The sequence below is a fragment of the Loxodonta africana genome, unplaced genomic scaffold (assembly GCF_030014295.1).
Source record: "Loxodonta africana isolate mLoxAfr1 unplaced genomic scaffold, mLoxAfr1.hap2 scaffold_109, whole genome shotgun sequence".
NCBI lineage: Eukaryota > Metazoa > Chordata > Mammalia > Proboscidea > Elephantidae > Loxodonta > Loxodonta africana.
The window spans coordinates 626,094-770,272 of NW_026974874.1; the positions used below are offsets into that span (position 1 = coordinate 626,094).

The 144,179-nt window shown below is 41.1% G+C and overlaps 1 long non-coding RNA gene across 2 annotated transcripts; it reads left to right on the forward strand.

Moving 5' to 3' along the window:
• Window positions 1-31,971: 31,971 nt before the first annotated feature.
• On the forward strand, window positions 31,972-85,843 carry LOC135229173 (uncharacterized). 2 transcript variants are annotated; one of them, XR_010319936.1, is made up of 5 exons: window positions 31,972-32,076; window positions 33,315-33,519; window positions 75,432-75,579; window positions 82,595-82,769; window positions 85,813-85,843. It is a non-coding gene; the product is annotated as an uncharacterized LOC135229173 (long non-coding RNA). The 2 variants fall into 2 exon arrangements; XR_010319935.1 differs by lacking the exon at window positions 85,813-85,843 and having other exon boundaries at window positions 82,595-82,884.
• The last annotated feature ends 58,336 nt before the right edge of the window (window positions 85,844-144,179 follow it).

A 144,179-nucleotide genomic window follows, 5' to 3' on the forward strand; every position in this document is an offset into this window, starting at 1 on the left:
ATGGCCCCCTGTAAGTCAGTAGATATGGAACTAATGCTATTTGGTTCTTCTAATTTTTTAACTCGTATTTATACACAAAGAATGTAAATAAATGGGAACAATGACAATGTGCAACCTATACACTTTCATATAATTCTACAGAAATGAAAACACATAGCAGCTATGATCTTTAAAAAAATCTGCTGCCATTGAGTCGATTAAGCATAGTCTTTTCAGTATGTTCTAGCTCCCCACCCCTTGTCCCTTCCCATAACTGAATCTAAGATAGTTCATATCAACAATCAGGTAAGTGTTCTATCTTATTATTCTTGCTTAACTATCATACTCATACATGCAAATAACCACATCTACTCATTTATGGACATATATATATATACATATAAAAAAATTTTTTTATATGCTTATGTAAATACATTTGGTTATTTGTTATTGTTTTACCCATAGGGGCTCACTTTATATATATACTTCTCTCTGTCTTGCTTTTTTTTCTTCAATGATACTTCACAGTGATTTCACTTACTAATCTTCTATAGCTCTGTTTCATTCTAATGACTACCATATATTATTATATGATATGGTTATTATATTATTATTCTAATATTACTGGAATATTTGAATATTATGTATTAAAATTTTATCATAATATCACATCATCAATGGGCAATAATTTTATTTTTCCTTTTTTGTCTTTAACAATAACCATCCTTTGCATATACTACATGGAGCCTTGGTGGCACAGTGGTTAAGAGCCCAGCTGCTAACCAAAAGGTTGGCAGTTCGAATCCACCAGCTGCTCCCTGGAAACTGTATGAGGCAGTTCTACTGTGTCCTGTAGGGTTACTATATACTCTAGGATTTGTATCTGTGGGGTAGATTCTAATGAGTGACATTTCCAGTTCAAAGAATGTTTTAAAAAGTATAGAGCCATGTCTATGTCTTTCCCCTATGAGCCTGTAGTAACGCACCTGTCTTTGTCATCTAGTGCTGCTTTAACAAAAATACCACAAGTGGATAGCTTTAACAAAGAGAAATTTATTCTCTCACTGTCTAGTAGGCTGCAAATCCAAATGCAGGGTGGCTTTCTATCTCTGCTAGCTCTGGAGAAAGGTCCTTGTCATCACTCTTTCCTTGGTCTGGGAGCTTCTCAGTGTGGGAATCTCAGGTCAATTGCTTCCCTTTCCTTTTATCTCTTGTAAGGTAAAAAGTGGAGCAGGCCACACCCCAGGGAAACTCCATTTACACTGGATCATAGTAAGGGTGTTAAAATCCCACCCTAATCCTCTTTAACGTAAAATTACAATCAAAAGTGGAGGACAATTACACAATACTGGGAATCATGGCCCAGACAAATTGATATATACCTTTTGGAGGGGACATAATTCCATCCATGACAGCACCTTTCCAGCCATGTCTGAGGGCATCCTTCTTCCCACAGCCCACCCAGCCATAAGTGGTGTTGATTTTTAAATTGTGCCAGTTTCACTGGGATTTTGATTGACATTTTCTTAACTATCAGTGTTTTTGAAACTTTGATTATTTTTATTGGGGATTTGGATATTTTCTGAATGGTCGGTAATTGCTCATTACCAACAGTTCTGATGAGGGCCACGATACATAGATGCTGAAAAAGTGGGAGAAAAATGAAGAACAGAACTCAGGTTATTAAAAAGTCCAGACTTACTGGACCAGTTGAGACTAGAGGACTCCCTGAGATTATCACCCTGAGATACTCTTTAAACCTTGTACTGAAACTATTCCCTGAGTTCATCTTTTAGCGAAATAGCAGACTGGCACACAAAATAAAGGGTATTATCCATCAGTACGGCACTCCATTAAAAAGCCATTATATGCAGCCAAAATGTCAACCATTACTCTAAAGCAAAGACGAGATGATAAGGGGGCAGGGAAACTAGAGTACTGGAAATGGAACAACCAGAACACAATTAAAGACACTGTTGACACGCTGTGAAAGATCTGAATGATTTTTGTAGAAATTGTCAGACAGGAACCTAATTTGCTGCGTAAAGTTTCACCAAAAACATAATAAAATATTATTAAAAAAAATCATTGCTCATTTTCCAAATGCCAAATTTTTGTGTCTCCTTCATCTAAAGTAGGAATAGTTATTAGTCCTTTGTCATCTACGTTTCAAATTTTTAAATCTTTTGCTTGTTTATCTTTTCTTTTTTTTTTTTTTTGCGAGTGATATTTTCCTCTCTTCAATAATTGAAATGTTTTATGCTCAATTACATCTACCTTTTCTCTTAGAATTTCTGGATTTCCTATATAGGTTAAGAAAATCTTACATGTAACTTCGTAATTTTCTGTTAAGATTGTTGTTGATTTATACATTAAATTTGTAAATCCATGTGGTATTTTGGCACACTTTTCTATAAGGACAATCAGTTGAGTCAGCACCATTTATTATGTAAATCATAATTTTGCCTAGTTGAAATATCAACTCTGTCTTCGTGGTTATTAGGATCTCCTTATGAATTTTCTATTTTGTTCCATTGGTGTATTTCTCAGTTCCTAGTATAAACCCTGGTGGCGCAGTGGTTAAGAGCTATGGCTGCTAACCAAAAGGTTGGCAGTTCAAGTCCACCAGGCGCTCCTTGGAAACTATGGGGTAGTTCTACCCTGTCCTATAGGGTCACTATGAGTCAGAATCGACTCGACAGCATGGGTTTGGTTTTTTGGTTTAGTATAATGTATTAATATGTTCTATTATTCAATGAAAGAAGGCTGCACTTACTATCCTTTTTCATATTTCAATTGTCTGTTCTTTGGTATAAGGAGCCCTGGTGGTGCAATGGTTAAGCACTTGGCTGCTAACCGAGAGGCTGGCGGGTCGAACGCACCCAGCAGCTCTACAGGAGAAAGACCTGGGAATCTGCTTCTGGAAAAATTACAGCCCCCTTCCTTCCCCCTCAGAAAAAACCCTAAGTGGCAGTTCTACTCTGTATTCAGTTCAACAGACAACTATTTTGATATTCTAAGGGGAATCACATTATATATATATCTTAGTTTTGAAACACTTGACTTATTTTACAAGTCTTCACGTTTGGGAGAACAGGCATATTTCTTTGCGTTCATTCGGGTTTTGTTTTATTTACTTCAGTAGATTATTTTCTTCATATAGGTTCCTTACCGTTTCTATCAAAACATTTCCCTAAGTATCTTATTGTTTTTGACACTATTTGGTACAATCAAATAGCAGAGAAAAAAGAATGGTCTATCCTTCCCATTTCCATTTTTTCGCGTGCTTATTTCTGGTCGAAAATATAGCACTGATTTTGGTATATATGTCCTATATCCTGCCACTTTATCAGCAATTTTATATTCGTCTTCTAGGTTTGCAATTATATCAGCATTAAAAAAGTTTTAAAATCTTTTAATAGTTACCCTCGTTATTTAAAATTTCTGGCTTATTCATTCACCGTCAAAACTATATTCTGGGATAGAAGTAATTATAGCTATCTTTGTTTAGTTGTGAATTTTATCAAAATGAATGGACTGTTTTGTAGTCTATCCCACATTTGTTAAGTTTTGGGATAATTCGTTGCGCACCAGTAGATAACAAACACATTGACCTTGCCGACCATGATTGCATTTAGCTTCGTGGGCAAGTTGGGGAGAGTTTCATCTTCATCTATTCTTTGATGGATCCTGTCTAAGACCAAAATTAACTGTTTGCATGCTTCATGAAATCTGAGAGCCAACCAGGCCTGTAATTTTCTTTGCAGGAAGATTTTTAACTCTAATCCATTTTCGACTCAACGGCAAGTAGCGACAACAACAATCCATTTTGCTTCATGGAATCTTCTGGCAATAATTTATTAGAGAAGTTTCCAATGTGTGCTCTAGGCTGCTAGAAACCCATCTTTAAAGATTATGTGGATATTCACTCTTTTCAGCCTTATCCAAACCCATTGATCAATCCCAGATTCTCCCCATTTCCACAAAGGTCCTTTCCTGCATCCACTCCTGGTACCAGTTCCCTCCTCTCAGACTTTGTATTTTCTGAAAAGAAATGAACAGTGTGCCACCCAAGCAGTGTCGTGCCCACAGGCTCTTGAGTCCAAAATAGGGAGGATACTGTCTTCAAATATTCTTTTATTTTCTATTTTTGTCTTTACTTAATTTCTTTTTCATACCGTATCGTAATTGTTTTAAAGTTGTGCTTTTATGTCTGGGTCTGAAACCCAGCTGAGATTCCCTTTGTGTGTGGTATGTTGTGGTGTCCAGCTGCATGTGGGCATCAAAAGGACACATTTTTCAGGAGGGTGGGGATGGGGAGGGTGCTGACACATTGCCGGGATTGCAACCAATGTCGAGGAACAATTTGTGTATGAATTGCTGAATGGCAAACTAATTTACTATGTAAATTTTCACCTAAAGCACAAAAATGTTATACACACACACACACACGCACATTGTGAAACTAAAAGGCAGGGAGAGGCAGTTGGGGCGGTTGGGCCAACCACAGTGGGTGCTGCGCGCGGGGAGAGGAGCACTCCAGGGCGTCACGGAGTCCTGCGCCCAGCAGGGCTGGCAGAGGACCTGAGCCTGGGTCCGGTGCCTCTGGCGAAGGGCCAGCTCCCCTCATACCTGCCTGCCAGCCAGGCTTCAGCCCCTGCCCTCATCCCTCTGGGTCTCCCCCACCAGTCTCCTCATTGCTACCACTAAAATTTAGGGGGAGGCCAATGCCACTGAGGGGGTGGCCCAGAACCTGGACTTCAGGAGCTCCGCGTGCACCGCCGGGCCCGCAGCACTTCCGCTGCGAATCAGTCAGCTGTCGGGTATCCCTAGGACGCTAGGCACGGGTGAGTGAGTTGCGATCACACATGGGTTTCTAAATCCATCCATAGGAAACCCCGGGGGGTGCACTTCCAGGAGGAAAAGGCCAGGCCAAAGAGGCCACACTGTCAGGTGGACCCTCTCTCCAGTCAGGACTCACCACCTGCACCGCACTGGGAAGAGTCCTCCCAAGGGCTCACCCCTAGATTGAAGGCCACGATCAGACTGTGGGGATCCCCAGGCTCCCAGAGCTGCAGCACCGCACGGGGAGGGTGAAGTGGTGCTTACAGGCCAAGCCCTGGCAGCAGTTCCTCTTGCATGTGACCCCTTTGTCAGCCTGAATTTCTTGCACTGTTTTTCCACCAGCCTGGCATTCCGCAACAGAAGCTGCAGGGAGAGTTGCCTCATGAAGCTGCTTTGCACTGAGGTCCTGAGCCTGTGCACTCCCAGGACGAGGTCCCATGATTTTAGTTGGGTGGTTTCTTTCCAATGACATGTTTTCCTAGATTTTCTTCTCAGCCCTATCTAGTTCTTTCTTCTTTTCCTCCCACCTCCATTTTGTTGGCTCCTGTGACATCTATCAGTTCTTTTGCCCCCACCCTCCCATGACTCTGCCACTGTAGACCCCACCCTGGAAGACCCCCATGGAAGGTGCTAGAGAGTGGTTCATGGGCCCCTAGCTGCTCAGCAATTTGGGGAGGGGGTATCTAGGGATCTACACTTCTAAGAAGCTCTTCAGGCAATTCTGGTCCTGATACAATGGAAGGCTTTATTTTAGAGGTCAGCTGTGAGCAGGCCCCTACTGAGAATGGCTGTGGCAGGTTTTCCACACACCCCTCTGCTTTGCTCAGTCTAGGGGAGACAGAAGAAGATAGCAGAGCTAAGCTGCAAGGATTTCCTGCAGCAAAGCCTGCCCTGGTGTGGGCTAGGGAATTTGTTTCCCCCATTCTCATCACTAGCTGTGAGCAGACTGTTCTCTGCTCAGACAGAGTTAACAAAATGAGCTCGAAACAATAAATGCCTGTTTGGAGCCCTAGTTGCTAAAAAAAAGGCGGGAGGGGGGGAATGAAACAAGAATCCAAAGGACGTGAAATGAGCCTCCTCTTTTGACACTCTGCCTGGTCCCTAACTTTCTCATCTTTCACCTCCCAAGACTGTACAAACTGAGTTCAGATCCTGGAATAAAGATCCCCAGGAATATTGCTGCTTTCGTCGCCCCGTGAGGGTTTCCCCAGTGCTGGCCGGAATAAGGTCTGAGAATCCTCCAGGGACTGCCCAGGCCTGTGTACTAGACATTCAACACACTGAGGTTCAGAACCACTTCAGTTTTCCAACACTCGGGCTTGACCCCAGGGACCTGACCCTGAGGAAGCTGAGATTTTCTGAAGTCAATACTCCCACCCACTCCTCGGGTTCTCCCCATCTGAGCCTCAGGATCAGTCAGGCCTCATGTCCTCTCAGCAGTGTTTCTGCTAAAGGACAACAAAGGGTACTGTAAGGAGCCCTGGTGGCACAGTGGTTAAAGTGCTCAGCGGCTAGCCAAAAGTTTGGTGGTTCAAACCTGCCAGCCACTCCACAGGAGAAGAGGTGGCAGTCTGCTTCTGTGAAGATTTACAGCCTTGGAAACCCTGTGGGGCAGTTCTACTGTGTTGTACAGGGTCTCTATGAGTTGGAATCGACTTGATGGCAGTAGGTTTGGGTTTTGAAGGACACTGTGGGTTTGTGCTCTATACCCTGAGCACCTGCCCACTCTGAAAGGTGCAAGGAGCTACTGAAAGGACACCATCATAACTGGCAGAAGCCACAGCCCATGGTGCTGAGGGAAAGCTGGGAGGGAGAGAGAGGTGGATGAGTTAGAAAGGCCCGGTTCTGCAGGCAGCCAGGGGCCAGGGTGACCTGAAGCCAGAAAGCTGACTGAAGACGAAAAGCTTCAAACCTGCCCCTCCTGAGTCCGTTTCTTCTTTCAAAGTCTTTCGCTGCTCTTATTGGCTAGGCCTGAAAGGCCTTTGCTTTAACACGAAGGAGCCTCCAAAGCCTCTTGGGGCAAAGAATAGCCCAGGAGGCCCTGTCAACCACACTCCGTCCTTCCCGCAAGTCCGAGGGCCAGTAGTTTCAGCCTTCCAGCTCCTCCACCGATCTAATGACTTGAAACAGGGTTTCACTGAAGCTCAAACATGACATAGACTGGAAATACTCCTGGGTTCTCTTCTCACAGCAGCTGATCGCTTGGTTCCTAGTTTTATTAGAAAACTTAGATACGGGACGAGAAGAGGAGATTGTGGAATGCCTGACATCTTAGCGCCAGTTTTTTTTTTTTTTCTTGAGGAGAAAAGAAGGCGGCATTTACTGTGTCCTTTTCCGTGAGTCTCACGAAATTCTCACGAAGACCCTCTCAGTTAAGGACTGGTGGGAAGTGCCTTGCTTTTCTTTTAAACTTTGTCCTGAGGTGCTTTGATTATGGAGCACATATGAAGAATTTTCCCCTCAGGGAAGCATTCTAATTCTTACCTAGACTGTAAGCAGAATGACGACATTTTAAGCACTAAGCTTGGTACATAAGTGAGTGGGCACCCCTCAAAGCAGGCCTGTGGAGAGGTTCATTCACGATTCCCTGGGAGGCACACCCGTTGCTCCAGACAACTTTGAAATGCCTCCCTGGGGAAGGCCTTCAGGCCTGGTTCCTGGCCACATGGGAATTCAGTCCCGTTTTTCTGTTAACACTGCTCATTTGGGGTCCAGAATGATATTGCCCAATGTCTCATTTCCAAGGCCTCTGCTGTGAGTGTGACTAAGAGACAATATGGGAATTCTTAGAAAATCCTGCAAGAAAGGCACTTTTTAAATTCAGTATTTTTCAAACCAATGAAGTTTTCATTCTTACTGAAAAAGGGGAAAAAATGCCACAAACTCGGGGGGGGGTGGGTGGGGATATTTGCAATGAACATAACTACCTAAGGATAGGCATTCAGAATATGTTAAGATCTCTCTCAGTGAATAGAGAAAAAGCAAAAACCCAATGGAGAAGAGTCACTAGAAGGCAGATTATAGCAGAGGCACCTAAAATGGCCTATAAACCCGAGCTCCTCAGAAGTAATCAGGGATCATCACAGAGACCACACAGAATAGTCCTTCCCACACAGGGAGCAGTCCAGGGCCAGGCCCCTGAATGAACGTGTTATGAAGCTATCACTGAGAAAAGAGGATCAGTCCGTCTATACCACCACTGGGGCCCACTCGGCATCCTGCATGCCTTTGACCAGAATACCTAGGTTCTGCTTCTGGTTAAGTAAAAAAAACAGGTGACCTTATAGAGGGGTTTGGAGAGCATTTCCCTTAGCCCAGCTTCTCAAAACGGGTGTCTGCTGCCCAAGAGGAGAAAATCAGAGGGAAAACCCATGCAGTGCGCAGATGGGGAGATGACCTATTTCCCTGGGGCCAGCCCTGAAATCCTATAGCCTATTTCAAGGTGGCACAGCATAGCCATATTGAGAGGGAAATCTCCATGGTTCCCTGAGATGAGCTCACAGCTCTGCCCATGTCCTGGCCCATTCCAGCACCACCTCTGGCCCCCAGAATCTAGGATTTAGATGTGACTAATTAGCTCACCATTTAAAATTCATTGCTCAAAATCCATTTCCTCATTAAGGGTTACCCTGACCACCCATTTAAAATTGCAACCAGGGAAACTCTTCCCTCCCATTCACACTCACATGCTCCCTAGCCCTGCCCTATTTTATTACTAGCACTTATCACCTTTAACTGTCTTAGTCATCTAGTGCTGCTGTAACAGGAATACCACAAGCTGATGGCTTTAACAAAGAGAAATTTATTTTCTCATATCCTAGTAGGCTAAAAGTCCAAAATCAGAGCACCAGCTCCAGTGGAAGTCTTTCTCTCTCTGTCATCTCTGGAGGAAGGTCCTTGTTACCAATCTACCCCTGGACTAGGAGCTTCTCTGTGCAGGAACCCCAGCACTGCTTTCTTGGTGTTATGAGATCTCCAACTCTCTGCTTACTTCTCTTTCATTTTATCTCTTGAAAAGAAAAGGTGGTGTAGGCCATACCCCGGAGAAACTCCCTTTACATTGGATCAGGGATGTGACCTTAGTAAGGGGGTTACAATCCCACCCTAATCCTCTTTAACATAAAATTACAATCACAAAATGAAGGGCAAGCACACAATACTAGGAATTATGGCCTAACCAAGTTGACTCATATTTTGGGAAGACACAGTTTGATCCATGACATTCCACCCTTTGCCCCCCAACCAAATTCATGTCCTTGCTACATGTAAGATGTATTTACCCCATCATATGACAGCAAAAGTCTTAAATCAACTCCTAGTCTAAAATCCAAACATTCCTCTTCATCTGTGAAATCTAGAATATAAGTTTTCTGTTTTCAAATGCAGTGGCAGGACAAGTGCAAGCTGTACGTTTCCATTACAAATGGAGAAACTAGAAGAATAGAAGGGATAACAAGCACCAAGCAAGTTAACAGAACACATTACATTATCCCTAAAGGCTTTGCAAATAATCCTCTGTTCTCTGAGACCATTTACACAATGGCCCAGCCCTCTAGACTCTAGGTATTGGCCACACTCTCCAGATTCTGAGCGGAGGCCCCAGAGCCCTGGGGTTCAGCTCTGCCTTCCTGACCCACTTTGATGGCAACTCTGCTCCCTCGACTTTAGTCATACCATTCTCCTGGTCCATCTGAGTGGCGACTCCACCCTTAGAAACACCAGAAGTCATGGCTCCACTTTGAAATCCCAGAGGTCAAGGCTATACCTTTTGAGACTAAGGCAGCTCAGCTTACAGTGTTCCTTGTCTCTTTTAACCTCTGCTTTTTGGCTTCTTGGCCCTCTGGCCTTATGCCCACATCTGTCCTATTGGGGCAAGTGTTCCAAAGCTCAGTAGCTCCCCCGATAAGTGCCTGGAGGCACCCCACTCTGCCAGGAATCCTCCAGCACACAGGCACTCAGCTCTCTCGCTCCTTGGGTTGACTTCAGCACTGCCTGGCCCTGGTTTCCTGGGTGTGCTGCTCCTGGCTCCCTGCTGCTGCTGGTCCTCTGCTGCTGTTTCTCACCATCGGTACCTTCTCCGGTGTTACCAGTTCTCCTCACTTCCTTCTGAGTCTGTCCATTTACAGTTTCAAAACCACTTCCACATTTTAAGTATCTGTTAGAGCAGCACCCCATTCTCTCAGTATCAAATTCTGTCTTAGTCATCTAGTGCTGCTACAACAGAAATACCACAAGAGGATGGCTTTAACAAAGACAAATTTATTTTCTCACAGTCTAATAGGCTGGTGATCCAAATTCACGGTGTCAGCTCCAGGGGAAGGCTTTCTCTATCAGTTTTGGAGGAAGTCTTTGTCACCTTCACTAATTGTGCCCTATTTTATTACTAGCACTTATCACCTTTAACATAATAAATATTTCCTAGTTTATTACATTTATTATCTATTGTCTCTCCACTGGACTATAAGCTTAGTGAGGACAGGAATTTTTGTGTGCTTTATGCATTGATATATATCCCCCGATCATAGATAGAACACTTCCTAGTGTAGTATGTTTTAGGTAGTTCAATATTTGTGGAATGGATGCATGAATCCAAAGAAAGACAGCTCGAATAGGGAAATTCTCTGCTATCTCTTCTCCCAATGATGGAGGCACAACTGTCATATCTCTGGTGATTCCAGGGCTTTCCATGCCTCTCATTTGCAGCCAAAGCTGTAGACTGGGATTTCCTAACTACTCTTTATGCTGGAGACATGCACGTGAAATGCTCCATGTCCCCCTCCCACCACTGAGATTCAAGTTGACACCCCTCACCCAGGCCCAACCAACATCCCCTCTTTTTTGCTCTTTTGGGCACTCGCTGCATCTGATCTTGCGATGTCAGCAAGGGTCAGAGAGCCCCATGGAAAGAAAGAAAGGCCCCCCCGTGTCAAATCTGCGCCCCAAAACAGACACCAAGCCCATCAGAAAATCCCAAGGCCACAGATCTTCTCATCAAATTTGTCTCAGAGGTGTCTCTTATGGAAGAATTCTGAGCTGACCACAGGTCATGGAGCCTCACCAGGTCTAGAAGGAGGGAGTCACAAGTTGGGCCTGCATGTATTGAGGTCAACACTCACACCCGTGCTTATGATAGAAGTAGACTCGGCCACTTCTGACTTCACCAATCCGTATTACTCTTCTTTGTACCTTGGTGGGCTGAGCACAGGAACCCAGCCATGGCTCTGGCTACTGCTCTGATATCCCGGTTGGGTTTGGGAATGAAGGATGGTTGCTCTAGGCACTTTTGACCCCCACCCTTCTCAGAGGTATGGCCAGTTGAATTGATGTAGATGTTTCTTCTTTATTCCCTGAATCTTCTTGAATCTGAATTCTTCATTTGGATATTCTAGGACCTCTCTCCTCAGGCTGGGATCCAGGGACCAGCAGCACTGGTAGCACCTGGAACCTTGATGGAAATGTAGACTCTTGGGCCTCAACCCAGACCTCCTGACTCAGACTCATCATTTTAACACGATCCTTAGGTGATCTGGGTGCACAGTGAAGTTTGGGAAGCACCATGACTGACCTGGATCTCAGAGAAATCAAATATAATGCATGTGAGTTCTTGGGCCCATTACAAAAGGGATTGTCATCCCTGAGATCTGGTTTGGCCCCATCTTTCTGTCAGTAAGTGAGATCTCTTTGGTTCCTTCTCAGGAGATAAGCCTTCCCAGCTTCTAGTTGAGGTCTTAAAGAGAAGTACTTAGTACCAAAGGACATGAAAAATAAACTTGAAAGAAAAATGTGTTCATTTCGAGGAGAAAACCCAGTGCAAAGTGTTGCATTTATACTTGGTATATTTTCAATCTCAGAGGAATTCACAGTTTAAATAATTCTGTTAAAACATTTTTTGTTAATTGACTGCTGAATTAATGTCTACCACTGGGACATGGAAACAACACGGATTTGCTCAACCTTGGTAATGTGAATTTATCATATTATTTCAGGAAGAAAATGCACGTTTCTTCATGAACGTGTAATTTAAATAGGGAATCTGCAGAGTTTTATAACTGTTTAACGGTTTAAGCAAGGATAATGAGATAAACTTAACAGATTCTTAGTGTGAATTCCCTTGGATTCACTTGTCGGAAAAGACAGGCAGAGGAGAGTTAAAACATATAGAAACAGTATGCTTCAAAAGCATTGATGATATGTCTTTTCATTTCTGTAGAGTTGTATGTGACTGTTGACAGTGTGTACTGCCCTGGTGGCACAGTGGCTAAAAGCTCGCTTGCTAACCAAAAGATTAGTGGTTCAAATCCACCAGCTGCTCCTTAGAAACCCAATGGGCAGCTCTACTCTGTTCTATAGGGTTGCTATGAGTCGGAATCAACTTGCTGGCAGTGAGTTCGGGTTTTTTGTTTTTTTGGTATGTTCCCGTTTATATATGAGTTAAAAATTAGAAGAACCAAAAAGATAGTGTTACTGCGATGTCTACTGACTTATGGGAAACAAGATAAATTGTCAAGTGAAGAATGGTGCAGAGAAACATGTGGGTAGAGTGTGACCTAATCTCCAGAAGAGCAAACAAACCATAAAGCTACGTGTGTACCTGTGACTATGCATATGTGTTCCAGCAAACAGGAATGTGTGAAGAGGTACACATGTGTCTTTGAACACGGACACCTTGGAGAAGCAGGTAAAATTTACACATGTGGGGATGGCTCTTATTATAATTCTTATAAAGATCTGTGTTGTTAAATGTGTTATAATAAGAATACAAAAGTTTTCAAAGTAAAAAAAAAATCATAGAAATATATATATGTATATATTTAAAACAGTTTTATTGGCTGTTATTTTATATAGGCAAAACACTGTCATCAATACTGGATTCAGAGACTTTCACCACTGGATGAAGAGCAAACTCAGAGATGGAACAAAAGTCTCAGCAAATTTCTTGCTTGTTCTTGGAGCTAATGACCTCTTCTGGTCTCTATACCTGGAAATGGCCAAAAAGAGTTCTGTCAGGATTAATGTAGTCATTGTTCAAACATCTACTGCGTGTACATGTCTTCGGGGTAAGGAAGAATGCTGGACACCATGTGCAATTCATTAAGTAACAAGTGGACCATTAGACAGTTTTTTCTCTGATGTCCCACTACCCCGTTCCTCCCCTTGTTGATCTACTGGAAAACCCACGGTATACATTGTAGGCCATTTTTCAGGACTCAACATAGAGGAAGTTAACTGGAAAGATACATCTTTTAAAGATAAAGAAGATTTTGTCCACAAGGTCTTTAGACAGGTGGACCTCCCAGGCAGCCTCTGCATAGGATGGGAATGCAAGACCCCTCTCACTCAGTATCTCTGAGCATTTCAGTCTTTCTGTTTCTTTATCAGGAGACTGCAGAATTTACCCACTTCAGAACGCTTGCTGCCATCAACCCCAACCAGTCCCATATAGGACCCCTCACTTCCACTCTGAGAAATAAAAGTAGGACAGCCTGCAGGTGGAGGTGCCTGACCTGGAGGCCCTGTCTATCCTTCCTTACCCCTGAGGGCTTCCCTGTGCCAACTGGGGTTTCATTTCCCAGGGTGGACATACTTCTGGCACTTCCAGGGCTTCCCAGGCCCTGGAGCTTGATATTAAGGATGGGACTTGGGCTTTTCTGGGCCTGCAGAGCCTGGGCCTCAAGCTGCCCCTTCCTACCCTCAACCTTTGGTTATCTGTACTCTGGCTGTCTTTACCAGGTTTAGGAGGCCTTGCCTTCTCTTTTGCTCCTTTCATCTCAGTCAGGCTTTTCTCTTCCAGTTCTCTGATCTCAGGGCAGTTCAGGCTAGACCACAGAAAAGAGAAAGATGAAACAAGTGTCATTGATTATGTGTGGAGGCTGCTGGGAAAGGAATTGACTGTCATTGGTTTAGGGCTTTATGCCCACTGCTCACCTGCAGGCAGGTTTCCCCACAGCCTACTGTCTCATTGGCTCCTTCTGTCACAAATAACGTGGTGATGCCCCCTTCACCATCACACTTCCCTTAGAGCTGTCATTACAGAGGCTCCCTCTCAGTCTCCCAAGTCCCACTGAAATCCCATTTCACTTTCCCTACTAATGCTGTGCTCATCCTCAAGGCCTCAAGAGCTCACCATCCAGATGAGGCCTGTCGTTTCCTCTCCAAGAGAGCCTCTGAGCAGACCTGGTGTCTATGATCAGCTGTCCTGATGCTTCTTCCATCCAGTTCCCCCTCCGGCTGGAGCTCTCCATGCAGTTAAGGGGATGGAGTGGGGTGGGGAGGAAGGCACATGTGAGGATTTTACAGGTGTAGTGGGTGAAAGGAGCCTGAAAGGATGTCTTTCCAGAAGGGCCCACACTTTAAGGCCATGCCTGTACCCTCTGTAGCCAGGTCTCCCACATCTGCAGCAGCACCAGTAGGTGCTGTAGCCTCTCCAGCCCCTGTCTCTGCTCCTCTAGATGCTCCTGAAGGTGCCCGGCTCTTCTTGCCAGGACTCCAGGATGCTGACCGAGGCTTAGGTATTGTGTAGACTGGAAGCAGAGCCGATGGGGCTGTCTTTGAGAACTTGGCCTCAAGACTGGGGGCATCTTGCCTACGGAGGCAGGGGATGTTTTGGTCTGCCGGACCACGGCTACCCCCTTAACTGTACACACTTGGGTGAAGTACACATACTTGACTCATGGCTTCTCTGGAGTAGCTTGATGAGTGAGATATCTGTTCAGAGGAAGCTGAGAAAGAAGACCTCTCTGATTCTTAAGGAGTCTTCCTGGACCTGAAGCTTACGTTTTTTGCTTCCGATATTCTGGCTTGAGTGGCACTTTCCTCTTGGGTTGAGACTTCTGATAATAAAGAGTTAACTTACATGAACCCTCTGGGCACTGAGTTCTCAACTGTGACCCAAGACCCTGGTTTCAGGTGTCCCTGGGAGCCTCTCCATCATCACTGTCCTCCACCTCTGCAGGACCTGTGGGTTCTTCCTTTTTCCCTGGGGACCTTCCATCTTTGGGGAACATCACTGTGGGAGACCAAGTCTCCTCTGGGAAATCTTTTGTGATATTAGCACTTCATAACAGAAGTCTATAGTCTTTCAAAGGACTATAATACACTGATAATTTCTATTGCAAAGAGAGGGTCTCCACATTAATTTTTTTGGCATTTGTTGAATGCCAAATGAAATTGTTCCTTTGGAACTTGAAAATGACCTCATTTGTCTGAACTTTCATAATCACACATGACTTCTCTGAGAGACATTTTCTATGAAAGTGATTTTCATAACAGATTTAGAGTGTAAACAGTGAAACAGGAGAAATTGTCATCACTTTTTAAACTCTTTTCAGCCTTCTTTTAAGGGAAGGGTATTTATAGGAGGAAGCATACTTAGAAAAATTTGTATTTTATATGCATATAAAGCTTCTCCTTGTATCCTTAACCAACCCAGGGTAGAAGGTTAAAATTGCCCTTTTCTGAACAGAAGGCCCTTACCATGTTGCTATGAGAAGCACTCCTTCAGGATGAGGCAGAAACAGATGTCCATTTCTGAGAGTTTTGATGCCACAAACCTCAGGTGGGCAACATACAAGAACCTCACCTGAGTGTGGCTGGGTGTGCTGTAATGTCAGCCTAAGGGTCTGTGTACATTTCTGAATATGAAGGAAGGATTGGTGAGTTAACGAAGAAATGAATGGAAGCAGTTTGGGAGGGGAGTGAAAGCTCCAGGGACAGACAGAAGATGGGATGGGGGACTTGTCAAGAGGGTGTCAGAAAACCAGGAAGGAGCAGGAAGCACGGCCAGGGGAGGGCAGCATAGGCTAGGGGGCATCAGAGATAATGGTAGTGGGGAGAGCAACAAAACTGGCCTGTGATACAGTGGGAAATTAGTAATCCTAGATGAAGCTCAGGTTAAGTCAAGTAGGAATGTAAAAAATTCTATCCTGTAGCTATCTTTGCTGTGAGGGATTTAGGCCCTGGGGGAGAGGTAGGGAGGAGACATAGGAGGAGAAGATGAGTTCCTGGGTCTAGGGAAGGAGTCTGAAAGACCTTCTTCTGCCCTAACAGGCTGGGGCTGCATGGTTGACAATGATGTGGGCCCTGTACTTCTTCACACCACCCACTCCTAGAACCTCGTGAAAATTTTCTTAGTTCTTCACATAGTATGTTCATTCCATCTCATTAGAAAATATAATAATGCAGTACACTTTTCCCTAACCACCCTTTCCTCAGTCCTACATTCTCTGTCCCAGTTGTACACTGGCTTCCTTCCTTTCCATCAGGTTTAAAGGCCAGAACAATTGAGTATTATTTCTGCACTTATTCCAGAAATTTCTCAGAATCCTAAGTTTGATCATTGATTTATTCCTGCATTTCCCATTGACATTACAAACTTTGGTGAATTATCTACCAAATGACAGGAAATGCTTTCTTAGGTCAATCCTCCTTATGACCCTATCTGTTCACCTCAAATCCTTCATCTTCTCCTGTCATAGCCCTGATTTCTGTGGAAATCAGATCCCCTAGTTCCCTAGCTCTCACCCATCTGGGAGATTTTTCCTCCCACCCTTATTTAGAGTCTTAGAGAAAGGCCTCTTCTTCGTTTATCACTGATTCATCCTGTCTGGGTGAAGACATCCAAAAATAATGGTATTCTGAAGGATCTCTATTCCTCCTCCCAGTTACTGATGATATCTGAATCTTTCATGACTTGGAGACTCTGACGTAGTCCTGAATTTCCTGGATTTGCTATCTAAAGACACTCTCCTGCAGGAGACCTCAGATCGGCACCCTCTCCAAAGAGCAGTTGACATCTGAGCGAGCACCAAGACTTCCATAGCCCTTGTGTGACATCATTGTTGACACTGCTCGGTTCTATGGGCCCAGTTTGAAGCGAAGCTGGGCAGCAAGGAAAATATGGCAACTGTTGAAGTAGGGGCTTGGGGGCTGGGAGGAGGGAGATTATATATTAAAAATAAATTAAAACTTCTCTCTGCACTCAAAGAGGTTACCATCCCTTGGGAGGGAGAGAGAGCATACAGGGAATGAAAATAGTGTGATAGGCAGTTGCTTCCACCAAATCCTCTCATTTAACTCAATTTGAATCGTCTCTCCAGCCCTGGTCATACAACATCCACTCTGCACCCTTTTCAGGTCTCCTTAGCCTCTGAGGCTTCACACAGGCTCTTCACTCTGACTAGGAGATGTTGTCCCCCTTCCCATCTCCTGGCCTACTCTCCCTGGTGAAGTATGTGGTGAAGAGAACTGACCCTGTTGGAACAGGTTAGGCTTATGGCCTCACCAAAAAGCCCTAAGACTCAGGACTTTTATGCAGCCAGAATAGGAGGTTTAGGAGTTGACTTGGGAAAGCCCATGACCTCTGCTTCTTCCAGACTCTATTTTTGTTTTGGATGCCATTTAGAAAAAGATCCTGGAAATGGGGAGATCTATTATGGAAGAAATTAGGAAAGTTGGGGAGGTGATGAGAGAGGTGCTGACTTCTCGGTAGAAAATAGAAATTTTAACACGAAGATGCTAGGGGCTCGTTTTGTGTGACTCCCAACTGTATAGGAGGGAGGACTGGTTGGAAAACAGAACAAAAGACGATCTGTGCCTGTTGACAAATGCACCAGTGGCTTCACTCTGTCTCCTCAGAATGTTCTCATCAAGCCATCCCTCACCTTGTACTGAAGCCTCTAGAGAATTCTTGGGGTTTCCTGGATTCTGGGCCTTTGTCATCCCTTAACTATCCAACCATATTCCCAACTTGGTTCAGGCATCACTTCCTAGTTGAGATCTTCCCTGACCCTTTTCCTGGTAAATTTGTCCACTTCTTGCTCTGTACACCTTTGTATTCAAGATACCCTTTACCACCACATAAAACACAATTACATTTACTTGCCACAGATGATTTTAGGAAGGTCGACACATTCTCCCTCTCTCTGTGTCCATGCCTTCTGTGAGACTCTGGAGCGCCTTTCCTCAGCAGCAGGAGTCGTTCTGCACCCTCAGTTGAGGCTGACCTTAGGGTTGCTTTGGCCATTAGGATAGTAGTGAACCGGATACAAGGTGAGAGTTGAAAGGACTTTGCATTCAGACTTGCCCTTTTGTTGCTCTTAAAGCCTGAGAACCCATGGGAACGGACCCAGACCAGCCTGCTGGATGATGGGAGACCATTGGAGAGAGGATCCAGCAGTTTCACTGAGTTGATTTTAGATGAAATGGCTCCTAGCTGACCTGGAAGCGAATTGTAGACACATGAGGAAGGCCTGCTGCGAGTCACTGTGCTTGGCCCAGATAGGAAGATCCCCAAATTGACAACCAGAATAACTCTGAGCTTAGTAAGTGGTTGTTCTTTTAAGTGCTACATTTTGGGGTCATTTGTTACACAGCAATACACAACTGATACAACGGTTAACTTGGCTCTTTCTCTGATCAGGCAATGAGGGACCTTCTCTGAGTTATCTTATCATCAAGAGTACATGGCATAGGGTCTGACATGTAGTCAGTATACAGTAGATCTTTGTTGACTTAATGGATAAATGAATAATATGAATCATAAGTGTGAATCTGCATAAAATCCTGTGTGAAAAAAAGCATGATATTTCTTTAAATAAACTGAATTCCAGCTCAGAGCAGCCTGCTTACAAAATTGGGGGGCGGGGGGGGGGACGGGGTGGTGGATTTTCACCGTACTTATTTTTAGGTTTCCTCCTCATCCAGATATGCAATAATTCCTGGGGTCTAATGAAGGACCAAGGTTTGGAGACAGGCTTCAAAACACCCATTGCCCCAGCCTACGTGGGTGATTTCTCTAGAAGTATTGGCTCTGCTCCTTCCATTCCTAGCTGGAGCAGGAGAACCTTGGCAGGGCTGCGAACACCATGATGGGGTTTGTGTACCTATGTGCCTGCATTATCCTTTGAGGTGCTGCCGTCTACCCCAGGGCACTGTCAAGAAGCAGGGCCAACCCCTTTTCTATTTCTAGGACTCTGCTATCCGACTCTCACTCCTCCCCTGGGTTTCAGTTCACGCAGTGTGATTACTCCAGTGAGCTGAGACTTTTACAACAGGCTCTTCAGGGTCTCAAAGCTTCAGAGGTTCAACCCTGTGAGTCCAACTACCTCCTTGAAATAAGATAGAGAAGGAAGAAAAATATAGGAAAATTTTATTTTGAATTTAATGTTTCAATAAATTTTCTTGTCATGTGTTTTGAAAGCGTCCTGCCTAAAAATTCCCCCTGTTCTCTTACAATTTGCAAGACAGTGAAAAGGGAATGTTTGATTGTGTCATAATCTGCAGAGAATGTAAAGCACACATTAGGTCCATTCCTCCTGATGCTCACACTAGAGCACCCCACCCACTTGGAAATTTCTGCAAGTATTTCGGAGTCCCTCACACATCCACAATGAACAGCTTTCAAATTCTCCTAAGCAGGAATTATTACTGTCACAGCCTGTGACCCAATAAGCAAGGTTATGCATGGGTCCAGTTGTGCCTTCCCACTAATCTACAGTGCACCATTTCACCTGTCAACCACCACATCAAAGACGTGGTGAAACCCATGTGAAATTGCCGTACATTGTTGCTGTTGTGTTGTTCTTGTTAGGTGGATCTAATCAGTTCCAGCTCATACTGACCTTATGGACCACAGATGGAAACACTGCCCAGTCCTGCACCATCCTCACAGTTGTCACCATGTTGGAGACCACTGTTGCAGTCACTGTGTTAATCCATCTCATTGAGGAACTTCCTCTTTTTTGCTGAGCTTCTACTTTATCAAGCACGATGTCTTTGTCCAGGGACTGGTTCCTCCTGATAACATGTCCAAAGTACGTGAGACAGAGCCTCATCATCCTCGCTTCTAAGGAGCACTGTGGTCATACTTCTTCCAAAACAGATTTGTTTCTACTTCTGGTAGCCCATGGTATATTCAATATTTTTTTGCCAACACCATAATTCGAAGGTGTCAGTACTTCTTCAGCCTTCCTTATTTATTGTCCCAGCTTTTGCATGCATGTAAAAAAAAAAAATGCATATAAGGCGATGGAAAATACCATGGCTTGGGTCAGGCCCACCTTAGACCTCAGAGTGTCATCTTTGCTTTTGAACACTTTAAAGAACTCTTTTGCAGCCAATCTGCCCAATACAATAAGACATTTGATTTTTTTGACAGCTGCTTTCCTGGATGTTGATTGTGGATCCAAGCAAAATGAAATCCTCTACAACTTCAGTCTTTTCTCTGTTTATCATGTTGCTGCTTATTGGTTCAGTTTTGATGATTTTTGTTTTCTTTATTTTCACCATACTTATTCAATCTGTACGTTGACCAAGTAACCTGAGAAGCCAGACTGTATAGAAGAATTTGGCATCAGGATTAGAGGAAGACTCATTAACAATCTGTGATATGCAGATGACAAGACCATGCTTACTGAAAGTGAAGAGGACTTGAAGCACTTAGTGATAAAGATCAAAAACCACAGCCTTCATTATAGACTACACCTCAACATAAAGAAAACAGAAATCCTCACAACCAGATCAGTAAGAAACGTCATGATAAAAGGAGAAAATATTGAACTTGTCAAGGATTTCATTTTACTTGGAGAGACAATCAAAGCAGCATTCAAGAAATCAAATGACGTGTTACTTTAGGCAAATCTGCTGCAAAAGACTTCCTTAAAGTGTTAAAAAGCAAAGATGTCACTTTAAGGACTACGGAGTGCCTGATCCAAGCCATGGTGTTTTCAACTGCCTTATACGTGTGTGAAAGCTAGACAAGGAGTAAGGAAGACCAGAGAAGAGTTGGTGCCTTTGAATAATGGTTTTAGTGAAGAATATTTAATGTACCGTTGACTGCCAAAAGGAGAAAAAAATCTGTCTTGGAAGAAGTAGAGCAAGAATGTCCTACTGAGCAGTTACATCTCTCTTAGAGGGTTGCTGTAAGTTGGAATCAACTCAATAACAATGGGTTTCATTTGGTTTAAGTGGCATTCAAGGCAAAAATGTTTTATATAAATATCACCAAATACATTTCCTAAATATAAATTGATAATTTAAATTTTGTTGCATTTTTGATTTTATAAGAAAATAAAATTTATAACTCTTCAGGGTTATACTTTATCTATATTAATGGGGTGCCAATTATACTTTCTGAGCATTCTTTTTAGTTTATATGATTTTTCAGTTGAATCTAATAGTGTTTCAGGATGATTATATCATACGTAAATACCATTCGTTTTTGCTAGCTTTTCAAAGGTAAGATTTTTTGGTTCCAGTGTTGATATCCAGATCTACGATTTCCAAGAAAAATGTTGAGTATTGGATCCTTAATGTTTGATTCTAACATTGATGGAAAACATTAACAGTGTTTTATTTTCCATTTAAAATATGTATGCATTTTATCATATTACAGATTTTTTTCTGCCTCTTCTAGACTATTAAAAAAAATTAGTATGTTTGTATTTAGTGTTCTATGGGAATTTGTATTATTTTTTACCAAAAATGTTTCTCCTCCACTGATGTGATGTCGGGGTTTTTCTCTAATTTGGAGTATTCATTGACTTCTCTCTTTCTCTAACATCTTATATACAACACTTTCTGTTGGTTGTATCTTCAGAATAGATTCCATATCTGCCCACTTCTAAATTACTCCCTTGCCAACACCCTGGGCCTGGCTGCCATTACAGCTTGCTCAGACACTGAAAGGGCCTCCTAACTGCTCTCCCAACTTTCAATTTTTCCCTCTAGAGTCTAATCAGACAACAACCAGGGAGAAGTTCTTAAAACATTACTCAGGTGACATGTCTCTCTGATCAAATCTTTTCAAAGATTTTAAATAAATCCAAGTCCTTTAGGCTGCCATGATAATCTTTTGGACATATCTCTCACCTCACTACAGAGCACCCCTCTCTCCCTTGATTTCTGCTGTGCATCCTCCTTATTTTGTTTCATTGCCTCCAGGCCTTTGGACTGGGGTTGGTTCTCTCTCCTAGTATTTTTTTTTTTTTTTTTTTTTTTTGCATATTTTCCTGTTGGTTGTCTCTCCCCTTTCATTCAGATCTCTGCTCAGATATCACTCTTAAGAAAGGACTTTGCTGACCAACTAATTTAACCTATAAATTAACATTCTACTTCAATGCCTTGCTCATTTTGTAAGCATTAGCATTACTTTGAGTTTTACTGTATCTCTATTTGTATATGCATTTTTTGTGTATTTCTACATTGGAATGTAAGTTTCTGCTGGGCAGAGAATTTGTCTGATGGTTTACTTCCATTTCTATGGGACCTGAAACAGCAGTTGACAAACAATATGCACTTACTTAATATTTTTTAATGAATGGATGATTGTACTGGTCCTATTGTAGGACCATCTTAGGAATTTTGTAATTACAAATATATGTTTAAAATACAGTATCTTTTTATCTACTGATAGCACACATTTTCTGGGATTTTATTTATGGTATTAAATAATATGCATAAGTGAGACTTGTCCAACTTTATATTTTTGTTCTCTTTGTTATCAAATGTTTCAGTGATAATGCCATAAATATTCATGATATATTGATAACAATTAAGTAGCAACTACAATATACCAAGCAGTGTTCTACACATTTTGTTTATAATAAGTCACTTGACTTTCACAGGGAGTCCCTAGTTGCACGAATTATTAAGCTCTTTGCTGTTAACCAAAAATATTTGTGGTTTCAATCTGCCCAGAGGCACCTCAGAAGAAAGACCTAGTGATCTACCTCCAAAAGGTCACAGCAATTGAAAGCCCTACAGAGTACAGTTCTGCTCTGACACACATGGGCTTGCCATGAGATGAAATCAGTTGGATGGCAACTAGTTAATCCTCACAACGTCAAGACCTATTACTTCTATTGAATCTGTTACTGTTATTACTGCCATTGTACAGATGACAAAGTTGAGGCTCAGAGAGGTTAAGTAACTTGTCCTTGGTCATGCAACTAGAATTTGTATGATTATTATTAATCACATGGTTTTGTTCTATTTTATATTCTCCATTGTCTAAACAGAAGCATCGCAAAAGGGGGGCAGAGGAGGGCACGTGCGCCAGGGTCCAAGTCCAAGGGTGCAGCAGACAAGGTACAGAATGCTTTTAGGCGCCACAAATATGAAAGCCAGACAAGAGGGGGGACATTTCTGCTGACTCATCAACATCTATTCGTCTTGAAATTTGGGATAGGGAAAGGCTGAACTTAGAGATTGCCCCTGGAAATGCCTTACCCTCACTATGCCCTGTGTCTGAAATATATTACAAAGTATAAGAATTGCAAGTTTCTTGATATTTTGATAAAAGTAACATAAAAATTATACGACAGTGATTTGCTTTGGATTTTACTAGTTCAGTAGCTTTCTAGTTTAGGTATTTTCTATTCAGTATTTTTTTTGTATTTTATTGATTATATTTTGCTAATGTATATCTGTGAACAGACTTACACGCGTGTATATGAACGCACACATGCATGCACACACTCCTACACTCATGAACACACATATCCACTCAAGGATTTCATGGATAAAATTAAAATATTGACATGAAGGTAGATCTCAATAATTCTCGAGATATAGAAAGTTAATGGTTAAGAAGACTAAATTCCACCAATACTGTTTATATATTCTATGCAAATCTAATAAAAATCACAACAAAATTTGTAAAGAAAATGACAAACTAATTCTAAAACTTATGTAGGTATGTAAAGGCCCAATAGTAGCTAGAGTAGTACTAAAAAATAAGTAACAGCCCCTACCAGATACCTGACATTTTGTAATAAATGAACAGTGCTGTGTCCTTACTTAAATAAACAGACTTCTCATTTGACTAAATCTAGTTTATGTCATTGTTTAATTTCTATCTCTATGCTTACAACTACCAAATTCATATCTCCAAATAGAATCTCTTCCCTGAAATCCATGGTTGAATATCAACTTCCAAGTTAATATCTCCATTAGGATATATATTAAGTATTCAAAATTGACTTATTTGAAGTTTAAAGGTTGATTAGGCTCTCCAAGATATTTTCCTGCTCAATCTTCATCCTATCAATAAATGATGCCTTTATTCAACCAAAGCTTTAGTAGCATCCCTGACTCCACTGTTCTCTCAAAGAATGCATTATTCAGCATTTCCTCATTGTCTTCAGGATTTTGCTACTTTTGCTATTTTCCATAGTTGATGGTTCAAGTCATCATACTTACTCACCTGTACTTTTGTAATATCTATCTAAATGGTCTTACTGTGCCCATCTTTGTACCATAAAGCACATGGAATAATCCATTTAAAGTATGTTAGATTTTATTAAGGTTCTATTCAATTTTACAAAAACCTGAGTTGAATGGAAAGCTTTTAAAATTAAACTCAAGGCCCAACTCCACCTGGCCTCCATTATTGTATGCTCCTCAATTCCTATTACATCACTGGGCTCTTTCATTGTATTACAGCTATATTTTGCTGAGGTTTCTTCTATTTTAGGGCTTTAGCCAGTTCATTTACTTTGAGCAGTCTGCTTCTAGAAATGATAGAGAGACTTCATCCCTGAACCAGTTACTATCTTGTCTTTTTACCCTACTTTTTAAATTTTTCTTCAGATAGCAAGGCACCATCTTACTATATATATGTAATTATGTGTATCTATTTCTGTCTATCTACTACTAGAAAAAGAATCGATGCATGCAAACTCCAGCATTGATGAAGAATGTTGAATATACCATAGACTCCCAATAGAATGAATGTTTACTCATTCAGTCTTAGAAGAAATACAACCAAAATGTACCTTAGAAATTAGGATGGTGTCTTAGTCATCTAATGCTGCTATATCAGAAATACCACAGGAGGATGGCTTTAACAAAGAAAAATTTATTCTCTCACTGTCTAGTAGGCTACAAGTCCAAATTCAGTCGTCAGCTCCAGGGGAAGGCTTTCTCTGTCTGCTCTGGAGGAATGCCCTTGTCATCAATCTTCCCTTGGTCTGGGAGCATCTCAGTGCAGGAATCTCAGACCCAAAGGACATGCTCTGCTTCAGCACTCCTTTCTCGGTGGTATGAGGCCCCCATGTCTCTCTTCTCACTTTGCTCTTTTGTATCTCAAAAGAGATTCACTTAAGACACTACCTGATCTTATACATTTCATCAACATAACTTCTGCTAATCCATCTTATTACATCATAGTGATAGGGTGTACAACACTTAGCGAAACCACATCAGATCGTAAAATGATAGGCAATCATAGAATCACACAAGGTAATCATGACCTAGGCAAGTTGACAGATATTTTGGGGGGGGGACACAATTCAATCCATGACAGATGGTGAGACTTCAAATTGCTTACTTTGAACATGTCATCAGGAAAAACCAATTGCTAGAAAAAGGTACCATGTTTGGTAAAGTAGAGAGCCAACCAAAATGGGGGAAACCCTCAGTGAGACGGATTAACCCAATAGCTGCAACAATGGACCCAAAATACCAAAGATCATGAAGATGTTACAGGACATGGCAATCTTTCATTTTATGATGCATAAAGTCACCATAACTCGGAACCAACTTGATGGCAGCTAACAACAACTAGAATGCATATACTTTGACATCCTGCTTTGGTATCTGAAAAAAATATTTGTGTCCAGAAAGTATTTCTTGGATGAGTGAATGCAACTTGTGTAGATTAGATTATTAAAAAAAAAAATTATTATTATTAGTCACCAAATATTGACATTATTCCTGTGCTTGCCCCCACACACATAGACCTACACTGTCTCCATGGGAGGAGTATATTTCCTGACCCACTGACACTAGTCTTGGCCATGTTACTTGGTTAACGGAATGTGGATATGAGTGTGAGTGTGGTGTTTCCCAGCCTAGTCTGTAAGAGACTTCTCCTCTGAAAGCTTGAAGTTCTACCATGAGATGAACATGCCTCAAGTGTCTGCTGCCCCTTCAACTTGTCCAAGGAAATTAAGAGATGCATGGAAACAACCTGAACTCAAAACCTAGCTGATCTGTAGAGTTGCATGAAATACTTTTTATTATGTGTCACTAAGATTTTGTGGTTGTCTTTTATGCATCATTATTGTAGTAAAATTCTGACTAATATCCCAACCCAGTGCCTTCGAGTCGATTCCATGACTAATATAGGAACATGATATGGAAGCCAAATACAGACCTAATGGTATATGAAATATATGATTAATTCACTATACCTAGAAACAAGGGAGAGGGTTATCCTTGGTGCATCCTGAGTAGCGGGGTATTTCTCATCTCTTTCACGTCAGGATTTGCCATATGACTTGCTGGGCAAATGGAATATGAGTGAAGTGAAAGATTCCACATTCAAACAGAAGAATTAAGTGCCATTTACCTGGTTCCAGGCATATTCCTATGCATTTGCCATGATAGTGGCTAACATAAGAGCTGCTAACCACAAATGAAATTAGAAAAGATGATAATACAGAGCAGATTTGCACTTGACTCACACCCAAGGGGTATTATAAATGAGAAATATCCCCACATTTTAAGTCAATGAAACTTGTGGATTGTCAATCAACTAGGATAGAGTTCAAGCCCAGTTCTAAGGATATAACCTAACCATTTCACCAATAACAGTAATCCCATTTGTCGTGATTATTTCTGGAGCATGAATTAAACCAGATGTTGTCTAATTAGGTCAATTGTTTATTTATTCTAGAAGGGGTTCATGCACCTGTAATTATTATACAAGTTTGAACTCAGGTTTTTTTTTTAACCCAGTTCACACAAATTTTAACTGATTTAGTGATAATGCAAAAAAAGTGCTTTTGCTGATGATAATGGTGATGATATACACCCGTCCCAATCCATATGTATTTTATATAATTAATACTGACAGAAGCTTGGGTGAAACTTTGACTTGCTCTACAAACATGACTAGAAACCAGTGAGATATCACAGGTGTCTCCTATGAACAATAGGCATATTGGTTTTTACAGACCCTAAACCAAAGATGTCTCTATAATAGCTGACTTGAATATCATATTTTTAATACCATTAGGTGACCATTAATATATATATATTTATTAACTTTTATTGAGCTTCAAGTGAACGTTTACAAATCAAGTCAGTCTGTCACATATAAGTTTACATACATCTTACTCCGTACTCCCACTTGCTCTCCCCCTAATGAGTCAGTCCTTCCAGTCTCTCCTTTCGTGACAATTTTGCCAGCTTCCCACTCTCTCTATCCTCCCATCTCCCCTCCAGACATGAGATGCCAACACAATCTCAAGTGTCCACCTGATATAATTAGCTCACTCTTCATCAGCATCTCTCTCCCCCCCACTGTCCAGTTCCTTTCATGTCTGATGAGTTGTCTTCAGGGATGGTTCCTGTCCTGTGCCAACAGAAGGTCTGGGGACCATGGCCGCCAGGATTCCTCTAGTCTCAGTCACACCATTAAGTATGGTCTTTTTATGCGAATTTGGGGTCTGCATCCCACTGATCTGCTCCCTCAGGGGTTCTCTGTTGTGCTCCCTGTCAGGGCAGTCATCTATTGTGGCCGGGCACCAACTAATTCTTCTGGTCTCAGGATGATGTAGGTCTCTAGTTCATGTGGCCCTTTCTGTCTCTTGGGCTCTTAGTTGTCGTGTGACCTTGGTGTTCTTCATTCTCCTTTGCTCCAGGTGGGTTGAGAGCAATTGATGCACCTTAGATGGCCGCTTGTTAGCATTTAAGTCCCCAGACACCACATTTCAAAGTGGGATGCAGAATTTTTTCATAATAGAATTATTTTGCCTATTGACTTAGAAGTCCCCTTAAACCATGGTCCCCAAGCCCCCGCCCTTGCCCCGCTGACCTTTGAAGCAGTCATTTTATCCCAGAAACTTCTTTGCTTTTGGTCCAGTCCAATTGAGCTGACCTTGCATGTATTGAGTGTTGTCATTCCCTTCACCTAAAGCAGTTCTTACCTACTAATTAATCAGTAAAAAAAACCCTCTCCCTCCCTCCCTCCCCCCCTCCCCGTGAAATATTTCATAGTTTGGAGGAATCTGGAGGGCATTATGCTGAGTGAAATTAGTCAGTTGCAAAAGGACAAATATTGTATGAGACCACTATTATAAGAACTCAAGAAATAGTTTAAACAGAGAAGAAAATATTCTTTGATGGTTATGAGGTTGGGGAGAAAGGGAGGGAGAAGGATATTCGCAAATTAGATAGTAGACAAGAACTATTTTAGGTGAAGGGAAAGACAACATACAATAAAGGAGAGGTCAGCATAACTGGACTAAATCAAAAGCAGTTTCCTGAATAAACCAAATGCTCCAAAGGCCAGAGTAGCAGGGGCAGCAGTTGGGGGACCATGTTTTCAGAGGACATCTAGGTCAATTGACATAATAAAATCTATTAAGAAAACATTCTGCATCCCACTTTGGTGAGTGGCGTCTGCAGTCTTAAAAACACTATCAAGCGGCCATCTAAGATGCATCAATTGGTCTCAACCCACCTGGAGCAAAGGAGAATGAAGAACACCAAAGATACAAGGTAATTATGAGTCCAAAAGACAGAAATGGCCACGTAAATCCAAGACTACATCAGCCTGAGACTGGAAGAACTAGATGGTGCCCATCTACAACCGAAGACTGCCCCGACAGGGAACGAAACAGAGTATCCCTGACGGAGCACGAGAGCAGTGAGATGCAGACCTCAAAGTCCCGTAAAAAAATTAGACTTAATGATCTGACTGAGACTAGAGGAACCCTGGAGGTCATGGTCTCCAGACCTTCTGTTGGCCCAAGACTGGAACTATTCCCAAAGCCAACTCTTCAGACAGGGATTGGACTGGATTATAGGATAGAAAAAATAGTGGTGAGGAGTGACCTTCTGGTCTCAAGTGGACACATGAGACTATGTGGGCAGCTCCCGTTTGGAGGGGAGATGAGAAGGCAGAGGGGGACAGAAAGTGGCTGACTGGACACGGGGAATACAGGGTTGAGAGGAGTGTGCTTTCTCATTGGTGGGAGAGGAACTAGGAGTACATAGCAAGCTGTATACTAATTTTTGTATGAGAGACTGACTTGATTTGTAAAGTTTCACTTAAAGCACACACACAAAAGATGGAAAGAATACACAGAGTCACAGTACCAAAAGAAATGGTCAATTTTCAGTCGTTTCATGAGGTGGCATATGATCAAGAACTGGTAGTAGTGAAGCAAGAAGTCCAAGCTACACTGAAGGCACTGGCAAAAAACAAGGCTCCAGGAGCTGACAGAATACCCACTGAGTTGGTTCAACAAACAGATGCAGCACTGTAGATGCTCACTCCACTATGCAAAGAAATTTGGAAGCTAGCTACCTGGCCAACAGACTGCAGGAGACGCACGTTTGCGTCCATTCCAAAGAAAAGCGATCCAACAGAATGTGGAAGTTATCAAATGTAAATCATAGTATTAGTAAATATGGTAAACAAACAAACAAAGAAACTCTATTTTTCTACAGTGAATATGACATTCTATCCCCAGGAGATCCAGTGAGTTTATGATGTTGTTGTTAGGTGCTGTTGGGTCAGTTCCAACTCATAGCGGCCCTGTGTACAACAGAACGAAACAGTGCCCAGCCCTCGGCCTTTCTCACTGCGATGTTTGAGCCCACTGTTGCAGCCACCGTCTCAATCTGTCTCATTGAGGATCTTTGTCTTTTTCACTGACCGTCTACTTTACCAAGCACGATGTCTTTTTCCAGGGACCGATTCCTCCTGATAATATGTCCAGAGGACGTGAGACCAAGTCTTGCCACCCACCTTTCTAAGGAGCATTCTGGCTGTACTTCTTCCAAGACAGGTGTGTTCATTCTTCTAGCAGTCCATGGTATATTCATTATTCTTCACCAACAACATAATTCAAGTTTCAATTCTTTTGTCTTCCTTATTCATTGTCCAGCTTTAGCTGCATATGAGGCGATTGAAAATATCATGGCTTGGTTCAGGCACACCTTAGTCCTCAAAGTGACATCTTCAATTTTTAACACTTTAAAGAGGTCTTTTGTAGCAGATTTGTCCAATAACATATGTCGTTTGATTTCTTGACGGCTGCTTCCATGGGTGTTGACTGTGGATCCAAGTAAAATGAAATCCTTGACAACTTCAGTATTTTCTCTGTTTATTGTTCCAGTTGTGAGGATTTTTGTTTTCTTTATGTTGAAGTGTAATCCATACTGAAGGCTGAAGTCTTTGATCCTCATCAGCAAGCGCTTCAAGTCTTCTTCATTTTCAGTAAGCAAGGTTGTGTCATCTGCATGTCTAGGCTGTTAATGAGTCTTCCTCTAATCCTGAGGCCCCTTCTTCTTCATATAATCCAGCTTCTTGGACTGTATGGATTATACGTTTTTTTAAAGACACTGAGTTTTTGGTAATTTACTATGGCAGCCCTAGAAAATGAATACAGAGCCCTTCACCAAGAACAAGTCAAGTTAGCACCAAAAATGCTCCTGTAAGGGTAGCCACGTAACATGAGACATGGCAGTTTTAAAAAGTATGAAGTAAAACTCTCAGCTTTGACAGACAAAGGGCTCCTCTAAGACTAAGTTCATTGCTGTTGAGTCGATTATATCTCATAGCGACCCTAAAGGACAGAGTAGAATTGACCCATAGGGCTTCCAAGGAGTGGCTGGTAGATTCGAACTGCTTGAATAAGTATTGTGAAAAAATACAACCCTGACACACAACTTTTCTGAGCTTAGTATTAAAACAAAACAAAACAAAACAAAGTCGCTATCGAGTGGATTCTGACTCATAGGGACCCTATAGGACAGAGTAGAGCTTCCCCACAGGGTTTCCAAGGAGCGACTGGTAGATTCAAACTGCAGACCTTTTGGTAGCACCCAAATGCATAATCATCGCACCACCAGTGGCTTTCAAATCAGCTATAGGCTGATGATCTCCAAATTCTTAGAACCCAGAAAACTACTCTACCTCAGAGTGGTATCCACAGCTGGGAACTGTTCTCCACACTTGGATGACCTCAGACATCCAAATCTAGCATGTCCAGAAAAAATCTTTTGGTCATTTTCTCAAGTTTGTTCCTCCATGGTTTTCCACATGGTAGAGAATAGCTCTGGTGACCATGCGCTCATGGTAGCCTGAATTCTAGAAGTCACCTTTGATTCTCCATTCCCCTCATCCCATACGTCTGATCCACCAGCAATTCTTGGCAGCTCAAGCTCCAAAGTACACCTCAAGCCTGCCCACTGTTCCCACCTGCACTACCACCATCACTCCTCACCCTGACCACTGCAGAAGCATCCTGACTGGTCCTCTGTATTTGCTGTCTTCAAGTTATCCTGGGCTACAGTTAATTCCTGGGACACATTTTTTCTCAAGACCATTGAACAATAGAAGGAGAAGGGCATTTAGTTGTATGCTACCTCCTCTGCTTGAGCTGCATGCCCCTCAGAAATCACTTTTCACTGTTCACTCTATAATGTCTCTTTTCCAATTTCCTGTCTTTGGCCGCACTGCTTTGATAGCGTGCATGCATGCGTGCTTCAGGGGTCATGTAGACAGCTGCTTGGAGGAATTTTTCTTAGTACAATCATGGTTGTGTGCCATCAAGAGATTCTGACTCATATCAACCCTGTACGACAGCTTAGAACTGCCTCACAAGGTTTCCTAGGTTGCAGTCTTTATGGCGCAGCCCTGGTGGCACCGTGGTTAAGAGCTCGGCTGCTAACCAAAGGGTGGACAGTTCGAATCCACCAGTTGGTTCTTTGCAGAAAGACATGGCAGTCTGCTTCTGTAAAGACTTACAGTCTTAGAAACCCTATGGGGCAGTTCTGCTCTGCCCTATAGGGTCACTATGAGTCGGAATTGATTCAACAGCAACTGGTTTGGATTTTGTTTGGTTAGAATCTTTATGGGAGCCCATCTCCAGATCTTTTCAACCCTTGAGCTGGTGGGTTCCAACGGCCCACCTTTCAGTTAGCCAAGCACTTAACCGTTGCACCTCCAATACTTAACTCTGCACGCGAGAGGGCCCTCTCCTGACGTCTCCCGTCTCCTCACCCCGCACACCTTGGCGTTGTCCTTGCTTCTAGACCCCACCCTCCCCTCTGGAGGCCCAACCCCCCCACGCCCGCCCCACACCCGGGCCGCTGGGCGGGGCCGGCAGCCATGTTCCTCGCCCTCCAGCCAGTTACTCCCGGAAGCCCTGGGACGGGTGGTGAGGGGCCCGGGCGGATGGCGCGCCTTAGAGAGGATGCTGTTCGTGCTGCTTTCCGTGCCGTGTTTTCTGAAAGGTATGAAACTCCGGCAGCTGGGTGGAGGGACCAGCTCCCAGACTGAACAAGCCTGGCCCCTCGAAGGTGTGGAGGGAAGGCGCCAGGAGGGCGGTTCCCAGTCCCAGCATCCCGTGGGCTCCAGAGGTTGGAGAGTCCGGACGTTGGGTTAGCAGCTGGCATCGACCCTTCCAGGGTACCCCGTCCCGAGTGATCCCCAGGGGCGGATGCGGCTCGGGGGCGGGCGGACGCAGCCACTCTAGGGGCTCCGAGAGGGAGCCTCTGGCCCGGGAGACTCAGCTGGTCTGCAAATTTGCATCCCCATGGATTTGCGGGGGGCGGGGGTGGGGGTCCAGCCACGGGATCCAGCTGCGGAGTGCCCTCGGGCCTGGGGGCTTGAAGGGCTTGGGGAGAAAGGCTGTGTCCAGGGCTGCGCCCAGGTCCCTACTCTGCCCGGGGCGGGTTTGCGGGCCAAGCTGGGGGATGGGCGCCTGCCCCCCCGCCCCCCACCTGCTCCCTCTGCCAGAGGGGAAACCAAGGCCCAGAGTTCGCCCAGGGGTGGTGAGATTCCAGACTGAGGGCGGGGCACTCGCCCCCATTCGTCCTCCCACCCCCACCAGACTCCGTAGGGTGCCAGGGACAGGGGAGAGAGGGATCCCCCGCCCAAGGCCATGCTGCCCCTTATTGTTTTGGGCGCTGTGCCTGGGAGGCTGAGGCACCCCGCGCCCTCGCCCGCGCCCGGCTGGTCTACTCTCGGGGCTGGGGCGTCGGCGGGGCCCCGGCCCCACCGGGAAAGGAAGGGGTCCTGGGAATCTGTGGAGCAGCGTGGGGATCCTACTCCTTGTGGAAGCAGCAGCGATTCAGTGTCTGTTAACAGTGTGGATGCCGGGTCCCGCTCCCCCTCTGGGTGGCGGGGGTGGGGGTAGCAGGAAGGGGTCCTGAGCAACCAGGTCGTTTGTTAACTTAAACATTTGTGCGGCGCTGTGTACCAGTCGCTGTGGATGCGGTCTCTGGTGCTGAGGGGATTTGAGGGTTCCTCACACTGGCGGGATTTGGAGCCTCTACCCTGGTGGCAGTGGGTTCAGTGGGTTACCCTGGTGGCGTAGTGGTTAAGTGCTAAGGCTGCTAGCCAAAAGATTGGCCATTTGAATCCACCAGGCACTCCTTGGAAACTCTGTGGGGCAGTTCTACTCTGTCCTATAGGGTCGCTATGAGTCAGAATTGACTCGAAGGCAACGTGTGTTTTTTTTTTTTTTTAGGTTGGAGGAGATTAGGTGTCTCTCGGGCTGACATTTGAAGGTCTGGAGCTGGCCGTTTATGAGGGTTTATAAGGGTTTTAAGCGCTCCGGCCATGGGCGCCAACCCGATCTTCCAGCCCCTGCGGACGGACTGCCCCCCCCCCGCCCTGGGGGGATTGGCTGCTCTGGGACCCCGAGCCCAGAGGACAGTGAGAAGCTGACAAACGTGAGTGATGCCCTGCAGGCTCCAGTAGGAGGGGCAGCCCTGCTCACATAGTCTCAATACGGGCAGTCGGCTTCGTGCTTGGGGGGTGGTTTCCGGATGTTCACTCGTGTCCCCCCACCCCGTGCAGGGCGACAACTCTCCTCTGGACGGGGACCTAGTAGAGGCCTGCAGGGCATCAGGGTGTGGAGGGGCAGAGCTTGGGCGGGGAGGGTGCGGCCCTGCAGGTTCCTGTACATGACCACGGCAGGGGGGTGCGGGTCGTGAAGGCTGGGCCTGGTCGAGGACCCACTAGGTCTCACAGAAGGAGTGGGTTAGGATAATAACAGCATTAATGGGAGTATTGAGAGAGCGCCCTGGGGCGTTGGGTCCCTCGGGAAGAAAAGCTTCTGCTATCGCCACTGGAGCGGTACCCAGGTTGGTGCCGGCTTAGGTCCAGGAGGTTCCCATGCACGGAGGGCCTGGTGGGCAGAACAGAACCGGCGGTGCGCGCGCCCTCTCGCGGCCTTGCGCCAAATCGCTGAAGTTCAGTGTCAGGTGATTCTAAGCCATGGTTTTGGAACTGAATAGTGAAGCAGAGCAAAGAAATGATGCAGTGCCTTGATGGGCCCGGTGGAGACAACAAGAAGCAAAGCACAGCTCAAACTTCAAAATTCCACTGAGTGTTAGTACGATTTGGAGGGAGAAAATAGACGGAGAGTCGAGAGGCCCATAGATGCAGAAGGGTTGGAGGATTAGGGTTAGGGGTTAGGGTTTGGTGTTAGGGGTCCAGGTTTGGGGGTTAGAGGTTTGGGAGTCAGGTTTAGGGGTATAGGTTTTAGGTGGTTGGGGGTTGGGGTTAGGGCTGGGGTTACTAGGCTCGGGCACAAGTGGTTTAGGGTTAGGGTTAGAGTGAGGCTGAGGTTGATTCCCAGTCTTGTGTACCGTCTCTTCCTTCACCAGAGTTACCACATATCTGTCGTTTGGTTGGAAACCCTGATGGCGTAGTGGTTAAGAGCCACCGGTGCTAACCAAAGGCCTGCAGTTCAAATCCACCAGGTGCTCCTTGGAAACTCTATGGGGCAGTTCTAATCTGTCCTATAGGGTCTCTATGAGCTGGAATCAACTCGACGGCAGTGGGTTTGGTTTTTTTGGTTATTGTTTAGTTGACTTTTCTCTACCCACTCTTCGTCTCCCTGGTGAACATCAAAGATTGTTTCTGTGCGTAAATGTTTTCATGATAGTGGTCACTTACTGTATATGTCGTTTTGTGATTGACTTAGTATGATGCGCTCCAGATTCATCCATGGTGTGAGATGTTTCGGAGATTCATCATTGGTCTTTATTGTCGTGTAGTGTTCCACTGTGTGTATGTACCGTAGTTTGTTTATCCGTTCCTCTGTGGATGAGCACTTAGGTTGTTTCCATCTTTTTGCTACTGTGAATAATGTTGCAGTGAACACGGGTGTGCATATGTCTATTCCTGTGACTGCTCATGGAAACCCTGGTGGCTAGTGGTTAAGTGCTATGGCTGCTAACAAAAAGGGTTAGGGTTTGGGCTTAGGGATGTTAGGGTTAGGGTTGTTAGAGTTAAAGTCCTTAGGGTTTGGGGTTAGGGGTTGGGGTTTGGGGGTTAGAGTTTAGGGTTGGGTTTTTTGGTTAGGGTTTTTGGGTTGGGGTTAGGTGTTAGGTTTAGGGTTTGAGGTTAGAGTTTGGAGTTACAGGTTAGGTGTTAGGGGTTGCAGTTTGGGGTTTAGGGTTTTGGGGGTTTAGGGTTTTGTGGTTTAGTCATTAGGGTTTCGGTTAGGTTTTAGGGATTTAGGTTTAGGCTTGGGGTTGGGTTTGTTTGGGATTTGTGGTTTGGGGTTAGAGGGTTGGGGTTAGAGGGTGGGTGTTAGAGGGTTGGGGTTTAGAGTTTGGGGGTTAGAGATTGAGGGAGTCAGGGTGAGGGGTTAGAGGGTGAGGGGGTTAGAGGTTGAGAAGATTATAGAGTGAGGGAGTGAGAAGGTGAGGGTGTGAGGGGGTGAAGGTTAGGGTTTAGGGTTAGAGGGTTTAGGCTTAGGGTTCAGAGGCTTAGGGTTGGGGGTTAGGGTTTTTGGGTTCAGAGGTTGGGGTTGGTGTTGTGGTTAGGGTTAGAGGGTTAGGGTTAGAGGGTTAGGGGTATAGTTTAGAGGTTTAGGGTTATTGGTTAGGGCTAGTGTTTAGGGGTTCAGGTTTAGGGGTTTGGGATGGGTTTGGGGTAAGGTTTTAGAGTTTAGGGTTAGAGGGTTAGGTTTAGGGCTTAGGGCTTAGAGTTTAGGGTTTTAGGACTTAGGGCTTAGAGCCTAGGGTTTAGGCCTTAGGGTTTAGGGTTTAAGGCTTAGAGTGAGGGTTAGGGCTGGGAGCTGGGGTTAGGGTGTAGGTTTTAGGGTTTAGAGTTAGGGTATTAGGGTTAGAGGGTTAGATGACTTAGGCTTTAAGTTAGGGTTTAGGGGTTAGTGGTTGGGGTTAAGGGTGTTAGTGTTTAGGGTTTTGGCATTTAGGATGTTAGGGTTAAATGTGTTAGGGCTAAGGGTGTTAGGGTTTCGCGTGTTAGGGTTTCGCGTGTTATGGTTTAGGGTTTAGGGTTGTGTTTTAGGGTTAGGCTTAGGCTCATTCTTAGGTTTAGGGCTAGGGATTTGAGGTTTAGTGTTTGGGGTTGGGTTTGGGGGTTGGGGTTAGAGGGTTAGAGTTAGAGGGTTAGGGTTTTGGGTTAGGGTTTCATGTTAGCGTTAGAGGGTTAGGGTTGGAGGGTTAGGGCTAGAGTAGTTAGGGTTAGGGTTGTTAGGGTTAGGGTCGTTAGGGTTAGGGTGATTAGGGTTTAGGGTTAGGTGTTAGGGTTTAGGGCTTACGGTTAGGTTTTGGGTTTGGGCTTTGGGGCTTGAGGTTTGGGTTTAGGGTTTTGGGCTTAGAGTATAGGGTTTAGTGTGTATGGTTTTTGTGTGTAGTGTTTTGGGGTGTAGGTGTTTAGACTGTAGGGTTTAGGGTATATGGTTACGGTTTGGGTTAGGGTTAGAGTTCAGGGCCTTGGTGGTTAGGACCTAAAGGCTTAGGGTCTTAGGGGCTTTGGGGCTCAGGGCTTAGGGGCTAGAGTTAGAGGGCTAAGGCCAGAGGGCCCGAGGGCCAGGGTTATGGTTTGATTCCTGGCTGACAGTTTTTTTCCTTCAATATTTTATATAAGTCATCCCATTGCCTTCTTGCCTCCACGATTTCTGCTGAGTAGTCCAAGTTTATTATTATTTACTTTCCTTTGTTGGTGACTTCTTTTATCCCTAGCCTCTCTTAAAATTCTCTTTATATTTGATTTTGGCAAGTTTGATTATTATATGTCTTGGTCACTTTCTTTTGAGATCTACCGTATGTGGAATTCGATGAGCATCTTTCATGATATCAGGGAAGTTTTCTGCCAACAAATCTTCAACAGTTCCCTCTGTATTTTCTGTTAGCCCTCCCTGTTCTGGTACTCCAATCACTCATAGTTATTTCTCTTGATAAAGTCCCACATGATTCTTCAGATTTCTTCATTTTTTAAATTCTTTTATCTGGTTTCTCTTCAAATATATTGGTCCCAAGTGTTTTATCTTCAATCTCAGTAATTCTGCCTTCCCGTTCTTCAATTGTGCTCTTCTTACTTTCTGTTGAGTTTTCTATCTCTGTAATTTTATTGTTTATCTTCTGAATTTCTGATTGCAGTCTCTCTATGGTTTCTTGCAGCCTATTAAATTTTTAATTATGTTCTTGAGTAACCTTTTTAATTTCTTCGGCTGCTTTATCTGTGCGTTTCATGGCTTGTTCTGCATTTTGCCTCATTTCCTTCCTGATGTCTTTAAGAGTTCTGTATATTAATCTTTTGTATTCTGCATCTGGTAATTCCAGGATTGCACCTTCATCCAGAAGATTCCTTGAGTCTTTGTTCTGAGAGCTTGTTGAAGCAATCATGGGTCAGCTTTTTTTTTATTTTAATAATTTTTGTTGTGTTTTACGTGAAAGTTTACAAATCAAGCCAGTCTCTCACATGAAAACTTATACACAACTACTTACATATTCCCAATTACTTTCCCCCCAATGGGAGAGCCCACTCCCTCCTTCCACTCTTTCTTTTCGTGACCGTTTTGCCAGTTTCTAAGGCCCTCTACCCACCCATCTCCCTTCCAGGCAGGAGATACCAACATTGTCTCAAGTGTCCACCCAAACCAAGTAGCTCACACCTCACCAGCATCCCTCTCCAACCCATTGTCTAGTCCAATCCATGTCTGATGAACTGGCTTTGGGGATGGTTCCCGTAGTGGATAAATGGAAGGTGTGGGGGCCATGATCACTAGAGTCCTTCCAGTCTCAGTCAGACCATTAAGTCTGGTCTTTTTATGAGAATTTGGGGTCTGCATCCCACTGTTCTCCTGCTCCCTCAAGGGATCTCTGTTATGTTCCCTGTCAGGGCAGTCATTGGTTGTGGCCCGGCACTATCTAGTTCTTCTGGTCTCAGGATGATGTAGTCTCTAGTTCATGTAGTCCTTTCTGTCTCTTGGGCTCGTTATTATCTTATGTTCTTGGTGTTCTGCATTCTCCCTTGATCCAGGTGGGTTGAGAATCATTGATGCATCTGAGATGGCCGCTTGTTAGCATTTAAGACCCGAGACGCCACATTTCAAAGTGGGATGCAGAATGTTTTCTTAATAGATTTTATTATGCCAGTTGACTTAGATGTCGCCTGAAAACATGGTTCCCAAACATCTGCCCCTGCTTTGCTGACCTTTGAAGCGTTAGGAAACTGCTTTGGTTTAGTCCAGTTGTGCTGACCTCCACTGTGTTGAGTGTTGTCCTTCCATTCACCCATAATAGTTCTTGTCTATCTCTTTAGTAAATACCCCTCTCCTACCCCCCTCCCTCCCCCTCTCATAACAACAAAGGAATATGTTCTTCTCAGTTTAAACTATTTCTCAAGATCTTATAATAGTGGTCTTATACACTATTTGACCTTTTGCAACTAATTTCACTCAGCATAATGCCTTCCAGGTTTCTCCATGTTATGAAGTATTTCACAGATTCATCACTGTTCTTTATCAATGTGTAGTATTCCATTGTGTGAATATACTATAATTTATCCATTCATCCATTGATGGGCACCTTGGTTGGTTCCATCTTTTTGCTATTGTAAACAGTGCTGCAATAAACATAGATGTGCATATATCTATTTGTGTAAAGGCTCTTATTTCTCTAGGATATATTCCGAGGAGCGGGATTGCTGGGTTGTATGGTAGTTCTATTTCTAGCTTTTTAAGGAAGCACCAAATTGATTTCCAAAGTGGTTGTATACCATTTTACATTCCCACCAGCAGTGTATAAGTGTTCCAGTCTCTCCACAGCCTCTCCAACATTTATTATTTTGTGTGTTTTGGATTAATGCCAGTCTTGTTGGAGTGAGATGGAATCTCATTGTAGTTTTGATTTGCGTTTCTCTAATGTCTAATGATCGAGAGCATTTCCTCATATATCTGTTAGCCGCCTGAATGACTTCTTCAGTGAAGTGCCTGTTCATATCCTTTGCCCATTTTTTAATTGGGTTGTTTGTCTTTTTGTGGTTGAGTTTTAGCAGAGTCATGTAGATTTTATAGATCAGGCGCCAGGCGGAGATGTCTTATCTGAAAACTTTTTCCCAGTCTGTAGGTGGTCTTTTTACTCTTTTGGTGAAGTCTTTAGATGAGCATAGGTGTTTGATTTTTAGGAGCTCCCAGTTATCTGGTTTCTCTTCGTCATTTTTAGTAATGTTTTGTATTCTGTTTATGCCATGTATTAGGTCTACTAATGTCCCTATTTTTTCTTCCATGATCTTTATTGTTTTAGATTTTATGTTTAGGTCTTTGATCCATCTGGAGTTAGTTTTTGTGCATGGTGTGTGGTATGGGTCCTGTTTCATTTTTTGCAGATGGATATACAGTTACGCCAGCACCTTTTGTTAAAAAGACTGTCTTCTCCCCAATTAACTGACACTGGGCCTTTGTCAAATATCAGCTGCTCATATGTGGATGGATTTATATCTGGATTCTCAATTCTGTTCCATTGGTCTATGTGTCTGTTGTTGTACCAGTATCAGGCTGTTTTGACTACTGTGGCAGTATAATTGGTTCTAATATCAGGCAGAGTGAGTCCTCTCACTTTGTTCTTTTTTAGTAATGCTTTACTTATCCACGACTTTTTTCCCTTCCATATGAAGTTGGTGATTTGTTTGTCCATCTTTTTAAAAAATGTCATTGGAATTTGGATCGGAAGTGCATTGTATCTATAGATGGCTTTTAGTAGAATGGACAATTTTACAATGTTGTCTTCCTATCCATGAGCAAGGTATGTTTTTCCAATTACGTAGGTTTCTTTTGTTTTTTTGCAGTAGTACCTTGTAGTTTTCTTGGTATAGCGGTTTTGGTTTTTGGTGAGGTTTATTCCTAAGTATTTTATCTTCTTGGGGGCTGCTCTGAATGGTATTCATTTGATGATTTCCTCTTCAATGTTCTTTTTGTTGATATAGAGGAATCAACTGATTTTGTACGTTTATACTGTAACCTGAAACTCTGCTGAACCCTTCTATTAGTTTTAATAATTTTCTTGAGGATTCCTTAGGGTTTTCTGTGTATAAGATAATGTCGTTGGAAAATAGAGATAATTTTACTTTTTTCCTTACCAATCTGGATGCCCTTTATTTCTTTGTCTAGCCCAGTTGCTCTGGCTAGGACCTCTAGCACAATGTTGAATAAGAGCGGTGATAAAGGGGATTCTGGTCTGTTTCCCCTTCTCAAGGGAAATGCTTTCAGGCTCTCCATTTAGGATGATGCTGGGTATTGGCTTTGTACTAATACCCTTTATTATGTTGAGGAATTTTCCTTCTATTCCTATTTTGCTGAGAGTTTTTATCATGAGTGGGTGTTGGACTTTGTCAAATGCCTTTTCTGTATCAATTGATAAAATTATTTGGTTCTTGTCTTTTTTTATGTGGTGGATTACATTAATTGTTTTTCTAATATTGAACCAACCTTGCATACCTGGTATAAATCCCACTTGGTGATGGTGGATTATTTTTTTGATACGTTGTTGAATTCTATTGGCTAGAATTTTGTTGAGGATTTTTGCATCTATGTTCATGAGGGATATAGGTCTGTAATTTTCTTTCTTTGTGTTGTCTTTAGCTGGTTTTGGTATCAGGGTTATGCTGGCTTCAGAGAAGGAGTTAGGTAGTATTCCGTCCTTTTCCATGCTTTGAAATACCTTCGGTAGTAGTAGTAAGTCTTCCCTGAAAGTTTGGTAGAACTTTGCAGTGAAGCCGTCAGGTCCAGAGCTTTTTTTGGTTGGGAGTGTTTTGATTACCTTTTCAATCTCTTTTTTTGTTATCGGTCTATTTAGTTGTTCTACTTCAGTGTGTGTTAGTTTAGGTAGGCAGTGTGTTTCTAGGAATTCATCCATTTTTTCTAGGTTTTCAAATTTGTTAGAGTACAATTTTTTGTAGTAATTTGATATGATTGTTTTAATTTCAGTTGCATGTGTTGTGATATGGCCCATCCCATTTCTTATTCGGGTTATTGGTTTCTTTTCCTGTATTTCTTTAGTCAGTCTGGCCAGTGTTTTATCAATTTTGTTAATTTTTTTCAAAGAAGCAGTTTTTGGCCTTGTTAACTCTTTCATTTGTTTTTCTGTTCTCTAATTCATTTAATTTTGCTGTAGTTTTTATTTTTTGCTTTCTTCTGGTGCCTGACAGTTTCTTTTGTTGCTCTCTTTCTGTTTGTTCAAGTTGTAGGAACGGTTCTTTCATTTTGGCTCTTCTTTAATATGTGTGCCTTTATTGATATAAATTGACCTCTGAGCACTGCTTTCACCATGTCCCAAAGGTTTTCATAGGAAGTGTTTTCAGTCTCGTTGAATTCTGTGAATTTCTTTATTCCCTCCTTAAGGTCTTCCATAACCCAGTCTTTTTTGAGCAGGGTATTGTGCAGTTTCCAAGCATTTGATTTCTTTTCCCTGGTTTTTCTGTTATTGATTTTTACTTTTACGGTCTTTTGTTCAGAGAAGATGTTTTGTAATATTTCAGTGTTTTGCATTCTGCAAAGGCTTGTTTTATGACCTAATATGTGATCTATTCTAGAGAATGTTTCATGTGCACTAAAAAAAAAATTATACTTTGCAGCTGTTGGGTGGAGTGTTCTGTATAAGTCTATGAAGTGAAGTTGTTTAATTGTAACAATTAGATCTTCTGTGTCTCTATTGAGCTTCTGACTGCATTTCCTACCCTTCACCGAGAGTGTTGTGTTGAAGTCTCCTACCATAATTGTGGAGGTGTCTATCTCACTTTTTAATTCTGTTAACGTTTGTTTTATGAATGTTGTGGCTCTATCATTGGGTGCATAAATATTTAATATAGTTGTATCTTCCTGGTAAATTGTCCCTTTAATCATTACGTAGTGTCCTTCTTTATCCTTTGTGGTGGATTTAACTTTAAAGTCTGTTTTGTTGGAAATAAATATTGCCTCTCCTGCTCTTTTTTGATTGTTGTTTGCTTGATATATTTTTATCCGTCCTTTCAGTTTTAGTTTATTTGTGTCTCTAAGTCTAAGGTGTGTCTCTTTTATGCAGCATACAGACTGATAGTGTTTTTTTATCCAGTCTGCAACTTTCTGTCTCTTTATTGGTGAATTTAGTCCGTTTACATAAGTGTAATTATAGATAAGTATGAGTTTAGCGCTGTCATTTTGATGCCTGTTTTTGACAATTTCATTTTTCCATTTACTTTTTTGTGTTGAGTTTTCTTTGTAGAATGTGTGTTCCTCCCTTTCATAGTAGTTGAATTTATTTTGCTGAGTCGTTATGTTTATCTTGGTTTTTATTTTGAAGTATGGAATTGTTAGACCTCATTGTGGTTACCTTAATATTTACCCCAGTTTGACTAAGTAAAAACCTAACTTGTTTCACCCTATATCACCTTGGTTTCCTCTGCATATGTAAGATCTATGCCTCCTGTATTTAGTCCCTCTTTTTTGACTGTTGTAATCTTTTACATAATGACATCAATGATTTCCTGTTTTGAGTAATTTTTTTTTAATTAATCTTATTTTGTTTTTGTGATTTCCCTATCTGAGTTGATATTAGGATGTTTTGTTCTGTGACCTTGTGTTGGTATCTGATATTATTGATTTTCTGACCAAAGAATTTCCTTTAGTAATTCTTGCAGTTTTGGTTCGTTTTTTGCAAATTCTCTAAGCTTGTGTTTATCTGTAAATATCTTAATTTCACCTTCATGTTTTAGAGTTTTGCTGGATGTATGATTGTTGGCTGACAGTTTTTCCTCTTTGAGTGCTCTATATATGTCATCCCATTGCCTTCTTGGCTGCATGGTTTCTGCCGAGTAGTGCAAACTTATTGATTCTCCTTAGTAGGTAACTTTTCGTTTATCCTTGGGTGCTTTTAAAATTTTCTCTTTATCTTTGGTTTTGGTATGTCTTGGTGATTTTCTTTTGGGATCTATCTTGTATGAGGTTCGATGAGCATCTTGGGTAGATACCTTTTCATCTTTCACGATGCCAGGGAATGTTTCTGCCATCAGATCTTCCACTATTCTCTCTGTATTTTCTGTTATCCCTCCCTCTTCCGGAACTCCAATCACACGCAAATTATTCTTGAGAGAGTCCCCCATGATTCTTAGGGTTTCTTCATAGTTTTAAATTCTATTTGATTTTTCTTCAACTATATTTGTGTCAGTTGCCTTATCCTCCAGCTCCCCCACTCTGCATTCCAGTTCCTCGAGTCTGCTCCTCTGACTTCCTATTGAGTTGTCTGATTCTGTGACTTTATTGTTAATCTTTTGGATTTCTGAATGCTATCTCTCTATGGATTCTTACAGCTTATTAATTTTTTTACTATGTTCTTGAATAATCTTTTGGATTTCTTCAACTGCTTTATCCGTGTATGCCTTGGTTTTTTTGTAGATTGCCTTATTTCATTTGTGAGGTCATTCCTGATGTCTTGAAGCATTCTGTATACAATTTTTTTATATTCTACATTTGGCAATTCTAGGAATGTATCTACATCCGGGAATGATTTTGATTCTTTGATTTGGGGGTTTGTAGAATCAATCATGGTCTGCTTCTTCATGTGATTTGATGTCGACTGCTGTCTCTGAGCCATCTATAAGATTTTGTAATATTTTCTTTTATATTTGCTCACTGAGTCTTATCTTGTTGTTTTGTTTTGTTACAATACACCCAGATGGGCTACTAGATTGTGGTATCGTGATTGCTGTAGCTTTTGAATCACTTACATCCTATTACCAGCTTGCCTGAGCTGTTACCAGGTATATAAGTGTATGAGCCCATTCACTATTCTTGAGTAGAATCAGCTCAGGTGTCCTGATAGCTGGTCCCCTAGTGTGTGGTGTAGGCTCTCACCTATTATCTTAGAGGAGTAGTGGTGATGGTTGTATGTGCCAGTTTCTATTAGTGGTAGGGGGTCACATTTCGAGGAGGGCAGGATGCTGACAGCCTTCCTTCAAGTGTCAGTGAGGTAGGTGTGGCTCTATTCTCTAGAGTGCTCTGGTGGGTGAGCTCTGCAGCTGTATCTTAGGCACCCAATACTTGGGTAGACGTCACTATTCTCAGACTCCTCTAGCAGGTGGCTAGGTGGTGTGGGTGGAGTTTCAGCCCTCTTTTCGCTGGTGTGGACCAGTGAGGGCTCTGTTTAATAGGTACAGAGGTATCTGACCTCCAAAACTTGCCTTTCCACTGCTGAGCTAAAACAATTATGGTCAGATCTCTATCAGAATTACCTTTGCATTATAATAGCCACCTAGTTACCTGTAGGGTGAAAGCCAAAGACTATGGGTCTCTTAATGCCTGGATGGAGCTGATTCTGTATTGTTAATTGCAGTTTAGGGAAGTCAGGGAAGGATTTTTTCTTTGATTGTTAAATGGTACTTTTCTCAGGCCAGGAGAATGGGTTAGAAAAGAAAGAAGAAAAAAAAAATCGAGCAGTGCACTTCACTCTCTGGCACAGGGAATTCCAGTCTTAATGAAGCTGGCTGGGGCAATGAGGGGTGGAATCAGATATATAGAAGAGAGTAACCTGGCAAAATATACAAAGTTACTTATGTTGTTTGGTGAGGACTGTTTTTTCTGAGATTCCAGAGCGTTGTGTAGCTTGCGTGTGCTGGCTGTATCCCTGCTGAGACTGTCCCAGAGGGTTAGGGTTGCGTCCATGCTCACACCATCTCAGGAAGCCACAATCAGCTCCCCCACACTTTGTCCAACACCCAGCACCAAGGTTTCCTTTCTGGGGCGCTGCACTCCAGGCTCCAAAACCAGTTGCTGCTTCCCCGTGGTTTTTCATTTCCCTGCCAGCCGCGTCTGTGTGGAGCCTGCGTGTGCTGCCTGGGTCCCCTCTGAGGTTGGTCCTGAGGTTAGGCCTACATCCGTGCTTCCCTGTCTCAGTAAGCCACAATCAGCCCCACCACTCTGACACCAGGAAACCGTGAGGGCTCAAGGCTGTGGCGTGGGACACTGGCTCCGGAAGCGGTCGCTGCTGCAGTGTGGCTTTTCACTCCCCTGTCACTCAGGTCAACTCCTTAGTTCTGTGTTTGATGGTCAGGGTTTGTAGATTGTCCTTTATGTAATTGATTCACTTGTTTTTTCGAGTCTTTGTCTCAAGAGGGATAAGCGGAAGCTTCTACCTAGTCAGCCATCTTGGTCCTGCCCCCGTGTCTGCCTCTTTATGTGATTTGATATTGACTGTTGTCTCTGAGCCATCTATAAGTTATTGTATTAGTTTATTTTATGCTTGCTTTTTGTATCCTAGCTTCTTGCTTTGTTTAGTTTTGGTATACCCAAATAAGCTGCTTGAGTGCGTTAGGTTGATTATTTTCACTTTTGAAGCTCTAATGTACTATCACCAGATGGCTAGCACTGTTACCAGATATATGAGCCTAGGAGTTCATTTATTTTTCTTGTATGGATTCAACTCAGGTGCCCAGGTAGTTGGTCATAAAGTGTGTGGTACAGGCTCTGTCCTACAGTCTTAGAGGGGTAGGGGTTATTGGTGTAGGCAGAAGTATCTGGCTGCAGTAGGGGGTCAGGCTCTGATCAAGGCAGGGGTCTGACAGCTGTCCTCTGAGTGTCTGTGAGGAAAGTGCATCCCTGTTCTGTAGAGCACACGGGTGGGTTCTGCAGAAGGGCAGTGGGTACCCAATGCTTTTGGTTGTAAGTTCTGGGCGGTACTACTTATCCTTGGAACCCTATCACAGGTGGCTAGGTATTGTGGGTGGAGCCACCAGTCCTTAGGCCCCTGATGTGGGTAGGTGAAGACCCTGTTTAATAGGCAAAGCAGTGTCAAACATCAAACACCCATCTTTCCACCGTCCAGCTGAAACCATTGCAGTCTGGCAACAAGGGCCTATTCTCCTGAAATGGGCCCACACAGGTCCATGCTGGGGTGAAAGATATTCAAAGCCCATGGACCGTTTGTGCCTGAACAAGAGCTACTTCTGTCCTGAGCTCCCCAGCTTAATTGAGATGGCAGATTATCTTTCCCCCAGTTGTGAACTTATATCTTCTTCAAGGACGGAAGAATGGCTCAGAGTGCTACCGGGGCCTATCTCAGGCCCAGGGAAGTTGACAGCCACTGAAGCCGGCTTGGGGGCTGGGGGCGTGGTAAAATAAACACAAGTAATTAGCTTTTGCCGAGAGTGCCGTTCTTCTCTTGTTCTGCAGGTGTGAGTAGTCTGTGCAACTTGCTGTCTTTCCCTGAGTGAAGCGCCTCTGGAACGCTACTGCCAGCCTCACTGCAGTCGCTCCAGGGAATGGTGCCTGAGGGTTCCTGGCAATTCAGGTCCAGTAACTCCTCTCCACTTCTGAATAGTCTCTCCCTCCCTCTGCCGTTGAGTCCATTTTCTAACTTTGCCTTTGATGTTCAGGGTTCCTAGCTTGTCATAAATATAATCGCTTCACTTGTTTTTTCGGGTCTTTTTTGTAAGAGGGATCACTGGCAGCGTCTCACTAGTCTGCCATCTTGGCCTCGCCTCTCTAATATAATCAACAATTTTTTTAAAAAAGAAAGAAAAGAGTGAAACCTGTAGAAACAACAAATAACAGAATGAGATCCACAGAAAAACTAGATATTTGAACTATCAGACAAAAACAGTGAAATAACTCTATTATGTTCAAAGAAATAAAGGCAAGACTTAGAAATTTGGCAAAAAACTAGAAACTACGAAAAAGATAAACTTAGAAAGTCAACTGAAAACTACAGCTGAAGTTAAAATCTTAATGTATGTATATAACAGCAGATTACAAATGCTGAAGAGAGATTTAGTGAACTGGAAGACATGTTGGAAGAAAATAGAGGCATAGACAAAAGGAAAAATATATATAATATAAAAAGGAATAAGATACAGAGAATACAATGAGAATATCTAGCATAAAATACTTTAAGAAGGAAGAAAAAGAATGAGGCAGAAAAACTGAGATCATTGCTGAGAATTTTCCTCAAATGATTAAAGATATCAAGTCACGGATTCTAGAAGACTTACAAAACCCAAACCAAAAAAAAAAGAACAAAGCCACTGCTGTCAAGTCGATTCTGACTCAAAGCGACCCTATAGGACAGAGTAGAACTGCCCCGTAGAGTTTCCAAGGAGCGCCTGGTGGATTCGAACTGCTGACCTTTTGCTTAGCAGTCGTAACGCTTAACCACTACGCCACCAGGGTTTCCTTATAAGACCCATGTAGGGTAAATACAAAGAAATTCATAGTAGGACTGCTGAAGCTAAAGACAAAAAACCCCACAAAAAGCAAATAATTGAACACTACTAAAAGATTATCTTTAAAGGACAAAGAAACTGACCGATGACTTCTGTACAGAAATAGTGAAAACCGTAAGACAATAAGATGGTATATTTAAATTATAGAGAGAAAATCCATGGCAACCCAGAACTCTATGCTGAGGAAAAACATCCTTCATGAACGAGCAAAGACCTTTTGTTTTCAGACAAACAAAACCTAGATAAGTTAACATCAGCATGCCCACATTAAAGAAAATTCCAAAGGTATTCTTCAAGCAGAAAGAAAATAGGGTGAAAGGCTTAAGATGCAAGAAGGAATGAAAGTTAATGAAATGGGTAAAAATAGAGGATTACTGACTGCATAACATAATAAGAATAGACTTTATTGGGTTTAAAATATGTAAGAAATTAAAATGTGTGATAACGACAGCATTTTGACTTTTATGGCTTTATGGTCAGGAAACATGCTGTGTAATATTTTGATGTCTTGGATTCTGTTAATGCTTGCTTTGTGGCCTAATACGTGGTCTATTCTCAAGAATGCTCCATGAGCGTTAGAAAAGAAAGTTTACTTGACTACCGTTGGGTGAAGTGTTATGTTTAAGTCTATGAGATCAAGTTGGCTGATTGTGGTAGTTAGATCTTCCGTGTCTTTATTGAGCTTGTTTATGGATATCCTGTCTGTCATCAGAAGTGGTATGTTGAAGTCTTCGACTATTATTGTGGAGCTATTTCTCTTTTCAATGCTGTTTGAGTTTGTTTTATGTATTTTGGAGCCCTGTCATTGGGTATGTAAGTATTTATTATGATTTTGTCTTCCTGGTATATTGACCCTTTAATCATTATATAGTGTATTTCCTTTTCCTTTGTGGCGGATTTTACTTTAAAGCCTGTTTTATCAGAGATTAATATTGCCACTCTTATTTTTTATTGTTGTCTGCTTGATATATATATATATTTCCATTCTTTGAGATTTAGTTTGTTTATGTCTTTGAGTCTATGGTGTGTCTCTTGCAGTCTGCATACAGAAGGATCATGTTTTTTAATCCATTCTGCTACTCTCTGTCTCCTTATTGGTGCAATTAAACCATTTACATTTATCGTAATTATTCATAGTTATGAGTTTAGTGCTGTCATTTTCGTCTTTTTTGTGAATGTCTTGTTGACATTTTCCTTATTCCACCTAATTTTCTCTGTTGAGTCGTTGTTCTTTGTGCATTTTCTTTCCATCCTCTTCATTTTTGTTGCCTTTGTATTTACTGCTAATTAATTTTTTCTGTGCTGAATCGTTTTTCTTTTTAGTCTTTCATCTTTTTCCTTGTTGTTGCTTTTGTATTTGCCGAAAATTTATGTTTTCCTTGTTTTTTTTTATTTTAATGTGTAGGATTGCTAGTTTCCTTTGGGTTACCTTAACATTTACCTCTGTTTTTCTAAATTTAAACCAATCTTTTATTTCTTTATATCGTCTTGACTTCCTCTCCATATGAAAGATCTATGACTACATTATTTAGTCCCTCTTTTTTCTCTTAATGTTGTCATCTTTTACAGATCGATGTCTCTGTTTCTACATTTTCAGTGTTTTAGCTTTGATTTATTTGTGACATCCCTACGTGGGTTGATATCTGGTTGTTCTGTCCCGTGTTCTAGTGTTGGGTTGTTAGCTGATGTTATTGATTTTCTAACTGGAGAACTCCCTTTATTATTTCTTGTCATATTGGTTAGGTTTTTAAAAATTCCCTAAACTTCTGCTTATCTGGAAATGTCCTAATTTCACCGTCATATTTGAGACACAGTTTTGCTGGATATATAGTTCTTGGCAGGCAATTTTTTTTTTCCTTCAGGGCTTTGTATATGTCCTTCTTGCCTGCATGGTTTCTGCTGAGTAGTCCGAGCTTAGTCTTACTGACCCTTCTTTATAGGTGACTTTTTGTTTATCCCTAGCTACTCTTAAAATTCTCTCTTTATTTTTGGTTTTGGCAAGCAAGATTATTATATGTCCTGGTGACTTTATCTTGGCATCTACCTTGGGTGGGGTTCAGTAAGCATCTTGGATAGATATCTTCTTATTTTTCACAAGATCAGTGAAGTTTTTAGCCAAAAAGTCTTCAACAGTTCTCACTGTGTTTTCTGCTATCCCTCCACCCCCTGCCGCAATTCTGGTGTTCCAATCACTCTTGATAGAGTCCCGCATAATTCTTAGAGTTTCTTCAATTTAAAAAAATTACTTTATCTGATTTTTCCTCAAATAAGTTGGCGTCAAGAGCTTTATCTTCAGTCTCACTAATTCTGACTTCCAGTGCCTCAATTCTGCTCCTCTCATTTTCTATTGGGTTGTCTAATTCTGAAATTTTATTGTTACTCTTTTGGATTTGCTTGCTGTCTTTCTATGGATTCTTGCAGCCTGTTACATTTGTCATTATATTCTTGTGTAACTTTCTTAAGTTCCTCTATTGTTTTATCTGTGTGTTCCTTGGCTTGTTCTTCGTTTTGCCTGATCTCCTCCTGGATCTCTTGAAGGGCTCAGTCTATTAATCTTTTAAATTCTACCTCCAGTAATTCCTGGAATTTTTCTTCATTTGGAAGATTTCTTGATTTGTTGTTTTGGGAGCTTCCTGAATCCATCATGGTCTGCCTCTTTATGTTATTTGATATTTACACTTGTCTCTGAGCCATCAATAAGTTATTATATTCATTTATTTTATGTTTGCATACTGAGTCGGAACCTACTTGATGGCACTGGGTTTGGTTTTGTTGTTGTTGTTGTTGTATTGTGTCCTAGTTTCTTGTTTTATTTTAATATGCCCAAATAGGCTGCTTGGTTGAGCTAGTTTGATTATTGGCACCTTTGAAGCTCTTACATCCAGTCACCAGGTGATCAGAGCTGTTACTAGGTATGTGAGCCTAGGAGCCCTTTTACTTTTCTTGTATGGATTCAGCTCAGTTGTCCACGTAGTCGGTCACCAAGTGTGTGGTGTAGGCTCTCACCTACAGTCCTGCACAGACAGGGTTGATTGGTGTAGGTACAGGTGTCTGGCTACTGTGGGGGGAATGACTGCCCCTGAGTGTCTGGGAGGAAAGCATGTCCCTGTTCCCTAGAGCACATAGGTGTGTGGGTTTTACAGCCAGACCATGGGCACCCAATGCTGTTGGTTGTAAGGACTGGGATTCACCACTTATTCTTGGACTCCTGAATTGGGTGGCTAGGTGACGTGGGTGGAGCCACCAACCCTCAGGTCACTGATGTGGGTAGGTGAGGACCCTGTTTAATTGGCAGAACATTGTCAAATATCCCGAACCTGCCACTCCACTTTATAGCTGATAGAGTTGAAAATAGGCTTCAGGTATATACCCTGTTGTAGTGTGCTAATGAGGGCCTACGCTGTTGAAATGGGCCCACACAGGTCTATGCAAGGGTGAAAGTCTTTGGACCCCTTATGTCTGTGCCTTTCCTGAGTTCCTGGCTTAGGGAAGCTGGCAGATTATTTTTTGTTGTTTGTTCCTGCTCCAGGGCATGTGATAGTTCCTACTTCTGGCCCAGGGGACCCAGAAATAGCCGAAGCTGGTCTAAGACTAAAAACAGAGAGGGAGGAAGCAGGTAAATGGGAGAGATGTTCTTCCCAAAGGGGATGATTTTTGATTTGTGTGGCATTTTAAATGCATGTACTTATCTTTTGCCAACTTAGCACTGCTTTTCACTGGTTCTGGAGACTTGTGTAGACTTTCTACCACTCAGTCTCTTCTGATGTGAAAAACATGTCCCGAGCGTCACTGCTTGTGTCACCGCACATGCCATCCGATCCAGCCTGCAGGGTGCTGGTTTCTGCCGGGTCAGATCTGTCCACCTCTCACTGCTTCTGAACCATATCCCCCTCCCCCTGCCACTAAGTCCAATTCTGTAACTTCACCTTTGATGTTCAGGGCTCCTAGATTGTCATATATAATCGATTTACTTCTCTGGGTCTTTGTTATAAGAGGGGCTACACAAAGCATCTGACTATTCTGCCATCTTGGCCCCACCCCTACAAGAGACATTTTTCATCACATTCCTGAATCTGACACTATCACAGAAACTTATCTCTGAGAAAATGAAATAGGGATGAGGCAGTAGGCAGAACAAACCTGTTGGGTTGGAGTCGATTCTGATGCATAATGACCCTATAGGTCAGAGTAGAACTGCCTCATAGGGTTTTCAAGGAGCGGGTGTTGCATTTGAACTACTGGGCCAGAGTATATTTGGAGCACTGGTGGTGCAGTGGTTAAGAACTCAGCTGCTAACCAAAAGCTTGGCAGTTCGAATACATTAGCTGCTCCATGGAAACTCTATGGGGGCAATTCTATTCTGTCCTATAGCGTTGCTATGTGCTGAAATCAATTCACCAGCAATGGGTTTGGTTTTTTGGTTTACACGCCTACATGAGTAAAATTTGTCTTCAATCTCTAAACTTAATTCTAATGTAAGAATGAAATTGTAGCACTTCTCCATAAAGGTTTATCTTAAGTCATCAGGATAAAAACCAAACCCACTGCCGTCGCGTCGATTCTGACTCATCCCGCCCCTATAGGACAGAGTAGAACTGCCCGATAGAGTTTCCAAGGAGCGCCTGGTGGATTTGAACTGCTGTCCTCTGGGTTAGCATTCGTAGCACTTACCCACTGTGCCACCAGGGTTTTCTCGTCAGGATAAGCCTGTGCTGGTTTATTGGGTACCTTCAGGAATTCTTCATCAGTTATATTCACATTAAGAAGGAAAAAAATATCAGAAGGAACTTCATACATCTTCACCCTTCATTTCATGCAAGATTCAGGTGTGTCAGTGAGGATGGTTGTGTGAAATTGATCCCTGGCACTCAATACTTCTGGAGCATTTCTGTCATTTACTTGTTTCTTTTAATGCTTCTGCAACAATAAACTGCTTGATAATCAGTATTTGGCAGTATTTGTTTTATTGTGTTTTCAAAATATTCTCTTATGTAAATATCTTGTTAATAGCTGGTAGAGATCCATGCATGTCTATAAATTTACTTCTGAATCTTGGAGAATTGACTCGTCAAATGAAAATAATGCAATATATTATTATACATAACAAACATAAATATATGGGCTGTGTTTACATTTTGTTGGCGACGTTTTAAGCTTCTGTTCTGGTATCTCCTTTTTGTGACTGGTCTTCAGCAATATTCTCTATGGCACCTAGAATCTGAGTGTGTGATTCCAGGATTGCACTCGTTGCTATAGCATGTGCTTCCCAGTGGGTATTAGAAAGACATTTTAATGCTGATCATTTCCTATGAAGAGCTCATCGGTGAATAGAGATGGCAAAAAATTTGTAAAATATCTGAATAGAAGAAAAAATCATTTTTTTGACAAAAATCCATTGTGATACATCCTACAAAATTAAGTGAATATGCAGCACCTTGGTATGAAAATGGCATATTCATTACATTCCAGAATTTTCTGTTGCATGCCTTTATAATGCAGTGACATTTCACAGCATTGTCATAGGATTGGTCTCTGCACTTAGAAAAATCAATTTTGCAAGTTTCTCCTAATTAGTGAAACACTTGGTTTGCAATGTCTTTGAGGGCTAATGCGATGTGTTCTCCTGACTCGCTTGGTGCATGTTACGCCTTCTTTCCCTCAAGTTTCTTCAGTTTGTAATGCAAATGTCTAGCTTGTGCCTTTTATGCCATTGTACCTTTGGAAGCAGATAACTTGTGTCCTAGATTTCACAGATGAAGAGGGATTTTTGAATTTTGGACTTGGACTTGATTTAAGACTTTTTCTATGCTATGATGGGATGAGGAAACCCTGGTGGCGTAGTGGTTAAGTGCTATGGCTGCTAACTGAAAGGTCGGCAGTTCGAATCTGCCAGGCGCTCCTTGGAAACTCTATGGGGAAGTTCTACTCTGTCCTATAGGGTCGCTATGAGTCAGAATCAACTGGACGGCAGTGGGTTTGGTTTTGGTTTGTGATGGGATGAATATGTTTTCCATTTGCAAGAATGTGATTTGGGGTGGGGGCCAAAGGGTATAATGTCATGGATTGAATTATGTCCCCCCAAAATGTGTGTATCAACTTGGATAGGCCATGTGAGGTTGTCCTCCATTTTGTGATGGTAATTCTATGTTGAGAGGATTAGGGTGGGATTTTAACACCTCCCTGATCCGAGATACAGGGAGTTTCCCTAGGGTGTGGCCTGTACCACCTTTTATCTCTCAGGAGATGAAAGGAAAGAGAGTTGGGGACCTCATACTACCAAGAGCAGAGCATGTCCTTTGGACCCGGGGTCCCTGCGCCTGAGAAGCTCCTTGACCATGGGAAGATGGAGGACAAGGACCTTCTTCCAGAATCAACAGAGAGAGAAAACCTTCCCCTGGAGCTGACGTCCTGAATTGTAACCTTTTTTTTTTTTTTTTAGACTGTGAGAAAATAAATTTCTCTTTGTTAAAGCCATCCGCTTATGGTATCTGTTATGGCAGCACTAGATGACTAAGGCAGCGATGATTTTAGCTTCTGTTTTGGTGTTTCCTTTTTGTATCTGGTCTTCAGCAATATTCTGTGTGGCACCTAGAATTGTACTTGTTGCTATAGCATGTGCTTCCCAATGTGTATTAGACATTTTAATGCTCAATCATTGCCTGAATGTGTTTTAAGAACAGCTCATCAGTGAATAGAGGTGGCAAAAAATTTGTAAAGTAACTGAATATTAGAAAAAATATCAATTGCTTTTGGACAAAAAAAATCTATTGTGATACATCCTACAAAATTAAGTGAATGTGCAGCACCTTGGTATGAAAAGGGCATATTAATTTCATTCCAGAATTTTCTGTCGCATGCCTTTATAATGCAGTGACGTAATGGCAGCATTGTCACAGGATTGGTCTCTGCACTTAGAAAAATCAATTTTGCAAACTTCACATAATTAGTGAAACACTTGCTTCACAATGTCTTTACTAGTATGATTTTTTAGATTTTTTAAGCTAGCAAATGTGATAAATCACCACACAGGTTTTCTGTCTGTTGGAGATATGGATCTTTAAACAATACTTAGCTGGCCTGTATGAGAAGGCTCAGAAGTGGAATCCACAGACAAAATAAAATATCGAGCTATACTTATTTCACTGACAGTGGTTGATTGAACTTCATCACTTATCAAGATTATAAATTTTTTACACATTATTTTAGAATTATAGGATGGATTGCCCTTTCCTGTGTTACCGTATTTTGAGATGTGACTCGTTAAAAATAGATCAAATGAGCAACAAGTTGAAGCCAACTTTAAAATTTTCCATTTCGTGGGGACCCAAAGACTTCATTTCTTTTTCACGAAGATAGTCCACATTCAGTGATTGTTAGGAAAACAAAGACACATTACAAAATGGCTTTTCAATACTGATGTTCATTAATTTGTGATTCCAGTTCATAAATTAAGCCAGAACAATGTGTTTGGTTTAAATATGATAACATAATCTCTGTGAATTGAACTATTTTCATGTTTACCGATCCTATTCAATTTGCACCAATTGCTAAATTCATCTGTAACAATTCGAGAATTAAATGAGGATGACGGGTTTGTTTGTTTGGTTAGTAGGTTTGCAAACAAAACAATACACAGAGCTGACTGATGGAGATTGCAGTAGCCACTCCCTCTTATAATTTTCATCATTAACATTGCACTCTAGAAAAAATTCTGGCTACAGAAGTTTGTTTACCGTCCAGAAATTTTCAACACAAATTTACAAGTGGACAAATGTGATGTTGACAATCACTTGGGCCTCTTTTGATCCAGTAATTTACTTCATTGGAAGAAAATTATTCCACAAGGCAGGATCTGCATTTCTGTTATTTATGGGGTCTGCAGATGTGACAATTTAATACTCTTAGTTTCACTTTCTAGATCATTACTAATTTCTTTTTTTTTTTTACTACAGCAAGAAATAGTTGCAGAATTTGGAACAAATTCTGTTATATTTGTATTGCCATCGTTAATTTCAGCACTAGTGGTACTAGTAAGATGATTTCCACCCATTAAGCACGTACCTTTAATGCAAGAAGTCTCTGCTGATTTATTACATTCTAAAAACGAATTTTGGAATAGTCTTTAGGGATTCACAGATCATTTTCTTTTTATCTTCTGCAGGCTTCCATTTTTGTACAGCACTTAGTTATTGCCGTTTCATTTTGCCTGGATTGAAAATTAATGTCACTTTTTAAATTTGATTCTACCATAACAATAAATTTGAATAATAGAAAATAAATTTATAAAACCGGAAGTTTATAAAATAAAATTTACTTTAGAATTTAGATATTAACACAAAAAAATTTATATTTGAAAATTAAATAACTCATTGCTGTGGATTAAATTTTAACTAACAGTGACCCTATTGGACAGAATAGAACTGCACAGTAGGGTTTCTAAGGAGAGGCTGGTTGAGACCTTTTAGTTTCAGCCAAGCTCTTAACCACTGTTCCACCAGGGCTACATTTGAAAATTAGTAAGTAAAAATGTTAATTTGGACCATGAGATTTTGTTCTTGAGGTCTTAGATAGTCCAAAGAAATAGTACATGATATCCTTCTCCATGGACTAATTCCTTCTGAAAACAGGTCCAAAGTATTGTAGGATGTAGTCTAGCCAGCCATCTTTGCTTCTAGGCTAGGGTACATTCTCGTTATACTTCTTTCAGGATAGATTTTTTCCTTCTTTTGGCAGTTCATGGTATATTCAGAATTCTTCACCAACACAATTAAAAGGCATCAATTCTTCTACGGTCTTCCTTATTCATCAGCCAGCTTTCCCACACATACGAGGCCACTGAAAACACCTTGGCTTGGATCGGTTGCATCTTAGTTTTCAAGGTGATGTCTTTGCTTTTCAATACTTTGGAGGTCTTTTGGGCCGATTTGCCTGATGTCAGTGCATCTTTTGATTTCTTAACTGCTGTTTCCATGGGTGTCGATTGTGGATCCAAATAAAATGAAATCCTTGACAACTTCAGTCTTTTCTCCGTTGATCATGATGTTGCTCATTGGTCCAGTTGTGAGGATTTTTGTTTTCTTTATGTTGAGGTGCAATCTCTACTGAAGGCCGCGGTCTTTGATCTTCATCATTAAGTGCTTCAAGTCCTCTTATCTTTTAGCAAGCAGGGTTGTGTCATCTGCAAAATGCAGGTTGTTAGTGAGTCTTCCTCCAATCCTGATGTCGTGTTCTTGGTAAAGTCCAGCTTCTCAGATTATTTGCAGATTAAATAAGTATTGTAAAAGAATACAACCCTGATACACACCTTTCCTGACTTTAAACCACGCAGTATCACCTTTTTCTGTTTGAACGTCTACCTCTTGATCAGGTTCCTCATCAGCACAATTAAGTGTTCTGGAATTCCCACTCTTTGCAATGTTATCCATAATTTGTTATTACCCAAGCAGTCAAATGCCTTTGCATAGTCAATAAAACACAGGTTTAAACATCTTTCTGGTATTCTCTGCTTTCGGCCAGAATCAATATGACATCAGCTGTGATATCCCTCCTTCCATGTCCTCTTCTGAATCCTGCTTAAATTTCTGGCAGTTCCCTGTCAATGTACTGCTGCAGCTGCTTTTGCATGATTTTTAGCAGAATATTACTTGCATGTGATATTAATGATATTGTTTGATAATTTCCACATTTGGTTGGATCACCTTTCTTAGGAATCGGCATAAATATGGATCCTTTCCAGTTCGTAGGCCAGGTAGCTGTATTCCAAATTTCTTGGGATTAGACAAGTGAGCGATTCCAGTGCTGCATCCATTTGGTGAAACATCTCAGTTGGTATTCCATCAGTTCTCGGAGGCTTTTTTTTCTCACCAATTCCTTCAGTGCAGCATGGACTTCTTCCTTCAGTATCATCGGTTTCTGATCATATGCTACTTCCTGAAATGGTGGAAGGTCGACCAATTCTTTTTGGCATAGTGACTGTGGGTATTACTTTCATCTTCTTTTGATGCTTCCTGCGTCATTTAATATTATACCCGTAGAATCCTTCAGTATTGCAACTCAAGGGTTGAATTTTTTCTTCAGTTCTTTCAGCTTGAGAAATGCTGAGTGTGTTCTTCCGTTTTGGTTATTCATCCCCAGATCTTTACACATGTCATTATAATACTTTTTCTTCTCAAGCCACCCTTTGAAATCTTCTGTTCAGCTCTATTACTTCGTCATTTCTTCCTTTCCCTTTAGCTACTCGACATTCAAGAGCAACGTTCAGAGTCTCTTCCGACATCCATTATGGTCTTTTCTTTCTTTCCTGTCTTTTAAAGGACCTCTTGCTTTCTTCATGTGTGATGTCCTTGATGTCATTCCACAACTCACCTGGTCTTCAGTCATTAGTGTTTAACACATAAAATCTATTCTTGAGGTGGTCTCTAAATACAGGTGAGATATACTCAAGGTCATACTTTGGCCCTTTTTGACTTATTCTACTTTTCTTCCGTTTCAACTTGAACTCCCATATGAGCAATTGATAGTCTGTTTCACAATCGATCCCTGGCCTTGTTCCGACTGATGATATGAGTTTTCCCATCTTCTCTTTCCACAGATGTAGTCAGTTTGATTCCTGTGTATTCCAACTGGTAAAGTCCACGTGTATAGCTGCCGTTTATGTTGGTGAAAAAAAATATTTGCAGTGGATGAGTCACTGGTCTTGCAAACTTCTTTCATGAGATTTCTGGCATCATTTCTATCAGCAATGCTGTATTTTTCAACTACTTTTCCTTCTTTGTTTCCAACTTTAACATTCTAATGACCAGTAATTATCAATGCATCTTGATTGCACGTTTGATCAATCTCAGACTGCAGAAGTTGTTTAAAATCTTCAATTTCTTTGTCTTTGGCATTGGTGGTTGGTGCATAAATTTGAATAGTCATATAAACTGGTCTTCCTTATAAGTGTATGGATATTAGCCTATCAGTGACAACATTGTACTTCAGGCTAGATCTTGAAATGTTCTCTTTGATGATTAATGTAACGTCATTCTTTTGACTCTGGTGGAATATCCGTGTTTGTAAAACTGCTCACAGACTGTTTCACCAGAGAGTTTTCTGGTACTGCAATATCTACCACTAATCTCTGTGATCCCTGTGAATTGGCAAAATAAGAATAGTGCTATAGATTTCTTCCAAATACAGAAAACATAATTATGAAAATGTTCTTGCTATTGATTATGTTCTTTACCAATCCGTTCTGATGGGATTTTTGATACTTCACTCGAAAAACGAGTCCAAGGTACTGTGATGTGATTGTTTACTTTGTGTGGCCTTTCTAGCCATGGTCTTATAACATCTACCCTGGTACTTGGGCAGGACTGTGTGATAGGGTAATTGTGGCTCACCAAGGGGATTGTTTAGTTTTCCCTTCAAAGAGAACCAGTTCCAGAGCAAAGAGGAGGATTCAACTCCCATCAAGGAAGAACAGCCAGGAGCTGAGCATATATTATGGACCTGAGATCCCTGCACTGAGAAGCTCCTAGAAGCAGGAGACTGAGATAGAGAGAGGAAGCTGTAACCCTGAAGACGGTAAGATGCCATGGCAGGAGAGACCAAGCAACAGGGACCCGGGTATAGGAGATGATGGCCCATGGAGAAGGAAAGCTGAGTGCCTTTGGAGAGAGTCCCAAGGCCAGGCAGAGGCACACCTATGAGCACAGGAGGGAAGAGGCTGTCCTAATAGAAGAACTGTATTCTGAGTATCTTTGAGCCTGAGTTATAACTGTTACTTCCCTAATAAACCCCATAATCATGAATATGGACTGTGAGCTCTGTGTGGCCGTTGCAATGAATTATTGAACCCAGCAGAGAAGTAGGGAGTGCTGTGTGAGGGACAGTTGGTGTCAGGGTTAGTGAAGATGGTGGAGAGAGGATAGTTTTTTCACCAATGCCTTCAATGCAGCTTCGATTTCTTCCTTTTATACCATCAGTTCTTGATCTTATGCTACCTCTTGAAATGGTTGAAAATTATCCAGTTCTACTGCAGTACTATATTAATATCAGACAAATTATACTTCAGAAAAAGGAGTATTATTGGGAATAGGTAGGGACATAACAAAATAAAGGTTCACTTCTCCAAAAAGATAAAACCATCCTAAATGTGTACATATTTAACAACAGGGCTCCAAAATACAAAAACTAATAAATCTGAAAGGGGAAATGGACAAATACGCATTTGTAATTGGTATCAGTACTTTTCTATCAATAATTAATAGAGCCCTGCTAGTCGAAGTCCAAAGCATCTGTATGAACCACTCATGGATGTCTATGTGTGTGTGTATGTATATAGTATAAAGACAAGTAATACAGAAATAAACATAGAGTCCTTGGGAGGTGCAAACGGTTAATGCATTCAGCTGCTAACCAAAATGTTGGAGGTTTGAGTCCACCCAGAGGCACTTCGGAAGAAAGGCTTGGCGATCTACTTTTGAAAAATTAGCCGTTGAACTGACACACTTGTGTGTCACTACTACTCTGACACACATGGGGCGAGGGGTCACCATGAGTCAGATCAGCTTGATAGCAATCAAATGATTTTTTTATTCATTCTGCCAGTGTTTGTCTTTTAATTGGTATCTTAGGCTGAGTTCTCTAGAGAAGCAAAACCAGTGAGATATATATATGTATGTATTTATATATAAATAGATTTATATCAAGGAAATGGTTCCCGAGGCTGTAGAGGCTGGTAAGTCTCAAGTCCATGGGTCAGGCTGGTGGCTTCTCCTGACTCACATAGATGCAGGGACTGCAGAACTCAAGATCTGCAGGTCATACAACAGGTCTGTGGCTCACAGGCTGCAAAGGCTGACAAATCTCAAGATCGGCAGGTAAGCTGGCAGGCCGCGGCTCACAGACTGCGGAGGCTGATGAATCCCAAAATTGGAAGGTAAGCTGAGAGTTCAAGTCCCAAAAACTTGAGATCAGATGAAGAGGAGACAGCTGCAGGATTCAGAGTGAGCAAAAGCTCAAGAGCCTTGCCAGAAAGTCCACCTATATTGGATGCAGTCCACACCCCTGAGGAAACTCCCTTACATCTGATTGGCTACTCACAGCAGATCCCATCATGGAGGTAATCACATTATATCACATCTCATCATGGAAGTGATTGCATCGTTTTACGACTGCTAAACTACATCATAACTGCCAAAGCACTGAGAATCATGGTCCAACAAAGTTGACACACAACTTTAATGATCCCAATTGTGAATTTAATCTATTTATATTTAAAGCGATTAATGATAAGGAAGGACTTATATCTTCTACTTTGTAATAGTAGGTGATATACGTATTTTGTTTCTCATTTTCTTCACTACTGTCCACTTTTGTGTTTGAATGATTTTTTTTCAAGTGTACAATTTTGATCCTCTCCTTGTTTCCTTTCCTTATATTTTTTAACTTCTTAGTGGTGAGCATGAGGATTACAATTAATATCTTATATTTATAACAATCTTCTTTTAATTAATACAAATTTAGCTTCAACAGTATAGAAAATTCTGCTTTTATTCAGCTCAGTTACCTCCCCTACTTACGTTGCTGATACAAAAATTGCATCTTTATACATTGTGTGTCCATTAAGAGAGATGTGTAAGTATTTTTATGCATTCGTGCTTTAAATCATATATGAAAAAAAGAGAGGCGTGATATAAAAATATTACTGACTTTGTTTTATCTAAGTAGTTACCTTTACGGAGTCTTTGTTTCTTTTTATGGCTTCCAGTTACTGTCTAGTGTCCTTCCATGCCAGCCAGGATGATTCCCTGTAGCATTTCTCATAAGGCAGTTCTGCTGCTAACATACTCCCTCAGGTTTTGTGTATCTGGGCATGTCTTAATTTCGCCTTCATTTTTGAAAGATAATTTTGCTAGATATTGACATCTTGGTTCATAGTTTTGTTTCTGTATTTTTTTTCCAGTATCTTAAATACATCATCCCACTATTTTCTCATCTCAATGGTGTCTGATGAAAAATCAACAGTTAAACTTGTTGAGACTCTCTTCTTGTACATTAGGGGTCACTTATCTCTTGCTACTTTCAAGTTTCTGTCTTCGTCTTTTGACATTTTGATTATGTCTCTCTGTGGATATCTATGTATTTATTGTCATTTGAGTTTATTGAGCTTCTTGGATATCTAGATGACATTTGGGAAACTTCCAGTCATTACGTTTTCAAATATTCTTTCTGTCCTTTCATCTTTCTTTCCTTTCTGGGACTCCTTAATGAGTATATTGGTATGCTTGATGTTGTCCCGCAGGTCCCTTAGGCTCTGTTCATTCTCTTCATTCTTTTTCCTTTATGCTCCTCAGTTAGAACAATTTCAGTTGTGCTTTTTCAAGTTTACATTTTCCTGCTTTCTTGCTCAAATCTGCTGTTGAGCTCCTCTAATGAAAATTTTATTTCAGCTGTTCTACTTTTCAGCTCTATAATTTCTATTTGGTTCTTTTGTATAATATTTCTTTATTAATATTTTCTACTGGTTCATACATTCTTCTTTTGGTTTCCTTTTTTTTTTTGTCTATGGTTTCTTGAGCTCTTTGAGGAAATTTAAGACAATTGGTTTAAAATCTTTGTCTAGTAATCCCAGTATCTGTGTTTCCTTAGGGATGCTTTCTGTTCATTCTCTTCTTTCTTTCTTCTTAACAAATGAACCATCCTTTTCTTTTTCCTTTTATGACTTAAAATAGTGTGTTGAAAACTGGATATCTTAAATATTATAATGTAACTCTGGAAATCAGATTCCCTCCAGTCATTAGGGTTTGCTTTTTTTTTTTTTTTAATTGTTGAGGGCCAGTCATCCATTTGCTTAGTGATGTTTCCAAACTATTTCTGCAAAGATTGTATGTCTTCTCATGTGTGGACACTGAAGTTCTGTTCTGTTATGACAGCAGTCAGTTCATGACCTGACAGTGATTTCTTTAAATACTTGTAGCCAAAAAGAAAAAGTAACATTATCCCAGTCTTTGCAGATTGGCTCTGAACTGGGGTGTTCTTTCAGTGCTAAGCAAGAGCGCCTAAAACTCTGCCTTAGCCTTCACTTCCTGCCCCCGTGGAGCCCAAAGATCAGCCAGAGGTGCAAGCCTAAAGCTTTGTCAGGATCTTTATGAGCATGTCTTCATCCTTAGGCAAGAATATTGCACTCCAGATTCCTCAGTATATGTGGTAGCCCTTCAAAGCCCTTAAACCACCAACCATTGTCCTCTCAGCCCCCTTTTTTCCAAGCTTTTGGATGTCTCTGCTGTTTTCTCTGTCCTTCATCGTTTGACCCTGGAGGTAGGACCAATTCTTATACCTTTGTACTGCTCAGTTTCCATCACATCATACATTTTTTCTTATGTGCTGTTGAGTCAGTTCTGACTCATAGTGACTATAGGATGGAGTAGAACTTCTCCAAAGGGTTTCTAAGGCTGTAATCTTTATGGAAGGAAACTGTCATATCTTTCTCCTGTGGAATAGTTGGTGGATCAAATCAAAAGATTTAACAGCTGAGTGCTTAACCACTGCACTACTGGGGCTCCTTTTGACATCATGCATCATAATAGATTTTTAACACACCCCTCAGAAACATAGAAGTCCATAAATTGTCAAGGATACAGAAGATTTAACATGTATAAAAATACCAAATTGATATATGTGTATGTGTGTGCATTATCTAACCACTAAAGAATATACATTCATCTCATGCATATACATAGTGTTTATAAAAATTAACTGTATACTGTGTTATAAAGCAAGTCTCAACAAATTTCAAGAGTCTGCAATAATATAGAGGATACTGTGTAAGTACAGCATAATTAAAAAAAAAATCTTAGAAAAAGAAAATACAAAATCTCCATGTGCTTGGATATTTTAAAATACTAGGCGTTAGAAAAGACATCATAATGAAAATTAGAATATATTTTGAAGTGAACAATTATGAACATAGTGCATATAAAAATTGGTGCAGTACAGACAATATAAAATAGGAAACTTATAGCCTGAAAAATATAATTGGAAAGAACAAATTTTGAAAAATAAGTGAGTTAAACATCCATTCAAAATGTTGGGAAAAAAACAGAAACAAACATTCATAGGAATTTTTGTTTCTATTAATGATTGGATACATGCAAAAGACGATCAACGAAGACTAAAGTTGATTCTTAGAAAATGCTAGTAAAATTGAGAAACTTTAGGCAAGATTGATCAAGTGAAAAAGAATGAAGGTATAAATAACGAATATCAGGAATTAGAAAGAAAATGACTACAGATCTTGCAGAACTTAAAGATAATGTGAGAATGTTATGAACCATATTAGCTAATAAATTTGCAAATTTAGGTAAAGTAGGCAAACGTATCATACCATGTAAGTTAATAACAACGATTCAAGAAGAAACAGGAAGCAAAAGTAATTCCACAATTGTTAATAGAATTGAATTGGAGCTCAAACTATTCTCAAAAAGAAAACTTCATGTCAGATGGCTTTTCCTGCAAATTCTGCCAAATATTCAAGAAATACTTCACAAATTCTTCAATATAAAATGAAATATATACCCAAACTCATTTTATAAAGCTTGTAGAATGAATATTGATACCAAAACCTGACAAGAGCAGCACAAGATGGGAAAATTACAGGCCAATGTCACTGATGAACATAGATGCAAAATATAAAAAGAAATAGGCAAAACAAATCCAGCAATACTCTAAAGAAGAATATATTATGACCAAGTTCGGTCTATCCCAAGAATTCAAGGTTAGTTTAACATTCAAAAATGAATCAGTATAATTTGCCATATGTACAGGAAAAATAAATGTGATTATACTAATAGGTGTAATAAAATAAGTATTTGATAACCTCCAGCATCCACTCATGTTTTTTAAAAGAACATCTAGCATGCCATGAGACCAGAAGAACCAGAAGGTTCCCGGCTACTGTCGCTGAACATTTTGATCAAAGAGTCCATAGAAAAGCCCTGATCAAAAGGGGGAAAATGCAGAACAGAATTTCAAATTCTCATGAACCCTAGACTTTTTGGAGCCATTGAGGGTGAATGAACTCCTGAAACTATTGCCGTGAGATAATCTTTAAACATTACACCAAAAGCATTCCGTTGAATCATCTTAAAACTGAAGTATAAAAAAGGAAACACCATACTGTTGCTGTTGAGTTGATTCCGACTCAGAGACCCTGTAGGACAGAATAGCACTGCCCCATAGAGTTTCCAAGGTGTAGGTGGTGGATTCAAACTGCTCTTCTTTTGCTTGGCTACCGTATCACTTAACCACTGTGCCACGAGGGCTCCAGAACATTAGCTACTTAACTAATAAAAATGGTCTACCTTGAGCATATGCTCTTTTAAGAACTGTCTATATGGCATCAGATTGACAACAGCTACTGAAAAGATTAGATAGGAACCTTAAGGAGCAGTGGGTTTATGCTAATGACAGAGGAACTACTCAGAAAAGGAGGGTAAGAATGGTTGCACAACTTGAATGTAACCAGTGTCGTTAAATTGTACAGGTAGAAACTGTTGAGTTGGTGTATGTTTTGCTGCATATATTCTCAACCACAAAAAATACATTTACAGGTAATAATTAACAAAAAATGTCAAGGAGAGCTAAATATTTTGAAAATAAGACAGAGTTGCATGTGAGGGAATGAGTGGGGTGAGCTGTTTTAGATTAATAGTTAGTAAAGGCTTATGGGATCAGGATATTTGAGGAGATAACTGACCTATATCAAAGGAGAGAATAGCTGTATGAAGTTCTGGAGGGAGGATATTGCCAATAAAGGAAAGAGTTGTTTCTGAGGCCCTTAAATAACCAAGTGTTCTGGCATGTTTTGAGGAAGCTCAGGAAATAAGTCATGGCTAGTGTGGAGTGAACCGAGGGAAGACTGTTAGGAAATGAGGTTAGTATGGTGGGCAAGCCCCGCATCATGAAAGACCATGGGAAGGATTTGGGAATTTTTCCTAATTGCCATGAGAAGCCACTGAGGTGATGCTGTTATGTAGACTGTAAGAGGGAAGATCGGTGGCATGGAGTCCAGTTTTAACCAAGAGATGATGGTGGCTGTAAGGTGGAGGTAGTGAGAAGTGGATAGAGTCAGGATTTATTTTAAGGTAGCGCCAAGAGTCCAGAATATGTGTCAATGGATTGGATACAAGATTTGAATAAAGGAGAGAAATCAAGGATGATTTCTAGGTTTTTGTCCTGAACAACCCAGACGATAGTGAGAACATTTGCTGAGATAAGGAAGACTGGGAGGTAGATAAGACACTTGGACGAAGAATTTTATTTGAACCACATTAAGTTTGAGATGCCTAGTAGACATTCAAGGGGAGATGTGAGGTCAGCCATTAGTGAAGGAACAACAGGGCAGAGTATGTAAATGAGGGTATCCTAGGGCTCAGGTGGAATTGACTGCCATGAATTGGCTCAGATAACCTAGATAGTGAGAAGTAATGAATGATGTTACTTAAACAGGGCATGGAAATCAATGAAAAAGGTGTGGGAGTGGCAGGGAGGCTAAGGTAGAGAAGTTTCTCTCTCCCTAAACCTGATTAGCTGGATTTGAAGACATCATAAGTTCCTGTACGAGAAATATCCAGCAAATTACCAGTTGATTTAATAAATTGATAACAAAGTCTACCTTTCAGCCAAAGATTGAAAAACAAACAAACCAATTGCCATCCAGTGAATTCTGACTCTTAGCAACCCTCTAGGACGGAGTAGAACTACCCCATACGGTTTCTAAGGAGCAGCTGTTGGATTCAAACAGCAGACCTTTTGGTTAGCAGCTGAGCTCTTAACCACTGCACCACCAGGCTCAAACCAAGAATAACACACATGAGGAACTTACTCCTTAGTTCAATCAAGTATGTAGAAATTCAAATTTGTGATTTTGGAGATTCCCCCTCTTTTTTTTCAAAGTGGGGGGCATTGAGATGGAGGATTTTCCCATGCCCACCATCCTAAGGGATTTAATTAACCCATAGTTGAGACATTGTACACATCTCAAGAAATTATTACCTTTGAGAAACTTGAGGGTGAGTAGGCATATCACCTGGCTCCTCTTAAACTCCTTTTAAAAACCTGACTTGAAGACTCACCTGCCTTTTTGAATAAGTGCCAGCTTGAATAGGCAGGGTTCAGGGAATTGCCAACCAAAGGTATGGTTTCTCCAGAGGCCTCCAAGGGGTGTAAAAGAAGAGTGGAGCCAGACCCCGTGCTTGGGACACACCGTTGGTATGAAATATTTGAGTGTGTGTGTGGTGAGGGGAGCACTGGGTGTGGGAGAGTGGGGTGGGTGGGTAATAGGGAAATGCCTGTTTTTTTTGTTTTTTTTCTGGTTTTAAGAAACAGTTTTTTACTTTTTTTTTTTTTAATTACAACGAACAGTTCAGTGGAGACATGTTCCTTATCTGCACGGGCTAGTGGAATTGCTGATAGCTGAGAATGTAGCCTGCTCCCCAAGTGCGAGTTGGCATTTTGGAGAGAAATCTTGATGTTTGGAGCACTGACTGGCCCTGCCTTTTCTAAATAATTAAGGGTGGTGGGGTGGTGGTAAGAGAAAGAGGATGGTCTATGAACACTGACCCTGGAAAATTAACTCCCAAGTGTGTGGGTTGTGGATAACAGGAAAAGAACATCACCCGCAAATGACAGCAGCGCCTTTATTTATTTATTTATGTTTCTTTTTAGTTCTGAGTTGTTTTTAAGCCACAAATTAATGGGGCCACCATGAGTTTTCAGAGAATGAGTTTTACAAAAATCTAAGTGTTTTAAATATTGCAAGGATTTACTTATATATGCTGTATATGAGAAAAGTCCTTACAGTTACAGGGAGGAGAAAGAAAGTATATTCAGGAATTAAATTTTCACAGTTCTCTGAATTCTTATATTTCTCTTGTTGTCCATTTTTCTTTTTTTGTCCTTCATCCACCTCTTCCACCTTTACCCACTGTCTTCATCATCTAGTGCTGCCATAACAGAAATACCATGAGTGGATGGCTTTAACCAAGAGAAATTTAATACCTCACATTAAAGTAGGCGAATAGTCCAAGGCATCAGCTCTAAGGGAAAGTTTTCTCTCTCTTTCGGCTCTGGAAGAAGGTCCTTGTCCTTAGCCTTCCCATGGTCAAGGAGCTTCTCAGGTGCAGGGACCCTGGGTCCAGAGGACATGCTCTGCTCCTGGTGCTGCTTTCTTGATAGTCTGAGGACCCCAACTCTCCGCTTGCTTCCCTTTCCTTTTACCTCTTGCGAGATAAAAGGTGGTGCAGGCCACACCTCAGGGAAAGGTGACCTGAGTGAGGGTGGTGTTACAATCCCACCCTAATCCTCTTACAGTAAAATTACAATCACAAAATGAAGGACAACTATGCAATAGTGGGAATCATGGCCTAACCAAGTTGAGACACACATTTTTTAGGGTCATAATTTAATCCAAACCAAATCAAACTTGTCACCATCAAGTTGATTCCAACCCATACAGACCCTAGTTGATATTAACTCATAGAGACCCTATAGCATAGAGTAGAACTACCTCATAGAGTTTCCAAAGACTAGTTGGTGGATTCGAACTGCTGACCTTTTGGTTAGCAGCTGAGCTCTTAACCACTATGCCACCAGGCCTCCTCTTGATACACAGTCCACCCTAATACACCACTGTGTTAGAAAAAGGTTTTGCTATTCTGAAATAAGAACTTTTTACTATACTTTTGTGTTCGTGGTTGCTTTTGATATGTCTTTAAGCACTGAACAGTTAACTCATACCCATTAAAAACCCATTGCCACTGAGTCTATTCCAACTCATAGCGGCCCAATAGGGCAGAGCGGAACTGTGCCATAGACTTTCCAAGGAGCGCCTGGTGGATTTGAACTGATGACCTTTTGGTTAGCAGCTGTAGCTCTTAAACAGTACACCACCAGTGTGGGAGGGGTTTAATTGATAACATGATGTCTGGGCTCCAAGGGAGATGGAATGGATGTGCAGGAGAAGGGCATGCAGAGTCAGCCTGTATAGTCCCCTGAACTCTGTTCAAGATCATAACACACCTCAGTAATCACTTGAATCTAAACATACAACTTTAACAGTTGATGTAAATGACTTTACACATGAATTTTGGAACGCAACTATTTCTCGATGGAAGTTTCTTCAACTAAGCTGTTTGTATTCCCTTAATAATTATGAAAGCTAACATTTATTGTGTTCATTCTGTGTGTAAGGCCTTTTTCTAAGTGCCTTGTGTGTTTTATTTAACCTGCGTAACAACCTTTTGAATAAGACCCATTTTAGAAATGGGAAACTGAGGCAGTGAGAGGTAAAGTAACGTGCCCAGATCAACCAGCTGATAGATTGAGTTAGGATTTAAACCCAGGCAGTTTGTTTCAGAATTTGCTTATGTAATCACTGTACATGACAGCAGTGAGCCCTAGTGGCTGTGTGGCTAAAGAACTTGGCTGCTAACTGAAAGGTCAGTGGTTCGAACCCACCAGCCTCTCTGCAGGAGACAGATGTGGCAGCTTGCTTCAGTGAAGACTTACAGCCTTGGAAACCCTATGTGGCAGTTTTACTCTGTCCTTTGGGGTCACTATGAGTTAGAATCGACTTGATGACAGTGGGTTTTGGCACATAATACTAATGTGCAGTGTATTCTGTATGCCGTGTATATGTTCAGAAGCTAATTTTCCCAACATTTATGCCATATATAGATTACCAATCCAGTTGCCATTGAGGAGATTTTCACTCATGACGACCCCGTGAGTTTTCAGAGTAGGACTGCCCTCCATACGGTTTTCAATAGCTGTGACCATTTGGAGGTAGATTGCCAGGCCTTTCTTCCAAGGCAACTGAGTGGATTTAAACTGCCAACCTTTCAGTTAGTAGCTGAGCACTTAACTCTTTGTGCCACCTAATACATATATATACTAGGAGGTTTTCCTCCTTATTTGTACTTTAATGTTTTGTAGCCTCTTATGAATACTTGTTCCTGGCAGTGAACTAGATGCTAAAGAACAGAATAGGCACATGTAACCCTCTCTCACCTTCTCCCTCCCCTCTTGCACAGAGATGAAATGAAAAGGAATTAATGAGGACAGATTATTGGATTAGGGCCCACACTCAGGGCTCTAACAGCATGGGGAGTTTCTCCTGTCACTTCAGTTCTTGTTCAGGAATTGGCACCTGCTTTTTGTGAATCACAAAGACCAGTGCTTTATATCAAGCCATTTAGATTTGGGGTATGGAGCAGTGACTTAAAAAAATTAAATTTTATTTTCAGAGATTTTTTCTATTAATTGTTTACATTTATTTTAATTGTATATTCTGAAACCGCTACAAAAAGGCATGAAATAATTGTTTAAATTTTAATTCGTATGGGTCAAAATGTATGTTAAACTACCTATCGTCGCCTTCACAGTCGTTGTTATGTTTGAGCCGATTGTTGTGGCCACTTGTTACCAAGTATGACTTTCTTCTCCAGGGACCGATCTCTCCTGACAACATGTCCAAAATATGTGAGATGAAGCCTCGCCATTCTTGCTTCTAAGGAATATTCTGGCTGTACTTCTTTCAAGACAGATTTGTTCATTCTTTTGGCAGTCCGTGGTATATTCAATATTCTTTGCAAATACCGTAATTCAGTGCCTTCAATTTTTCTTTAGTCTTCCTTATTCATTGCCCACCTTTCGTGTGCGTATGAGGTGACCGAAAACACCATGGCTTGAGTCAGGGGCACATTAGTTTTCAAGGTGACATCTGTGTGTTTGAACACTTTAAAGAGGTCTCTGGCAGCAGATTTGCCCAATGCAACGTGTCATTTGATTTCTTGACTGCTGCTTCCATGGGTGTTTATTGTGGATCCAAGTAAAATGAAGCCCTTAGTGATGTCAACATTTTCTCCGTTGTCCTGATGTTGCTTATTGGTCCTGTTGTTAGGCTGTTGGTCTGTAGTCTTTGATTTTCTTCAGTAAATGCTTTAAGGCCTCTTCACTTTCAACAAGCGAGATTGTATCATCTGCATATCTCAGGTTATTAATGAGTCTTCCTCCAATCCTGACGCCTTATTCTTCTTCAGACAGTCCAGCTTCTCGGATTATTTGCTCAGCATACAGGTCGAATAGGTATGGTGAAAGGATACAATGGAGATGCACACCTTTCTTGACTTTAAACCATGCAGTATTCCTTGTTCTGTTTAGATGACTGCCTCTTTTTCTGTGTACACGTTTCTCCTGAGAACAATTAAGTGTCCTGGAAATCTCATTCTTCCCCATGTTATCCATAATTTGTTATGAGCTGGAGTAGGTCTCAGAAATAATGTGCCATTTCTTCCAGTTGGTCCTGCACGGCTGCCTGCTTCCCTAGGTGGTAGCAAGTAAGGCCTGTCTCAGAAACACTCCCCTCCTCACTAAGCATGATTCTTCACACTGCTCCATCTTCTTTCCCGTGTGTGTTTCCTGCCCTCCTCAGTGGCTGGGGAAAATGATAGTAGTCCACTATGAGATTTATTCTTTTATTATACTTTATTTTATCATTTGTTTTTATAACATAGTTCCGTTAAAATCAAGGGTAATAAAAATGTTTGTGTGATGGAAGTGGATAATCCCACCCATTGTGTCCATCTAAAGTTTCATGAGAAAACTGTGCCCACAACAGAGGGCTCCCACTCCTCTGGCTCACTGTATTTTCTCCTTGTTTATTTGCTCTTCCCTCTTTCCTGATGCATGCATGGGACCACTGAGCTTCAGGACTCCACAATTCTGCTTTTCATACCAGTGTTACTGTAATCTTGGGTTCATGGGCTGCCTTGCCACAGATTTACTCATTCTGTTTCTGTTGATTATTTCATTACTTAAAAATCTCTCATGAATTTTTCCAGAAGTACATTCTATTCCTCAAAAACTTGGAAGCAATGGGAAAGTATGCAATAAATAACAAGAAAACATACGTAATGCATAGAATAAATTACTAACGTTCCGATATGTCTGTTATCTTACTTACATTGGCATGTATGTGTGTTAGAGTCTCTGGTTGGTGCAAATGGTTAATATCTTGAGCTGCTGACAGAAAGTTGGAGTTCAGGTCCACCCAGAATTGCTATGAAAGAGAGGTCTGGCAGTCTACTTCCGAAAACTCAGCCATTGAAACCCCTATGGAGTACAGTTCTACTCTGGCACGCTGGTGTCATCATGAATCAGAACTGACTCAATGGCAACTGGTTTTATGTGTGTATTAGCACACACATTTATGTATATTAACACGGATATTATATCCTGATATTTTCATTCATCATTAGTCTTTTCTCATGATAATTTTTTTTGTTTTTTTTAATGAGAGCATTAAATTACTTTATAATATTCTGTGTGCATGTAGTATATTTTTTTTAACAATTTGAACTATAGTTGCAATAATAAATGTGCATGTTTCTAGTAATCTTCAACGTATACTTACATCTTTTTAACATACATCTCTGCCATTAAATCTCTTTGTTTAATTATTGTTTAACACTCTTTACGCCTAAGAGATGGTCTCAGAAGCAGCCCTGATCAGTTTTTCTCCCTCTTACTCATGAAGCTCCTTAATGTATCCCAAGGTATCAACTACGAAGGATTTTACGTACTTATCGTTTATTTTTCATTCAGTCAGTATATTCCATGGGCCAGAAGTAGTCTATGTTATGCAGATACAGTGGTGAAAGGTACACACTGCCCCTGTCCTCATGAAGGGGACAACCCAGTGCAGGTGGGAGGGGCACTGGGGAAATGCAGCTGAGAGCAAGGACAGACAACCCTCCAGGAACCACACTGGACTTCAGAGAGGCTTGTTGGCTGCTGTTCACCTGGCAGGCTTCTAGATACCCGAGTACCCTTGGGCTTGGTGCCTGTTCCTCTCTCTATTGACACCCTCCCTCTAGGATGCCTCAGTGAGTTTACTGCTGTCTATTTGTAGCTAAGGACGTGAGGTTTATACCTCCATCCATTCAAACTCCTCCTGGGTCCAGACTCATATATTCAAATGTGAGCCTAGCTCTCTGTATTGACCTCTTTAGGCATTATAATGATACATTCCTCATATGGCCATCATGAAAAGCAAACATGAAAGAAAAAGCACAGGAGTGCCTGGCACCAGTGTAGGTACTCAATGAACATTAGCTGTTGGTATTATCCTTGACATCCCCATGTGGGGTGAAGTTTTATTACCTGACATCTCCATGTGAATATCTAACACCTGTACCATGTTATCTAGGCTATGAAACAATTCTTGGTTCCAACCACCATTCTTTTCTTATCCATGAATTTCTCAAGGCTTTGGTGATGGGATTGTGTGTTTTTCCACACAATGGACTTGATTAGGAATGGTTGGCCAGGTCCTACACAATAAATTGCTCTAGCATTCCTTTGGGTGACCATTGAGACAAGTTTCAGCCAACGAATGTAGCAAAGAATTGGAACCACTCTCAGCTGTTCATGCGAGTACTCTCAATCCAGAATATCTGGTAAGTCGACTGTTAGGGATTGAATTGTGTCCCTCCAAAATGTCTGTGGAAATCCTAACCCCTGTACCTGTAAATCTGACCTTGTTAGGAAAGAGGGGGCCTGCTTTTATTATGTGAATGAGGTCATACCAATGTAGGGTGGGTCCTAAGCCTAACTCTTCTTAGTTATAAAAGGAGCAGAATACACACAGACTCAAACAGGTGAAAAGGAAGACAGACAAAGAAGACAGATGCTTCTAGAAGGCCAGGAACACAAATGATTGCTGGCATCTACTAGAAGCTGAGGTAGACAAGGAAGGACCTCCCACTACAGCCATGCCCTGAATTCGAACGACCACCTGCTAAACTGTGAGAAAATAAATTTCTGTTCTTTAAAGCCATCCAGTTGTGTTATTTTTTGTTATGGAGGGACTAGGTAACTAACACACATAAGACCCGTTCTTATAAGTTCAGCCCAGTGCAGAATAATTTTCTTCCCTCCTTGGTCTAGACCACCCGAACCTGCTCTTTCCCTATCAGTGTCCTTTGCTTTCACCTAAGAGCTATGACAGAGTCAGCTTGATGCTGATGCATTGAAATTTCAATTTATTTTTTATTTATGATTACTATTAATTCCGGTATTTTCTACAGTTTTCAATGGAGACAGTCCTATAATCTATGAATAGCAGTTATACTTTTTCTCTTTTTGTACTAGCTTACACTTCCGGTGTTCAATGTTTAATAAAAGTAATGATAGAAGCACCCTTATTTTATTGTTTATTAATTTTAAAGAGAATGTCCCACACGTCACCATGAACTATCATGCTAGTTGTAGTTTTCCACGTTCGGGAACTCCTTTTCTGTTCCATATTTGCTCCTAGTCCTTATCTCTCCATGTGATTGGATTTTATCAACCTGCTTTGCCCCCATCTCTTGAGGTGAGCATATGTCTTCTCTTCTTTCACCTATGCATGTGGTGAATGAAATTACTAAATCTTTAACGTTCACTCAAATTTGTATGCCTACATGATCATGGCATGTTACGTGGTTTATACTTTGCTGGATTTCCTTTGCTGGCATCTTACGTAGAGTTTTGCATCTCAGTTACTGAGTGTGCTTGTCCTCTAACTCTTCTTCTACCATCCTTCTCTAATTTGTTATCATTTTTAAACTAGCCTTAAGGATCAAGTTAGGGGAGTATCTCATGGTTTTCTAATCTCTGTTGACTATGTACAAGATTAAAATGACTGTTTCTTGCATGTTTGCTGGAACCTGACTGGAAACGATCTAGGTCTGCCGTTTTCTTTTTAGGGAGATCTTGAACTACTGACCCATTTTATTTAGTGGTTAAAGGCATCTTCTGGTGCTAATTTACTTAGAAAAAATTCTGATGCATGTTCTAGGTTGCTCGAATCTCATCTTCAAATATTGATTATCAGGGCTTGTAGCCTCATGCAAGGCAATTCATCAATCCCAGATTTCCCCAAAGTCAGGCTCTGCAACTCTTCCCGGTACCAAATTCCCTCATTTAAGACTTATTTGCAAAGAGACAACAGTATGCTATCTACGCGGTTGTTTATCCGCAACTTTCTTGAGTCCATAATGTGAGGATACAGTCTTCTAATACTTTTTTTGTAATTGTTCTCTTTCTTATTTTTTTTTTTTGCTTTTTTCACTGCCAATAACCTCCCCCCCCCCGTCTAGTAGTTTTAAAGTTGTGCGTTTCAGGTTCAAGTCTGTAATCCAACTGAGCTTCTGTGTGTGCTGCATGTGTACATCAAAAGAACACGCTTCTAGAAGCAGAAAGCAGGCAGTGCGACTGTTGGGTGGTTGGCGGGGGAGGGGGAGGGGAGCTGCTGCTCAGAGAGGGCTCCCAAGGGAGGCACGAGATGCCGGGCTGCCCACTGCAAGCCCACAGGCTCCAAGGAGGAGGAACCTGAGTGCGCCATGAGCCTTTTGAGACAGGCCCAAGCCCACCCAGCCGGGTGCTAACCTCGCATCCGCCAGGCTTGCAGGTTCCACCAGGACTAGGGAAGCCTAAGGCCAAGGAGGGCAAGGTCTAGGGTCTGGACCTGAGAACTGGTTCTGCCACTTGTGATCGCAGCGCTTATGCTGGAAAGGAGGGCAGAAAGCATATCGCAACGTGTGTCCGGACGATGACCCAGAACGGGGGAGTTGTGGTCACCCACGGACTCTGGGTCTGCATATGGAGGCCCCCAGGGTGCAATTCCAGGAGCAGAAGGCAAAGCCACAGAGGCCAAAGTGCACCTCGCCGATGCTTCCCAGGGGCATTGCCCCAAATATGGGGAGCAGTCCCTCCTCTGGGCTAGGGACTTTGTTTCCTCCATTGTCATCACTGACTGTGAGCAGACTCTAGTCTATGCAGACTACATGAGGAGTTATCAAAATGAGCTCCAAACTCCAGATTTGAGTTAAGGATCATAAATTAACACAGAGAAATACGACTTTAGCAATATGTGACTGTTTGAAGCCCAAGTTGCCTTAAAACACGGAATTTCAGTCTTTCAGCTCCTCTGCTAATCTAGTGACTAAGAACAGGATCTCACTGGAGCTCAAAGATGTGGGGCACTGGGAATACTCTGGGTCTGTCTGCTCACGGCTGATTGCCTGATCCCAGTTTTATTATACAGCTTAAATACAGACCAGAAGAGGAGTTTGGGGCTTGACACCTGACGTCTTAACACCAGTTCCTGTTTCTTGAGGAAGGAAGAGGTAAAATAAATCAGCGTTTACTGTGTCCTTCTCCATCCCCGGAAGTCTTCATGAAGACCCTCTCAGGTAAGGATTGACAGGGAGTGGCTTGGTTTACTATTTGACTTTGTCCTTCAGTCACTTTGTTTATGTCCTGCATGTAAACTATTATGCATTGACAGAAGCATTCTAATTCTTATGCAGAAGGACTAGACCTGCTGCAGAATGACTATATTGTGCCTCCCTTGGGCACCCCTGTCTGCGCAGCACCCCCCACCCCCAACTGCCCAACCGCCTCTCTCCTGGCATTCTGCTTCTAGAAGCATGTTCTTTTGATGCAGAGATGCAGCACACACAGAATCCCAGCTGGATTACAGACTTGAACCTGAAGACCTTATGCAGAATGACTATTTATGAACCCCTAAGCTTTTTTTTTTTTAAGCTTAGTACTAAAGCAGGTACTTACTCCTCAGAGAAGGCCCTGGGGGAGGTTGATACATGCATTCCCCAGTGCTCCTGCTGCTCTAGAAGTGCCTGAAATGCCTCTCTGGGAAAGGCCTTCAGATTAGGCTCATGGCCCACGTGGGAATTCAGGCCTATTTTTCTGTTAGAACATCTCATTTCGCTCTGAAAATTTTATTATCCAGTTTATTCACCAGACATGAGTACAGACATCTCATATTTTCAAAATAATCCCATTCTCTAATACTAATTTGCCACCAAGAGTATATTCCAAAGTGTTTCCAATAGGCTAGCAAGTCTATCCAAAGAGGGGAGTCCTGCGCCATGTTGTGCAGTGACAGCAGGGTTGGCGTAATATGTTTACCCAGATACCTACCACTTTTTAAAAAATTTTTATTGTGCTTTATTTGAAACTTTACAAAGCAAATTACTTTCTTGTTCAGCCATTTATACACAATTGGTTTGTGACATTGGTGGCAATATTCATGATGTGTCAATATTCTCTTCTATGCTCCAGTTCCCCGTTCCCATCCGCCATGATTCCTGTTCCATCCTGCCCTCTTTTCTGTGCTTTTGGGCAGGTTTTGCACCTTTGGTCTCATACACACGATTGAACTAAGAAACACTTTCTTCACGTGTGTTATTGTTTGTTTTATAGACCTGTCTAATCTTTGGCTGAACGGCAAACTTCAGAAGGTACTTTCGACTTTGTTGCTTTCCATAATTCCTGAAATTCCAAGTCTACCACCTGAAGAACTTCCTTAGTGTTTCATTTAGAACAAGTCTGGTGGCGATGAATTCTCTTAAGCGTCCTTCACCTGAGAATGTCAATATTTTTCCTTTACTCATGAAGGAAATAACAGCCTATAGAACACTGGGTTAATGTTTCTTTTCTTTCAGTGTTGAAAAAATGTTGTTTTCACAGCCTTTTGGCCTCCATGGCTTCTGATGATGAATACAGAGTCATTCCAATGGTTTCTCCTGTGTGAAATGAGTTGTTTTCTCTCTAGCTTCTTTGAAGATATTTTCTTGGTCCTTGTTATTCCACAATTGACAATGAGGCATTTGGGTGTAAAATTATGTGAGTTTAACTTGTTGGAGTTTGCATAGCTTCTTGAATCTGTAAGTTTATGTCTTTCAACAAATTGGGAAAGTGTTGAGCCAGTATTTCTTCAGATATTTTTTTCTACACTATATATTTTCTCTACACCTTATGGAATTCCAATAAATAAATGTTAGGTATTTTTGGATTTTTTTGAGGCTCTGTTCATTTTTTTTTCAATATTTGTCCTCTGTTTTCAGATTGGATATTTTCAATTGAACTATTTTCATCTCATTGATCCTTTTGTCTGTCAACAGCATTCCGCTGGTCAAGTGAATTTTTTATCTCTATTTTTCCTGTCTAAAATTTTCATTTGTGAATGGTTTCTATGTATTTTTCTATTTTTCTAAGGTGTGACTGTTACTTCTTTGAGCATGGTTAAAGTAGCTTTTTAAAGTTTTTGTCTATGATTCTAAGACTATGTCTTACTTCAATCTTACAGAAAATGTCGATGTTGTTTGTTTTAGCAATCACTTGACCCAGTTATGTTCAGGCTGCATGTTCTTTCCCAACTTCTGGATGCTGTGGCTCAGATGTCAGTTCAGATTTTGAAGACTTTGCAATGATATTTGGATGTAATCTATGGGAGTGTCACTCAGTCTGGGACCTTGTTGGTGTTCTAACCCATAATGCAGTTCTCAAAGGATTGATCTACTTCTTGGGGTCAGAGGAAAGCATATGCAACTATGGGAGTGGAGGGGGGTATGAAAAACAACTTTATGGTATCCCTCTCTTGAGCCACCTGGTCTCTGTCTCTCTGAGGCTCTCTGATGTCTGAGCAGCTACCTTCCTGGTCCACTGGCAAGAATGTTGGGCTTTAATCTCTTCATTCTGCCGTGCAATTAAGTGACTGGGTCTGCCTATGAGGCCAAATAACGGTAAGATGGAGAAAATGTAACAGAGATTCCTCTATATTATTTCGTCCTTATATACTTAGGTCAGAGAGAAGGCACACTGTTTCTGGTGATACTTCCAAATGGGTATGGAGAAAAAGGCATTAACAGGTCGATAGCTGCATACTAGGTGTTATGGATTAAACTCTGTCTTCCCAAAATGTATATATCAGCTTGACTAGGCCATGCTTCCCAGTATTGTGCGATTATCCACCATTTTGTCAGCTGATGTGATTTTCCAATGTATTGTAAATCCTACCTCTATGATGTTAATGAGCGAAAATTTGAAGCAGTTATGTTAAGGAGGCCGGGCTCAATCTACAAGATTAAGTTGTGTTTTAAGTCAGTCTCTTTTGAGATATAAAAGAGAAAAGAGCAGAGAGACGGGGGACCTCAGTACCACCAAGAAAGAAGTGTCAGGAGCAGTGCATCCTTTGGACCTAGGATCCCTGTGCTGAGAACCTTCTTGTCCAGGGGAAGACTGGTGACAAAGACCTTCCCCTAGGAGTGACAGAGAGAAAAAGTCTTCCCCTGGAATTGGCACCCTGAATTTGGACTTATAAAGCCTCCTGGACTGTGAGGGAATAATTTTCTTTGTTAAAGTCATCCGTTTGTGGTATTTCTGTTACAGGAGCACTAGATAGCTAAGACACTAGGTACCAGGAGATGTACATTTCCCAGCTCTTTCACTCCCAGGGACACTATGACTAAGTAGCCATTGCCATAAATCCATGTGAGCAGACTATTCTGATTACTGCTTTGACTCTACTGTCTGTTATGGTAACCACACCCACCTTGTCTTTGTTCATTGAGTGCCACCACTTGGCTGTTACCACCATGGGGTCCAGTCAACTGCATTGTAGTTAGGTGTCTTAATTCAGTTAGGGCAGTTCTCACTGTGGACTCTTACTTACATAAAATAGCAACCACAGAAGTCTTCAATAATGCTGGGGCTTGCTGCACAAATTTGTACCTCACTGCTATGGTAAAAAGAGAGCCCTCTGGGCACTCCGTGTGTGGGTCTGTGGGTCCAGCCTAATAAATCCATTCTAACCTGCCAGTTTCCCTCAGCCTTTGGTTACCTTCTCCTACAGTATACAATGGCAGATCTGCCATTTCCACTTGATTTATTGTAGGCCACCACTTAATCCATGCTTCAGTAAACCAACCAAATAAACTATGAGATCCTTTTCTAACCTCTGAAGCTGAAACACTGAATGAAGAATCTATGCTTCCTGGGTCTATATCAATAAACTTAGACTAATCCACCTTTATGTTGCTTGCACCGTTATCCCACACCCATAATAGCCATTCCCACACATATTCACCAGGTTTCTGTATATATATATTAGAAAAATCAAGTAGTTCTTTTGGAGTTTAGCATACCTTCTCCTGGGTCACACTTCATAGTTCACCTTTTGGGGCTTGTTGGGACTGAAGTCTAGGTATAGGTCTAGAAGCAAAAATGGGCAGTGGCAGTGGGATGTTCAGCCGTGTCTTATAAGACATCTGCCTAAGGTGATGCCCCAGGCAATGCCCCAGATACCACCCCAGGAGATAACTCAAACAAGACACTTCAGGCACAGCTGGGGTAATCTCATCAGATGGAGGTGGAAGGGATAATTGTTTTACTGGGAAGGGTGCCTTAGCGGCAGAGTTAGAGAATCTCTTCAGATGGGAGTAAGAGGTCTGGTTCTGTTAGGAAGAGCGATTCAATAGAAATTGGAGGTTCATTGTCCCCCGCTTCCTGACTGTCTGCCCATATGTCCTCATCCTGAGTTTCAGGATCCCATTTCTTCCCAATCAGTGCCCTCACTCTAACTTCAGACACCATTTGAGGCTGGATATTCAACTAGCGCTTTAATTCAGTCACTCTTATGATAAGAATCTGAGTTTATTTTTGGCAGCATTAGCCTTGTTACTATAAGAAATATGGTTTTCTTTCTGGGCACAAGTGGCAGCTTTCAGATCTTGTATGTGGTGCTTCAGCTTTGAGCCCATTTCTTTCATTCACCAGTGTGGCTAGCAAAAGCAGGACTAACCAAGCAGCTTCCTTATTATTCTTATTCTGACAAAATTATAGAAAAGTATCAAATATGTAATCAGGCAGAGCCTTGTCTCTCACAAATATTTGATCCAGTGGTAGTAGTATTTTGCGTATTTCTATTGTCACCTCCCACCATGGATTAGCAATAGCCTGTTTACTACTGGAGACAGTCATCAGTGCCTTTAAGACTAGCCAGACTTGAGAATCAATTCAGAAAACTCATCCTTAAGATTTGGTTCCTCTAGAACCACAGTAGGTACCAAATGTCTTAGCCTGGGATCTCTAGAGATGCAAAACTAGTGAAGAGAATATATATATATATATATGGAAACCCTAGTCGCATAATGGTTAATAGCTATAGCTGCTAACCAAAAGGTTAGCAGTTCGAATCCACCAGGCGCTCCTTGGGAACTCTGTGGGGCAGTTCTACTTTGTCCTGTAGGGTCACTATGAGTTGGAAACGACTCGATGGCAATGGGTATATATATATATACACACACACATACACGCATACATATGTTAGTTGTGGCTGTTAGATGCCATCGATCCTGTGTAAAACAGAATGAAACACCACCTGATCCTGAACCATCCTCACAATCATTGCTATGTTTGAGCCCATTCTTGCAGCCATTGTGTCAGTTCATGTTGTTGAGCGCCTTCCTCTTTTTTTCTGACCCTCAGCTTTTCCAAGCATGATGAGCCTCTCCTGGGACAGGTCCCTCCTGAAAATATGTCCAAGGCACGTGAGACGAAGTCTCGCCATCCTTGCTTCTAAGGTGCATTCTTGGTGTACTTCTTCCAAGATGGTTTTGTTTATTCTTCTGGCAGTCCATGGTATATTCAGTATTCTTTGCCAACACCATATTTTAAATGAATCAGTTCTTCGGTTTTCCGTATTCATTGTCTAACTTGCTCAAGCATGTGAGGTGATAGAAAATATCATGGCTTTGCTCAGGCACACCTTAGTCCTCAAAGTGACATCTTTCTTTCTCAACACTTTAAGGAGGTCTTTTGCAACAGATTTGCCCAATGCAATACATTGTTTGAATTCTTGACTGCTGCTTCTGTGGGCATTGATTATGGATTCAAGTTAAATGAAATGCTTGATGACTTCAGTATTTTCTCTGTTTATCATGGTGTTGCTTACTGGTCCAGTTGTGAGAATTTTTGTTTTCTTTATGTTGAGGTGTAATCCATAGTGAAGGCTGTAGTGGTTGCTCTTCATCAGCAACTGCTTCAAGTCCTCTTTACTTTCAGCAAGCAAGGTCGTATCAGCTGCATATCATAGGTTGTTAGTGAATCTTTCTCCAAAACTAATGCCATGTTCTTGTTCTTCGAGACCAGCTTCTCAGAATGTTTGCTCAGCATACAGATTGAGTAAGTATGGTGAAAGGATACCACCATGACACATAACTTTCTGATTTTAAACCACAGAGTATCACCTTGCCCTACTCAAATGACTGCCTCTTGGTCTACGTAGATATTCCGCATGACTACAGTTAAGTGTTCTGGAATTCCCATTCTTTGCTAAGCTATCCATAATTTGTCATGAGCCACACAGTTGAGTGTGCTTGTATAGGAAACAAAAATAGGTAAACATCTTACTGATATTCTCTACTTTCAGCCAAGATCCATCAGACATCAGAAATGATATCCCACATTCCATGTCTTCCTCTGAATCCAGCTTGAATTTTTGGTAGTTGCCTATCTGTGTACTGCTGCAACTGTTTTTAAATTATATTCAGCAAAATTTTTCTTGCGTGGGATGTTAATGACATTGCTCGATAATTTCCGCATTGCGTTGGACCACCTCTCTTTGAAATGGGTACACATGTAGATCTCTTTCAGTCATTTGGTCAGGTAGCTGTCTTCCAAATATATTGGAATAGTCAAGTGAGCGCCTCCAGCACTGCGTCCCTGTGTTGAAACATCTCATTTGGTACTCCATCAGTTCCTGGAGCCGTGTTTTTTGCCAATGCCTTCAGTGCAGCTTGGAGTTCTTCCTTCAGTACCATCAGCTCTTGATCCAATGCTACCTCCTGAAATGGTTGAATGTCGACCAATTCTTTTTGGTGTATTGAGTCTGTGTATTCCTTCCGTCTTCTTTTGATGTTTCCTGTGTTGTTCGATATTTTCCCCATAGAATCCTTCCTTCAGTATTGCACCTAGAGGCTTGAATATTTCCTTCAGTTCTTTCAGCTTGAGAAATGCCAGGTGTTTTCTTCCCTTTTGGTTTTCTAACTCCAGATCTGTTCACATTATTATTATCATACTTTGTCTTCTCCAGCTTCGCTTTCAGGTATTCTGTTGAGCTCTTTTACTTTATTTTTCCTTCCATTCTCTTTAGCTACTGTACATTCAAGAGCAAGATTCAGAGTCTCTTGTGACATCCTCTTTGGTCTTTTCTTTCTTTCCTGTCTTTCTAATGACTTTTTGTTTTTTTCATATATGATGTCCTTGCTATCATCCCACAACTAATCTGGTCTTCGATCATTAGTGTGCAGTGCATCAAATCTATTCTTGAGATGGTCTCTAAATTCAGGTTTGATATACTCAAGGGCATACTTTGACTCATGGACTTGTTTTAATTTTCTTCAGCTTCTACTTGAACGTGAATATGAGCAACTGATCATCTGTTCTGCGGTCAGCCCCTGGCCTGATTCTGACTCATGATATTGACCTTCTCCATCATCACCTTCCACAAATTTGATTCCTATCTATTCTGCCTGGAATAGTTCATGAGTATAGTCACCATTTATGTTCCTGACGAAAGGTATGTGCAATGAATAAGTCATTGGTCTTGCCAAATTCTATCATGTAAGCTTCATTGTCATTTCTATCATCAATACCTTATTTTCCAACTGCTGATTTGTCTGCTTTGTTTTCAACTTCGCATCCTAATTATGTAATTATCAGTACATCTTGATTGATTAATGCATCACGTTTGATCAGTTTCAAACTGCGGAACTTGGTAAAAACCTTCAACTTCTTCATCTTTCACATTCATGATTTGTGTGTAAATTTGAATAATAGTCTTATTAACTGGTCTTCCTAGTAGGCCTGTGGATATTATCCTATTGTTCGTAGTGTTCTACTTCAGAAAAGATCTTGAAATGTTCTTTTTATCGATGAATATGATGCCGTTCTCTTCAGTATCTCAATCCTGGCATAGTAGAACATATCATTGTCTACTTTAAAATGTCCAAAACCAAGCTATTTCAGCTCACTAATGCCTTGGATTACTGACCTTTATGCATTCCATTTCATTTTTGATGACTTCCAATTTCCCTAGATTCATACTTCCTTCATTCCACATTCTGATTATTAAAGGATATTTGCATCAGTTTCTTCTCATTATGAGTTGTGCCCATCAGGAAACGTCATTAAACTGGGATCTACTTTGAGGAGGTAGCTCTTCCCCACTTGTATTTTGAGTGCCTTCCAACCTAAGGGGTTATCCTCTGTCATTCAGTCAGACAGTGTTCCAGTACTATTCGTAAGATTTCACTGGCCAGTTTTTTTTAGAAATAGATCACTAGGTCCTTTTTCCTAGTCTGTCTAAATCCAGAGCTCCACTCAAACCAGTCTACCATGGGTGAACCTGGTGGTATTTGAAATACCGGTGGCATAGCTTCTAACATCACAGCAACATGCAAGCCACCACAGTACAACAAACTGACAGAAGAGTGGTGGGAGTTAAAAATAAGAAGAACCAAAAAGAGTGCTTCTTCCATGTCTGCTGATTTAGAGGAACCATGAAAAATTGTCAAGTGAAGAGTGATTCAGAGGAAAACATGGGTAGAATGTGACCTAATTTCCATAAAAACAAACAAATGAATGTACTTACATGTGTCCAAGCAAAAAGAAGTGTGTAAAAGGGTACATATGTATCTTTGGACACTGGACACTTTGGGGGAGCAGGTACAATATAATTATGTGGGGATGGCTCTTATTATAACTTCTGTATACAAATCTCTGTTGTTAAATGTGTTATAAGAATGTAACATCTTTTAAAGTTTAATAACATCATACGTGTATGTGTGTGTATTTGAAACATTTTTTTTTTTTGACTATTTTATATATGTGTTTTTTAGTTATCTAGTGTGGCTATAGCAGAGATTCCACAAGTGGATGCCTTTAACAAACAGAAACTTATTCTCTCACAGTTTAAGAAGCAAGAAGTTTGAAGTCAGGACACCAGCTCTAGGAGAAAGCTTTCTCTCTTTGTGGCTCTGGGGGAAAGTCCTTGTCATCCATCTTCCCCTGGCCTAGGAAATTCTCAGTGCGTGGACGCTGGGTCAAAAGGACCTGCTCCACTCCAGGCACTTCTTCCTTGGTGGTATGAGGTCCCTCTCATTTCTGCTCACTTTTCTCTTTGTATCTCAAAAGAGACTGACTCAAGACTCACCCTTATCCTGTAGATTGTGTCCTCCCTCATTAACCTAACTGTCTCTAATCCCACCTTATTAACATCACAGAGGTTAGAATTTACAACACATAAGTAATCACATCAGATCACAAAATGCAGGACAACCACACAATACTGGGAATCATGGCCTGGCCAGGTTGACACACATTTTGGGGGACACTATTCAATCCATAACAATAGAGAAAACACTGTCTTCAATGCCAGATTCAGAGACTTTTATCCATTTGTGAAGGGCAAACACAGAAATTGAACAAAATTCAGACCAGCGAATTATTGCTTGCTCTTGTAACTAATGAATTCTTCTGGTCTCTGTACCTGGAAATGGCCAAAAAGAATTCTGTGAGGATTAATTCAGTTATTGCTAAAACATCTACTGCATTTGCATGTCTACAGGTAAGGAAGAATGCTTGACACTGTCTGTGATTCATTAAGTAACACAGGGACCCTTAGACTATTGTTCTCCTTCTCTGATATGTCACTATCACCTTCTCCCCTTGTTGCTCTCCTGAAAAACCCACACTTGTATATTCTAGGCTTTTATCCAGGATTGAATTTGCAGGAAGTTAAAGATATATCTTTGAAAGATAAAGAAGACTTTGGCCACATTGTCTTTAGACAGTCGAACTTCCCAGCCAACCTCTGTGCAGGATGGGAATTCACAATCCCTCCTACTCAGTACCTCTGAGCAGGACGGGATTTCTGTTTCATTGTCAGGAGAAGGCGGAATTCACCCCTCTTCAGAAAACTTACTTTCCTTTGCCTCAAACTGTCCCTCTCAGGATCTGTCACGGTCACTCTGAGAAATTCACATGGGCAGCCTGTATGGAAGTGCCCATCCTAGAGGCCCTGCCCTCCCTTCCTTGCTCCGTAGGGCTTCCTCTGACACTTGGGGTCGCATCTCCCAGGGAGTACACACCTCTGGCACTTCCAGGGATTCCAGGCCCTGGGATACTGTGGATGGGACTTGGAACTCAATCTGTTTCTTCCCATCCTCACCTTTGGTTATCTGTGTTCTGTCTTCACCAGATTTAGGAGGCCTTGTCTTCTCTTTGCTCGTTTCATGTCAGTCAGGCTTTTCTATTCCAACTCTCTGATCTCAGAACAGATCAGGTTAGACCACAGAAAAGAGAAAGACCAAGCAAACATCACTGATCTGTGCAGAAGCTGCTGGGAAGGGATTCGATTCTCATTGGTTTAGGGTTTTATGCCCACTGCTCACCGGCAGGCAGGTTCCCCCCAGAGTCTGGCTTCTGTCTGCTACCTTGTACTACAAAGAACTCAGTGACCAGCCCACCTTCACAATCACACCTCCCTTAGAGCTATCTTTGCAGAGGCTCTTTCTCAGACTTCCATGTCCCACTGAAATCCTATTTCTCTTTCCTTACAGACATTATGCTCATTCTCAGGGCCCTGAGACCTCATCTGCAGGTAAGTCTTGTCCTCTTCTCTCCTTGGCGGGGGAAGCTTTTGAGTGGGCCTCATGTCTTCGGACAGCTATCCTGGGGCTTCTTCCACCCTGGTGCCGTAGGGCTGCATCTCTCTTTGTACTAGAGGGGGCGTGGAAGGGGCACAAGGCTAAAAGAGGATGGATTTTCCAGGTGAGGTGAGTTTAAGAAGCTTGAATGAACTTCTTCCCTGAAGGGTGCATATTTTGCAGTCCAGACATCCTGCTTCTCTCAGTCTAAGAGTCCTAGCACGTCTTCAGGTGCTTTCTCCTTTGACCCTGAGGCCATGCCTGCAATCTCTGCAGCCAGGCCTCCCACATGTGTAGCAGCACCAGTAGGTGTGGTAGATTCTTCAGCCCCTGTCTCCTCCTCCAGATGCTCCTGGAGGTGCCTGGCTCTTCTTGCCAGGACTCCAGGATGCTGACCAGGGACTCAGTGTTGGTTAAAGGATGTCGGCCAGTGACCACGTGTCCTCATTTCCTTTGAAGGCTTAGGCTAGTTGCCTGGGCAGAAGACAGCCAAGGTCAGTCTGAGCCTAGACACCTAGTGACCTGTGACACTGCAGCGAGTGACAGGTGTTAATTTCCATGCTCAGGTATCCGCAGGTGGCGGATTCAGAGTGGTCGGAGGAGAAGTGTAACTAGAGATCACACACTCATGAGGGCACGGGCCCAAGGTCAGGGAAAATAGCTGAGGTCGTGGAGCTCTAGCGGAGCCAGTCTAGGGCACAGGTCTCCCTCCTGTATGTGGCAAAGAGGCGATCCATGTGCCGCCTTCTGCAGACTCTGGACTTCTGGGGCCCTGGTTGTCCGGATTTCGGCCTTGTCTTTGGAGAAGTGATGTGCATGCAGTGTGCCACCGGGGGCTGTGGCCCAGCAGAAGCAAAATCTTGACAATGGGGGCTTCAGTTGACTTTGCCTGTGCTCTCCTTTGGCTGAGTGACATCGTGTGTTTCCTAGCAGGTGAAGGCATTCGTGGAGAGAGGCGGTTTCCATGCGTGCAGGCAAAGTGTGTGCTGAGATGAGTCGCTGGAGACTGGGGTGGACTCTTCAGACCCAGGATAGGCCTCTGGCAGGTATATGTCAATGTTTTCTGCCCATGGCACTCACCCGGATATTTGCATACAATGTTATCAGTGGAATTAGTAGTCTCCAGAGAGGCTACCACATGTCAGCAAGCTTCACCTGGCCAGGTCCGCCCAGGATGTAGCTCCCCAATCAATCACTACTCTCTAGACCTTCCAGATAGACTAGCAGATCTTCTCTGCCCATGGGCAACCAGTAGAGCCAGAGGCCTTCTCTCTTTGCTCTTTCGTCTCTAGGCATTCTATCAGGCATTCCAAGCTGTGAAGTGCCTGGGAGGAGAAGGAAGAGATTTCAGAGAATGAACACATACAGAGAGACAGGCAAGAGACGGTGAGTGGGGATGTCTTGCCTACTGATATCCTCAGGAAAGTGGGAAAATTGGACCCTGGCCTGCTATGACAATGCCCTGAAGCAGTCCGCACCAGGGGCTCCCTTGTGCCTGCATAGCCTTTCCCAGGGTGTGCTCAAATCCTGTGGCCACTAGGTGTCCTGGGTCACAATGGAGGGCCCTGTGTCATCTGCCTGTTGGACTGGATCTCTGCCATTGGCTGAGTCTTGTCACCAGGCCCATCATAAGCTCTGCCCACTCTTCCTGTGGGGGGACTGTCTCCATGGTGATGGCAAAGAAGCCTGAGTTCCGCCCACCTGGCCTTGACTTCACCTACCTGGCCTGCTGACCCTCACTCAGACCTCTGTGTTGATCAAAATGAGTGTCCGCCAGTGGCCAGGTGTCAGCATCTGGGATAAAGGATTGGGGACCTTGCCTGGGGCAGAAGGCAGCCTAGGTCTGTGGGTACCTGGAAGTCTTGTGACTTCTGCCGCTGCTGCCAGTGACAGATGGTGACTCCCACACTCACATATCCCCTGGTGGCAGAAGGATAGTGATGGGCGGAGAAACATGGCTCCGGAGCACACTTTAAATGCGGCACCAGCCAAAGGCCAGGGCAAGGAGTGGACGTCGTGGAGCTTAATTGCAAGCCAGTGAAGGGCCCAAGGATTTCTCCTATATGTGGCAAACAGGTCATCCGTGTCCCCACGTCCATAAACCATTGGACTGCAGTGCCAGACTGCCAGGATTTCGGCCTTGCCATTGGAGCCCGTCCACATACGCTGCGTTGCACCGGAGGCGGGGACATGTAGACAGCAAAAATTTGGAAAATGGCATCATCTCTTCAATTTCCCTAGCATTGGCCTTTTTCAGTGGCATGCTTTGTTTCCTAGTAGGATAAGGCACTGACGGAGAAAGGAAGGAGTATGTGTGTAGGAAAGGTGTGTGCCGAAAGGGTGACGACGTTGAGACCACGTTGGGATCTTTAGTCCCAGGAAAGGCCCCTGGCAGGTGTGGGTCAATGTTCTCTGCTCATCCGAGTTGGCGGGGGAGGTTTTCACCAAACAAAGCAGCAGTGGAATTATTCGTAGCCTGAGAGGTTGCATCTGCCCACAAGCTCCACCTGGCCAGGGTCCGCCCCTACTGTATTGCCCATGTCAATCAACAGAAGCTAAGACCTTCCAGAGAGACTACCTGCTATTGTCTACCCACCGGGAAGCGGTCCAGCCAGAAGCCTCCCCCGTTTCATCTCCAGGCTCTCTGTCAGGCCCCTCATACTTGTGATGTGTCTCAGGGGTAGAAGGAAGAGATTTCTCTGAATGAACACATCCAGAGAGGAGCCATAGATGCTGAGGAAGGGCGCCTTGTCTACTGATATCCTAGCGTAAGTGTAAAAGAGGTACCTGCCTGCTGTCCCAGTGTGTCGAACGTGTCCACATCAGGGGTTGGCTACTGTAAAATTATTCCCTGGTGCCCTCGATTTTGTGGCCAAAGACACGAGGGGCCGTTGTGTGTCCATGGGTACAATGGAGGGCTCTGCGGAACGGGCTGGTTAGGCTGGACTTCTCCTATTGGCTCAGTGTTTGTGACTCGTCCCCGTCAGAAGTTCCGCCCAGCCTTCTGGTGGCTGTCTCCATGAGGATTGGGAAAGAAGCCCTAGGCCCCGCACTCGGCCTTCACCTGGCCTACCTGGCCTCTTTACCCTCATCTAGACCGCTCTGTGCATGAAAGAAAGGATGTCGGCCACTGACCAAGCATCCTCATTTCCTTGGAAGTATTAGGCTCCTTGCGTGGGCAGAAGACAGCCAAGGTCAGCCTGAGCCTAGACACCTAGTGACCTGTGACACTGCAGCCAGCGATAGATGTTGATGTCCACGCTCAGGTATCCGCAGTTGACGGATTCAGAGTGGTCAGAGGAGAAGTGTAACTAGAGATCACACACTCATGAGGGCACGGGCCAAAGGTCAGGGAAAATAGCTGAGGTCGTGGAGCTCTAGCGGAGCCAGTCAAGGGCCCAGGCCTCCCTCCTGTACGTGGCAAAGAGGTGTCACCTTCCGCAGAGTATGCTGCCACCCGCAGACTCTGGACTGCTGGGGCCCTGGATGCCCGGATTTCGGCCTTGTGTTTGGAGAAGTGACGTGCATGCAGTGTGCCACCGGGGGCTGTGGCCCAGCAGAAGCAAAATCTTGAAAATGGGAGCTTCAGTTGACTTTGCGTGTTCTCTCCCTTGGCTGAGTGCCATCCTGTGTTTCCTAGCAGGAGAAGGCATTCGTGGAGAAAGGCAGATTCCATGTGTGCAGGCAAAGTGTGTGCTGACATGATGAGACCCTGGAGACCAGGGTGGACTCTTCAGACCCAGGACAGGCCTCTGGCAGGTATGTGTCAATGTTTTCTGCCCGTGGCACTCAACCGGGTATTTGCATACAGTGTCATCAGTAGAATTAGTAGTCTCCGGAGAGGCTACCACATGTCAGCAAGCTTCACCTGGCCAGAGTCCACCCGTGATGTAGCTCCCCAATCAGTCACTACTGTCTAGACCTTCCAGATAGACTAGCAGATCTTCTCTGCCCATGGGCAACCAGTAGAGCCAGAGGCCTTCCCCCTTTGCTCTTTCGTCTCTAGGCACTCTATCAGGCACTCCAAGCTGTGAAGTGACTCAGGGAGAGAAGGAAGAGATTTCAGAGAATGAACACATACAGAGAGAGAGGCAAGAGATGCTGAGTGGGGATGTCTTGCGTACTGATATCCTCAGGAAAGTGGGAAAATTGGACCCTGGCCTGCTCTGCCAATGCCGTGAAGCAGTCCACTCCAGGGGCTCCCTTGTGCCTGCATAGCCTTTCCCAGGGTGTGCTCAAATCCTGTGGCCACTAGGTGTCCTAGGTCACAATGGAGGACCCTGTGTCATCTGCCTGGCGGACTGGATCTCTGCCATTGGCTGAGTCTTGTCACCAGGCCCATCATAAGCTCTGCCCACTCTTCCGGTGGGGAGACTCTCTCCATGGTGATGGCAAAGAAACCTTAGTCCTGCCCACCTGGCCTTCACTTCACGTACCTGGCCTGCTGACCCTCACTCAGACCTCTGTGTTGATCAAAATGAATGTCCGCCAGTGGCCCGGTGTCAGCGTCTGGTATAAAGGATTCAGGACTGTGCCTGAGGCAGAAGGCAGCCTAGGTCTGCGGGTACCTGGAAGTCTAGTGACTTGTGACGCTGCTGCCAGTGACAAATGGTGACTCCCACACTCACATATCCCCTGGTGGCAGAAGGATAGTGATGGGTGGAGAAACATGGCTCCGGAGCACACGTTCAGTGGGGCACCGGCGAAATGCCAGGGCCAGTAGTGGACGTCGTGGAGCTGTATGGCGAGCCAGTGAAGGGCCTAAGGATTTCTCCAATGAGGCAAAATGCAGATCAAGCCAAGGAACACAAAGATAAAGCAGCTGAAGAAATTAAAAAGGTTACTCAAGAACATAATTAAAAATTTAATAAGCTGTAAGAAACCATAGAGAGACTGCAATCAGAGATTGAGAAGATTAACAATAAAATTACAGTTAGAAAACTCAATAGAAAGTAAGAAGAGCACAATTGAGGAATTGGAAGGCAGAATTACTGAGATTGAAGATCAAACTCTTGGGACTAATATATTTGATGAGAAAGCAGATAAAAGAATTTTAAATGAAGAAATCCAAAGAATCATGTGGGACTTTATCAAGAGAAATAACTATGAGTGATTTCAGTACCAGAACAGGGAGGGCTAACAGAAAATACAGAGGGAACTGTTGAAGATTTGTTGGCAGAAAACTTCCATGATATCATGAAAGATGCTCATCGAATTCCACATAAGGTAGATCTCAAAAGAAAGTGACCGAGACACATAATAATCAAACTTGCCAAAATCAAATATAAAGAGAATTTTAAGAGAGGCTAGGGATAAAGGAAGTCACCAACAAAGGAGAGTAAATAATAAAAAACTTGGACTACTCAGCAGAAATCATGCAGGCAAGAAGGCAAAGGGATGACTTACACAAAATATTGAAGGAAAAAAATTGCCAGCCAGGAATCAAACCATAACCCTGGCCCTCTGGCCCTCTGGCCCTCTGGCCTTAGCCCTCTAACTCTAGCCCCTAAGCCCTGAGCCCCAAAGCCCCTAAGACCCTAAGCCCTTAGGTCCTAAACCCCAAGGCCCTAAACTCTAACCCTAACCCAAACCCTAACGCCTATACCCTAAACTCTACAACCTAAACACCTACACCCCAAAACACTACACATCAAAACCCTACACACTAAACCCTATACTCTAAGCCTCAAACCCTAAACCCAAACCTCAAACCCCAAACCCTAAACCTAACCGTAAACCCTAATACCTAACCCTAACCCCTAACCACCCTAACCCTAATGACCCTAACTCTAACCCTCGAACCCTAACCCTCTAACGCTAACATGAAACCCTAATCCGAAACCTGAACCCTCTAACTCTAACCTCTAGCCCTAACCCTCTAACCCTAGCCCTAATCCTAACCCTAACCTCCAAACCCAACTCCAAACCCTAAACCTCAAATCCCTAGCCCTAAACCTAAGAATGAGCCTAAGCCTAACCCTATCACTTAACTCTAAACCCTAAACCATAACACTTAAAACCCTAACACGCAAAACCCTAACACCCTTAGCCCTAACACATTTAACCCTAACACCCTAAACGCCAAAACCCTAAACACTAACACCCTTAACCCCAACCCCTAACCCCTAAACCCTAAACTTAAACACTAAACCGTCAAACCCTCTAACCCTAATACCCTAAACCCTAACCCCAGCCCCCAGCCTTAAAGCTCACTCTAAGCCTTAAACCTTAAGCCCTAAACCCTAGGCTCTAAGCCCTAAGCCCTAAACTCTAAATCCTAAAACCCTAAACTCTAAGCCCTAAGCCTAACCCTCTAATCCTAAACCCCAAAACCTTACCCCAAACCCCTAAACCTTAAGCCCTAGCCCTAACCCCTAATCCTCTAAGCCTAACCCTCTAACCCTAACTCTCTAACCCTAACCACAACACCAACCCCAACCTCTGAACCCTGAAACCCTAACCCCCTAACCCCAAGCTTCTGAACCCTAAGCCTAAACCCTCTAACCCTAAACCCTAACCTTCACCCCCTCACACCCTCACCTTCTCACTCCCTCACTCTATAATCTTCTCACCTCTAACCCCCTCACCCTCTAACCCCTGACCCTCTAACTCCCTCAATCTCTAACCCCCAACCCTCTAGACCCCAACCCTCTAACACCCACCCTCTAACCCCAAACCACATATCCCAAACAAACCCAACACCAACCCCAACCCTAAACCTAACCTCTAACCCCTAAAACCTAACCCAAACCCTAACGACTAAACCCCAAAACCCTAAACCCCAAACTGCAACCCCTAACACCTAACCTGTAACTCCAAACTCTAACTTCAAACCCTAAACCTAACCCTAACACCTAACCCCAACCAAAAAATCCTAACCCTAAACTCTAACCCCAAACCCTAACAACCCTAACCCTAACATCCCTAACCCCAAACCCTAACCGTTTTTGTTAGCAGCCGTAGCACATAACCACTAGCCACCAGGGTTTCCACGAGCAGTCACAGGAATAGACATATGCACACCCGTGTTCACTGCAACATTATTCACAGTAGCAAAAAGATGGGAACAACCTAAGTGCTCGTCCACAGAGGAATGGATAAACAAACTACGGTACATACACACAGTGGAACACTACACGACAATAAAGACCAATGATGAATCTCCGAAACATCTCACACCATGGATGAATCTGGGGCGCATCACACTGACTAAGTCAATCACAAAATGACATATACAGTGAGAGACCACTATCATAAAAACTCATGAAAACATTTACGCACAGAAACAATCCTTGATGTTCACCAGGGAGACGAAGAGTGGGTAGAGAAAAGCCAACTAAACAATAACCAAAAAAACCAAACCCACTGCTGTCGAGTCAATTCCAGCTCATAGCGATCCTACAGGACAGATTAGAACTGCCCCATAGAGTTTCCAAGGAGTGCCTGGTGGATTCGAACTGCAGACCTTTGGTTAGCACCGATGGCTCTTAACCGCTACGCCACCAGGGTTTCCAACCAAACAACAGATCGGTGGTAACTCTGGCGAAGGAAAGACGGTACACAAGACTGGGGAATCAACCTCAGCCTCACTCTAACCCTAACCCTAAACCACTTGTGCCCGAGCCTAGTAACCCCAGCCCTAACCCCAACCCCCAACCACCTAAAACCTATACCCCTAAACCTAACTCCCAAACCTCTAACCCCCAAACCCTAACCCCTAACCCTAATCCTCTAACCCTTCTGCATCTCTGGGCCTCTCGACTCTCCGTCTATTTTCTCCCTCGAAATCGTACTGACACTCAGTGGAATTTTGAAGTTTGAGCTGTGCTTTGCTTCTTGATGTCTCCACCGGTCCCATCAAGGCACTGCATCATTTGCTCTGCTTCACTATTCAGTTCCAAAACCAAGGCTTAGAATCGCCTGACACTGAACTTCAGCGATTCGGTGCAAGGCCGCGAGAGGGCGCGCGCACCGCCGGTTCTGTTCTGCCCACCAGGCCCTCCGAGCACCGGAACCTCCTGGACCTAAGCCGGGACGACCTGGGTACCGCTCCAGTGGCGACAGCAGAAGCTTTTCTTCCCGAGGGACCCAAGGCCCCAGGGCGCTCTCTCAATACTCCCATTAATGCTATGATTATCCTAACCCACTCCTTCTGCGTGACCTAGTGGGTCCTCTACCAGGCCGAGGCTTCAGGACCCGCAGCCCCCCGCCGTGGTCACGTAGAGGAACCTGCAGGGCCGCGCCCTCCCCGCCCAAGCTCTGCCCCTCCATACCCTGATGCCCTGCAGGCCTCTACTAGGTCCCCACCCAGGGGAGAGTTGTCGCCCCGCACAGGTGGGGGAACACGAGGGAACATTCGGAAACCACCCCTAGGCACGAAGCTGACTGCCCGATTGCCGGTATTGAGACCATGTGAGCAGGGCTGCCCCGCCAACTGGAGCCTGCAGGACATCACTCACGTTTGTCAGCTTCTCACCGCCCTCTGGGCTTGGGGTCCCAGAGCAGCCAATCCCCCGGGGGGGGGGCGGTCCATCCGCAGGGGCTGGAAGATCGGGTTGGTGCCCATGGCCGGAGCGCTTAAAACCCTTAGAAACCCTCATAAACCGTCAGCTCCAGACCTTCAAATGTCAGCCCGAGAGACACCTAATCTCCAACCTAAAAAAAAAAAAAAAAAACACACCCGTTGCCATCGAGTCAATTCTGACTCATAGTGACGCTATAGGACAGAGTAGAACTGCCCCACAGTTTCCAAGGAGCGCCTGGTGGATTCAAACTGCCAACCTGGGTAACCACTACGCCACCAGGGTAACCCACTAAACCTACTGCCACCAGGGTAGAGGCTCCAAATCCCGCCAGTGTGAGGAACCCTCAAATCCCCTCAGCACCAGAGACCCCGTCCACAGTGACCGGTACACAGCGCCGCACAAACGTTTAAGTTAACAAACGACCTGGTTGCTCAGGACCCCTTCCTGCTACCCCCACCCCCGCCACCCAGAGGGGGAGCGGGACCCGGCATCCACACTGTTAACAGACACTGAATCGCTGCTGCTTCCACAAGGAGTAGGATCCCCACGCTGCTCCACAGATTCCCAGGACCCCTTCCTTTCCTGGTGGGGCCGCGCCGACGCCCCAGCCCCAAGAGTAGACCGGCCAGGCGCGGGCGCGGGGTGCCTCAGCCTCCCAGGCACAGCGCCCAAAACAATAAGGGGCAGCATGGCCTTGGGCGGGGGATCCCTCTCTCCCCTGTCCGTGGCACCCTACGGAGTCTGGTGGGGGTGGGAGGAGGAATGGGGGCGAGTGCCCCGCCCTCAGTCTGGAATCTCACCCTCCCGGACGAACTCTAGGCCTTGGTTTCCCCTCTGGCAGAGGGAGCAGGTTGGGGGCGGGGTGGGCAGGCCCCCATCCCCCAGCTTGGCCCGCAAACCCGCCCCGGGCAGAGTAGGGACCTGGGCGCAGCCCTGGACACGGCCTTTCTCCCCAAGCCCTTCAAGCCCCCAGGCCCGAGGGCACTCCGCAGCTGGATCCCGTGGCTGGACCCCCCTCCCCCGCTGCAAAGCCATGGGGATGCAAATTTCCCGGACCAGCTGCGTCTCCCGGGCCAGAGGCTCCCTCTCGCAGCCCGTAGAGTGGCTGCATCCGCCCGCCCCCACGCAGCGTCCGCCCCCGAGGATCACTCGGGATGGGGTAAGCTGGAGGGGGCGACGCGAGCTGCTAACCCAACGTCCGGACTCTCCAACCTCTGGAGCCCACGGGATGCTGGGACTGGGACCCGCACTCCTGGTGCCTTCCCTCCACACCTTCGAGGGGCCAGGCTTGTTCAGTCTGGGAGCTGGTCCCTCCACCCAGCTGCCGGAGTTTCATACCTTTCAGAGAACACGGCAGGGAAAGCAGCACGAACAGCATCCTCTCTAAGGCGCGCCATCCGCCCGGGCCCCTCACCACCCGTCCCAGGGCTTCCGGGAGTAACTGGCTGGAGGGCGAGGAACATGGCTGCCGGCCCCGCCCAGCGGCCCGGGTGTGGGGCGGGCGTGGGGGGGTTGGGCCTCCAGAGGGGAGGGTGGGGTCTAGAAGCAAGGACAACGCCAAGGTGTGCGGGGTGAGGAGACGGGAGACGTCAGGAGAGGGCCCTCTCGCGTGCAGAGTTAAGTATTGGAGGTGCAACGGTTAAGTGCTTGGCTAACTGAAAGGTGGGCCGTTGGAACCCACCAGCTCAAGGGTTGAAAAGATCTGGAGATGGGCTCCCGTAAAGATTCTAACCAAACAAAATCCAAACCAGTTGCTGTTGAATCAATTCCGACTCATAGTGACCCTATAGGGCAGAGCAGAACTGCCCCATAGGGTTTCTAAGACTATAAGTCTTTACAGAAGCAGACTGCCATGTCTTTCTGCAAAGAACCAACTGGTAGATTCGAACTGTCCACCCTTTGGTTAGTGGCCAAGCTCTTAACCACGGAGCCACCAGGGCTGTGCCATAAAGACTGCAACCTAGGAAACCTTGTGAGGCAGTTCTAAGTTGTCATACAGGGTTGATATGAGTCAGAATCTCTTGATGGCACACAACCATGATTGTACTAAGAAAAATTCCTCCAAGCAGCTGTCTACATGACCCCTGAAGCACACATGCATGCACACTATCAAAGCAGTGCGGCCAAAGACAGGAAATTGGAAAAGAGACATTATAGAGTGGGCAGTGAAAAGGGATTTCTGAGGGACATGCAGCTCAAGCAGAGGAGGTAGCATACAACTAAATGCCCTTCTCCTTCTATTGTTCAATGGTCTTGAGAAAGAATGTGTCCCAGGAATTAACTGTAGCCCAGGAGAACTTGAAGACAGCAAATACAGAGGACCAGTCAGGATGCTTCTGCAGTGGTCAGGGTGAGGAGTGATGGTGGTAGTGCAGGTGGGAACAGTGGGCAGGCTTGAGGTGTACTTTGGAGCTTGAGCTGCCAAGAATTGCTGGTGGATCAGATGTATGGGATGAGGGGAACGGAGAATCAAAGGTGACTTCTAGAATTCAGGCTACCATGAGCGCATGGTCACCAGAGCTATTCTCTACCATGTGGAAAACCATGGAGGAACAAACTTGAGAAAATGACCAAACGATTTTTTCTGGACATGTTAGATTTGGATGTCTGAGGTCATCCAAGTGTGAAGAACAGTTCCCAGCTGTGGATACCACTCAGAGGTAGAGTAGTTTTCTGGGTTCTAAGAATTTGGAGATCATCAGCCTATAGCTGATTTGAAAGCCACTGGTGGTGCGATGATTATGCATTTGGGTGCTACCAAAAGGTCTGCAGTTTGAATCTACCAGTCACTCCTTGGAAACCCTGTGGGGAAGCTCTACTCTGTCCTATAGGGTCCCTATGAGTCAGAATCCACTCGACAGCGACTTTTTTGTTTTGTTTTAATACTAAGCTCAGAAAAGTTGTGTGTCAGGGTTGTATTTTTTCACAATACTTATTCAAGCAGTTCGAATCTACCAGCCACTCCTTGGAAACCCTATGGGTCAATTCTACTCTGTCCTTTAGGGTTGCTATGAGATAGAATCGACTCAACAGCAATGAACTTAGTCTTAGAGGAGCCCTTTGTCTGTCAAAGCTGAGAGTTTTACTTCATACTTTTTAAAACTGCCATGTCTCATGTTACGTGGCTACCCTTACAGGAGCATTTTTGGTGCTAACTTGACTTGTTCTTGGTGAAGGGCTCTGTATTCATTTTCTAGGGCTGCCATAGTAAATTACCAAAAACTCAGTGTCTTTAAAAAAACATATAATCCAAACAGTCCAAAAAGCTGGATTATATGAAGAAGAAGGGGCCTCAGGATTGGAGGAAGACTCATTAACAGCCTAGACATGCAGATGACACAACCTTGCTTACTGAAAGTGAAGACGACTTGAAGCACTTACTGATGAGGATCAAAGACTTCAGCCTTCAGTATGGATTACACTTCAACATAAAGAAAACAAAAATCCTCACAACTGGAACAATAAAAAAATCACAGTAAACAGACAAAATACTGAAGTCGTCAAGGATTTCATTTTACTTGGATCCACAATCAACACCCATGGAAGCAGCCGTCAAGAAATCAAACGACATATTTTATTGGGCAAATCTGCTACAAAAGACCTCTTTAAAGTGTTAAAAATCGAAGATGTCACTTTGAGGACTAAGGTGTGCCTGAACCAAGCCATGATATTTTCAATCGCCTCATGTGCAGCTAAAGCTGGACAATGAATAAGGAAGGCAAAAGAACAGAAACTTGAATTATGTTGTTGGTGAAGAATAATGAATATACCATGGACTGCTAGAAGAATGAACACACCTGTCTTGGAAGAAGTACAGCCAGAATGCTCCTTAGAAAGGTGGGTGGCAAGACTTGGTCTCACGTCCTCTGGACATATTATCAGGAGGAATCAGTCCCTGGAAAAAGACATTGTGCTTGGTAAAGTAGACGGTCAGTGAAAAAGACAAAGATCCTCAATGAGACAGATTGAGACGGTGGCTGCAACAGTGGGCTCAGACGTAGCAATGAGAAAGGCCCAGGGCTGGGCACTGTTCCGTTCTGTTGTACACAGGGTCGCTATGAGTTGGAACTGACCCAACAGCACCTAACAACAACATCATAAACTCACTAGATCTCCTGGGGATAGAATGTCATATTCAGTGTAGAATAGATAGAGTTTCTTTGTTTGTTTGTTTACCATATTTACTATCACTTACATTTGATAACTTCCACATTCTGTTGGATCGCTTTTCTTTGGAATGGATACAAACGTGCATCTCTTGCAGTCTGTTGGCCAGGTAGCTAGCTTCCAAATTTCTTTGCATAGTGGAGTGGGCATGAACAGTGCTGCATCTGTTTGTTGAACCAACTCAGTGGGTATTCTGTCAGCTCCTGGAGCCTTGTTTTTCACCAGTGCCTTCAGTGTAGCTTGGACTTCTTGCTTCACTACTACCAGTTCTTGATCATATGCCACCTCATGAAATGACTGAAAGTTGACCATTTCTTTTGGTACTGTGACTCTGTGTATTCTTTCCATCTTTTGTGTGTGTGCTTTAAGTGAAACTTTACAAATCAAGTCAGTCTCTCATACAAAAATTAGTATACAGCTTGCTATGTACTCCTAGTTCCTCTCCCACTAATGAGACAGCACACTCCTTCTCTCAGCCCTGTATTCCCCATGTCCATTCAGCCACTTTCTGTCCCCCTCTGCCTTCTCATCTCCCCTCCAAACGGGAGCTGCCCACATAGTCTCATGTGTCCACTTGAGACCAGAAGGTCACTCCTCACCACTATCATTTTCCATGCTATAATCCAGTCCAATCCCTGTCTGAAGAGTTGGCTTTGGGAATAGTTCCAGTCTTGGGCCAACAGAAGGTCTGGGGATCGTGACCTCTAGGGTTCCTCTAGTCTCAGTCAGATCATTAAGTCTGATTTTTTTATGGGACTTTGAGGTCTGCATCTCACTGCTCTCGTGCTCCGTCAGGGATACTCTGTTTCGTTCCCTGTCGTAGCAGTCTTCAGTTGTAGACGGGCACCATCTAGTTCTTCTGGTCTCAGGCTGATGTAGTCTTGGATTTACGTGGCCATTTCTGTCTTTTGGACTCATAATTACCTTGTATCTTTGGTGTTCTTCATTCTCCTTTGCTCCAGGTGGGTTGAGACCAATTGATGCATCTTAGATGGCCGCTTGATAGTGTTTTTAAGACTGCAGACGCCACTCACCAAAGTGGGATGCAGAATGTTTTCTTAATAGATTTTATTATGCCAATTGACCTAGATGTCCCCTGAAAACATGGTCCCCCTACTGCTGCCCCTGCTACTCTGGCCTTTGGAGCTTTTGGTTTATTCAGGAAACTGCTTTTGGTTTAGTCCAGTTATGCTGACCTCTCCTTTATTGTATGATGTCTTTCCCTTCACCTAAAATAGTTCTTGTCTACTATCTCATTTGCGAATATCCTTCTCCCTCCCTTTCTCCCCACCCTCATAACCATCAAAGAATATTTTCTTCTCTGTTTAAACTATTTCTTGAGTTCTTATAATAGTGGTCTCATACAATATTCGTCCTTTTGCAACTGACTAATTTCACTCAGCATAATGCCCTCCAGATTCCTCCAAGCTATGAAATATTTCACGGATTCATCATTGTTCTTGATCTATGTGAAGTATTCTATCGTGTGAATGTACCACAATTTATTTATCCATTCATCTGTTGGTGGGCACCTTGGTTACTTCCATCTTTCTCCTATTGTAAACAGTGCTGCAATGAACATGGTTGTGCATATATCTGTTCATATAAAGGCTCTTATTTCTCTAAGATATATTCCAAGGAGTGGGATTGCCATATGCTATGGTAGTTCTATTTCTAGCTTTTTAAGGAAGTGCCAGATTGATTTCCAAAGTGGCTGCACCATTTTAAACTCCCACCAGCAGTGAATAAGTGTTCCAGTCTCTCTACAACCTCTCGAACATTTATTATTTTGTGATTTGGGATTAATGGCAGCCTTGTTGGAGTGAGATGGTATCTCATTGTAGTTTTGATTTACATTTCTCTAACGGCTAATGATTATGAGCATTTCCTCATGTATCTGTTACCTGCCTGAATGTCTTCTTCGTTGAAGTGCCTATTCCTATCCTTTGCCCATTTTTAAAATGGATTATTTGTCTTTTTGTTATTGAGTTTTTGCAATATCATGTAGATTTTAGAGATCAGATGCTGATCGGAAATGTTATAGCTCAAAACTGTTTCCCAGGCTGTAGGCAATCAGTTTACTCTCCTGGTGAAGACTTTGGATGAGCATAAGTGTTTGATTTTTAGGAGTTACCTAATTTCTCTTTGGGTACTTGTACATTGTTAGTAATGTTTTTTGTTACAATCCCACCCTAATCCTCTTTAACATAAAATTACAATCACAAAATGGAGGACAACTACAGAACACTGGGAATCATGGCCTAACCAACTTGGTACACACATTTTTCGGGGGGGACATAATACAATCCATGACATCCACCTTTTAGTATATTTTGGGGACTGGCTCTTTTAGTCAGAAACAGGTTGAATAAAAGTGCTTACTTACCAGCAGTTTCCCGACAGTGTTGGTGACGGATCCCCAGTTGGATACACACAATCACACTGACTGCATTTGCGGTGCCTCAGCAAGTCCCACTTGCCTTCGTAACACTGATCTCTAGAACAAAACACAGCTCTGTAAGCAAGTCAGTTAAAAATAAAGGCATTGGATATTGAACATCACTAAAGACATAAGTGCATATTGGTTCTGTGTTGGTTGCCAGAATCTAATTCTCTTAATTAATTCATATTTTTTGTAGATATTTTTCTTGCTCCATATACCCAGAGTTCTGTGTACATATAATGAACATTCTACACGTAGGTTTCTCACAAATATTACCCAATGTCATTCATTTTTTTGACCATTCACTCAATGTTCAAGAATAAATTGAAGTATAGGAAATATTCTTATGGTTATTTAACTCTAAGGATGAAGAAATTGCATAGCGGGTCTTGGCTCCCTTTAGAAATTCTCTACCTGATGCAGTTCCACACAGCAACACGGACCTTCATCTCAGCACAGGAAGAAAGACAGCTTTGTCTCAATATCTGCCACTGCTCTTCACCTTCTACTAAGGTAAAAATTCTTCAGCCTGCCAAGAGCATTGTTCAAGAATTGGCTTCAAATCTCTCCTTGAAAAGTACAGTGAAAAATCTTATAAAAATGTTAAGTTTTATTATTAGGCAAACCACTATTTTGTCAAATCATCGTCTCTATATAAATTTTTCACCACTATGTGGCTTAAGGCAGCAATCAGGTGTGTAATAATGTGTATATCATTACATTTCAAATTATAAAGTGATGTTCCAATGGTTTAAAGAGTTGGAGGGACTATTGTGGCTAGAGAATATTGAATCAAAAAATATTTTGACATGAAAGTTTCAACAACAAATATGTTCCATAACTGTAGGTGTACTTGTAGATAAATATTTAATGTAATAATTCGGATGGTTAAAAAAGACAAAAACAAATAAAAACACATTAAACAGCAGAATAAGTCAATAGATGTCTATTATCATGACAGATACAAACAGAAAACAAAGAATAAAAAATAAGTGCAGCAGAGGTTACCAGCATTATGTAAAAGAGAGGAGCATCTTGACACCGAAATAAAATAGCTAGATGCTTCAAAATGTGCATCCAGCAGCTTTTCCTTTTAGCAGGTGTTGCAATTTCTGATTTATTGGAATTAAACTAGTTGTCCATGTCATTCACGTATTATTTTAGTGCAATAAATCATTTTACAAGTCCCATGCTGTAGAAAAAATGCTTAAATCATTACATAAACATAGCTTTGCTCACAACTCTTCCCATTCTGAATCCATTACTTTTCCCTTTACCACTTCCTAAATAGCTTTGAAAATCTTCGCAAAGCTGTAAACCCAAGTTCTAGTCCCACCACCATTTTATGTGATACTGATCACTCTGTATCCCTGTGAAGTCTTTTTTTTTTTTTTTTACCTCGTCACTATTGTCGACTCAACATGTTTACTGCCTTATTGCGCTCTTTACCTGTTGTTGAAGCCTTGGTATTTACTTTCAAATGTCTTTCTTATTTCTCTACCTTAACAGTTAAAACAGTGTTTCATTTTATTTGCTGTTGTTGTTTTCTTTTATTATATTTCTTCTTGTCCACTCAGAGTTCAGGCATGATTAAACATATGGGTAATTACATTTTTGTGGAGACAGAATGGGATTTAGAATCAAGTTTCAATTACCCGGGTTTTACTTCCTTCATTGACTAGCTGTATATCGGCAATACTTACTGACTATAAAACTTAATTTCAACATTTGTAAAACAGGTTACAATCTATGCTTTTTTTAGATATATACATTTTTTAAAATTTCAAAATATAAATTCACCAAAAATGATGTTAACATTTAGATTTTTCTTGTGATAAAAAAACTAAACCAAACCTGTTGTCATCAAGTTGATTCCAACTCATACCGACTCTATAGGACAGAGGAGAGCTGCGCCATAAGGGCTTCCAAGGAGTGGCTGGTGGATTTGAACTGTCGGCCTTTTGGTTAGCAGCCAGGTTGTAATCCACTACATCACCAGGACTCCTTTCTTGTAATAAGTCAGATAAATTGATAAGCTTATATTCCAGCTATGTATTTAGTGCATGAAATATGTCAAAGAGAATTATGTAATGTTTAAAAGTTTAAAATGTAAATTGATCAAAAATTATAATAAATTCCAAATAAGTAAGATAAAATGATTAGCTCCAAATCTCAGTAGGGGTTTAAATGCCTTTGAGACCAGTTGGTGCTCCTGTTTTCACCCATTCTCAATGGCACAAACTCAGCATCAGTCTCTGAATAGTGATTATGATGCTAACCCTGTAGACGATCAGGAGTGGTTAGGCTACTATTTTCACATGTTTTGCTGGCTAATAGATTTAAATTATCTTTACTGTCTAATATTTTTTATCTTTTACTTTTGGAGAACGAAGTCAATTGTTCATGTCGTATTATGTATGGTACAGCCCAGAGTGTTTGTAGTGTTCAATACTTTAAATTTCTCACCACTTTCATCATTACTTTTTTGTATAGGAAACTCAGGAATCAAATATTTTATACTGTCCAGCAATGCTTACACTGTAAGTATAAAGTGGGAGCCATTATAACGTTAAGGGAAATATCATTGATACAATGTTGGCTTTTTAATTAGGCAGATTTGTCTTTGTAATCCCACTCTGCCCTTAATTGGCTGATGACTTTAAGTATGCTTCTTTACTTTCCGTAGCCTTGATTTACTCACCCACAGAATGGGACGATGACCTTCATCTGGAAAGAATATACATATATACATATATACAGACGTATGAAGCTTACTTCTGACAATACTAACAAATATTGCTATTTTTTTTTTTTTGCCTTCTTTACTCCAAGCTTCTAGACGGTTTACTCAGTTACATTTCCTTCCTTCCTTTCTTCTTTCTTTCTATGCTGCCTCTTTTTTTTTCCCTTTCAGTTTTATTGTGAATTCATAAACGCTAGGTTGAATTTCAGTGTTTATATGCTATTGGGGGTATGCATATAAGTAAGCAAATTTAGCTTCCTGAAATTGAAATGTAGGTAATTCCTGCACTGTCTGCCTCACATGACATGCGAAAGTTATTTAAAATAGTAAGAAAATATAAATATGTTACTTATTATCTATTGAATCCATACATCAGGCTAGATAATTTAACTGTCATGTTGAAGTGATAAATTTATAAATATGTTAATATTTTGTTATTAATGTAAGAAGAGTAAGTTAGACACCTAATATGAAGAGCAGGTAAGGATTTCAAAAGGATTGGTTCTCAGAAGAGTAGGACTAGAACAGTAATAAACAAAAGGTAAAATATGTTCGTAGCAGGAACATACAGAAGGTTGCTTCTACAATGGTGTTTAAAATAGAATAATGTATATTTGATTAGACAATCATTTATGGGAATAAAAAGATTAAGAAAATTTATCCTTACCTGCAAAATCTTAGAACCGAAAAACCAAACCAAACCCAGTGCCGTCGAGTCGACTCCACTCCTACTCATGGCGACCCTATAGGACAGAGTAGAACTGCCCCATAGAGTTTCCAAGGAGCGCCTGGAGGATTCAAACTGCTGACCCTTTGGTTAGCAGCTGTAGCACTTAACCACTATGCCACCAGGGTTTCCACAAAATCTTAGAAGCAGCAACATATTCATCATATTTCATCCAGAACATTCCTGATGTCCTGCAGTCATGCATTTAAAGTCATTTTTGCAGAAACATTCATTTTTATAGCTACTTACCTTCCTGGTGATTACATCATTGGCTCATAAAGACGAGAAAAAGAACCAAATGCAATTTGGCTGTCTTGACTGGGTCCCAAAGAAGACTATTAAGTTAAACAAATGAATAGAAACATCTTAAATAAGCAATATCTTCTATGTGCAACTGCTTGTGTGTGGCACCAGGAAAATAAACACTAATCAAGGTAATTTTAATTCCCAGTGAAATGAAACATCATATGGAAACATGGGGATTTTACTCTCCCTTGATAATTATATCATCTAGAATCATCTCATGTGAGATTTTTATCATAAAGGAAGGGTCCATGGAAAGGAAATGCCTGACTGGAGCCCGCTGTGGATTATTCTTAATTGCCTCTCTACTCTCACATTCCCAAAAGGAAGGAGGATATCAGGGCTTAATATGACTCAAGTACAGCATGAAAAAATGGAATATGTTTGCAAATGTCAACACAACTATTTGTAAAATAATTAGATATTTATTAAATCATTTTGTGAGAAATGAAGTGGCTCTGATCAGACTTAAATAAATGGGTTGACTAATTTTTTTTTGTTGTTAATATTTGAATGTACCATGCAACTAGGTTGATGGAAGTTGTATATAAAAGTTATCCAAATCACTCAGTAGGATCATTTCAAAGAATCTGAAAAAAGTTAGGAAAATAAATTTGAAATACTGTGGCACTATGAGTCAACCAGAATTACAGAGCGTTCAGTAAATTGGAGTAAAAAAAGAACTGAAGGTATCATTTTCAAGTCGATTGTTGTTAGGTGCCATCAAGTCTGTTCTGACTCATAGCCAAACTATGTATCACAGAACAAAACACTGCCTGGTCCTGTGCCATTCTTACAATCGTTACTATGCTTGAGCCCATTGTCGCACCCACTGTGTCAGTCTCTCTCTTTGAGGGTCTTCCTTTTTTTCCACTGATCCTGTACTGTACCAAGCATGATGTCCTTCTCCAGGAACTGATCTTTCCTGACAACATGTCCAAAGTATGTAAGACACAGTCTCGCCATCCTTGCTTCTAAGGAGCATTCTGGTTGTACTTCTTCCAAGACAGATTTGTTCCTTCTCTTGGCAGTGCATTCAATATTCTTTGCCAAGGCCAAAATTCAAAGGTGTCAATTCTTCTTTGGTCTTCCTTATTCATTGTCCAGTTTTCACATGCATATTAGGTGATTGAAAACACAATGCCTTGGGTCAGGTACACCTTAGTCTTCAAGGTGACATATTTGCTTTTCAACACTTTAAAGAAGTCCTTTGCAGCAGATTTACCTAATGCAATGCGTCTTTTGATTTGTTTAATTTTTTAAATTTTGTTGTGCTTTAAGTGAAAGTTTACAAATCAAGTCAGTCTCTTACACAAAAACTTATATTCACCTTGTTACATACTCCCAATTGCTCTTCCCCTAATGAGACAGCCTACTCCCTCCCTCCACTCTCTCTTTTCATGTCCATTCCTCCAGCTTCTAACCCTCTCTACCCTCTCCTCTTCCCTCCAGACAGGAGATGCCAGCATAGTCTCAAGTGTCCACCTGATCCAAGAAGCTCACTCCTCACCAGCATCCCTCTCCAACCTATTGTCCAGTCCAATCCCTGTCTGAAGAGTTGGTTTCTGTCCTGGGCCAACAGAAGGTCTGGGGGCCATGACCACCAGGGTCCTTCTAGTCTCAGTCAGACCATTAAGTCTGGTCTTTTTAGAGAATTTGGAGTCTGCATCCCACTGCTCTCCTGCTCCCACAGGGGTTCTCTGTGTTCCCTGTCAGGGCAGTCATCAGTTGTAGCTGGGCACCATCTAGTTCTTCTGGTCTCAGGCTGTTGTAGTCTCTGGTTTATGTGGCCCTTTCTGTCTCTTGGGCTCTTAATGACCTTGTGTCCTTGGTGTTCTACATTCTCCTTTGATCCAGGTGGACTGAGACCAATTGATGCATCTTAGATGGCCGCTTGCTAGGGCCGAAGACCCCAGATGCCAATCTCCAAAGTAGGATGCAGAATGTTTTCTTAATAGATTTTATTATTCCAATTGACTTAGATGTCCCTTGAAACCATGGTCCCCAAACCCCTGCCCCTGCTACTCTGGCTTTCGAAGCGTTCAGTTTCTTCAGGAAACTTCTTTGCTTTTGGTTTAGTCCAGTTGTGCTGACCTTCCCTGTATTGTGTGTTGTCTTTCCCATCACCTAAAGTAGTTCTTATCTACTACCTAATTAGTGAATATCCCTCTCCTTCCCCCCTCCCTCCCATCTCTCTTAACCATCAAAGAATATTTTCTTCTCTGTTTAAACTATTTCTCAGTTCTTATAGTAGTGGTCTTATACAATACTTATTCTTTTGTAACTAATTTCACTCAGCATAATGCCTTCCAGGTTCCTCCATGTTATGAAATGTTTCACAGATTTATCACTGTTCTTTATCAATGTGTAGTATTCTGTCGTGTGAATATACCAAAGTTTATTTATTCATTCATCCGTTAATGGGCACCTTGGTTGCTTCCATCTTTTTGCTATTTTAAACAGTGCTGCAATGAACATAAGGGTGCATATATCTGTTCCTGTAAAAGTTCTTATTTCTCTAGGATATATTCCAAGGAGTGGGATTGCTGGATCTTACGGTAGTTCTATTTGTAGCTTTTTAAGGAAGCGCCAAATTGATTTCCAAAGTGGTTGTACCATTTTACATTCCCACCAACCGTGTATAAGTGTTCCAATCTCTCCACGACTTCCCCAACATTTCTTGTTTTGTGTTTTTTGGATTAATGCCAGCCTTGTTGGAGTGAGATGAAATCTCATTGTAGTTTTGATCTGCATTTCTCTAATGGCTAATGACCATGAACATTTCCTCATGTATCTGTTAGCTACCTGAATGTCTTCTTTAGTGAAGTGTCTGTTCATATCTTTTACCAATTTTTTAATTGTGTTATTTGTCTTTTTGTAGTTGAATTTTTGCAGTATCATGTAGATTTTAGGGATCAGGCACTGATTGGAAATGTCATACCTAAAAACTTTTCCTCAGTCTGGGTAATCTTTTAACTCTTTTGGTGAAGTCTTTGGATGAGCATAGGTGTTCGATTTTTAGGAACTCCCAGCTATCTAATTTTTCTTCTGCATTGTTAATAATGTTTTATATACTGTTTATGCCATGTATTAGGGCTCCGAACAGTGTCGCTATTTTTTCTTCCATGATCTTTATCATTTTAGATTTTATATTTAGGTCTTTGATCCATTTTGAGTTTGTTCTTGTGCATGGAGTGAGGTATGGGTCTTGTTTCATTTTTTTGCAGATGGATATCCAGTTATGCCAGCATCATTTGTTAAAAAAAACTGTCTTTTCCCCGTTTAACTGTTTTGGGGCCTTAGTCAAATATCAACGGCTCATATGTGGATGGATTTATGTCTGGATTCTCAAATCTGTTCCATTGGTCTATGTATCTGTTGTTGTAGGAGTACCAGGCTGTTTTGACTACTGTGGCAGTGTAATATGTTCTAAAATCAGGTAGAGTGAGGCCTCCCACTTTATTCTTCTTTTCCAGGAATGCTTTATTTATCTGGGGCCTCTTTCCCTTCCCTATGAAGATGGTGATTTTTTCTCCATCTCATTAAAAAATGTCATTGGACTCATTAGACCTGGATTGGACTGGACAACGGATTGGAGAGAGAGATGATGAGGAGTGAGCTACTTGTATCAGGTGGACACTTGAGGCGATGTTGGCATCTCCTGTTTGGAGGGAAGATGGGAGGGTTAGAAGCTTACAAAATGGTCACGAAAAGAGAGACTGGAAGGAGGGAGCGGGCTATCTCATTGTGTAGTAAGGTGTATATAAGTCTATATGTGAGAGACTGACTTGATTTGTAAGCTTTCACTTAAAGCACAATACAAATTATTTTTAAAAAGTTGGAATTTGGCTTGGAATTGCATTAAATCTATTGATTGCTTTTGGTAGAATAGACATTTTTATAATGTTAAGTCTTCCTATCCATGAGCAACATATGTTTTTCCACATAGGTAGGTCTCTTTTGGTTTCTTGCAGTAGCGTCTTCTAGTTTTCTATGTTTAGGTATTTTACATCTCTGGTAAGATGTATTCCTAAGTATTTTATCTTCTTCGGGGCTATTGTAAGCGGTATTGATTTGGGGATTTCCTTTTCGGTGTTCTTTTCGTTGGTGTAGAGGAATCCAACTGATTTTTGTATGTTTATCTTGTATCCCGATACTCTGCTGAACTCTTCTATTAGTTTCAGTAGTTTTCTGGAGGATTCCTTAGGGTTTTCTGTGTATAAGATATGTCATCTGCAAATAGAGATACTTTTATTTTTCCCTGCCAATCTGGATGTCTTTATGTCTTTATCTAGCCTAATTGCTATGGGTAGGACCTCCAGCACAGTGTTCAATAAAAGTGTTGATAAAGGGCAAACTTGTCTGGTTCCCTATCTCAAGGGGAATACTTTCAGGCTCTCTGCATTTAGGATGATGTTGGCTATCGGTTTTGTATCAAAGCCCTTTATTATGTTGAGGAATTTTCCTTCTATTCCTATTTTGCTGAGAGTTTTTATCATGAATGGTGTCGAACTTTGTCAAATGCCTTTTCTGCATCAACTGATGAAATCATGTGATTCTTGTCTTTTGTTTTATTTATATGATAGATTACATTAATGGTTTTTCCAATGTTGAACCATTCCTGCATACGTGGTATGAATCCCATTTGGTCATGGTGAATTATTTTTTTGATATGTTGTTGAACTCTATTGGCTAGAGTTTTGTTGAGGATTTTGGCATCTAAGTTCATGAGGGATATAGGTCTGTAATTTTTGTGTGTGTGTGTGATGTCTTTATGTGGTTTTGGTATCAGGGATATGGTGGCTTCACAGAATGAGTTTGGGAGTATTCTGTCCTTTTCTGTTCTCTGAAATACCTTTAGTAGTAGTGGTGTTAACCCTTCTCTGAAAGTTTGGTAGAACTCTTCAGTGAAACTGTTCGGGTCGGAGCTTTTTTTTGGGGGGGGGAGAGTTTTTTGATTACCTTTTCCACCTCGTCTTTTGTTATGGGTCTATTTAGTTGTTCTACCTCTGTTTGTGTTAGTTTAAGTAGGTAATGTGTTTCTAGGAATTCATCCATTTCTTCTAGGTTTTCAAATTGTTAGAGTACCATTTTTCAGAGTAATCTGATATGAGTCTCTTAATTTCAGTTGGGTGTGTTGTGATATGGCCCATCTCATTTCTTATTCGGGTTATTTGGTTCCTCTCCTGTTTTTCTTTTGTCAGTTTGGCCAGTGGTTTATCAATTTTGTTCATTTTTTTCAAAAACACTAGCTTTTGATCTTGTTAATTCTTTCAATTGTTTTTATGTTTTCTATTTCATTTAGTTCTGCTCTAATTTTTATTATTTGTTTTCTTCTAGTGCCTGTGAGTTTCTTTTGTTGCTCTCTTTCTATTTCTTCAAGTTGTAGAGATAATTCTTTCATTTTGGCCATTTTTTCTTTTTGTATGTGTGCATTTATTGATATAATTTGGCGTCTGAGCACCGCTTTTGCTGTGTCCCAAAGGTTCTGTTAGGAAGTGTTTTCATTCTTATTGGATTCTATCAATTTCTTTATTCCATCCTTATTTTTTTTTTTTTAATGTCTTCTATAATCCAATCTTTTTGGAGCAGGGTATTGTTCAGTTTCCAAGTGTTTGATTTCTTTTTCCTGTTTTTCCTGTTATTGATTTCCACTTTTATGGCCTCTGGTCAGACAAAATGCTTTGTAATATTTCAATGTTTTGGATTCTGCTAAGGCTTGTTTTATGGCCTAATATGTGGTCTATTCTAGAGAATGTTCCATGTGCACTAGAAAAGAAAGTATAGTTGGTTGCTGTTGGGTGGAGTGTTCTGTATATGTCTATGAGGTCATGTTAGCTGATTGTGGCATTTAAATCTTCCGTGTCTTTATTGAGCTTCTTTCTGGATATCCTGTCCTTCAGCGAAAGTGGTGTGTTGAAATCTCCTGGTATTATTGTGGAGCTATCTATCTCACTTTTCAATGCTGATAGAGTTTGTTTTATGTATATTGCAGCCCTGTCATTGGGTGTGTAAATATTTAATATGGTTATATCTTCTTGGTGTATTGTCCCTTTAATCATTATATAGTGTCCTTCCTTATCCTTTCTGATGGATTTAACTTTAAAGTCTATTTTGTCAGAAATTAATATTGCTACTCCTGCTTTTTTTGATTGTTGTTTGCTTGATTTTTTTTTCCATCCTTTGAGTTTTAGTTTGTGTTTCTAATTCTAATGTATGTTTCTTGTAGGCAGCATATAGACGGATCTTGTTTTTTAATCCATTCTGCCACTCTCTGTCTCTTTATTGGTGCATTTAGTCCATTTACATTAAGAGTAATTATGGATAGGTGTGCATTTAGTGCTATCATTTTGATGTCTTTTTTTGTGTGTTGACAGTTTCTTCTTCCCACTTGATTTTATATGCTGAGTAGATTTTCTTTATATATTGTCTTTTCCTCATATTTGTTGTTGTTGATTTTGTTTCTGCTGAGTCTGTATTTTTCCCTTGTATTTTATTTTGATGAGTAGGATAGTTTGTCTCCTTTGTGGTTACCTTATTCTTTACCCCTATTTTTCCAAATTTAAATGTAACTTCTATTTCTTTGTATTGCCATATTTTCCTCTCCATATAGAAGGTGTATGATAACATTTCTTACTCCCTCTTTATTATTCTAATGTTGTCTTCTTTTATATGATAACATTGCTGTTACCCTGTTTTGAGCTTTTTTTTTTTTAAATAATTTTGCTTTGTTTTTTTGGATTTCTCCATCTGGGTTGACTTCTGGTTGCTCTGCCCAGTGTTCTAGTCTTTGGTTGATACTGATATTATCGATTTTCTAGCCAAAGAACTCCCTTTAGTATTTCTTGTAGTTTTGCTTTGGTTTTTATGAATTCTCTAAACTTCTGTTTATCTGGAAATGTCTTAATTTCACCTTTATATTTGAGAGACATTTTTGCTGGATATATGATTCTTGGTTGGCAATTTTTTCCTTCAACTTTTTATATGTCATCCCATTGCCTTCTTGCCTGTGTGGTTTCTGCCTAGTAGTCCAAGCTTACTCTTATTGGCTCTCCTTTCTAGGTGACTTTTCCTTTATCCCTAGCTACCCTTAAAATTCTTTCTTTATCTTTGGTTTTGGCAAGTTCAAGTATAATCTGTCTTGGAGACTTTCTTTTGACATCTGTCTCATGTTCAGTTAGATGAGTATCTTGGATAGATATCTTCTCATCTTTCATGACATCAGGGAAGTTTTCCGCTAAAAAATCTTCAACAATTTTCTCTGTATTTTGTGTTATCCCTCCCTGTTCTGATACTCCAATTACTCGTAGGTTATTTCCCTTGATACAGTCTGCCATGATTCTTAAGCTTTCTTCATTTTTTAAAAATTCTTTTGTCTGATTTTTCTTCAAACGTATGAGTGCCAAGTGCTTATCTTCAAGTTCAGAAATTATGCCTTCCATATGCTCAAATCTGCTTCTCTGGCTTTCTATTGGAGTTGTTTATTTCTTTAATTTTATTGTTAATTTTCTGAATTTCTGATTGCTGTCTGTCTATGGATTTTTCCAGCTTATGAAATTTTTCCTTATGTTCCTGAATAATCTTTTTAATTTCTTCAATTGCTTTATCTGTATGTTCCTTGGCTTGTTCTGCGCATTGCCTTATTTCCTTCTTGATGTTTTGAAAGGTTCTGCATATTAATGTTTTGTTTTCTGCCTCTGGTAATTCCAGGAATGCACTTTCATCTAGAAGATCCCTTGATTCTTTGTTTTGAGAGTTTGTTGAGGTGATTATGGTCTGTTTCTTTATGTGACTTGAAATTGACTGTTTTCTTTGAGCCATCTATAAGTTATTGTATTAGTTTATTTTATGTTTGCTTACTGTGTCATAGCTTCTTGCTTTGTTTTGTTTTGATATGCCCAGATGGGTTGCTTGAGTGAGCTAACTTGATTATTTTCAATTTTGGTGCTCTGATGTCCTCTCACCAGATGGTTAGAGCTGTTATCAGGCAGATCAGTCTAGGAGTGCATTCAGTTTTCTTGTATGAATTCAGCTCAGGTGTCTAGGTAGCTGATCATCAAGTGTGTGGTGCAGGCTGTGTCCTACACCCTTAGAGGGGCAGGGGTGATTGGTGCAGGTACCTGTATCTGGTTGTAGCAGGTGGTCATACTCTGAACAAGGCAGGGGGCTGAGAATCATCCCCCAAGTGTCTCTGAAGAAAGTGTGCCCCTATTCCCTAGAGTGTACAGTTGGGTGGGTTCTTTAGATGGACCATGAGCACCCAATATTTTTGGTTGTAAGGACTGAGAAGTACCAGTTATCCTCGGACCCCTTTTGTGGTTGGCTGGGTGACCTGAGTGGAGCCATCTGTCCTTAGGCCCCTGATATGGGTAGGTGAGGACCCTGTTTAATAGGCAAAGCAATGTCAAACATCAAACACCCACCTTTCCACTGCACAGCTGAAATAGTTGCTGTCTGCCAACAGGGGCCTATTCTCCTGAAATAGGCCCAGACAGGTCCATGCAGAGGGGAAAGGTTGTCAAAGTCCATGGACCGCTTATGTCTGATCAGGAGCTGCTTCTGTCCTGAGCTTCCCTGGTTAATGGAGCTGGTAAATTAAGATTTTCCCCAGTTGCAAATTTACTCCTTCTCAAAGCCCGTGAGGATGGGTCTAGGCTCTAAACAGGACCTATCTCAGGCCCAGGGAAGTCAGCCACTGAAGCCATCTTGGGAGTAGGGGGGTGGGGGTGCAGAGTGGGGATTGCAGTGAAATATATGAAGGTAATTAGCTTTTGCTGAGAGCGCCATTCTTCTCTGGTTCCGGAGGTCTGAGTAGGCTGTATGGCTGGCTGCTTCTCCCTGAGGAAACTGTGGCCGAACGCTAGTACCAACCAGCCACTGCAGCTCCTGGGAATGGTGCCTGAGGGTTCCCCATGATTCAGGTCTGGTAACTCCTCTCCACTTCTGAACCATCTCTTCCTCCCCCTGCCCCTCAGTTCTTTTTCTAAGCTTGCCTTTGATACTCAGGGCTCCTAGCTTGTCATAAATATACTTGTTTCACTTGTTTTTTTCAGGTGTTTGTTGTAAAGAGAGCTCGCTGGAAGCGCCTGTCTATTCTGCCACTTTGGCTCTGCCTCTGGAAATAGCATCTTTTGATTTCTTGATTGCTGCTGCTATGGGTATTGATTGTGGATCCAAGTAAAATGAAATCCTTGACAACTTCAATCTTTTTTCTGTTTATCATGGTTTGGCTTATTGGTCCAATAGTGAGGATTTTTGGTTTTTTATGTTCAAGTGTAATCCATAATGAAGGCTGTAGTCTTTTATTTTCCTCAGTAAATGCTTCAAATCCTCTTCACTTTCAGCAAGCAAAGTTGTGTCATCTGCATAATGCAGGCTGTAATGAGTCTTCTTCCAATTCTGATACCTCATTCTTCTTCATGTAGTCCAGTTCCTCAGATTATTTGCTCAGCACAGAGATTGAATAGGTATGGTGAAAGGACACAACCCTGACACTCACCTTTCTTGTCTGTAAACCACTCAGTCTCCCCATGTTCTGTCTGAACAATTGGCTCTTGATCCATGGACAGGTTCCTGATAACACAATTATGTGTTCTGGAATTCCCATTCTTCACAATGTTATCCGTAATTTGTTATGATCCACACAGTCAAATGCCTTTGCATAGCCAGTAAAACACAAGTAAACATCCTTCTGGTATTCTCTGCTTTCAGCCAGGATCCATCTGACATCAGCAATGATATCCCTGGTTCCACTCCCTCTTCTGAATCTGGCTTGAATTTCTTGCAGTTCCCTGTTGTTATACTGATATTCAAATCTATTAATGTCCCGTTTATCTTACCATTAATAAGGACCAGTTATAAAAATATATAAATGGTCACCTAATGGTATTAAAAATATGATATTCAAGTCAGCTATTATAGAGACCTCTTTGGTTTAGGGTCTGTCAAAACCAATATGCCTATTGTTCATAGGAGACATCTATGATATCTCACTGGTTTCTAGTCATGCTTGTAGAGCAAGTCAAAATTTCACCCAAGCTCCTGTCAGTATTAATTATATAAAATACATATGGGTTGGGACGGGTGTATATCATCGCCATTATTATCAGCAACAGCACTTTTTTTGCATTATCACTAAATCAGTTAAAATTTGTTTTAACTGGGTTAAAAAAAAAAAAAACCTGAGTTCAAACTTGTATAATAATTACAGGTGCATGAACCCCTTTAGGAAAAATAAACAACTGACCTAATTAGACAACATCTGGTTTAATTCATGCTCCAGACATAATCACGACAAATGGGATTACAGTTATTGGTGAAATGGTTAGATTATATCCTTGGAACTGGGCTTGAACTCTATCCTAGTTGATTGACAATCCACAAGCTTCATTGACTTAAAATGTGGGGATATTTCTCATTTATAATACCTCTTGGATGTGAGTCAAGTGCAAATCTGCTCTGTATTATCATCTTTCCTATTTCATTTGTGGTTAGCAGCTCTTATGTTAGCCACTATCATGGCAAATGCATAGGAATATGCCTGGAACCAGATAAATGGCACTTAATTCTTCTGTTTGAATGTGGAATCCTTCACTTCACTCATATTCCATTTGCCCAGCAAGTCATATCGCAAATCCTGACGTGAAAGAGAAGAGAAATACCCCGCTACTCAGGATGCACCAAGGATAACCCTCTCCCTTGTTTCTAGGTATAGTGAATTAATCATATATTTCATATACCATTAGGCCTGTATTTGGCTTCCATATCATGTTCTTATATTAGTCGTGGAATCGACTCGAAGGCACTGGGTTGGGATATTAGTCAGAATTTACTACAATAGTGCATGAAAGACAACCACAGAATCTTAGTGACAAATAATAAAAAGTATTTCATGCAACTCTACAGATCAGCTAGGTTTTGAGTTCAGGTTGTTTCCATGCATCTCTTAATTTCCTTGGACAAGTTGAAGGGGCAGCAGACACTTGAGGCATGTTCATCTCATGGTAGAACTTCAAGCTTTCAGAGGAGAAGTCTCTTACAGACTAGGCTGGGAAACACCACACTCACACTCATATCCACATTCCGTTAACCAAGTACCATGGCCAAGACTAGTGTCAGTGGGTCAGGAAATATACTCCTCCCATGGAGACAGTGTAGGTCTATGTGTGTGGGGGCAAGCAGGGGAATAATGTCAATATTTGGTGACTAATAATCTAATCTACACAAGTTGCATTCACTCATCCAAGAAATACTTTCTGGACACAAATATTTTTTTCGGGTACCAAGCAGGATGTCAAAGTATATGCATTCTAGTTGTTGTTAGCTGCCATCAAGTTGGTTCCGAGTTATGGTGACTTTATGCATCATAAAATGAAAGATTGCCATGTCCTGTAACATCTTCATGATCTTTGGTATTTTGAGTCCATTGTTGCAGCTATTGGGTTAATCCGTCTCACTGAGGGTTTCCCCCATTTTGGTTGGCTCTCTACTTTACCAAACATGGTACCTTTTTCCAGCAATTAGTTTTTCCTGATGACATGTCCAAAGCAAGCAATTTGAAGTCTCACCATCTGTCATGGATTGAATTGTGTCCCCCCCCCAAAATATCTGTCAACTTGCCTAGGTCATGATTCCCTTGTACGATTCTATGATTGCCTATCATTTTACGATCTGATGTGGTTTCGCTAAGTGTTGTACACCCCATCACTATGATGTAATAAGATGGATTAGCAGAAGTTATGTTGATGAAATGTATAAGATCAGGTAGTGTCTTAAGTGAATCTCTTTTGAGATACAAAAGAGAGAAGTGAGAAGAGAGACATGGGGGCCTCATACCACCGAGAAAGGAGTGCTGAAGCAGAGCATGTCCTTTGGGTCTGCACTGAGATGCTCCCAGACCAAGGGAAGATTGATGACAAGGACATTCCTCCAGCGCAGACAGAGAGAGAAAGCCTTCCCCTGGAGCTCACGACCTGAATTTGGACTTGTAGCCTACTAGACAGTGAGAGAATAAATTTTTCTTTGTTAAAGCCATCCTCCTGTGGTATTTCTGATATAGCAGCATTAGATGACTAAGACACCATCCTAATTTCTAAGGTACATTTTGGTTGTATTTCTTCTAAGACTGAATGACTAAACATTCATTCTATTGGGAGTCTATGGTATATTGAATATTCTTCATCAATACTGGAGTTTGCATGCATCGATTCTTTTTCTAGTAGTAGATAGAAATAGATACACATAATTACATATATATAGTAAGATGGTGCCTTGCTATCTGAAGAAAAATTTAAAAAGTAAGGTAAAAGGACAAGATAGTAACTGGTTCAGGGATGAAGTCTCTCTATCATTTCTAGAAGCAGACTGCTCAAAGCAAATGAACTGGCTAAAGCTCTAAAATAAGAGATGAGTTATTATCCAAAGAAGAAACCTCAGCAAAATATAGATGTAATACAATGAAAGAGCCCAGTGAGGTAATAGGAATTGAGGAGCATACAATAATGGAGGCCATGTGGAGTTGGGCCTTGAGTTTAATTTTAAAAGCTTTCCATTCAACTCAAGTTTTTGTAAAATTGAGTAGAACCTTAATAAAATCTAACATACTTTAAATGGATTATTCCATGTGCTTTATGGTACAAAGATGGGCACAGTAAGACCATTTAGGTAGATACTACAAAAGTACAGGTGAGTAAGTATGATGACTTGAACCATCAACTATGGAAAATAGCAAAAGTAGCAAAGTCCTGAAGACAATGAGGAAATGCTGAATAATGCATTCTTTGAGAGAACAGTGGAGTCAGGGATGCTACTAAAGCTTTGGTTGAATAAAGGCATCATTTAACGATAGGGTGAAGATTGAGCAGGAAAATATCCTGGAGAGCGTAATCAACCTTTAAACTTCAAATATGTCAATTTTGAATACTTAATATATATCCTCATGGAGATATTACCTTGGAAGTTGATATTCAACCATGGATTTCAGGGAAGAGATTCTATTTGGAAGTATAAATTTGGTTGTAGAAATTAAACAATGACATAAACTAAAAAAAAAAAAAAAAACTGGATTTAGTCAAATGAGAAGTCTGTTTATTTAAATAAGGACACAGCACTGTTCATTTATTACAAAATGTCAGGTATCTGGTAGGGGCTGTTACTTATTTTTTGGTATTACTCTGGCTACTATTGGGCCTTTACGTACCTACATAAGTTTTAGAATTAGTTTGTCATTTTCTTTACAAATTTTGTTGTGATTTTTATTAGATTTGCGTAGAATATATAAACAGTATTGGTGGAATTTAGTCTTCTTAACCATTAACTTTCTATAACTCAAGAATTATTGAGATCTACCTTCATGTCAATATTATAATTTTATCCATGAAATCCTTGAGTGGATATGTGTGTTCACGAGTCTAGGAGTGTGTGCATGCAAGTGTGCATTCATATACACGCGTGTAAGTCTGTTCACAGATATACATTAACAAAATATAATCAATAAAATACCAAAAAAACACTGAATAGAAAATACCTAAACCAGAAAGCTACTGAACCATTAAAATCCAAAGCAAATTGCTGTCGTATAATTTTTATGTTACTTTTATCAAAATATCAAGAAAGTTGCAATTCTTATACTTTGTAGTATATTTCACACACAGGGCATAGTGAGGGTAAGGAGTTTCCAGGGGCAATCTTTAAGTTCAGCCTTTCCCTATCCCAAATTTCAAGATGAATAGATGTTGATGAGTCAGCAGAAATGTCTTCCCCCCTCTTGTCTGGCTTTCATATATGTGGCGCCTAAAATCATTCTGTACCTTGTCTGCTGCACCCTTGGACTTGGACCCTGGTGCATGTGCCCTCCTCTGCCCCCCTTTTGCTATGCTTCTGTTTAGACAATGGAGAATATAAAATAGAACAAAACGATGTGATTAATAATCCCTCTTGCAAAAAAGACTCGGAAAAACAAGTGAATTGATCACATACATAACAATCTATGAACCCTGAACAACAAACACAGATTTAGAGATGGAGAATGAACAAATACGGAGAGGCAGCGATTGTTTTCAGAGCCTGGAGCCAGCTTACCAGTCAGCAGATTTTCTGGAAAAACTAGTTTCCCAGTGATGGCTCGGAGACAGCAGTCCATATCAAACCACATAAAGAAGCAGACCATGACAGCTTCTACAACCCCCCAAACAAAAGAATCAAAATCTTTGTCAAATGAAGATACAATCCTGGAATTATCAGATACAGAATAGAAAAAACTAATTTACAGAATGCTTCAAGACATCAGAAACGAAATAAGGCAAACTGCAGAAAAAGCCAAGGAACACACCAATAAAACTGTTGAAGAACTCAGAAAGATTATTCAAGAACATAGTGGAAAAATTAATAAGTTGCAAGAATCCATAGAGAGACAGCATGTAGAAATCCAAAAGATTAACAATAAAATTACAGAATTAGACAACGCAATAGGAAGTCAGAGGAGCAGACTCGAGCAATTAGAAGGCAGACTGGGACTTCTGGAGGACCAGGGAATCAACACCAACATAGCTGAAAAAAAAATCAGATGAAAGAATTAAAAAAAATGAAGAAACCCTAAGAATCATGTGGGACTCTATCAAGAAGGATAACTTGCGAGTGATTGGAGTCCCAGAACAGGGAGGGGGGACAGAAAACACAGAGAAAATAGTTGAAGAACTCCTGACACAAAACTTCCCTGACATCATGAAAGACGAAAGAATATCTATCTGAGATGCTCATCGAACCCCATTTAAGATTGATCCAAAAAGGAAAACACCAAGACATATTATCATCAAACTCGCCAAAACCAAAGATAAACAGAAAATTTTAAAAGCAGCCAGGGAGAAAAGAAAGGTTTCCTTCAAGGGAGAATCAATAAGAATAAGTTCAGACTACTCAGCAGAAACCATGCAGGCAAGAAGGGAATGGGATGACATATACAGAGCACTGAAGGAGAAAAACTGCCAGCCAAGGATCATATATCCAGCCAAACTCTCTCTGAAATATGAAGGAGAAATTAAGATATTTACAGATAAACACAAGTTTAGAGAATTTGCAAAAACCAAACCAAAGCTACAAGAAATACTAAAGGATATTGTTTGGTCAGAAAACCAATAATATCAGATACCAGCACAATACAAGGTCACAAAACAGAATGTCCTGATATCAACTCAAATAGGGAAATCACAAAAACAAACAAATTAAGATTAATTAAAAAAATAACAATACACATAATGGAATCATGGAAGTCAATAGGTAAAAGATCACAATAATCAAAAAGAGGGACTAAATACAGGAGGCATTGAACTGCCAGATGGAGAGCGATACAAGGCGATATAGAATGATACAAGTTAGGTTTTTACGTAGAAAAATAGGGGTAAATAATAAGGTAACCACAAAAAAGTATAACAAATCCATAACTCAAGATAAAAGCCAAGAAAAATGTAATGACTCAACCAACATAAAGTCAAACACTATGAAAATGAGGATCTCACAATTTACTAAGAAAAACGTCTCAGCACAAAAAAGTATGTGGACAAATGAAATTGCCAACACCACACATGAAAAGGCATCAAAATGACAACACTAAACACTTATTTATCTATAATTACGCTGAATGTAAATGGAATAAATGCACCAATAAAGAGACAGAGTCACGGACTGGATAAAGAAACACGATCCATCTATATGCTGCCTACAAGAGACACACATTAGACTTAGAGACACAGACAAAATAAAACTCAAAGGATGGAAAAAAATATATCAAGCAAACAATAAGTAAAAAAGAAGAGGAGTAGCAATATTAATTTCTGACAAAATAGACTTTAGACTTAAATCCACCACAAAGGATAAAGAAGGACACTATATAATGATAAAAGGGACAATTGATCAGGAAGACATAACTATATTAAATATTTATGCACCCAATGACAGGGCTGCAAGATACATAAATCAAATTTTAACAGAATTGAAAAGTGAGATAGACACTTCCACAATTATAGTAGGAGACTTCAACACACCACTTTCGAAGAGGGACAGGAATTCCAGTAAGAAGCTCAATAGAGACACGGAAGACCTACTTACAACAATCAACCAACTTGACCTCATTGACTTATACAGAACTCTCCACCCAACTGCTGCAAAGTATACTTTTTTTTCTAGCGCACATGGAACATTCTCTAGAATAGACCACGTATTAGGTCATAAAACAAACCTTTGCAGAGTCCAAAACATCGAAATATTACAAAGCATCTTCTCAGACCACAAGGCAATAAAACTAGAAATCAATAACAGAAAACCTAGGGGAAAAGAACTCAAATACTTGGAAAATGAACAATACCCTCCTGAAAAAAGACTGGGTTATAGAAGACATCAAGGAGGGAATAAGGAAATTCATAGAATGCAACGAGAATGAAAATACTTCCTATCAAAACCTCTGGGACACAGCAAAAGCAGTGCTCAGAGGCCAATTTATATCGATAAATGCACACATACAAAAAGAAGAAAGAGCCAAAATCAGAGAACTGTCCCGACAACTTGAACAAATAGAAAGTGAGCAACAAAAGAACCCATCAGGCACCAGAAGAAAACAAATAATAAAAATTAGAGCTGAACTAAATGAATTAGAGAACAGAAAAACAATTGAAAGAATTAACAAAGCCAAAAGCTGGTTTTTCGAAAAAATTAACAAAATTGATAAACCATTGGCTAGACTGACTAAAGAAATACAGGAAACAAATAACCCAAATAAGAAACGAGAAGGACCACATCACAACAGAACCAAATGAAATTAAAAGAATCAGATTACTATGAAAAATTGTACTCTAACAAATTTGCAAACCTAGAAGAAATGGATGAATTCTTGGAAAAACACTACCTACCTAAACTAACACATTCAGAAGTAGAACAACTGAACAGACCCATAACAAAAAAAGAGATTGAAACGGTAATCAAAAAACTTCCAACAAAAAAAAAAAGCCCTGGCCCGGACGGCTTCACTGCAGAGTTCTACCAAACTTTCAGAGAAGAGTTAACACCACTACTACTGAAGGTATTCCAAAGCATAGAAAAGGACGGAATACTACCCAACTCATTCTATGAAGCCACCATCTCCCTGATCCCAAAACCAGGTAAAGACATTACAAAAAAAGAAAATTACAGACCTATATCCCTCATGAACATAGATGCAAAAATCCTCAACAAAATTCTAGCCAAAGAATCCAACAACACATCAGAAAAATAATTCACCATGATCAAGTGGGATTTATACCAGGTATGCAAGGGTGGTTTAACATCAGAAAAACCATTAATGTAATCCATCACATAAATAAAACAAAAGACAAAAACCACATGATCTTATCAATTGATGCAGAAAAGGCATTTGACAAAGTCCAACACCCATTTATGATAAAAACTCTTACCAAAATAGGAATTGAAGGAAAATTCCTCAACATAATAAAGGGCATCTATGCAAAGCCAACAGCCAATATCACTCTAAATGGAGAGAACCTGAAAGCATTTCCCTTGAGAACGGGAACCAGACAAGGATGCCCTTTATCACCGCTCTTATTCAACATCGTGCTGGAAGTCCTAGCCAGGGCAATTAGGCTAGACAAAGAAATAAAGGGTATCCGGATTGGCAAGGAGGAAGTAAAGTTATCACTATTTGCAGATGACATGATCTTATACACAGAAAACCCTAAGGAATCCTCCAGAAAACTACTGAAACTAATAAAAGAGTTTGGCAGAGTCTCAGGTTATAAAATAAACATACAAAAATCACTTGGATTCCTCTACATCAACAAAAAGAACATCGAAGAGAAAATCACCAAATCAATACCATTCACAGTAGCCCCCAAGAAGATAAAATACTTAGGAATAAATCTTACCAAGGATGTAAAAGACCTATACAAAGAAAACTACAAAGCTCTACTACAAGAAATTCAAAAGGACATACTTAAGTGGAAAAACATACCCTGCTCATGGATAGGAAGACTTAACATAGTAAAAATGTCTATTCTACCAAAAGCCATCTATACATTTAACGCACTTCCGATCCAAATTCCAATGTCATATTTTAAGGGGATAGAGAAACAAATCACCAATTTCATATGAAAGGGAAAGAAGCCCCGGATAAGCAAAGCATTACTGAAAAAGAAGAAGAAAGTGGGAGGCCTCACTGTACCTGATTTCAGAACCTATTATACAGCCACAGTAGTCAAAACAGCCTGGTACTGGTACAACAACAGGCACATAGACCAATGGAACAGAATTGAGAACCCAGATATAAGTCCATCCACGTATGAGCAGCTGATATTTGACAAAGGACCAGTGTCAGTAAGTTGGGGAAAAGATAGTCTTTTTAACAAATGGTGCTGGCATAACTGGATATCCATTTGCAAAAGAATGAAACAGGACCCATGCCTCACACCATGCACAAAAACTAACTCCAAGTGGATCAAAGACCTAAACATAAAGACTAAAAGGATAAAGATCATGGAAGAAAAAATAGGTACAACCCTAGGAGCCCTAATACAAGGCATAAACAGAATGCAAAACATTACCAAAAATGATGAAGAGAAACCCGATAACTGGGAGCTCCTAAAAATCAAACATCTATGCTCATCTAAAGACTTCACCAAAAGAGTAAAAAGACCACCTACAGACGGAAAGAATTTTCAGCTATGACATCTCCGACCAGCGCCTGATCTCTAAAATCTATATGATTCTGTCAAAACTCAACCACAAAAAGACAAACAACCCAATCAAGAAGTGGGCAAAGGATATGAACACACATTTCACTAAAGACATTCAGGCAGCCAACAGATACATGAGAAAATGCTCTCGATCATTAGCCATTAGAGAAATGCAAATTAAAACTACGATGAGATTCCATCTCACTCCAACAAGGCTGGCATTAATCCAAAAAACACAAAATAATAAATGTTGGAGATGCTGCGGAGAGATTGGAACTCTTATACACTGCTGGTGGGAATGTCAAATGGTACAACCACTTTGGAAATCTATCTGGCGTTATCTTAAACAGTTAGAAATAGAACTACCATACAACCCAGAAATCCCACTCCTCGGAATATACCCTAGAGATACAAGAGCCTTCACACAAACAGATATATGCACACCCATGTTTATTGCAGCTCTGTTTACAATAGCAAAAAGCTGGAAGCAACCAAGGTGTCTGTCAACGGATGAATGGGTAAATAAATTGTGGTATATTCACACAATGGAATACTACGCATCGATAAAGAACAGTGACGAATCTCTGAAATATTTCATAACATGGAGGAACCTGGAAGGCATTCTGCTGAGCGAAATTAGAGGCAAAAGGACAAATATTGTATAAGACCACTATTATAAGATCTTGAGAAATAGTAAAAACTGAGAAGAACACATACTTTTGTGGTCACGAAGGGGGAAGGGAGGGAGAGGGTTTTTTATTGATTAATCAGTAGATAAGAACTGCTTTGGGTGAAGGGAAAGACAACACTCAGTACATGGAAGATCAGCTCAATTGGACAAGACCAAAAGCAAAGAAGTTTCCGGGATAAAATGAATGATTCAAAGGTCAGTGGAGCAGGGGCGGGCGTCTGGGGAAAATGGTTTGAGGGGACTCCTATGTCAATTGGCAAAATAATTCTATTATGAAAACATTCTGCATCCCACTTTGAAATGTGGCGTCTGGGGTCTTAAATGCTAACAAGCGGCCATCTAAGATGCATCAATTGGTCTCAACCCACCTGGAACAAAGGAGAATGAAAAACACCAAGGTCACACGACAGCTAGGAGCCCAAGAGACAGAAAGGGCCACATGAACCAGAGACCTACATCATCCTGAGACCAGAAGAACTAGTTGGTGCCTGGCCACAATCGATGACTGCCCTGACAGGGAGCACAACAGAGAACTCCTGAGGGAACAGGAGATCAGTGGGATGCAGACTCCAAATTCTCATAAAAAGACCATACTTAATGGTCTGACTGAGACTAGAGGAATCCCGGCGGCCATGGTCCCCAGACCTTCTGTTGATACAGGACAGGAACCGTCCCCGAAGACAACTCATCAGACATGAAAGGGACTGGTCAGCGGGTGGGAGAGAGATGCTTATGAAGAGTGAGCTAATTATATCAGGTGGACACTTGGGAGTGTGTTGGCAGCTCTTGTCTGGAGGGGGAATGGGAGGATAGAGAGAGAGGGAAGCTGGCAAAATTGTCACGAAAGGAGAGACTGAAAGGGCTGACTCAATAAGGGAAGAGCAGGTGGGAGAACGGAGTAAGATGTATGTAAACTTATATGTGACAGACCGATTGGAATTGTAAACGTTCACTTGAAGGTTAATAAAAGTTAATAAAAAAATACAAAAAAAAAATGTTAAGTAAGTGCATATTGTTTGTCAACTGCTGTTTCAGGTCCCATAGAAACATAAGTAAACCATCAGACAAATTCTCTGCCCATCAGAAACTTACAGTCCAATGTAGAAATACACAAAAAATGCATATACAAATAGAGATAACAGTAAAAATCAAAGTGATGCTAATGCTTACAAAATGAGCAAGGCATTGAAGTAGAATGTTAATTTATAGGTTAAATTAGTTGGTCAGCAAAGTCCTTTCTTAACAGTGATATCTCAGCAGAGATCTGAATGATAGGGGAGAGCCAAACAACAGGAAAATATGCAAAAAAAAAAATACTAGGAGAGAGAACAAACCCCAGTCCAAAGGCCTAGAGAAAATGAAACAAAACAAGCAGGATGCACAGCAGAAATCAAGGGAGAGAAGGTTGCTGTGTAGTGAGGCGAGAGATATGTCCAAAAGATTATCATGGCAGCCTAAAGGACTTGGATTTATTTAAAATCTTTGAAAAGATTTGATCAGAGAGACATGTCACCTGAGTAATGTTTTAAGAACTTCCACCTGGTTGTTGTCTGATTAGACTCTAGAGGGAAAAACTGAAGGTTGGGAGAGCAGTTAGGAGGCCCTTACAGTGTCTGAGCAAGCTGTAGTGGCAGCCAGGCCCAGGGTGTTGGCAAGGGAGTAATTTAGAAGTGGGCAGATATGGAATCTATTCTGAAGATACAACCAACAGAAAATGTTGTATATAAGATGTTAAAGAAAGAGAGAAGTCATTGATGAGTCCAAATTAGAGAAAAACCCTGACATCACATCAGTGGGGGATAAACCTTTTTGGTAAAAAATAATACAAATTCCCATAGAACACTAAATACAAACATACTAATTTTTTTTAATAGTCTAGAAGAGGCAGAAAAAAATCTGTAATATGATAAAATGCATACATAGTTTAAATGGAAAATAAAACACTGTTAATGTTTTCCCTCAATGTTACAATCAAACATTAAGGATCAAATACTCAACATTTTTCTTGGAAGTTGTAGACCTGGATATCATGGCAAACAACACTGGAACCAAAAATATCTTACCTTTGAAAAGCTAGCAAAAACGAATGGTATTTACGTATGATATAATCAACCTGAAACACTATTAGACTCAACTGAAAAATCATATGAACTAAAAAGAATGCTCAGAAAGTATAATTGGCACCCCATTAATATAGATAAAGTATAACCCTGAAGAGTTACAAATTTTATTTTCTCATAAATAAAAAATGCAACAAAATTTATACATTTCCTAAATCTAAATTATCAATTTAGATTTAGGAAATGTATTTTGTGATATTTATATAAAACATTTTTTCCTTGAACTCCACTTAAACCAAATGAAACCCATGTTATTGAGTTGATTCCAACTTACAGCAACCCTATAAGAGAGATGTAACTGCTCAGTAGGATATTCTTGCTGTACTTCTTCCAGGACAGATTTTTTTCTCCTTTTGGCAGTCAACGGTACATTAAATATTCTTCACTAAAACCATTATTCAAAGGCACCAACTCTTCTCTGGTCTTCCTTACTCCTTGTCTAGCTTTCACACACGTATAAGGCAGTTGAAAACACCATGGCTTGGATCAGGCACTCCGTGGTCCTTAAAGTGACATCTTTGCTTTTTAACACTTTAAGGAAGTCTTTTGCAGCAGATTTGCCTAAAGTAACACGTCATTTGATTTCTTGAATGCTGCTTTGATTGTCACTCCAAGTAAAATGAAATCCTTGACAAGTTCAATATTTTCTCCTTTTATCATGACGTTTCTTACTGGTCTGGTTGTGAGGATTTCTGTTTTCTTTATGTTGAGGTGTAATCTATAATGAAGGCTGTGGTTTTTGATCTTTATCACTAAGTGCTTCAAGTCCTCTTCACTTTCAGTAAGCATGGTCTTGTCATCTGCATATCACAGGTTGTTAATGAGTCTTCCTCTAATCCTGATGCCAAATTCTTCTATACAGTCTGGCTTCTCAGGTTACTTGGTCAGCGTACAGATTGAATAAGTATGGTGAAAAGATACAAACCTGATGCACATCTTCCTTAACTTTAAACCATGAAGTATCCCCTTGTTCTGTTGGAACGATTGCCTCTTGATCTATGTCCAAGTTTCTTATGAGCAAAATTAAGTGCTCTAAATTCCCATTCTTTGCTATGTTATCCATAATTGGTTATGATCCACACAGTCGAATGTCTTTGCATAGTCAGTAAAACACAGGTAAACATCTTTCTGGTATTCTCTGCTTTCAGCTAGGATCCATCTGACATCAGCAATGATATCCCTCATTCCATATCCTCTCCTGAATTCATCTTGAACTTCTGGCAGTTCCCTGTCAATACACTGCTACAGCCACTTTTGAATGATCTTCAGCAAAATTTTGCTTGTATGTGATATTAATGATATTGTTCAAGAATTTCTGCATTTGATTGGACCTCCTTTCTTGGGAATAGGCATATATATTGGCTCTCTTCCAGTTGGTTGGCCAGGTAGCTGTCTTCCAAATTTCTTGGCATAGACAAATGAGCACTTCCAGTGCTGCATTTGTTTGTTGAAACATCTCAGTTGGTACTCTGTCAGTTCCTGGACCGTTGTTTTTTGCCATTCCTTTCAGCATAGCATGGACTTCCTGCAGTACCTTTGGATCTTGATCATATGCTACATCCTGAAATGTTGAACATTGACCAATTAGTTTTGGTATAATGACTCTGTGTATTCCTTCCATCTTTCTCTTGATATTTCGTTCAATATTTTGCCCATAGAATCCTTCAATATTGCGACTTGCAGCTTGAATTTTTCTTCAGTTCTTTTGACTTGAGAAATACTGAGAGTTTTCTTCCCTTTTGATTTTCTACTTCCAGATCTTTGCACAGTTCATTATAATATTTTATTTTGTCTTTCAAGCTGCCCTTTGAATCTTCTGTTCAGCTCTTCTACTTCTTAATTTCTTCTATTCCCATTAGCTACCGGATATTTTAGAGCAAGTTTCGAAGTCTCTTTTGACATCCGTTTTGGTCTCTTCTTTCTTTCCTGTCTTTATGATACATATAAACCAAAACCTATTGTCATTGAGTCAATTTTGACAGAGTAGAACTGTCCCATAGGGTTTCCAAAGAGCACCTGGTGGATTCAAACTGCCGACCTTCTGACTGGCAGTCATAGCTCTTAACCACTATGCCACCAGGGTTTCCTATAGCACTCCTCAAATCAACATAAAAGTATAAAAATGAGCAAAATATATGTCAGGAGAGTCCAGTAGAAGATAAGAAGGCACTACTATATTCATGGAAATTTATCTAATTTCACTAAAAAATAAATTTAAATTAAAATGGCAGTTGGAATTCATCATTTTTCCAAATGGTTTAGCAGATATTGGAAGATTTAAAAATAGTAATAGTAATGGTCCAAGGGAAAGCAGGTGCCCTCAGCCATTGTTGCAAATATGGATTGTGAAACTTTGTGATGATATATTTGCAGTTTTTTCAATATTTATATTTGTGCTAGAAATAATCCAAGTTAGGAATTCATAAAATGCAAATAAACAACTTTACATACTTTTCTTTATTACATTTTATAAGAGGATTTTTTGAATCAAAAAAAAAAAAAAAAGGAAAGCATTCCCATGACTGTGAATTTCCATCAGTCAGGCATGAGAACATAATGTCTACTTTGAAAGCATTAGGAAAACTTATATTCTAACCTAGAAAAATATCTATCAAATATAGCTAGACAAGAATGCATCAGATGCAGGCAGGGCCAAGACAGTGGAGTAGTCAGATGCTTCTGATAGTCCCTCTTACAACAAAGACCTGAAAAAACAAGTAAATTGATTATATATATGACAAGCTAGAAGCCCTGAACATCAAAGGCAAAGTTAAGAAATTGGACTTAGCAACAGAGGGAGGGAGATATGGTTCAGAAGCAGCAAGAAGTTGCCGGACCTAACTCAGTGGGAACCAGTGCCCCTCATCCCTGATCTGCTGGTGTGACTGCAGAGGGGCTGGCAGTAGCTTTCTGTACACGGTTTCCCCAGCCACAGAGAGCCAGTGGCACAGAGTCTACTCATGCCTCCAGAATCAGAGAAGAACAGCGCTCTCTGCATAAGTGCTAGCATTTAATTCACTGCACAGATCAAATACCTCCCTTTTCAAAAAAACTCTCCCCCATTTAACTGAGCCATCACCCCTCTGTCCCAGGCCCCCGAGCTGGCTTCAGTGACATTCGATTTCCCTGGGCCTGAGATAGGTCCTGGCATGCAACCAGAGCCACTGGAGAAGGAACAAATTAACAAACAGGGAAAAAATGATCTGATGGCTCCTCTAAGCTGGAAACTCAGGGCAGAAGCAGCTCCTGGCCAGGCGCAAGTGGTCCATAGACTTTGAATGGCTTTCACCCCTGCATAGAACTGTGTGGCCCATTTCAGGAGCTGGGTTCTTCTTACAGTGCATGGGCGTGTGGCCTAAGGTCTGACTTTAACGGTTTCAGCTGTGCAGTGGCGAGGTGGGTTCTTGATGCTTGACACTGCTCTATTAAGGAGGGTCCTCAACTACCCACATCAGGGGCCTGAGGACTGGTGGCTCCACCTATACCAGCTAGCCACCCATATCAGGGATACAAGGATAAGTGGTGCCTCCCAGTCCTTACAGTTAAAAGTATCGGGTGTCAGTGGTATGGCTGCAGAGCTCACCCGCTTGTGCACTCTAGAGAACAGGGACATGTCTTCCTCACAAACACTCAGGGAAAGGTTGTCAGCCCCCTACCTTGCTCAGAGTGTGACCACCTGATGCAACAAGAGACCTGTGCATACACCAATCGCCACTGCTCCTCAAAGACAGTAGGTGAGAGCCTACACCACACACTTGGTGACCAACTACCTGGAAATCTGAGCTGAATCCTTACAAGAAAACTGAGTGGACTTCTAGGCTCATATATCTGATAACAGCTCTAGCCATCTGGTGACAGGACATTAGAGCTTCAAAGGCTCCATTAATCAAGCCAACTAATTTGAGCAGCCTATTAAGTTTATTAAGTATTTCAAAACAAAACAAAGCAAGAAGCTAGGACACAGTATGCAAACATACAGAGACAACAGTCAACATCAAATCACATAAAGAAGCAGACAATGATCATGTCAGCAAGCTTCCAAAGCAAAGAATTGAGGAATCTTCCAGATGAAGATATATTCCTAGAATTACCAGAGATAGAATACAAAATATTAATATACAGAACTCTTCAAGATATCAGGAAAGAAAAAAATAAAAAAGAGATCAGGCAAAATGCAGAACAAGCCAAGGAACACACAGATAAAGCAGTTGAGGGAATTAAGAAGGTTATTCAAGAGAATAACAAAAAATTTAATAGGCTTCAAGAATCCTTAGAGACACAGCAGTCAGAAACTCAGAAGATCAACAATAAAATTTCAGAATTAGACAACTCAGTAGAAAGTCAAAGGAGCAGAATTCAAGAAAGTGAAGTCAGAATTAGTGAGACTGAAAACAAAATACTTGGCACCAATATATTCAAAGAAAAATCAGATAAAAGAATTTTAAGAAATGAAGAAACCCTAAGAATCATGTGGGACTCTATCAAGAGAAATAGCCTACAAGTAATCAGAGTACCAGAACAGGGAGGAAAAACAGAAAATACAGAGAAAATTGTTGAAAATTTGTTGGCAGAAAACCTCCCTGATATCATGAAAGATGAGATATCCATCCAAGATGCTCGTCTAACCCCACAGAAGGTAGATCTCAAAAGAAAGATATCAAGACATATTATAGTCAATCTTGCCAAAACCAAAGATAAAGAGAATTTTAAGAGCAGCTAGGGATAAACAAAAAGTCACCTGTGAAGGACAGTCAGTAAGACTAATCTCGGACTACTCAGCAGAAACCATGCAGGCAAGAAGGCAATGGGAGGACATATATAAAGACTTAAAGGGAAAATAATTGCCAGCCAAGAATTATATATCCAGCAAAACTGTCTCAAATATGAAGGTGAATTATGGCATTTCCAGATAAACAGAAGTTGAGGGAAATTGCCAAAACCAAACCAAAATTACAAGAAATTCTAAAGGAAATCCTCCAGTTAGAAACTCAATAACATCAGATCACAATCCAAGACAAGAACAGAGAACAGGGAAACCAGATATCATCCAAGACAGAGAAATCACAAAACTAAATCAAAGCTAAAATGCTCAGAACAGGGAAACAGACATCAGGAAGTAAAAGATGACAACATTAACTCAAAAAAGAAGGACTAAAAGATGTAGTCATAGATCTTTCATATGGAGTATGAAAATAGGGGTAAATATCAAGGTAATCACAAAGGAAAATAACAATCCTGCACATCAAAATAATAATAAAAAAAGAAAAACATGAAGACAGCAAAAACAAAAGCAACAGCAATGGAAAAGAGGAAAAGACAATACATAAAGAAAAATTACTCAGCACAGAAAATTCAGTGGAAAAAAGAAACTGTCAACAACCCCAAAAAAGACATCAAAATGACAGCACTAAACTCATACCTAGACATAATTACGCTGAATGTAAATGTACTAAATGCACCAATAAAGAGACAGAGAGTGGCAGAATGGATTAAAAAAAAATGATCTGCCTATATGTTGCCTACAAGAGACACACCTTAGACATAAAGATACAAACAAACTAAAACTCAAAGGATGGAAAAGAGATACCAAACAAACAACAACCAAAAAAGAAGAGCGGCAATATCAATTTCTAACAAAATAGACTTTAAAGTAAAATCTACCACAAAGGATAAGGAAGGACCCTTTTGTGCACCCAATGACAGGGCTCCAAAATACATAAAATGAACTCTAAAAGCACTGAAAACAGAGATGGGCAGCTCTACAATAATAGTAGGAGGCTCCAACACACCACTTTTGGTGAAGGACAGAATATCCAGAAAGAAGCTAAATAAAGACAGTGAAAATCTAAATGACACAATCAACCAACCTGATCTCATAGGCACATACGGAACACCCCACCCAACGGCAGACAAGCATATTTTCTTTTCCAATGCACATGGAGCGTTCTCCAGAATAGACCACATATTAGGTCATAAGCAAGTCTTAACAGAATCCAAAACATCAAAATATCTCGAAGCACCTTTTCTGACCGTAATGCCATAAAAGTAGAAACCAATAACATAAAGCAAGTGAAAAAAAAATCAAACACACAGAAACTGAACAACACCTTGCTGAAATACTACTGGGTTATAGAAGAAATTAAGGATGGAATAAAGAAATTCGTAGAATCAAATCAGAATGAAAACACTTCCTACCAGGACCTGTGGGACACAGCAAAACAGTGCTCAGAGGTCAATTTATAGCAATAAATGCACACATCCAAAGAAGAAAAGGCCAAAATCAAAGAATTATCCCTACAACTCAAAGAAATAGAAAGAAAGCAGCAAAAGAAGTCCTAGGGTACCAGTAGAAACAAAATAATAAAAATTAGAGCAGAATTAAATGAAATAGAAAAAAGAAAAACAATTGAAAGAGTTAACGAGACCAACAGCTGGTTCTATAAAAAGATCAACAAAATCGATAAACCATTGGCCAAATGGACAAAAGAAAAATAGGAGAGAAAGCAAATAACCCGAATAAGAAATGAGATCGGCAATATTACAACAGACCCAACTGAAATTAAAAGAATCATAACAGAATATTATGAAAAATTGTACTCCAACAAATTTGAAAACCTAGAAGAATTGGATAAATTTCTAGAAACACACTACCTACCTAATCTAACACAAACAGATGTAGAACAACTAAATAAACCTATAACAAAAGAAGAAATTGAAAAGATAATTAAAAATTCCCAATAAATAAAAGCCCTGGCCCTGATGACTTCACTGGAGAATTCTACCAAACTTTCAGAGAAGTGTTAACACCACTACTATTAAAGGTATTTCAGAACATACAAAAGGATGGAATACTCCCAATCTCATTCTAAAAAAAAAGACACCACAAAAAAAGAAAATTACAGACCAATATTCGTCATGAACTTAGACACAAAAACCCTCAGCAAAATTCTAGCCAACAACATATTGAAAAAGTAATTCACCATGACCAAGTAGGATTCATACTAGGTATGCTGAGATGGTTTAACATTTAAAAAACAATCAGTGTAATCCATCATATAAATAAAAGACAAGAACCACATGATCTTATGGATTAATGCAGAAAAGGCATTTGACAAAGTCCAACACCCATTCATGATAAAGAGTCTCAGCAAAATAGGAATAGAAGGAAAATTCCTCCACATAATAAAGGACATTTATGTAAAGCCAACAGCCAACAGCACCCTAAATGGAGTGAGTCTGAAATCATTCCCCTTGAGAACGGGAACCAGACAAGGATGCCCTTTATCATCACTTTTATTCGACATTGTTCTGGAGGTCCTAGCCAGAGCTATTAGTCTAGGAAAAAAAAAAAAAAAGCATCCAAATTGGTAAGGAAGAAATAAACTATCTCTATTTGCAGATGATATGATTTTATACACAGAAAACCCTAAAGAATCCACAAGAAAACTACTGGAACTAATAGAAGATTTCAGCAAAGTATCGGGACACAAGATAAACGTGTAAACATGCAAAAACCAGTTGGATTCCTCTATATGAGCAAAGAAAAAGCCGAAGAGGAAATCATGAAATGAATACCATTTACAATAGCCCCAAGAAGATTAAATACTTAGGAACAAATCTAACCAGAGACATAAAAGACCTATACAAAGAAAACTATGAGACACTGCTGCAAAAAACCGAAAGAGACCTACATAAGTGAAAAAACATACCTTGTTCTTCAATGGGAAGACTCAAGATTGTGAAAATGTTTATTCTACTCCAAGCAATCTGTAGATAAATGCAAGCCTGATCCAAACTCCAATGGCATTTTTTAATGAGATGGAGAAACAAACCACCAAGTTCATATGGAAAGGGAATAGGCCCTAGATAAGTAAAACAGTACTGAAAAATTAGAACAAAGTGGGAGGCCTCACACTACCTGATTTTAGTACATATTACAACACCAGGGTCGTCAAAACAGCCTGGTACTGGCACAACAGCAGGTACATAGACCAATGGAACAGAGTTGAGAATTCAGACATAAATTCATCCATGTATGAGCAGCTTGTATTTAACAAAGGCCCAAAGTCCATTACATGGAGAAAAGACAGTCTCTTTAACAAATGGTGCTGGAATAACTGGATATCCATCTGCAAAAAAATGAAACAAGACCCATACCTCTCACACCATGCAGAAAAACTAACTCAAAATGGATCAAAGACCTAAATATAAAATCTAAAATGATAAAGATCATGGAAGAAAAAATAAGAACTCTAGTAGCCCTCAAACATAGCATAAACAGTATACAAAACATTGCCAACAATGCACAAACACTGGAAGGTAAAGTTGATAACTGGGAGCTTCTAAAAACGAAACACTTACCCTCATCCAAAGGCCTCACCAAAAGAGTAAAAAGACTACCTATAGACTGGGAAAAAAAATTTGGCTACAACAAATCTGATCAGTGTCTAAATCTTTAAAATCTACAAGATACTGCCAAACTTCAACAACAAAAAGACAAATAAACCAATTAAAAAATGGGCAAAGTGTATGAACAGAAACTTCACCAAATAAGACGTTCAGGCAGCTAACAGCTACGTTAGGAAACGCTCATGATCAATAGCCTTTAGAGAAATGCAAATCAAAACTACAATCAGATACCATCTTACCACAACGAAGCTGGCTCTAATCTAAAAAACACAAAATAACAAATGTTGGAGAGGTTGTGGAGAGACTGGAACACTTATACACTGCTGGTGGGCATGTAAAATGGTACAACCACTTAGGAAATCGATTTGGCGTTTCCTTAAAAAGATAGGAGTACCATACGATCCAGCAATCCCACTCCTTGGAATATAGTGTAGAGAAATAAGAGCCCTACAAGAATAGATATATGCACACCCATGTTCACTGCAGCACTGTTACAATAGCAAAGAGATGGAAACAATCAAGGTGCCCACCAATGGATAAATGGATAAACAAATTATGGTATATTCACACAATGGAATACGATGCAACAATAGAGAAAAACAATGAATCCATGAAATATAACATGTAGAAATCTGGAAGGCATTATGCTGATTGAAATTAGTCAGTTGCAGGACAAATATTGCATGAGACCACTATTATAAGAACTCAGGAAAAGGTTTAAACACAGAAGAAAACATTCTTTGATGATTACGAGAATGGGGAAGGAGGAAGAGGGATATTCACTAATTACGGAGTAGACAAGAATTATTTTAGGTGAAGGGAAGGACAACACCATACAGGGGAAGTCAGCACAACTGGATTAATCCAAAAGCTAAGCAGTTTCCTGAATACAACGAAACACTTTGAGGGACAGAGTAGCAAGGGTGGGGGTCTGGGGACCATGGTTCAGGGGACATCTAGGTCAACTGACGTAACAAATTGTGTTAAGAAAGTATTCCACATCCCACTTTGATGAGTGGTGTCCGGGGTCTTGAAAGTTAGCAAGCGGCCATGTAAGATGCACCAATTGATCTCAATCCGCCCGGAGCAAAGGAGAATGAAGAACACCAAAGACTCAAGGAAATAACTAGATGGTGCCCGGTTACCACCAATGACTGCACTGAAAGGGAACACAACAGAGAATCTCTGATGGAGCAGGAGAAAAGTGGAATGCAGACCTCAAATTCTAGTAAAAGAGACCAGGCTAAACGGTCTGACTGAACACTGGAAGGGCTCCAGAGGTCATGGCCCTTGGACTCTCTGTTAGCCCAAAACTAAAACCATTCCGAAGCCACTTCTGCAGACAAAGATTAGACTGGACTATAAGACATAAAATGAAACTGGTGAGGATTGTACTTCTTAGCTCAAGTAGACACATTGTGACCGTGTGGGTAGAGCCTGTCTGGAGGCGAGATGAGAAGGCAGAAGGGGACAGGAACTGGAGGAATGGACACAGGAAGTACACAGGGGAGAAAGAAGGAGAGTGCTGTCACATTGTAGGGAGAGCAACTAGGATCACCTTAACCATGTCTGTATAAGTTTTTTGTATGAGAAACTTACTCAAATTGTAAACTTTCACTTAAAGCACAATAAAAAGAATACTTAATATTTAAAAAAAGAATTGTTATCCATACACATTTGCTAAATATTTACTTCTGAAAAACTTCCGTATACCATAACTTCCCCATTACCCTCACTTTGTTTATGATTTTTAAACTAAGCTTAAAAATTTCAAATTAGAACAATTTTATATCTTGCTATTATTATTTCACTTAAAGTAAATTTATTGCCAATCATAGCTTTTATAACAAAATATTAATTCTTTTTCCCTTGCAAATAATTCATTTGATTGGACTATATATATATACATTTTTTCTCAATGAGTCCATTTTTCAACTTCTTGTTTATAATTTCTTTTCTTATCCACTCCAAGCCTGTAAATACAATTTACAGAATGTAGTAGCAAGTTTTGATATAAGACCCTGGATTCCCTTTGGAAACCCTGGTAACATAGCGGTTAAGAGCTACAGCTGCATACCAAAAGGTTAGCAGTTCAAATCCACCAGGTACTCCTTGGAAACCCTATGGCACAGTTCTACTCTGTCGTATAGGGTTGGTCGGAGTCAGAACCCACTCGATGGCAACGGGTTTTAGGGAACTTACTTTATGCAACATAAAAAAAGAAAATATAGCCACCAATTTACATATTATTTAGGTCAACAATTAGGCTATCAAACATTTATCATTTCTTAGTCACCATGCAGGTCATGGTGCCACGAATAGTGATGTTTATGGTCTCCAGATACCAAAAGAAAAATGAGTAGTGATGGTGAACATTTAGAAATTTATTTCATCTAATAAAAAGTAAATACTTTTTTTCTGATTTTGGTGCTCTACCCACTATCATCTGATGCCTATAGCCACGTTTTCTTAGCATTAGAAATATTTGTTTGTTTTTCTGTGAAAGTAATTTACAAGTGAGAGCACCTTTCGTGAGGAAAGGGGTCATGTGCATCCTCTGAGGGAGGCTGAGGAATATACTCAGCATTGCATAATCCAGTATATCAGCTGATGCCTTATTGTTTTCCTTGGCAATTTTATTGCATACTGACAGAAACGAAACAAATTAAGAGAACAGTTTATTGTGATACACTCAGTGACTATTTTTGAAAGCTGGAAGGATATATTTATTTCTACCTTTCAAATATTTTTGATATGAAAATAAAATGGCAGAAATCTTAATGAAAAGTATAATTTCTGGGATTATTTCCTTGTCTTTGGGACTCCTAATTAATTCTATAAAACATGAGAAGAACAAAAGAATTTATTTTGTATTCTCCTATGTAATTTCCATCTATCCTGTATCAGTATTTTTGAAGATTGGGTTACTTCAGAGTTTATGTCTTATTTTGTTAGAAAAAATTTTAAAAACTACCAAATTGTTTTAACATTGGTCTTTACCACTTACACAAATCTGATTCCCCTTCAACATTGAAATTTTACCCTCTGTGTACTTAGCTACATTCCCAAATTTCTCACTGGAATGACAAGATTTTGTTAATTTTAGATGAGTGGAATCACAAACATGAATTTTTGTCTAGAATGTGGGCAATTAGTTATAATATTCTAGTTTATGCTGTAGTATAACACCAGTGATTTAAAAAAATCTCTGTCATAAAACCACAATAGTGGATTTCTGGATCACGCTGCATGTTATCTTGGGATTTGTCCTCCCTCAGGGACACAGGCTGATGGTGCTTCCCTCATTGTGAAGCAACAGCAATTTATGGAAGATGTAAAACCCAAAACCCAGTGCCGTCGAGTCGATTCCGACTCATAGCGACCCTATAGGACAGAGTAGAACTGCCCCATAGAGTTTCCGAGACGTAAAGAACATGGAATTTCACTCACTGGCTCTTAATTCTTGCCATGGGTTACACATGTCACTTGCACTAATGTTTCACAGTCCACACGTAACTTCAAAGAAAAGGGAAGTGCAATCTAAGCTTGAGACAGGAAGGATGAAGATCAGATGACTAACCCACATTCCTAATCAAGTAGTTCACCCTTCTGGGTCCCAAGTCCTCTCCAAAGGAGACAACCAAATGTCCCATTCAGTCATGGAATAAGCTCAAAGCCCAGGATCTCTTGGTGATAAGCAGTCACCAATAAAAAAAATCACCAATAAGGTCCATCTTTTATCTGATGACCTGTGAATTATCTAAATTTCCCAGTTATCCAAATATCCAGCATGTCTTGGTTGGACAGGGACAGGATAACAGAAATAAACACTGGTATTAGGAAAGAATGAGATATCCACAGGAATCATGGGCCCCCAGAAGTTCTGAAATTCCATTAGGCAGACATTTAAAGGCCTACTATATTTCAGATGAGGAATAGTCACTGATAAGGCCACTTTTCTGCCTCCTTGGAGTAGTTTTCTCATTTATTTTTTATAGCATTGCCCCGGGTCTTCTCTCTGAGATATGCTTTTTAAAAGATTCATATTACCTTATCTGCCGTGACGAAAAACCCAACAAAAAACCCGCTGCCATTGAGTCGATTCTGACTCATAGTCACCCTATAGGACAGAGTAGAACTGCCCCATAAAGTTTCCAAGGAGCGCCTGGTAGACTCAAACTGCCAAGCTTTTGGTTAGCAGCCATAGCACTTAACCACCACACCACCAGGGTTTCCTACCTACCATGATAATTGTGGAATATGCTCTTATGGTTGCTAAAGAGTGTTTTCAACTAACTTTCTGCCCATGGTGATTGGAGTCTGTGATAAAGAGACTACCATTTGACAAATATTTACTGCCTTCTGCTGATCACATGAGGAGCACACTTCTTCACTCCATCACGCATTAACCTAGTTATGTGATAAAGTTTGCTCAATAGCATGTGGCTGAAAGTGTCTGTATACCACTTCCAAGCCTAGAGTTTCAGTGATATTATATTTTCACTTTTCTCTATTCATCATCATAAGAAAATGTCTCCAGTAGGTTGTCTCTTTCAAAAACTTATTTAAGTTTTCTAAGCCTAATTTCCTCATCTAAAAACCAGTTATCAGGAGAAAGATCACTAGCTATTTCAAAAGAGAGAACAAAATTCAGATGAGTACTTCAATAGGAGATGAAGGACTCAAGGAACCAAACAAGGGAAGCTGAATCGACCTAGAGACTCCCATCAGTATGTTGCTCCCAACACCCAGGAAACCGTCAAACAGCAGGACAAGATGGCTTCCAGGACCCCATGGGTGGGGCCCTCATGCAGAACCCAGAACCAAGGTGAGGACCAGCAGACAATATTTGAAACCATGGATAGTGTGGCTATCTCATTGGAAGTGAAATCATGGCGAGCCATGGTTACTTCCAGGAACTATAGTTGAAGTGGGGAAAGAGAGGAGGACAAATTTGCTGACTTCTGTCCTATAGCCTTTCTAATCTTCTGACAGTCTTACATTGTGATTTCCTACAAGAAATATGCTGGCAAAGGATCTTGGGAAATGTAGTTCTCCTTGGTATAGAGTCAAATAAAGTCAGTGAAAGTATCTGAAAACCAAGGAGCATTACAAAACATGCTGGCTAGTATGAAAAAATAAAAACCAATCATGTTGAGTCAATTACAACTCATAGCAACCCTATAGGGCAAAGTAGAACTGCCTTGTAGGGTTTTCAAGGAGCAGCTGGTGGATTTGAACTGCTAACCTTTTGGTAAGTGGCAGCTTTTAACCACTGCACCACCAGGACTCCAAGCTAATAATCCAAAAAATAGAGCCTGTCTTATATGGTGTGTGTGAGCATCTTCATATCTAGAGATTTTTTTTCTTTAAAGTCTGCTTTGTTTAATATTTTATAGCTAAACCATCTTTCCTTTTAATTAATATTTGTCTTACGTATCTTTTTGACCTTTTAAATTTCATATATTCTTTGTCTTTATATTTAAATATGCCTCCTTAAAATTTCACTCAAGTAAAATTTTGCTGAAGATAATTAAAAAATGGCTGCAGCAGTACATCAACAGGAAACTTCCAGAAATTCAAACTGATTCAGAAAAGGATGTGGAAACTAATGGGCCACAACTACCACAGCCTCCACCAGACTGAGTCCAGCACAACTAGATGGTGCCCAGCTTCCAACACCGACTGCTCTGACAAGGATCACAACAGAGGGTCCAGGACAGAACTGGAGAAAAATGCAGAACAAAACTATAACTTACAAAAAAAGACCATACTTACTGGTCTGACAGAGACTGGAGAAACCTCAAGAGTATGTCCCCTAAGCGTCCTTTTAAATCAGTACTGAAGTCACTCCTGAGGTTCACCCTTCAGCCAAAGGTAAGACAGACCCATAAAACAAATCAAGACTAAATGGGCACACCAACGCAGGGGCAAGGATGAGAAGGCTGGAGGGAACAGGAAAGCTGATAATGGGGAACCCAAGGTTGACAAGGGTAGAATGTTGACATGGTGTAGGGTTGGCAACCAATGTCACAAAACAATATGTGTATTTATTGCTTAATGAGATACTAATTTGCTCTGTAAATCTTCATCTAAAGCATAATTTAAAAAAAAGAGAGAAAAATCAAAATATCCACCTGATAGCATTTGGGAATTACTATTATTTCCATCATTGTTATCACATAATAACAAAGACCTGTGCATTGTTAATTATAATTACAACGTTTATTGTGCACTGTCAGGAACAGTACCAAGTACTTTTCATACATTGTTCATTCCATGCCCGTATTAACCCCATTAAGTAGGTGCTATTATCACATCCAGGTTCCTGTGGATAGTAATGGGTAGGAATGTAAACCTAGGTTGAAATTCTTAACCACTGTTACATTAACTTCAGTTCTACTTCTGGCCACGGTGGTTCTGTTTTTGTATATTAATTGATTAAATGTATTGAGGAAGACTGAAACTATAAACCCAGAGAGATAAATTTGAATATGTAAGTATATAGCCAATGGAAGGATTTCAAAGGGTAATGGAATCAGGGTATTATAATGAAGAAAGATATGGATCATTAGGATGGCCGACCAAAGAGTAAGAAACACCAACTCTTCAGATGAACTATGTGAGCACTACCCAACTGGCACAATGGTAAGTTCCATCACTTGTCTTGTCAAAGAGGATATGACATACTGAAGCCATATACAGCTGTATTTCTGTATGACTTGATTCTGATCCATTGAGCAGACAACCATGTATATTGACTCTGATCTACAAGAAATATGTGCTCTGTGTACTAGGCTTTTGGTACACAGATATACGTTCCCTTTCTTTTCTTTTCTTTTTTAAATAAGTTGTGGTTAAATAAATATTAAAATTAAAAAAATCCTGATTTAAAAGAAAAAAAATAAAATGACATGGAAGGAGGGATATAATTGCTGATGTCCAGTGGATCTTGGCGAAAAGCTGAGAATACCAGAAAGATGTTTATTGTTGTTGTTATTAGGTGCAGTGGAGTCGCTTCCGACTCATAGCGATCCTATGTACCACAGAAAGAAGCACTGTCCGGCCCCGTGCCATACTTACACTCGTTGTTATGCTTGAGCCCATTGTTGCAGACACTGTGTCAATCCATCTCATTGAGGGTCTTCCTCTTTTAAGCTGACCCTGTACTTTACCAGGCATGATGTCCTTCTCCAGGGACTGATCTCTTCTGACAACACGGCCAAAGTATGTTAGATGCAGTATCACCATCCCGGCTTCTAAGGAGCATTCTGGCTGTACTACTTCCAAGACAGATTTGTTTGTTCTTTTTTTTGGTATATTAAATATTCTTTGCCAACACCACAATTCCAAGGCATCAGTTCTTCTTCAGTCTTCCTTATTCATTGTCCATCTTTCACATGCATATGAGGCAATTGAAAATACCACTAATGCTTGGAACCTGAAATATACGACGTATGAATCTAGGAAAATTGGAAATCTTCAAAAACGAAATGGAGCACATAAGCATCGATATCCTAGGCATTAGTGAGCTGAAATGGACTGATATTGGCCATTTTGAATTGGATAACACATAGCCTACTATGCCAGAAATGACAACTTGAAGAGAATGGTGTTACATTTATCGTCAAAAAGAACAATTCGAGGTCTATCCTGAAGTACAGTGCTGTCAGTGATAGGATAATATCCATAGGCCTATAAGGAAGACCAGTTAATACGACTACCATTCAAATTTAGGCAGTAACCACTAAGAACAAAGTTGAAGAAATTGAATATTTTTTCAGCTTCTGTAGTCTGAAATTGAGTGAACGTACAATCAGGATGCATTGGTAATTACTGGTGATTGGAATGTGAAAGTTGGAAACAAAGAAGAACAATTGGTAGTTGGAAAATATGGCCTTGGTGATAGAAACAATGCCGGAGATTGAATGATAGAGTTTTGTGAGACCAATGACTTCTTCATTAATAATACCTTTTTTCACCGACATAAATGGCGACTATGCACATGGACCTCACCAGATGGAATACACAGTAACCAAAACGACTACATCTACGGAAAGAGACAAAGGAAAAGCTCAATATCATCAGTCAGAACAAGGCCAGGGGCTGACTGTGGAACAGAGAAATTTTTATGTGTTAATTATTGACTATTCAAAGGCATTTGACTGAGTAGATCATAAGAAATTTTGGATAACATTGCAAAGAGTGGGAATTCCAGGACAGTTAATTTTGCTCATGCAGATTCTCTACATAGACCAAGAGGCAGCAATTGGAACACAACAATGGGACACTGCTTAGTTTGAAATCAGAAAAGATGTGTGTTAGGACTGTATCCTTTCACCACACTTATTCAATCTGTATGCTGAGCAAATGATCTGAGATGGACTATATGAAGAAGGCAGCATCAGCATTAGAGAAAAACTCATAAACAACCTGCAATATGCAGAACACACAGCCTTGCCTGTTGAAAGTGAAGAGGACTTGAAGCACTTGCTGATGAAGATCAAAGACTACAGCCTTCAGTATGAATTACACCTCAAGATAAAGAAAACAAAAATCCTCACAACTGGACCAGTAACCAACCTCATGATAAACTGAGAAAATACTGACGTTGTCAAGGATTTAATTTTACTTTGATCTACAATTAACTCCAGTGGAAGCAGCGGTCAAAAAATCAAAGGATGTATTGCATTTGGCAAATTGGCTGCAAAAGCCCTCTTTAAAGTGTTAAAAAGCAAAAATGTCGCTTTGAGGACTAAGGTGCACCTGACCCAAGCTATTGTATTTTCAGTTGCCTCTTATGCATGTGAAAGATGGGCAATGAGTAAGGAAGACCAAAGAAGAATCGATGCCTTAGAATCACTGTGCTGGTGGAAAACATTGAATATAAAATGGACTGTCAAAAGAATGATCAAATTTGTCTTGGAAGAAGTACAGCAAGAATGCTCCTTAGAAGCGAGGATGGCGAGATTTTGTCCCATGTAATTTGGGCATATTATAAGGAGGAACCAGTCCCTGGAGAAGGACATCATGCTTAGTGAAGTAGAGGGTCAGCAAAAAATGATGGATTAACACAGTGGCCGCGATAATGGACTCAAACATAGAAATGATAGTTAGGTTGGGCGAAATGGGGCAGTGTTTCATTACGATGCGCATAGGGTCACTCTGAGTAGGAATCGACATGAAGGAACCTAAGAATAACAATTTAAAATACTAAAAGGTTTTCTCCAGTCTAGATTCTTTGCTTGGAACATTTCTATTTACATTTGCTGAAAAACTTGTGTTTTTCAGCTTATTAGTGTTTTTATTTTAAATTAAAAAAATCTTTATATTATTCAATGTAGTTATTTGTAGTTACCTATCTTCTCCGTGTCCCCCCTTCATCTCATTCGTGTCTTCTTTGGATTGATTATTTTTTGCATTTCACAATTTCTTTGTA